Source organism: Ranitomeya variabilis, chromosome 2 (assembly GCF_051348905.1).
Source record: "Ranitomeya variabilis isolate aRanVar5 chromosome 2, aRanVar5.hap1, whole genome shotgun sequence".
NCBI lineage: Eukaryota > Metazoa > Chordata > Amphibia > Anura > Dendrobatidae > Ranitomeya > Ranitomeya variabilis.
Window position 1 is genome coordinate 304,991,600 of NC_135233.1, and position 144,179 is coordinate 305,135,778.

At 46.3% G+C, this 144,179-nt stretch overlaps 3 protein-coding genes across 4 annotated transcripts in view; 1 reads left to right on the plus strand and 2 right to left on the minus strand.

Moving 5' to 3' along the window:
* Nucleotides 1-17,927: 17,927 nt before the first annotated feature.
* On the minus strand, nt 17,928-21,494 carry SLC25A5 (solute carrier family 25 member 5). Its single transcript, XM_077285189.1, has 4 exons — nt 21,125-21,494; nt 19,024-19,510; nt 18,808-18,948; nt 17,928-18,438 (listed from the first exon to the last, which is right to left on the minus strand). Exons 1-4 carry the CDS (start codon nt 21,233-21,235, stop codon nt 18,281-18,283), a joined length of 897 nt encoding a protein of 298 aa, XP_077141304.1. The 5' UTR covers nt 21,236-21,494; the 3' UTR covers nt 17,928-18,280.
* Nucleotides 21,495-30,276: 8,782 nt separating this feature from the next.
* Nucleotides 30,277-109,407, minus strand: SLC25A43 (solute carrier family 25 member 43). The gene is made up of 5 exons (XM_077285190.1): nt 108,992-109,407; nt 106,144-106,385; nt 91,495-91,667; nt 35,131-35,265; nt 30,277-31,593 (listed from the first exon to the last, which is right to left on the minus strand). Exons 1-5 carry the CDS (start codon nt 109,261-109,263, stop codon nt 31,387-31,389), a joined length of 1,029 nt encoding a protein of 342 aa, XP_077141305.1. The 5' UTR covers nt 109,264-109,407; the 3' UTR covers nt 30,277-31,386.
* A 26,891-nt stretch (nt 109,408-136,298) lies between these two features.
* The window catches only part of PGRMC1 (progesterone receptor membrane component 1), a 17,058-nt gene continuing 9,177 nt past the window's right edge, over nt 136,299-144,179 (plus strand). Inside the window, exon 1 of one of the 2 annotated variants that reach the window (XM_077285191.1) lies at nt 136,299-136,771. In XM_077285191.1, coding sequence (XP_077141306.1) covers nt 136,501-136,771 — 271 coding nt within the window. In that variant the 5' untranslated portion in view covers nt 136,299-136,500. The remainder of the gene's footprint in view (nt 136,772-144,179) is intronic. The other variant, XR_013221298.1, reaches the window with a different exon arrangement.

Genomic DNA, 144,179 nt, shown 5'->3' on the forward strand with positions numbered 1-144,179 from the left:
TGCGGCCCGGTGCATCATGGGCCAGTTCATGACATCACACGCTGCCCTGCTCCACTTCCTCATTCCGGAGCAGAGCAGCGTGCGGTGTGCCACGTGGCTGCGGACGATGGAGCAGACGGCGGAGCAGAAGAGGCAGGCACCAGCGGGGAACCACCAGACGACGAGGAACTGGACTAAGCGATGGGGGACACTGGCAGGACGGGCCGAGGTCGACGTGCAGACTGCAGACCGGACAAGCAGGTGGAGGTGGCGGGCGAGCAGGGTGAGTACCATGAGGCATGCCGCGTGAGCAGACTCTAGGCTTAGCCCACATTCAAACAGGGTCCGGGGGAAAGGGGGTTTGCTGCCCAACTGGGGGCAGAGATGCTGGACACGCTGGGGCAGAAATACTGGACACACTGGGGCAGAGATGCTAGACACACTGGGGCAGAAATGCTGGACACGCTGGGGCAGAGATGCTGGACAAGCTGGGGCAGAGATGCTGGACAAGCTGGGGCAGAGACGCTGGACACGCTGGGGCAGAAATGCTGGACACGCTGGGGCAGATATGCTGGACATGCTGGGGGCAGAGATTCTGAACACACTGGGGCAGAGATGCTGGACACACTGGGGGCAGAGATGCTGGACACGCTGGGGCCAGAGATGCTGGACACGCTGGGGGCAGAGATGCTGGACACGCTGGGGGCAGAGATGCTGGACACGCTGGGGGCAGAGATGCTGGACACGCTGGGGGCAGAGATGCTGGACACGCTGGGGGCAGAGATGCTGGACACGCTGGGGGCAGAGATGCTGGACACACTGGGGGCAGAGATGCTGGACACATTGGGGGCAGAGATGCCGGACACACTGGGGGCAGAGATGCTGGACACACTGGGGGCAGAGATGCTGGACACACTGGGGCAGAGATGCTGGACACGCTGGGGGCAGAGATGCAGGACATTGGGGGCAGAAATGCTGGAGACAGTGGGGGCAGAAATGCTGGAGACACTGGGGGCAGAACGGAGATACGGGCATGATTGGAGACACGGGGCAGAATGAAAGACATGGGGGCATGATTGGAGACACTGGGGGCAGGATTGGAGACAGATCATGCAGGATCATAGGGCAGGATGGATACGATGGAGACAGATATGGGGAGATCATATGGGGCAGGATGGGGAGATCATATGGGGCAGAATGGATAATCATGAGGGCAATCTTGCCTTACGCAGGCGTGTACTATGGAGGACAGAGAATGAACTTCAATCCAATATTGCAGCCAGCATGCAGCCAGCGGGTAAGGAAAGGGTGAATCAAACACCCGAAAACCCCGCCCCTATGGCTGAAAATTGTTCCCTCCAAATTCAGGTGACAGAGTCCCTTTAATCTCTGAGAACAGCCATAGCTGAGATCTGAGTGACTTCAACCCTGTGATATCGGATGATTTGTCTGTTCTGCAATTGGGCAATGCACACGTTTGTATGCTCGCGATGGTTGGTAGCAATTTTCATGAAATGTGGTGGCCTATTTGTTTTACGGACCCAAAGACTTGCTAGGGAGATTTTATACAAAGTGATTGTTGCCACCCCACATGACACACCAAGGTTGGGCAGGCTGTGGCATAGGATATCCTCCCCAAAGACCCTCTGCATTACTGTAGGAAGGGCGAGAGACAACGGACACACGGCATACTCATTCATGGAATATAGAACTGTCCCTCAGCATTGGTAGAGGACTGCTTAAAAGTGAATGTAAATGAATGTTCTGCAGCTTTTAGTATGACCTGCAACACCAAGATTATTGTGCCAGTCTGAGTGTTTGGAAGCAACAAGCGATCATCAGCGATCTGCAGGCATTCTTCGGCCACATTCACACATTCAGTATTTGGTCAGTATTTTACATCAGTAAGGTGAAAAATGCAGAAGTGGTGACTTGTTTCTATTATACTTTTCCTCTGATTGTTCCACTCCTGGTTTTGGCATAAATACACTGACGTAAAATACTCACCAAATAATGCTGAGGTAAAATACTCCCCAAATACTGAGCGTGTGAACGTGGCCTTACAAGTGACTTTAGAGTTTCGTGACCTGTGAGTAAGTGCTTGGCTTGGTCCTACAGGACTACTTATAGAAGCGATCTTTGTAGCAACAGACATATATCAATAGTTGTATTGTTACAATTACATAATGTGCATGGCTGCCTTCAATTACCGCTCCAATATAAGCATAAAACTCCCTTGGTGGTTTCAAAGAGTTTTAAGAATTGTGTATTTTGTGCAACATGTCAATATCAGCGTGTGAATAACGTGTGGCATAAATGTGATATAGGCCATCACACTGGTCATTGCCTTTCAGAACATGTATAATATTTGCCTTTTGTGACGATATAGTGAATGATTACAAGTTACAACATCTGTTTCATGATCTGCCAAACGCTTGTGAAGCCGCAGCATTGTGTAGAGCGCGGACATCTTTTGGAACTGCTGCCCTGAGTTCACACTTGTAAAGCAAATTCTGAGAAGGAATGTTAACACTCGGTGAGAACTTTTCAGCTGTCCAAGGGTTAAAGTACAGGTTACGACAGCCTGGAACAGCTTGTTACAGCCTGGACTGCTGGGTGTGCATGACCTTGTGGAATTGTCCCAACCTTCAGGTGGAGCTGTAAGGCTCCTTCAAAAACCTTGTGGTACTTACGTAGCAGTGGGACTACAAATCCTAGAAACCCCTGACTGCCACCATGAACCACAGGGTATCCATCATGTAGCCTGTAGTGGGGAGTGATATCTTTTGTAAATTCTTACTTTCACTTCCAAACACTTATCGTTTATGATGAATTGTGGGAGCCTGGGAATGACCTTGGAAGTGAAATAATATATACAATCACACTGCGAAACGTAAAAATGCAGCCTGCACATATGATTCCATAACCGATGAAGTCGGGCTCAGAAAATATCACTTGTAAGGTTATTTGCGAGATAGCGACTAACCTTTTTGGTACTTAATGCAGTTGATCTGCTGCAATTCTGCAGAATATGTCACCATCTTTATGCTGCCCCATTTGAATCCATATAAAATAGGGACAGAAACCTTGATTTCAGTGCTGGGTCACTTATTGGGCTGTAGTTTTGATAAATAGTGTGTTATCTGCTTCACTTCTGATAATCTATGTTATTGACTGAAAGCTGTATGCTAAACTGTGCATGTACAGAGACCTGTGAAAGTCCACAGCTGATGAATATCGAATTCTACGTAGATGAAGCTAGTCATTTAGAAGACTAGCAGAGCTGCAGCAGATACAACAGAATTTTATCAAAACAACAGCAAGAAGCCGAATAAGTGACATAGCTTTAGGTTAAGTTCACGAGAGTACATAAAAAAAAATCTGATTATCAACCATAAAAAACGGACGGATATTGTTATCCATGTGGCATTTGTTTTTATACAACAGTAAATAAATTTTACAAGATCAAAAACTGTGTTTCCTATATTAAGAATTACAAAGTATCTATAAAAATCAGATGCTATATGGATAATCTGATTATTTTACTCATTGATTGTAAAAAGGCAAATCTCATCGAAAGTACGGAAGAGAATAGTGCATACTGCCGTTTTATTCACGTGGACGGTTAGTCATCTGTACAGCAGAATTTAATAAGATTGGTCCAAGTGCTGTCTGTGTGATGTCAGTTTTTTCCATGGACGTCACTCAGACTAAAGATATAGCCGTGTGACTATAGCCCTAGAATCAGGGAGGGTCTCTGTACTTACTATACGCTGCTATCAGATGAGGCAGCATAAACCTGCTGACAGATTCTCTTTTATAGCTTTGCCTTCTCAAAGTCACTCTCAGTTATGGAACCAACAATAGAATTTTTTTTTTACTGTTAATATATTTTTGGCATTCGTATTATCCTTCACTGCGATATTCTTCTCATTTACTACTTTAGCTAGTCTTTAGCTGCTTTTATTGAAAACCACATAGCTCATAAACGCAAATTCTGTGCTTTAAGAGAGGCGAAGTTCACACCACGTGCTGGTCCTTGCTCAGAACTTTATGGGTTGTTTTTGTCTGGACCCCAGAAAAGGGTTATTTTTCAGGTATTGGATGGAAGCCCCTGACGGAGTGCTGCGCAGGAACCAGGACTTAGTATGAACCTAATAGTTGTGTAAATGTCTTCCATTGTTGCATTTAGTTCTCTTTTTACTTGTCATGTAACCCTTAGACTAAGATGATAATTTTGGGCCTTTTTCTCCATAGAAATAAATTAGTATATTTGTCATCCCTTTAAACAATTCCCATTTTTTCCTTGTGCTTTTATTTAGGGGGAATTCCTGTTCCTGCATACAGACTGGAGGCAGATGCCCTTAGCGTAGAAAAGGTAACCCTTTTAAAATGTTTTATTTGGGGCATAGACTCCTCTTTCTTCCATCTAAAATCAAAAGTGATCTCAGATTTTTTTTAATTTTTCATGTATTCTCTGAGTTAGACCTAGTATTTTAAAGTTCGCTTAATTAATATCTAGCATAAAATTCTTTACAATGTGAATAGTAGCTCCATGCACAAAGGTTGCAGCACTTGTGAGTTAACTACCAAAGTCACGACTGCTGACGTGCCAATATAAAGCTGCGTCCTTGGAAGCCGGAGTCGCGTTCATAGGTAACCACATTCCTGGCAGCCTGAGTTTTCACAAGGAGATCTCACAAATTGTTGACCTTCTTTAGGAGTTGTTCACATCATGTTCTTGTCCTTCTGTCAGGTGATCAGCCTGAATTTCCGAAAGACGATATTCACAAGGAACCACAGTTCAGTGAGATAAACAGAATTCATCTGACACCACAGTATAAAAATCACAAACAGAGTCCATAGATTATAGGCTGGAAGGACAAGATAAGGCATTAACCAGACAACCTGCTCGCCTGGTAAAGTTGTGAAAAAGCACTATTCTTGGAATAACTTGGAAACAAGGGTCCCGCTGCTGCAGCTCGGCACATCCAACCATGCCGCGCAGCTGACGTCTCAAAGCATGAAAATGTCCAGAGACGGCTATAGAATCAGAAATGTGGTGTAATCTCTACGTGTTTCGAAGTCCAACTGGCGTCTTCATCAGGACAACCACAAGTCAGGAGTTCATTCTCAGATGGGCACAAGGACATAGTCTACTATCTACAGTCCTGCTCACCATTATTGGCACCCCTTCATTTTTTTATAGACTGTACAATATCTTCAGAAATAAATGTAAATGTACCAAAGTTATATATCCTCAGGATTTTTTAATTAGTGGTCCAAAGTAATACAACAATAAAACATTGTATTTCAACTTATATGTTGCAATTTCAAAGAAGAAACAGAATAAACAGCATGTGCAGCAATAAAGGCTCCGTTAAATAATACTTGGATGCACACTGTTTGATATTGGTAACAGCCTCCAAATGTTTCTTGTAGCCATCTATAAGCTTCTTGCACTTCTCAGCTGGTATTTTCTCCCACTCTTCCTTTGCAGTTTGTTCAAGCTCTTGAATGTTTGCAGGTTTCTTTTTCACAATGGCAGATTTCAGTTCACCCCAAAGATTTTCAATGGGATTGATGTCAGGACTCATTGCTGGCCATTTTAAAACAGTCCATATTATCTTTTTCTACAATTCCTGTGTACTTTTGGATGAGTGCTTTGGGTATTTGTATTGCTGGAGGACCCCTGATCTTCGACTCAAACCAAGTTTTCTTACACTGGGTTAGACATTTTGCTCTAAATCTCTTAATAATTATCTAATTCATGATTCCTGTGATATGGTCAAGGCCTCCAGTACCAGACGCAGCAAAGCAACCCCGCAGCATTATGGATCCTCCACCATGCTTAACTGTTGCTAGGGTGTTCTTTTCTTTATAAGCTTAATTGTGCCATCTGTAAACAAACTGTTGCTTTGCATTGCCAAAAAGCTCTATTTTTGTTTCATCTGTTCGCACAACATTTTCCCAGAAGGATTTTGGTTTGTCAAGGTACTCTTCGGCAGTTGTTGCTTTTTATGTCTTTTCTTCAGCAATGGTTTTTCCCTTGGCCTTTGCCCATAAAGGTCTGCTTGGTTTAGTGTGCGGTGTATGGTACTTGTGGAAACCACGACCCCAGACTGTTCCAGGTTGGCCTTCAGGTCTTTGGATGTTTGACGTGATGTTTATTTCCACCATTCACACCAACCTACGAAGACATCTCTTGTCAATTTAGCTCTTTCCCCCAAGTCCAAGGAGTTTCTTGATGGTCCGATGCTTGGCAAACTTCTTAATAACATTGCGTACTGTTGAAACAGGAATACCAAAGTCTTTGGAGGTGGCCTTATACCCTTTGGAAGTCTAGTGCTTGCTAATAGTAGCAGTTCTGATGTCCCTAGACAGCTACTTTGTCTTCACAATTGTGACAAAGGAACAGGGCCTACCATGCGGCTTTTTAAAACATTGAAGTCATCATTCATTGGCTAATTCATGTCACATGGGCACCGACAATTAATATCAGTTGATTCTCATTTGTAATTTACCACAGTGAGTTAAAATGTGCTTCCATACTAATTTAATATAGAGGGTGCCAATACCAGTGACTCCGCAAGCTTTAGGTATTTCATTTTTTCCCTCACATTGTTTTTTGTTTTAAATTATTGTTCATCATTTGCTCTGCACAGGTGCTCTATACAAAAAAAACTGTTTCACTTAATTCATTTTTTCAGGAGATATTCCCCATTATGTTACTTACACTTCATGAGTGCCAATAACGATGAGCAAGACTGTAGTAGTGTCATATACCTGTACCTAATAGTGTGCACAGTCAACAAGCAATGGTTCAGGATGCTGTGCTCCAATGTCTCTGCTATATTTAGTCAGATTTATAAAGCCTGGTATTGTATGTACCAGTCTAAAAAATAAGGAAGATTGTTGCAGTAATTTGTGCCAAATTTTGTACAAGGTGCATGCACTTTTAGATAGTCCTAGAGTTAGAAAATTAAATCTACCCCTCCTATGAGCCTTTGCAGATTTGCACCAAAATGTGCATCAATTCATGGTGTAAAGCTTAATAAAGAATCTTGGACATGCCCTTGCCGAGACATTTTGCCCATTTTTACGACGTTTGGCAAGCTTAGTGAATAAATCCGAAATTTAACACAATTTGAGACTGTTACTAGCTTTTGTATAATTTATGATTTTTTGAGAGCTGAGTTTTTTCCAAAAGTGGATAATCTCTTTGTGGTAAGAACCTTCCCTTTTGCAATCTGGTTCATGAGATTATCCCACCAAAATCAGGTCTGTTGGTTCCATCTGACGCCGTACGTAGAGATTTTATTCCCGAGAAACATTGCTTGGGAGCACAGTGTGGTGGCACAAGATGCACAACAGATTGTTTCAATTCACTATATGTTTAGGTAAAGGTCATTCAAGGTAGGCAAGGGAATGTCCACTTTGGCCATGTTGCAAGTTGGTTTTCCACCATGAGCGTTTATTACATATTGATAAGGTTTTGTGGGTTGAACTAATATTACTGAGAATGAGACTATGAACTTTTTGAGAGACAGATACATAGATTATCTCACAAATGGCCTCCTCCACCATGAGAGCAGGAATACACAACCTGGCAGAAGTAAGCTCCAGCAGAACGGACTTTGGGTTTGTGACATTGTGTAATACACGGATGCACAGCTACAGTGATCATTAGGATTCTGTGCTCCTCTAGGAATTAAGAAACATATAAAAATGTACTTTTCAAAGTCTAAACTTGTCAAGTAGAAAAAAAATAAAACCAGTCCCAGTAGCTCATTTACATGTAGTATTCTGGGATGTGTCTTCCAAGCAAGATGTCCTCAAACTTCTCATGAAGGGCAGGCTGCTCCTGTATACTGCTATCTGGTTCAAACCTGCCCATGGCAGGAGGCGGCTTGTAGAACAGGTCTATTCATCCAGATATAGCAAGAAAGCAGCAGCAATAAGGACACGGGCACTACAAAGTGGGCTTATTCTAGACATTAGCCCCCCGAGGGTCAGTAGGAGCTTTCATGTCAGGAGGACACACCTGAGTGATCTTTCACTTCTGCATTACACGTCATAGTTTGCTGCGTTAGCGATTAATAGAAATATTGCAGAATGAAGTGGGTATGATCAGGGCTGCACTTTGGCACATGACCACGTGTGACGTGAACAAGCCGAGCCCTACAACTGCCTCCTTACCACAGCAGGCACACGCCCCGAGATTGTGACATTCATGAGAAAATTCATCATTGACACTAGAATTTACACCCAGAAACGGAAACGCCGATGCTCTCCATTCTACATAGATCTCATGTATGAACGCAAGTGCAGAATACATAATAATTCACAACTATTATTATCACTGGATACTTTGTGGACTAAAAGAGAAAACATAACTTTTCTTCATAGTTTGCTTCACCTATGTGCTGCAGAGCTATTTGATTAATACATAATACACTTTGTATTTCGTTGTAGGCCGAAGTCACACGAGCGTATGTTGTCTTCTGCGACAGAATTGGGGCCGAATATGCAAATGACACTATGCTCCAATTCTCTCACATGCGAGAATCACAGCACAGGTGCCAAGGAAACTGAGAAAGTAAGATGCCTCCATTGCCGGCATCCACAGTAATTGGACTGTACTCGGATGGCATCCGTAGTAATTGGACTGCACTCAGATGGCATCCGTAGTAATCGGACTGCACTCAGATGGCATCCGCAGTAATCAGACAGCACTCAGATGGCATCCGCAGTAATCAGACTGCACTCGGAAGTCATCCGAGTGCAGTGGGATTTCACACGCACCCATAGACTTGTATGAGTGCGTACAATCCGATTTTTGGTTTCACTTGTAGTAAGCTGAGATTTTTCTCTTATATCGAATCAGCATGAGCAAATAATTGCTGACGTGATCCCCCCCATAAATTAACACTGGACAGAGTGCTACACTATATTTTATGGCATAGCACTCGGCTGAGTTATACACTCATGTGAGCAACCCCATATAGTCAGGGTATAATACTGCCCCAATACATCTCTGGCAAGACTAACGCTTGTATTATTGTAGCCAAAGCACAATCTTAAACTTAAGAGGAATCTGACGCCAGATTTTGGCTACCCCATTTCAGAGCATTATAATGTAGGGTTAGACACCCTGATCCAGTGATGTGTCACTTACTTTGCCGATTGCGGCAGTTTTGATTATAATTTTGTTAATTTGCTGCAGATCTAGCAGTTCTCTGAATTCTGAGCTGTGTATCAGGCTATGTGCACATGTTGCGGAATTGCCACGGAAACTTCTGCGGCAATTCTGCAACTCCCTGCCGCGGGTATAACGCATGCAGAATTGGCATGCGTTTTCCCGCTAAACACTAGCGCTTTCCAAGCGATCTGTGGCATCGCTTGAAAAAGTGACTGACAGGTTGGTCACACTTGTCAAGCATAGTGCTTGACAAGTGTGACCAACTTTTTACTATTGATGCTGCATCAATAGTAAAAGATAGAATGTTAAAAATAATAATAAAAATAGTTATTCTCACCTTCTGACGGCCCCTGATCTCCTCAGCGGCGCTCCCGGCGGCTTCCGTTTTTCAGGGATGCATTGCGCGAAGGACCTTTCTGTTGTCACGGTCACGTGACCGCGACGTCATCCCAGTTCCTTCGCACACAGCATCCCTGGGAACGGAAGCGGCCGCGTGCTCCGCTGAGAGGCGGGAGGACTCCATGGGCCATCGGAAGGTAAGTATATCAATATCTTTTATTTTAATTTTTTTTTTTTTACAGAAATATGGTTCCCAAGGGCCTGGAGGAGAGTCTCCTCTCCTCCAGACCAGGGTACCACCGCGCATGATCCGCTTACTTCCTGCATGGTGGGCATAGCCCCATGTGGAAAGTAAGCGGATCAATGCATTCCTATGTGTGCAGAATCGCTGCGATTCCGCACAAAGAATGAGCATGCTGCGTATTTTTTCATGATGCGATTCTGCCGCGGAAAAATAAGCATTAGCACAGCATTGCGGAATCCCATTGAATTCAATGGGCTGTGTTGTGCATGTGTTTTCGCGGCGAAAAAACGTGGCAAAAACGCATACAATCTGCAACGTGTGCACATAGCCTTACCCTCCCACACCACTGATTGACATTTTTCAAGGTACACTGCATAGGCAGAAATCTGCCAATCGGTGGGAGGCGTTGTTGGACTAACGGACAGCAGGCCAAGTAGTTCTCTAGCGATAATGTCCTGCTGATAAAGTACTGATTTTTACAAAAACTGCACTAGGCAGCATTGGATGGCCTTATTCATATGCTTGTGTTCTATCTGTATTTCTGTATTCTTCACGTATAGAACAGGTACTCAGCATACATTATTTCGGCTTTGTGGGGAGGCGCTGATGATTTGACGCGTCTCCCGGGCAACTGGCCATGTAATTACAATTCGCAGTCATGTGCCCTTGTGGCGCGAGCAATGAGCACCACTCCCTGTGTTGCAGAAACATGATGCGCTCTCAGGGTCATTACCTTTTTCCTGTTTGGGATCCATTATAAAAACACTCCCAGCATGTGCTTTAGTACCTCCTGACAAACCGCAGGCAGGAGTGAAACGCGCGTCGAGGCTTTCGCCCCACATAAATACCCTGAATACAAAAGGTACCCTCATTGTATTTTAATATGTCAGTTGATATATTAGGATATCTTCTGTTCCCCTATTTTCTAGCATAGAAATGATATGCATTTTGTTATCAGTATTATACTGTACACAGTGACTATATAAGTTTGCGGTATTTCTAGTATTATTCTCTGCATGTTTAGGAGCTTACTGACCAATTTCTTGGTCTGTCTCTTTTTCTTTCTTGATATATGATGTGCACTGTCTCATTGTATTCATATTAAACAATAATAACTATATATATGTTAGTATTTGTAGTGGTTGTTGGTTTCCCCTTCTTCAAATGTAGATTTATACATATCTTGTTACTAAAGAGACTTTACTATACTGTATATGACGAGTTATCAACACTTCACATCCCCATTATAGTCAATGTCTTTGTTTTTTTGGTGGACCGTAAATCCGTGCAAAAATCACAATGACCAAGACAAGTCTAAGGGTATGTGCACACGTTGCGGCGCAGCGTTTTTTGAGGTGCAGAAATGCTGCCGATCCGCAATTGATTTACAGTACAATGTAAATCAATGAGAAAAAAAAAATGCTGTGCACACTTTGCGGAAAATCTGCTGCGGAAACGCTGCGGTTTTAAAGAAATAGCATGTCAATTATTTTTTGTGAATCTGCAGCGTTTTTGTACCCACTCCATTATAGAAAACCGCAGGGGTAAAAAAACGCAGCAAATCTGCAAGAAAACCGCAGCAAAAACGCACAAAAAAACGCTGCGGTACCGCACAAAAAACCGCAGGTGCGTTTTCTGCCAGGAGAGACAGAATCCGCACCAGAAATTCCTAATCCTAATCCCCAACATGTGCACATAGCCTAAGGGTACCGTCACACATTGAAATTTCCATCGCTACGACGGTACGATTCGTGACGTTCTAGCGATATCGTTACGATATCGCTGTGTCTGACACGCTACTGCGATCAGACACCCTGCTGAGAATCGTACGTCGTAGCAGATCGTTTGGAACTTTCTTTCGTCGCTTGATCACCCGCTGACATCGCTGGATCGTTGTGTGTGACAGCGATCCAGCGATGTCTTCGCTTGTAACCAGGGTAAACATCGGGTAACTAAGCGCAGGGCCGCGCTTAGTAACCCGATGTTTACCCTGGTTACAAGCGTAAACGTAAAAAAACAAACCGTACATACTCACCCGTCGGTGTCCTTCAGGTCCCTTGCCGTCTGCTTCCTGCTCTGAGTGCCGGCCGGAAAGTGAGAGCAGATCACAGCGGTGCTGCGCTCTGCTCTCACTGTACGGCTGCACTCAGAGCAGGAAGCAGACGGCAAGGGACCTGAAGGACACCGACGGGTGAGTATGTACTGTTTGTTTTTTTACGTTTACGCTGGTAACCAGGGTAAACATCGGGTTACTAAGCGCGGCCCTGCGCTTAGTTACCCGATGTTTACCCTGGTTACCCGGGGACCTCGGCATCGCTCCAGCGCCGTGATTGCAACGTGTGACAGCAGTCTACGACGCTGGAGCGATGATTATACGACGCTGCGACGTCACGAATCGTGCCGTCGCAGCGATGAAAATTTCAATGTGTGACGGTACCCTAAGGCTGCCGTCACACTAGCAGTATTTGGTCAGTATTTTACATCAGTATTTGTAAGCCAAAACCAGGAGTGGAACAATTAGAGGAAAAGTATAATAGAAACATATGCACCACTTCTGTATTTATCACCATCTCCTGGTTTTGGCTTACAAATACTGATGTAAAATACTGACCAAATACTGCTAGTGTGACGGCAGCCTAAGTCTGTGGAAATCACAGACAGCACACAGATGGCATCAGTGTATCATCGATGTGCTGCCCATGATTAACAATGGAAAGGAGAATCTTTGTAATCTATTTATCCATAGGTGAAATACCACTGATGACACACTGACCCAAAACACTGGTGACACTTGTACCATTTTTTGCATATGTGAAGATTCTGGTGTCTGAATGAGGCCTAAACAGAGCATACAAATATCAATGAGGAAGGGTGAGGATCAAAACGTCCTTCTAGAGAACCACAACAACAGCTCTGGAATATTTAGTGTGACCATAACGCTAAGGCCATGTGCACGCGTTCAGTATTTTCTGAGTATTTTACCTCAGTATTTGTAAGACAAAACCAGGAGTGGAACAGTCAGAGGGAAAGTATAATAGAAACACGTCACAACTTCTGGATTTATCACCCACTCCTGGCTTTGTCTTACAAATACTGAGGTAAAAAACTCACCAAATACTCAACATGTGCACATGGTCTAATGACTGCCATAAAATTCTACAATTCCACTGAAAGGTTATAAGTTGCTGGCAGCTTCTTAAATTGATTGCCATGGGCATGGTGGCTCAGTGGGTAGCACTGTAGCATTGCAGCGCTGGTGTCCTGGGTTCAAAGAGTTGTATACTCTCCCCGTGTTTGCGTGGGTTTCCCCCTGGTACTCCAGTTTCCTCTACTACAGAGACATACTGATAGGGAATCCAGATCGTTAGCCCCAATGGGGACAGTGATGTCTGTAAAGCTCCGTGGACTATAATGGCGCTATGTAAGGCCAGTCTCACACGTCCAGATATTTCAGGTATCGGAAGAACGGTCCCGGAGCTATCCATGTGTGCACGTAGGCTATCCATGTGCTATCCGTGTTTATCGTCAGTGTGCTGTCCGTGTCTGTGTATTGAAACAATTTGTTTCAATTTTAACCCTATGACTTTAAAAAAAAAGCACACGGACAGTCATCCGTGTGCGGTATGTGTTTACACGCACCCATTGACTTTAATGGGTCCGTGCGCCTCCACGAACATTTGACATATCTCCGTGTTTTGCACACGGTCCATGAAAACACGCTGACATCTGCAGAGACACATTCATTCTAATGTGTCTACGTGTGTCAGTGTCTCCGGTACGTGAGGAAACTGTCACCACACGTACCGGAGCCACTGACGTGTGAAACCGGCCTAAGGCTACTTTCACACTGGCGTTTTTTGTCCTCCGTCGCAATGCGTCGTTTTGGTCAAAAAACGCATCCTGCAAAAGTGCTTGCAGGATGCGTTTTTTGTCCATAGACTAACATTAACGACGCATTGCGACGAATTGACACACGTCGCAACCATCGTGCGACGGTTGCGCCGTGTTGTGGCGGACCGTTGGCTGCAAAAAACGTTACATGTAACGTTTTTTGCTGCCGACGGTCCGCTTTTTCCGACTGCGCATGCGCGGCCGGAACTCCGCCCCCACCTCCCCGCACCTCCCAATGGGGCGGCGGATGCGCTGGAAAAATGCATCCGCTGCCCCCGTTGTGCGGCGCAGAGAACGCTGGCGTCGGTAACCTCGGCCCGACGCTAGTGTGAAAGTAGCCTAAGCGAATAAAATAAATGAGCCCTGCTGCTGTACTTTGCTTTATTAATGCAATGAATGAACAGACTGCTCATTAATCCCAGTGCCCAAATCCTGGATTTTCAGGTGGAACAGCTGGCTCTAACGGACAAGTATTGGGCATGTTTGATACCTGTGCAATATTCAGGTAAAAAACAATTCATCCAAAACGTATAAAGCTCCATTATGAGCACAGCCTGACCCTGTAAGTCTTTGCATCTAGTGGTACCATTTGTCTATAATGAATGATTCCACTATTAATCAAACCTTTGTAGAAAAAAAACAGATCTTTAATAAGCTGGCTTCTCTAGGCATTTGCAGTAATTACATTCTGCTAGCGAACGAGCTTATTGTGTGACCCTCATCTTGGAGGCGTTCTCTGCACAGAGAATCTGCTCCACGTGGAGGAGCGAGCCGACAGTATGTGCAGCTGATCGGATTGCTGCAGTGGGTCATGTGGCCTACGCTGCAGAGGTTTCCTCAAGGTTTGTCTGGCACTGAAGAGTTAACAGGCGACGTCTTACTTCCGGGGCTGCTACCTTCTAGGCCAATAAGGAGACTCGCCCTCAATGGTGTCTGTGTGCTTCACAGAGGTCATATCCTACTCTGTGCTGTCTGCAAGGTGCAGGCCTAGAAGTACAGAGAACTGAAGGCCTCAGCAAGTTTCACTTTACGAGTACGGACGTGGTCTCCTTCCTTCCGCATTCTCTTTCCGATAATCTCCGACTATATTTTCATATTGGCATATAATTTTTAATGCTCACTTCCATATAAATTGAGATGGTTCATTTACAATTCTTTTTATTACATTAAACTTGAGAATTATTACTTCCCAACACAAACTTGGCTTTCTCTGCATTTGGGTGATCTAGTCAAGAAAAGATCATTTGAACACATATCCAGCTCATTTCTTCAGATTGATCTACACTAGTGATGAGTGAGTATACTCGTTGCTCGGGTGATCTCCGAGTATTTTTTAGTGCTCGGAGATTTAGTTTTCCTCACAGCAGCTGCATGATTTACAGCTACTAGCCAGGCTAAGTACATGTGGGGCTTGCCTGGTTGCTAGGAAACCCCCACATGTATTCAAGCTGTCCAACAGCTGCAAATCATGCAGCTGAGGCGAAGAAAACTAAATCTGAGCAGTCACAAATACTCAGAGACCACCCGAGCAAAGAGTATACTCACTCCTCACCAATCTACACACGTGTTTGAGTATTCGCCATATGTTCCTTTCTAGAGGTACCGCAGAGTATTTGTACTTTCTAGCATCACAAATAAGCCCCCAAATATGCATTTAGACCTGTCATATAATGCAAAAAGCCTTAAAATAAAGCTGGGCACAAGATGTGTGAAGTAACCATTAGACCTGCATGTCACCTTGCAGATTTAGGGTGGTAGATGGGTTGTAACATGCCAAAATTTCATCCATGGTCACAGACACAGTAAAGTCCTATTCACACAGCTGTGTTCCATATGTTCCTATTTTAGGCCACAATCACACTAGCAGTATTTGACCTCAGTATTTGTAAGCCAAAATCAGCAGTGGGTGATAAATCCAGAAGTGGAGCATATGTTTCTATTATAATTTTCCTCCAATTGTAAGCCAAAAGCAGGAGTGGGATGAATACTGAACGTTCAAACATGGCCTTCGTCTATGAACAGTTCTCAAATGTGTGAATGTGTCTGAAAAAAGTGCCTCCAAAAACACTGTTGACACATGGACCAAAAACAGATGAAAATTTGACCTCTCCATACCAGATTTTTTTTTTTTCTGTATACGATTTCAGGCCACTTCACTTTATATAGAAAGAAAAAGCAAAAGTGCTAGTAAGATTTAGGAGAAAGCCCAATATTGCAGTCTGCTAACCCTGTGCATTTCAGTTCCACACCAGCATTTGCATTGCTCTGTAGATGTCATTTCCCCAGACAGCCCATAATCTTCACATCACGGGTTTGCATGTTGACAGACACATCCATCTGCTGGTGAGATCTGATCACTGAGGCTGTTGGGCGCTTACGGTACATACCCTAAGTATGCCTGGTATTCAGAACAGACACGTATCCCTGGCCAAGGAGCCAGGACAGCTATGGGAAGCCTCACATTTACAGCTTAGCAGCTTGTTAGCACGCCACAACACCAGCTCCAGTGTCCATCACCCTGGATAAACTTACAGCCCTGGAATTCCGAGGTCACAAACTGCTACATTAGTTATGTGACCAGGATTAACCACATTAGTCCATAAAGCAGGAACACAACTTCAGTCTTCAAGGGCCACCAACAGCGCATGTTTGCAGGATTTCATTAGCATTGACACAAAGTGTTGGAATCATTACACGTGCAATACTATGGAAATCCTGAAAACAAGCAGTTGTGGCCTTTGAGGACTGGAGGAGTTGTGCATCCCTGCCATAAAGTATCAGACTTCACAGGAATGGAGGTGGTTTAAGTCTACGTTCACATTTGCGGTCTGCGCCGCAGCGTCGGGCGCCGCCGCATGCGTCATGCGCCCATATATTTAACATGGGGGTGCATGGACATGCGTCGCACTTGCGTTTTGCGCCGCATGCGTCCCTGCGGCGCCCACGTCCGGGCACAGAGGACGCAGCAAGTTGCATTTTTGCTGCGTCCAAAATCAATTAAAAAAAAGGATGCATGCGGCGCAAAACGCATCGTTGTGCATGCGTTTTGCTGCGTTTTTGTTTGCGTTGCGGCGCCGACGCTGTGGCGCACAACGCAAATGTGAACATAGCCTAAGCAATCATTTCATCTAAGGGTACGTGTCCACGTTCAGGATGGCCGGTGGTTTGGACAGAGTGGCAAACCTGCTCTGCTCTAAGCCCCGCCCCCTTCTGTGACACGATGATGCCAGATGTGTTCATTGCACACATCCGGCATCATCGAACCCCATACATAGGGCCCTGTGTTTTACCTTGCAGCGGCGCAGCGTTGCCGCAAGGTAAACGGACATGCTGCAATCTTAAAAGATGCGCAGCATGTCTGGAATTACAGGGCCACCGGGTGCGTGTTACCACGCATAGTGGAGACGGGATTTCATAAAATCCCCTCCACTATGCTGTAGCATCTGGACGGCTCTGCGCAGCGTCAAACACGCAGCGTTTCCTGCACGTGGAAACACACCCTTACACAGGTAAAGTTGGAAAGTGCTTGTAACAACCAGGAAGTTTGCAGTTTAGCTTGACAAAACGCCCACAATGATTCTTTATTCTATTGTGCACCGCTTGTTGCCTAGTTTACCCAACCACCTCCGCAGTTGTGGTCAATCTTACTACGCAAGGAGTGCACTTGTGAAAAAATGTAAGATAGACTGTTAACTTGGACTAAAAATTAAAAAAAAAAATAAAATAATCCAAGTTACAAAAAGCACCAGAAATCATAAATTTTGCATAAAGGCAAAGATCTGACAGTTAAGGTGCTTGCATAATAGCACAATTAGTTATTTGCTTGCAGAACACCGTACTGTTAAGGAGGTAGCCCACTGGCCAGGACAGGACCACATAGCCTGAAACAAATGTACGGGCTGGTCTCAGCAAAATGCATCAGTGTAAAGTCACGTTAAAGAGTAACCGTTTAAATTTGTATTTAATAAATCAATAGTACACAGAAAATAAGCAGCTTTAATATATTTTATGAGAAAATTTGGTTCCTCTGATGGATATTGAAGTTGCTTATCCCATTGTTTAATGAAACAGATAGTTATGCATTAAATACCATGTGCTGACGATACCTGAAGATGGTCCACATCACAACCCAGATAATCCCACCCCAGGTTGTAGAGATTACACTGCTAGATTAGAAATAACAGGTTTTAAGTTTCCATTTTTATTAACCCAAGGCAAAAATGTTTCTATATTTGGAGCTCTGCTTAGTAGCTACAGTCATTAAGCACAAGAAACTGTTCAATATTTTTTATTTCCTCCAACCTAAGTTACTTAAAAACATGAATGACTGAAATAAAAAATAAAGGAGCATTGAGTCCCATCAGGTCATCCCATCTACTGCCATAGGCGCACTACAGATTGTTTGCTGCAGGCGCCACTGGAAGTGCTGGGCATAAGGGAATGATTTATGTTAATATGGAAAGTGGTGAGATCAAATTGGTTCCCAAACATTAACCAGCAAAATAACCAGTTACAATTTATAAATAAAAAGGTGTGTTTGACAAACAAAAATGTATAGAAAGTCCATGAACGCTTGGGGTATGTTACATTTTACAGCATGCCAGGTCATAGACATCAGGACACATTTAGATGTATTTCTTCATCTCATCATACAAGACTAGCACAAAAGCACCACCCATTCCTCTCAGCACGTTGGACCATGCACCCTTGAAGAATGCCTTTGAACCTTCATCACGTGCAATCTTCCTCCAGCAGTCCATTGTGCCGGTGTACATGATCTCAGCTGCAAGGTAGAAAAAAAATAAAGAGTTACTGATCTGCAATTTAAACCTTTAGAAATATTAAAAACAAACTCCCCTAGATTACTAAAGGAAGCATCCAACAAAGTACTAATCCATTGCTGACAATCTGCCAAGTACAGACTTAGGCTTATATCAGTCCATAGTCTGAGAGCAATGCCTGGACTGACAGCAAGTTTTCTGACCTGATCTTCCAGTTTCAGATGCATACGAGACTGACAAGTTCAGGTCAGGAGATCTGGGGCAAGTCCAGACAATGAGGTCCATATATACAGTCTGAACAAGGCCTTAAGAGTGTCAAAGAGGGAAGGATTTGCCCAAACTAGGTGAACAAAATGAAGCGCCACCCTTACCTCCTTTCCTTCCTGACTGCATCATCATACGACGACGGACAGTGTCAAATGGGTAGGAGACGAAACCGGCTACTGCAGTTACAGTCTGGGCAATCATCCAGCTGACGATGATGTGTGTGTTCTTAGGATCTGGAAGCATACCTGAAGGAAGAAGGGTTCAATGTTTAGTCTAGACACATGGCTTCACCTTCTACTCTTGTCCTGCTCAAACCTCACCTTTAGCTGTGTCATAGATGCCAAAGTAAGCAGCTCTGTAAATGATGATGCCCTGGACAGACACATTGAAGCCCTGGTACAAGCCTTTAAGCCCATCGGATCTGAAGATCTTCACCAAGCAATCGCCAAGACCATTGAATTCTCTATCGGCACCAGCTTTGCCAACATCAGCAGCTAGACGGGTTCTGGCAAAGTCAAGTGGGTACACGAAGCATAGAGAGGTTGCCCCAGCGGCACCACCAGATGCCAGGTTTCCAGCAAAGTAACGCCAGAACTGGGTCCTCTTGTCAACACCATCCAGGAAAATCTTCTTGTACTTGTCTTTGAAAGCGAAGTTCAGGGCCTGGGTTGGGAAGTATCTGATCACGTTGGCAAGGTTACCACGCCAGAAGGACATAAAACCTTGCTCTTTGGGGATACGGACAACGCAGTCCATGATTCCTTTGTATTGCTTGTCAGCGGTGATCTGTTTGCTGGCATGTTGGACCTACAAGACAGAACTCAAGTTAGACACTTGTACGATCCTTGTCCAGCCTCACCTGGTAATCACAGGATGTAGACCCCACAATATACCCAATAGCAACCAGAATGCTAGGAGGTTGTCCTGTGGGGGACTATTTCTATTCACATGCATTTTAGATTGGAGACTGAACTGAAGTAAACGCTTTGCACCATTCATCTTCTCTAACGACCTCCATTACTGGCTGCAGATACCAGACTCGGAGTGAAGACGTCTCATGGCTGTCTGAGGACATTAATTCTGAGCAGGAAGAGGGACAAATCACTACAAAGACCCTCATCGACATGCAGAGATACACAACCCCTCTAAGCAGCAGTACTGCATACAAAGGGTGGCGGTGCGAGCCCCCAATACAAGGGTGTGTCCCCCCCACCCGGCCGATGTTTCTAGGTGTCACTAGTCTTGACAGGGTTTGGTACAAAAATTTGCAAGCCATTTTGTCTTTGGAGTTTCCAGTTATGGAGCCGAGTGTAAAGGAGCTTGGGTGCGGTCCTCCAGGCCATGACCTACAGACACTGGATGTTTCCAGATGAAAGTATGTACACCTTCCCCCGACATTCAATGGATGGGCAAGTCTGATCCTAATTATCAGCGCTCCATAATAAATCTTTATTAACCCCCCCATCCCCTTGTAAGCCAAGTGCTGCCGGCCGGCGCCCCCAGCTGAGGCTCCAGCACCGGCCTGGACCGTCACCGCTCCTCACTGTGGTGACGTCACTCATTGTGCCGGCAGCGGACACGTGGTACACAAGGGGCGGGGCCGGGAGAATCCCGGGAAGTCGTTACACAACCTCCATCTGGAAGGACAAGTGAGGAGGCCGCCGCCATCCGGGCCGGGAGTGCGGTCCGCGGCCTCCAGCCCTGTGCAGTGACGCGCCGGGGTCCGCGGCTCCGAGCGCTGCAGGGCGCGCAGTGACGAGGCGGGATTACCGCTGATCCGCGCTGATCACTGCTCTCCTTGCCGCGACCTTGCGCACAGCGGAAGTGGCGCACTGTGATCACATAATCTGCAGTCACGAGAGGCCGAATCAATCAGTGACCCGTCATCCGTAGGCCCAGAACCCCCATCATCCCGCCAGTCAAGGGCACACGGGAGCACCAGGGCCGCCGTCACACCGCCGGCCTCCTGCAGCCTCCCGAGCACTGCACGGCCCCCGGGGGCATCACCGGCCGCGAACCGCGCAGCCCCCGCCACACCGCGGACACACCGGCGCAGCCCCCGCCACACCGCGGACACACCGGCGCAGCCCCCGCCACACCGCGGACACACCGGCGCAGCCCCCGCCACACCGCGGACACACCGGCGCAGCCCCCGCCACACCGCGGACACACCGGCGCAGCCCCCGCCACACCGCGGACACACCGGCGCAGCCCCCGCCACACCGCGGACACACCGGCGCAGCCCCCGCCACACCGCGGACACACCGGCGCAGCCCCCGCCACACCGCGGACACACCGGCGCAGCCCCCGCCACACCGCGGACACACCGGCGCAGCCCCCGCCACACCGCGGACACACCGGCGCAGCCCCCGCCACACCGCGGACACACCGGCGCAGCGCCCGCTCCCGGCTCGTCCTTACTTGCAGCAGCAGCTTGACTCTCTCAATGGGCGCTACAGCAGTCTTAGAGATGGCAGCGGCCACACCGCCGGCCAAGAAGTCCTTGGCGAAGGAGATGGCTGCGTCGGTCATGGTGATCGCTGGATGGAGAGGCGAGTGCTCTAGCTGCTGAGCTTCCGAGGGCTGGGGAGGATGCCGACGAAATGGCCGGCTTATATAGCGCGCAATGTTCTGGTAGGGGTGGGGGAACGCGCGCTCTCGCCGCTGATTGGTCGGAGCTGGAGGGGGGGCCGAAGAGCAGAGCCGGGATTGGAATGTGAGCTAGTGCGGCGCCCGCGCAGCTGGGAGGAGAGCGGGGGAGGGGCCGCCGGACGGGGCTGGGAGCTGTGACGTGGGGGGAGGGAGCGAGTTGCTAGGTGACGACGTTAATGTGTAGCGAGTCCCCCCGCCCCCAGTCATAACGTAGTGGTAACCATGGAGCGGCCTCTGCGCCTCAGCTGTGGAGGGGAAACTTGTGAATGGAGCGCGGGGCTCAGCGTAGTCATCCGGCGCTCCAGAGTCATGTGGGGTCTCCGGGGCAAACCGCTCAGCGGCACAACCCCCAGTCGGGTCACATCTCACCCCAATACTCTGTACTCACCCCAATGTCACATCTCCCCCAATCATGTCACCTCTCACCCCAATCGTGTCACATCTCGCCCCCAATCATGTCACATCTCGCCCCCAATCATGTCCCCTCACCTCAATGTCCTCTCACCACCATCATATAATATAGTTATCATATATCATTACCGCTACACCAGCAGTAGTCATGAAATATCACGGACATACAGAGGTGGCTGTACATAGACCATTATTACCACCATACACGGCACAGCACCTCTGCCCCACCACAACCTCTGCAATCACCGCACAGTGACTAAACTATATTACTATACTATTACCTTGTAAACCCTGAGTCCAGTATCACGAGCACACAGTGACATGCAGGGCCGTGGAGTCGGTATGAAATGGACCGACTCCTAATATATATATATTTATTATAGCGAGTTGGGACTTCCGGCCGCTGTCTCCGAATCCCATAAGGCACGGCAGCAGTGTCACTTGCGCAGGCGAAGTTCGTGGCCACAAGGCACTATGCATACACAGATGTTAATTTCACCGCACTCCCGATGCGACAGCATCGGGCCTATTTCTAGTATATAATAAAATTGGGTACAGTAGTACAATGCAGCATGTGCTATGTTTTCAGAAGAATTTGGGAAAGTTTTGAAATGTCCTATAAATGTCTGTTCTGTTACTGATCTCAAGAGCTTAGCTTTAACTTGAGAAATATGAATCTGTGCTGCACTTTATGTACATGCTCAGTAGTGACCAGTGCTGTGGAATCATAGATGAGATGAATCTGTGCTGCACTTTATGTACATGCTCAGTAGTGACCAGTGCTGTGGAGTCGTAGATGAGATGAATCTGTGCTGCACTTTATGTACATGCTCAGTAATGACCAGTGCTGTGGAGTCAGAGGTGAGATGAATCTGTGCTGCACTTTAATGTACATGCTCAGTAGTGACCAGTGCTGTGGAGTCAGGTGAGATGAATCTGTGCTGCACTTTATGTACATGCTCAGTAGTGACCAGTGCTGTGGAGTCGTAGATGAGATGAATCTGTGCTGCACTTTATGTACATGCTCAGTAATGACCAGTGCTGTGGAGTCAGAGGTGAGATGAATCTGTGCTGCACTTTAAGGGTACCGTCACATTAAGCGACGCTGCAGCGATAGCGACAGCAATGCCGATCGCTGCAGCGTCGCTGTGTGGTCGCTGGAGAGCTGTCACACAGACCGCTCTCCAGCGACCAGCGATGCCGAGGTCCCCGGGTAACCAGGGTAAACATCGGGTTGCTAAGCGCAGGGCCGCGCTTAGTAACCCGATGTTTACCCTGGTTACCAGCGTAAAAGTTAAAAAAACAAACAGTACATGCTCACCTGCGCGTCCCCCAGCCTCTGCATCCTGACGCTGACTGAGCTCCGGCCCTAACAGCAGAGCGGTGACGTCACCGCTGTGCTTTCACTTTCAGTTTAGGGCCGGCGCTTTAGTGTCAGGAAGCAGAGGCTGGGAGACGCGCTGGTGAGTATGTGCTGTTTGTTTTTTTAACTTTTACGCTGGTAACCAGGGTAAACATCGGGTTACTAAGCGCGGCCCTGCGCTTAGTAACCCGATGTTTACCCTGGTTACCAGTGTAAAATATCGCTGGTATCGTCGCTTTTGCTGTCAAACACGGCGATACACGGCGACCTAGCGACCAAATAATGTGCAGACCTTCTAGCAGCGACCAGCAATTTCACAGCGGGATCCAGATCGCTGCTGCGTGTCAAATACAGCGATATCGCCATCCAGGTCGCTGCAACGTCACGGATTGCTGGCGATATCGCCTAGTGTGACGGTACCTTAATGTACATGCTCAGTAGTGACCAGTGCTGTGGAGTCGTAGATGAGATGAATCTGTGCTGCACTTTATGTACATGCTCAGTAATGACCAGTGCTGTGGAGTCAGAGGTGAGATGAATCTGTGCTGCACTTTAATGTACATGCTCAGTAGTGACCAGTGCTGTGGAGTCAGGTGAGATGAATCTGTGCTGCACTTTATGTACATGCTCAGTAGTGACCAGTGCTGTGGAGTCGTAGATGAGATGAATCTGTGCTGCACTTTATGTACATGCTCAGTAATGACCAGTGCTGTGGAGTCAGAGGTGAGATGAATCTGTGCTGCACTTTAATGTACATGCTCAGTAGTGACCAGTGCTGTGGAGTCGTAGATGAGATGAATCTGTGCTGCACTTTATGTACATGCTCAGTAATGACCAGTGCTGTGGAGTCAGAGGTGAGATGAATCTGTGCTGCACTTTAATGTACATGCTCAGTAGTGAGGCCGTGCTGTGCAGTCGTAGTTGAGATGAATCTGTGCTGCACTTTATTTACATGCTCACTAGCGACCAGTGCTGTGGAGTCAGAAATTGAGGTTTGGCTTACCAACTCCACTGCCCTGGTGACATGTTGGGTAGGCACCAGTGCCGAGGCCGGTCGGTGATTCTAGTACAGGTAAATCCTCAGCCTCACACCTGACGCAGTTGAGTCGTTCACTTTTACCATCTGACCCACATCGCTATGAAGACTCTTTGGTTCCTCACTTATCTAGCGTCCTTCTTTCATGCCACATATGTCCTTGACAGTAGAGGTGTTCAAGATAGTAACAGTGCTCCACATGGTATCAATGCTGTGTACCCCACACACAGTAAGGCCGAATGTGAACATCTGAGTTTCGCAAGCTCGGTTTAGGTCAGCAGACCCGTGGCCGCCCCCTGGAAATCACAGCCCATATGTGGATTGTGAATGTCAGATGTGTGAATAGTTATCATCTCACTGACTAATAGTAGTAATAGAATGAGGTTCCGGACCTTCCTGTACGTAACCTAGTACTGAAGGAAAGTGGTGGAGCGTTTATAGCCATCAGTGGGTGTTGGCTCTTATTAATATGAAGGTCCTGTAAAAAGGAAAATAAAAAAATAAAATCACATTTGACTTGATTTGTTGCAGTCAGCAAACGCTCAAAATTTGTAGAAGCTATGCCTCGTCCCTTAGGCCCTACCTCTTTTGGCCAACGCAAAAAACTCCAGGCCGGTGTCTTAGAACTCATTCAAATGTCAGTGATGTTTCTGAATTTCACCAGCTTTTTTAAAATTATTTTCATAAATAATTTTCTCCTCTGAAAAAATAAAGTGCAAATCTCCGATCTTCTACACTGTTAAGAAGAGCCAGCACACAGATTGCACGAGGAAGGCACTGCACTGTCAGTGATTTTTCATGGATCAATAGACTTGTCTGTTTTAGATCTAAGTCACTGATCGAAATTCCCCATAATTGTCTCCGTGTGACCAAACAGATGTGATCAGCCCTATAGATTATAGTGCCTACGTATTCGGTCCGTGAAAAATACAGGACATGTACATAATTCAGATATGTCTGAATCAAATCAACCTTTTCCAGTAGAGCGCAGTTGTGTAACCCTAGCTGCAACGGGGCTATTAAGGACTTTATTCCTACTATGTAGCTTAGGCATTTATCAGCCGGTAGTTGCCGACTAGCTGTCCTGCCGTGTGCCTAGCTGTCCTGCCGTGTGCCGATCTGTCCCGGCTCAGAGCGGTCATGGACCACAACTGCCAGCAAGTCTGCTGCTTCCTGTGAGGTCACGTCATCAGAACAGCTACTTCTCTTCCACTCTGTCAACAGGGCGTCACTGGCAACGTTTTGTTAATTGATAGCATAGGTGCTCTGAGCTAATGCAATGTCTTGTAAAAAAAAAAAAAAAAAGTTTTTTCTGGTTCTTTGTTCATTTTTCTTAATACCAAATGTATTTTTTTCGTGTGACCCCAATGAAAGGCCTTGTCTATTTGCACACAAGTAAGTGGACATTTGATTTTTTTTTAATTTTTTTTTTTTGAGGGACCTATACATTCTTATAGATTGATGACTTGTGCAGTTGCCCTCTATCAGAAATATTACAAATATTAAATACTAAACTTCTCAGAATTCCTTGCTTCCTTTTTTTCCCCCTCCAATAACCTACATATAAAAAAAAAAGTTATTATCTGGCCAAAGCAAAGCTAAATTTTCTGAGAAAGTGACATGTCAGAATTAGTTGAGATTGACTCAAAGCTTTAAAGTTTTATGGTCTATCCTTACACTCCCTCAATATTTATATAGACACGAACTAATCCACAAAATGGCTCTGCTTCTGTGACTTGCCAGGGAACCTATGCACTGTGCAGACCACCGCTGATCCCACCGTTCTCAAACACTGATTTATAGGCCATCATACCCATTAGGCTGCCGTCACACTAGCAGTATTTGGTCAGTATTTTTCATCAGTATTTGTAAGCCAAAACCAGGAGTGGAACAATCAGAGGAAAAGTATAATAGAAACATATGCACCACTTCTGCATTTATCACCCACTCCTGGTTTTGGCTTACAAATACTGGCGCTCAGTAAGTGTCAGGAAGCAGACGGCGGGGGACGCGAAGGTGAGCATGTACTGTTTGTTTTTTTTACTTTTACGCTGGTAACCAGGGTAAACATCGGGTTACTAAGCGCGGCCCTGCGCTTGGTAACCCGATGTTTACCCTGGTTACCAGTGTAAAACATCGCTGGTATCGTTGCTTTTGCTTTCAAACACAACGATACACAGCGATCGGACGACCAAATAAAGTTCTGGACTTTATTCAGCGACCAGCGACATCACAGCAGGATCCTGATCGCTGCTGCGTGTCAAACGAAACGATATCGCTAGCGAGGACACTGCAACGTCACGGATCGCTAGCGATGTCGTTTCGTGTGAAGGTACCTTAATGATTGCTCAGACATTCACTCTCTGGTTGATCAACAAAAACTACTTTAATGTGTGTATGGCCACCATTACTGGTAGAGAGTTAAGATCTTGCCAGGTCAGATCTGCCACTTTTTTGACCATGGAAATGTTGGGGGTGTGGGAATCCAGGATGTTTCTCAAGTATAGTTTTCTCAAAACAATATTGCAACATATAAAGTGGGGAAAACAGTCCTAATGCAATGTGGCCCCTAGCAGTCAGATCTCAGATTTCACTATATCTAACATCCCCAAACCTTTGTTTTCCTTTACACAGAATACAATCTGGATATTATTGAAAATAATTTAATTCTGTTATTTACATAACACAATGAAAGATTTAGGGAACATATACAATTTGTACATTAATTGGCAATTTTAACATATAAAAGTATTCTTAAGGCAAATATAGACTAGTCTCAGCTCAAACACACAATAAGAGTGGGTTCACACGACCATATCAACAACTATCAGTTTCATCCAGAAAGCTCAGACTATCCCTCCCCCTTGTCTGCCGTATACAGGTTTTTTTTACAGCAGCTATTAGTCATTTACAACACCATTTATAGATTCCCATCTTACAGAATTGCAATATATCCGAAGAAAAATCGTATGCTAGACTGTGGCTCCTGATTTTTTTCTGTGCACCCACGGTTTGAATAGGAGAGCCTCAACAGACACATGGAAGAAACTAGGGCATGCTGCATTTTTTTTTTCGCATGCAGATTTGGTCAGTGAAAAATTGCTCACCTGCCTCATTGTTATCCTTAGCGCTGTCTGTTTTTGTTTTTTTAAACAACACTCGGACCGAAAATACGGCCGTGTGAACGAGCCCCAAGTTTATACACAGTATTCAAAATGTACAGGAGAACACAGATTAGCAAAGGACAAATACAGAGTGTGGCCATAGTGGGAAACACTATACATCCCCCAGTGTACCGGACACGTGCAATTGTGACGTCCATGGCAGAGGTGTTAAGGTACCGTCACACTAAGCGACGCTGCAGCGATAGCGACAGCGATGCCGATCGCTGCAGCGTCGCTGTGTGGTCGCTGGAGAGCTGTCACACAGACAGCTCTCCAGCGACCAACGATGCCGAGGTCCCCGGGTAACCAGGGTAAACATCGGGTTGCTAAGCGCAGGGCCGCGCTTAGTAACCCGATGTTTACCCTGGTTACCAGCGTAAAATGTAAGTACATACTTACATGCGTCCCCCGGCGTCCGCTTCCTGTAATGACTGAGCGCCGGCAGTAGCAGGGCACAGCGGTGACGTCACCGCTGTGCTGTGCTTTCACTTTCAATTTGCGGCGCTCAGTCAGTGTGGGAAGCGGACGCCGGGGGAAGCATGTGAGTATGTAGTGTTTGTTTTTTTTTACATTTTACGCTGGTAACCAGGGTAAACATCGGGTTACTAAGCGCGGCCCTGCGCTTAGTAACCCGATGTTTACCCTGGTTACCAGTGTAAAATATCGCTGGTATGGTTGCTTTTGCTGTCAAACACGGCGATACACGGCGACCTAGCGACCAAATAATGTGCAGACCTTCTAGCAGCGACCAGCAATTTCACAGCGGGATTCTGATCGCTGCTGCGTGTCAAATACAGCGATATCGCTCCCTAGGACGCTGCAACGTCACAGATCGCTGGCGACGTTGCTTAGTGTGACGGTACCTTTAGAGTGGTGCCAAGTGCGGCAGCGACACCTACCAGCAGGTATATTCACAGATTTCTGCTTGGTGCAGAAAAGATGTCCGTATGATGGCTGCTCCAGGACATCACACTATGGAAGATAAATCTGTGTGTAATAAGGCCACTCCTTCGGATTATTCCATGTAATACCAGGCTCTGCTACAGCAACAGTCTATTGTGGCTCATAGAGGATGGGATACAAATGGTGAAATCCTCCCAATCCACCACAATAGAGCTAAAATGCCCCTAACAGAAGTGGAAGAGTAATTAAACTGATTTGTATTTTGCCCCCAAATGTCATAATACTAGAATGTTACTGCACACATTAGCCCATGTTCACATTCAGAACATTTTATGTGCCTTCATCCAGAATTTCTTTTCTCCTTCATTTAATAGTACTTAAAAGAGAACCTGTCACTGCTCCAGATATATCCATTTGAGTAAATGCTGGTTTTCTCCATAAAATATCAGTTATTAGCCATCTTTGTAGCTGCATTATCCTAAAAATATATGAATACATTTGATACTATGAACACTACACTGTGTGCAGAATTATTAGGCAAGTTGTATTTTGACCACATGATACTTTTTATACATGTCCTACTCCAAGCTGTTCAGGCTTGAGATCCAACTACCAATTAAGTAAATCAGATGATGTACATCTCTGTAATGAGGAGGGGTGTTGTCTAATGACATCAAAACCCTATAAAGGTGTGCTTAATTATTAGGCAACTTCCTTTCCTTTGGCAAAATGGGTCCGAAGAGAGATTTGACTGGCTCTGAAAAGTCCAAAATTGTGAGATGTCTTGCAGAGGGATGCAGCAGTCTTGAAATTCCAAAACTTTTGAAGCGTGATCACCGAACAATCAAGCGTTTCATGGCAAATAGCCAACAGGGTCACAAGAAGCGTGTTGGGCAAAAAAGGCGCAAAATAACTGCACATGAATTGAGGCAAATCAAGCGCGAAGCTGCCATTTGCCACCAGTTTTGCCATATTTCAGAGCTGCAACGTTACTGGAGTAACAAAAAGCATAAGCTGTGCAATACTTAGGGACATGGCCAAGGTAAGGAAGGCTGAAAAACCACCACCTTTGAACAAGAAACAAGATAAAACATCAAGACTGGGTCAATAAATATCTTAAGACTAACTTTTCAAAGGTTTTATGGACTGATGAAATGAGAGTGACTCTTGATGGGCCAGAGGCTGGATCAGTAAAGGGCAGAGAGCTCCACTCCGACTAAGACGCCAGCAAGGTGGAGGTGGGGTACTGGTATGGGCTGGTATCATCAAAGATGAGCTTGTGGGACCTTTTTGGGTTGAGGATGGAGTGAAGTTCAACTCCCAGACCTACTTCTAGAAGACAACTTCTTCAAGCAGTGGTACAGGAAGAAGTCGGTATCGTTCAAGAAAAAACATGATTTTCATGCAGGACAATGCTCCATCACATACCTCCAACTACTCCACAGCGTGGCTGGCGAGTAAGGGTCTCAAAGAAGAAAAAATAATGACATGGCCCCCTTGTTCACCTGATCTGAACCCCATAGAAAACCTGTGGTCCCTCATAAAATGGGAGATCTACAGGGAGGGAAAACAGTCCACCTCTCCGAACAGTGTCTGGGAGGCTGTGGTGGCTGCTGCACGCAATGTTGGTCGTAAACAGATCAAGCAACTGACAGAATCTATGGATGGAAGGCTGCTGAGTGTCATCATAAAGAAAGGTGGCTATATTGGTAACTAATTTTTTTGAGTTTTGTTTTTGCATGTTAGAAATGTTTATGTCTAAATTTTGTGCAGTTATATTGGTTTACCTGGTGAAAATAAGCAAGTGAGATGGGAATATTTGTTTTTTATTAAGTTGCCTAATAATTCTGCACAGTAATAGTTACCTGCACAAACAGATATCCTCCTAAGATAGCCAAATCTAAGAAAACCCACTCCAACTTCCAAAAATATTAAGCTTTGATATTTGAGTCTTTTGGGTTGATTGAGAACATAGTTGTTGATCAATAATAACAATAATCCTCTAAAATACAACTTGCCTAATAATTCTGCACACAGTGTATCATACAGTTGTCAATTTATTCATACATTTCAAAGAGGAGCAGCTTAATGCAGGGTTCTAAAACGGAGGCTCCAGAATTGTGATTTCATTAAAGAAACTAAAAATGTACTGAAATAGACAGGACAGCACAGTCTATATAGCCAAGTGTATAGTGAGGTTGGGAAGTAACGGCAGCTCAGTCTACAACAAACTATTCTGGATGCTTAAATTAGTCTACACTACAGCAAGTGGTTTCATAATCTGACATAGAAAGTGGCATCTTTTTTATTTTCTAGTATAACTGTACAGCTATATAAATTTAGGCTGCATTCACACAGGTGTTGGGAAGAGGTTTGTGAATATCTTTAGGGTAAGTTCACACAGAACGTTTTTGCTGCTTTTTTATGCTAGTTTTCAGCTGTTTTTTACAATACCAGCAAAGCCTATGAGATTTCAGAAATCTCATGCACACACATTTTTTTTTTTGTTTAATCAGTATTTTGTGCTTTGCTGTGTTTTGACAGAGCATGTCACTTCTTTCAGCGTTTTTGCTGCGTTTTTTCACCCATTGACTTGAATGGGTGTTGAAAAAAAAAAAAAACGCAGTAAAAACGCAGGTATTATTTGCTGCGTTTTTGCTGCTGAAAATCCAAACGCACCTAAACCTGCGTGTTTGACGCAGCTTCTTTCCTGCCAGGATGATCAGGTTTTGCTGCAGAAAAAAAAGCAGCAAAAACGCCCTGTGTGAACTTACCCTTACAGCCGTGGCAGTTTTGGTTTATGGCTTTTTTTCTGGTCCGTAGTTTTTGTTTTTTTTTAATCAGCAAGTTCTGGGTAAGGGGTTTTTCTCCACAGACTTCTATAGTTTTTTTAATGCCTTAAAGTGCCTTTTCTTGGCCTAAATGGGTTCTGTAGGATTAAAAAAAACATAGTTCTTTGTGACGTACAGTACCTGATCATTGTATTACTAAAAACACACAAATTGGAAATTAACATTGCAAACAAACAGTTCTAACTAACAGTGCAGTCTTACAATATTTTTATACATAGAATTACTGACGTACACATTAGTACAAATTTAAAGCCACTCCAAAAATAAATATTTGCATTTTTCATGGTTTCTCCCAACTGAACTCAACTTTTAAGAGATGGATTCCGGTTTGTAAAATTTTTCTGTCTTAAAAACTTGCGCAGCTCTTCCAGCTCTCGGGGTCCAAGGCTCTGGTCCACCCCCGGCATAAGCTGGTTACTTAATGGGGAAACCGTGTAACCATTTTTATAGAGAAAGAACCGCTTGCTGCACTCAAAAATGGTGAACATCAAACCGAAATAAGGAACAACCTGTCAATAAAAAGAAAAGCAGGCATTAGTGGAGAACAAAAATGATGCTGTAAAAAAACCCACAAAATAATAGAATTCTGCCTTTACAAATGCATCAATCTTCATCCTTTTGGAAGCGGACCAAAATTTGAAGTTGGGTATTGTGATTTTCAGGACCAGTATCTTGTGACGTTATTAGTTTAATAAAGCAGATACTGGAACATAGAACACTATTGGGAGCCTGGATGCTCTGAAACAAAGTGAATAGGAAAGGAGATGTAGGCTATGGACAAAGAGTAAACTCACTGCATTTTTCATCACTTTTTCACCTTCTGCACATTCAAAAACTGAAATCCAGTATCTTCTAATTTGGCCAATAAATTAACACTTCTCAATCCATATCCAAAATGGAAATAATGTGGCTCTCCACAGATAATCATTTTGCAGACTATCAAATAAAACTGCAAAAATGCTCATTTTTACACACTCTAGCCAACAATATCCATCAAAAGGGATTAACTGGGACCATTATATTTTTTTCCTTACTGAGCCAAGAACTAGGCAGGTAGTCAATAACTACCTGCCCGTGATGCCCAGTGCCGATCTGTGCCAGCTCTAGCTCCTGCCGGCGTTCCGGATCTTGACATAGTAGCTGCTTCTCATCCCCTCTGCTCTGTTGCCAGTCCATGACTGCCAATGTCATGCCAATTGTCACCAGGCTCCCCGCTGCATAACTGCAGGGAGCTGGCTGTCAACCTGCTGATGTCTGCAGTGGCGTCCTGTTGACAGAGCAGCCGGGAGCAGGAGGAAGCGCTGCTATGTTGACATGAAGCATCAGAATCTATGGCAGGAGTAGCCATCGCTTTGAGCGGGTACCAGGCAGAATAGGCATGTAGGTAGCAAACAACCTGCCTGTTAGTACCTCGTCCAATAGGAAAAAAACGTTTTTTTGGCAACGTTTTATTGATGATGTTATTTTTATTTGGTCTGGTGGTTTGGATACTCTTAATCAGTTTTTAGTGGACATTAATAAAAATGAATATTTTTTAAATTTTACATCAACCACCAGTTCCACTAACATCAACTTTTTAGATCTAAATATTTTTATTAATAATTCTGAAATTCAAACGTGTACATTTAGGAAACCTACCGACATAAATAGTTTCATCCCTTTAGACAGCTGCCATCTCCCCAGCTGGTTGCTGAGCATTCCTAAAAGCCACTACATGAGGATTCATCGCAACTGTTCGAGACCCCAGGATTTTAATATTGAGGCCCAATTACTTACGAAAAAAATTTTGGAGAAAGGGTACGATGCAAACATGTTGGAACGATCTAAAACAACTGTCTCCAAAAAACCTAGAGAGCATCTTAATAACTATAAACCAAAAGACACAGCAGACTTTATCCCCATCATTACGCAATATAACGCCAGCACTAATATTCTTCGTAAAATAGTCAATAGACACTGGCATACACTCAAGAACGACAAAATCTTGAGGGATAAAATAGACAGCTACCCGCGTTTTGTTTATAAAAAATCCTGTAACCTGGGTAATATTATTGCACCTACTGTTCAGGTTAAACCTTCTTATAAACCATCTACCTTTTTCCATAAGATACTGAAGGGGTTCTACCCATGTAATAAATGTAACATGTGCAAACAAACTAAATTGCACAAACAAAGTGATATTGAAAATGGTAATCAAAAATTTATAATTAAAGACTTTATTACATGTTCCACCACAGGGGTCATATATACTATCAAATGCCCCTGTGGTAAAAGGTATGTAGGAAGGACAAAACGCACAATGAAAATCAGAATTAATGAACACATTCGGAACATTAAAACCAAATTTATGGGCCATCCACTCTCAAAACACTTTATAGACCATCATGGAGGACGAGTCAAAGATATGGAAGTTTCAGGTATTGCGGTGGTGCACAAACACTGGAGGGGTGGCAATTATATTAAAGCTATGTCCAGAGTGGAGACAAAATGGATCTTTCTATTAGATACAATTGCACCAAGAGGTCTTAATGTTGGAGCTGAACTGTTTGGGTTCCAGTAATCAAGTTAATTGTGGGAGGCGGTATAAAGAGATCCTTTGTGGGGTAGGGACCATCCCTGAAGGAGACAGGCGTCTCTGAAACGCGTAGGATAGAGGTCTTTACCGCACTCTGTACACATCACCGAGCTGTAACGGCGGTCACGTGAACAATACGTCACACAGGTCCTGCAGCTCAGCCGTACGCACCGCTCAGATCACACGCGGCGTCGGCATAGCTGGACCCCGCTTCTACTTGCTTTCGGGTGAATAGTGGCTGCTACCGGCCGGGGCAGCCACTAGCTCTGTTCATTATTGGACTAACTTCAACAAAAGTCTCTTCTGGACGGACATTTGCTACCGCACGACAGTACCATCAGGCGTCCTGCGCTAATTCTACACAGCGGGTGAGCTTGTTATGCCCTTTCTACCACCGCCTTTATAACGCTGTATTTGACTATTTCGGCCCTATATCTGAACCACGCTGGTTCATGTACTTTTGTATTGGTGTCTGTTGGTTTCTCCAAGTTTGTGGATAGCTATTTGGCTTACCTGCCGTCTCTTCCAGCGCGAACCTACATACACGGCCAGGTGTGTGTGTATGTGTGTATGTGTGTATGTGTGTATGTGTGTATGTATGTATGTATGTATGTATGTATGTATGTATGTATGTATGTATGTATGTATGTATGTATGTATGTATGTATGTATATATATATATATTTATTATCGCACAATTTTATTTTGTGGGGAATTGTTGGTTTCGCTGCAGGATATCAAATCATCGTGTTACTTGGCGCCACTTTTTTACTAAAAAATAAAAATAGTCCAATAAAATGGGAATAACTCTTTAAAAGTAATTTCACCCAAGTGCAGCGCTCATTCGTTGTGTGACTGACAGTCTTTAGACAAGCTAATAATAAGTGAAACAATTGATCGTAGAAACAGTAATAGAAGATTATTGGCCAGTGTAAGTTTACATTACACAGGAACAAAAGTACCTAGGAGGCTCATGCCCGATAATTTGCCAGTGTAAACAGGCTGCCAATCACCCAACGAATGAGCAAAATGTTCACTTGTCATGTGAATCTTTAAGCTCACTGAGAATATCATTGTTTTCTGCACCACAAGTCCGGTTTACATAGGACAATGTGCTGCCATGATGATTTCTATGTGCACTGAACAATCTGTTAAACAGGTGCCGTTCGGCTTATATATAACCAATCGACAGTGTGGCTGCCGGTGTAAAACGCACCCTTAAAGTACACCTAGCCATCACATGGACTAGAACAGATAGATTATACCAAACATCTGGGGCTTATCCTTTTTGAACAATTCCTTATTTTTAGTAGGAATGAGTCCTTCACAATAGCCTGATTATAAAGTTCTCCTCTGCAGGGATCAAAAGTTTTCAGCTGTAATGTGGGAAAACCAAATACCCCTACATATAGTGTGAGGGTTGTATGCTTATAGGACACAGTTAAGAAACAATTAAACATGAAAAGTTTACCTTAACCAGATTTGCAGTCAGTCCACTCCAAAGACTAAGCACACCTTTTGTTTTCACAATCTGTCTAAAGCAATCAAGCACACCATTGAAGTGGACATCCACTCCCCCACAATGAGGAAGGACCTGGCTTTGTGCCTATGATAACAAAGAGATAATTATATTTACATTGCTGAAAAACAAAAGCTTAGGGTCAATGCAAACACTGCAATAATAGTATTGGTCATCTTTAAACTTTATGGACCCAGCTGATGAGGAGCAGTGGAAGTAAAATTGGGTGCTTTTAATCTGCAAGATAATAGTGAACAAGCATTGTTAAAAGAGCCTGTATCCTGATAACCTCACCATGTAAACAGGCTGCTGATCCATCACCTGATGAAGGAGCAAAACGCTTGTTCAGAAGGAGAAATTATCTTTGTATGCGCCACATCGTCCTGTGGAACCAGGACTTGTGCTGCCAAGAACTATGGCAGGCTATGTGCACTGAGCCATCTAGTATAGATTACTATAGATCAATGTGCGCATTGTTTACTGCGTGTGAACAGGCAATTAAAAAACCGCTGGTCAGTACAGAAGTTGACCAATTGCCAGTCATAGCGAGCTGCCGGTTGGTCCATGTAAGCAGATGAATTCAACATACCTATAATTTCTAAAGACTATTTCATGGAAAAATTAAAAATGGAAAATAAGATAGATAAGTGCAAAGCAACGAGTTTCGAACGTACAGCAATGTTCTTTGTCAGAGCTAATAAAGTCTTCAGAAATTTTACGAGGAGCTGGAAATATTTTTCTTCCCGTTTTCTTCCATGTTCAACACGCAAGGTCGGGTCTTGATTTCTGTGCAGACTGGAGCATTACAAGTGGTGAGCTGGCAACTTTTTAAATTCCTAAATAATAACTTCTAAAATCTAGGCCAGACTAATGCAAATCTAATTGATAAAAATGTCAACAAATTAAGAAAAGGAAAAGTAGTATAAACTAAAAGCTTTATTCAACTTATTTCTTACAATTTCTTAATTGCAAAAAAAAAAAAAAAAAATGATGTCTGATGTTCCTTAGCTGTCTGTGGAATTAAAGCATTTCCATGATTAACAAACGCAAGATGCAATTATATATACAGTAGATGAGACGACTATCAGTTAAGGAAGGACAGCATTTGAGCAATGGAAAACACTAAAAATGACATGAAAGTGTAGTGTCCTGTTGGTATTATTTTAAACATTATACAAAATATTGGACTGTTTGGAAAATAGCACAAAAAAAACCAAAACATGAGGACTAATACTTACATTTACACTGCAAGATAATCATGAACGAGCATTTTAAAAAACACTTGTTTCACAATAATCTTGCTGTGTAAACAGGCTGCTGATCGATCACTCGATAAACAAACAAAAATGCTCACAGTAAAATCACCTTTTGTGCAGTGCAGAAAAATAAAAATCGTAATTCTCATCAGTGCATCGTTCGGTGTAAATAGGGCACGCACTGCTGAGAACATGGCAGCCTTTGCGTGGGCATTTAAAGGATCGGCACTCAGTAAAAGCTTACTAATCTGCAGTGGTATCATACTGACGGTCAGTCTGTGTAAACGGACCTAAAGTTTGCTGTATTCATGAGACAAGCTCTGACCTCCTGCCCCTCTGACCACTGCCACCTCATCAATACCTCCTGGCTAATGTGTACAGGCAACTAAGGCAGCATCTAAAGTCCCCATATACAGGAACATTCTGATCACCCCGATATTACAGTTATCCTTGAGAGCCACTACTAGCCAAGTCTTCTATAAAAGGGAGAACAAAAGTATCAGCAATAAAAATTCAGCAGCCAAGGTCCTTCTCCCCAGACATCATCTGTCATGGGAGCGTTGAGGACCATAATACTCCTTAAATGGTCGGCCGATCCTACCGGTTCAGCAGTCTAACGTGTATGGGAACCTTAACATTTCCACTTTAGGTCAATGCAAACTTTCAATCAAAACTGTTTTGGAAAAATTAAAACCACTTAAAAAGAATCGGTTGTTGTCAGAGCACACTTATGTTAAGTGTTCGTGGCTTAAGCGGGTATTCCCATGTTATACATTTCTGGCATAGCCTGTGTGATTCTGTCTGTGGGTCCCAGCGGCGTACCCCTGTCCAATGATAGCTGACCTCGCATGTAAGGAAGTTTTTACACTGAGTTTTTTTAGTAGCAGAAGATCTCCAAAAACCATGTCTGAATTGAAGTTTCTGCTCTGAAAACTAAAAAAGTATGAACCCCAGGGCACCCTCCATTGATTAGCATGGAAGTTCTGAGTATTGCTTGAGCGTGCATCTCTCCAATTACTGTGGGGCGCTACTGGATGAGGTCTCTTTGGCCATAACCCACATCCCATTGATCAGCCATAACTGTACTAGGTGAGAATAACCCTATAAAATATTTGTATACACCAGTGCCCACTTAAATTTGTTAATATCTGATTCATCAGTTATTCGTTATTGGACTGAACCAATATACAAGAATGATCGAGGGTGCATTTACACTGCATGATCATTGGGAAGAAGTGCTCCTGGGAAAGCTCAGTTACGAATAATCGTCCAGTGTAAACAGGCTGCCGGTCACCAGACAAATGAGCAAAAATACAATTAAGCTTACTTAGAAATCATTATCAGCAGCACATCACCTGTGCGTTGGAGAACAATGCACCTTATATGCACAGAACAATCGTTCTCGGCACATCAGAAGCATGGTCCGTCTTTCTAGGCAGGCTAATAAATAACCGCGGGTCAACACTGTATACAAGCCCTGAATTCACATTTTTCACATAATACATGAAGGCTGATGAAGGAATACAGATTGTACATAAATATAATGCTGCGCAGAGCTCTGCCCCAATGTACTTTCTCTAGCTTCTATGGAAATACCTGGTTCTTCTACTACACCCAGAACAGGTAATTCCTGTTTACACCCAGCAGGGCACAGTTACACACACAGGCCTCCATAACAACCTCCGGAGTCCTACTCTAACCAAGGTGAAGAGTCAGCAGAAAAGTAGAACCATTGTGATTAGATTTAGCTTTATGAACCATAGGCCAAGCCATTATCAGTTATCTGAGCAGAAAACGATCCTGGATTTCCTGTGCTATTGTCATCATACCAGTTTGCTTCTGGGAGAGTACAACAGATATTTATCAGATCTAACACGGGCCTTGATTGCCCTAAGGGTACCGTCACACAGTGCAATTTTGATCGCTACAACGGCACGATTCGTGACGTTCCAGCGATGCATTTACGATATCGTAGTGTCTGACATGCTACTGCGATCCGGATCCCCGCTGAGAATCGTACGTCGTAGCAGATCGTTTGAAACTTTCTTTCGTCGTCTAGTGTCCCGCTGTGGCGGCATGATTGCATCGTGTGACACAGGTTGTATACGATGTGCGCACAGTAACCAACGGCTTCTACATCGCAAATACGTCATGAAATTATCGCTCCAGCGCCGTGTATTGCAACGTGTGACCGCAGTCTACGACGCTGGAGCGATACTTATACGACGCTGCAACATCACGAATCGTGCCGTCGTAGCGATGAAAATGGCACTGTGTGACGGTACCCTTAGCCTCAATGATGGTTCTCAAAACCCCAGCTGATCTTGATGGTGGGACATACAGATTGGGAGATTAACAATACAAGCCATCATCAGAAGCATGTTCAGTAAAGGCCTGGTCACAAAAGTGGTGACAAAAGGCTCCCATATACATCAGGCTAATGTCAGCCAAACCCACCAATATCAATGGTTTTGGTAGAGAAGGTGTATGAGCATTCACCCCCACTCCAATAGATGAATGTTGGGGGAGATAAGGATCCAGCATGCCCTTTTTCAGATGGCAGATCCTCTTGATCTCTTGAGGTATGCCACCAAAATAGATGTTTGACAGTGGTTCACCGATAGAGAACAAACACAGGAGCGCTCCTGTGGACGGGACAGTGGGAAGAGATAACTGCCAGACAAATGATCAGCTAAACCACAGTATGGATGACAGCTATCCTGCTGCAGGTCCCCAAATTGGGTGGGCCTAAGTACCTGGCAGACACAGGCAGAGGAGGCCCCCAGTGGAACAATATATGGGACCTTTGCAGTCCAATGGCTTATAATAATGCACACTTTCACATGCTTTGCAGGTGGCAGTGGCCCTTTTACCTCTTTATCCCCTTGCACCAATGGAATGTCTACCCTTGGCACGAGTAGACACAGATTGGTCTGGGCAATCAGCAGATACCCGGTAAGCCATATGGGTGCAAGTGGGTACAACTGGCTTTGTCAGTGTGTGTTTGAGGAAGACATGCTGTAATTTTGAGGCAGGAGAAAACTGCATTTTTGAATTTCAGATCAAAGCAGGCCCTTGATCGTTATTGGAAGCCATAGAGTAGCTTGGATGGATGTGAAATTAGCAGATAACCTGAGGTTATATAGTTAATGTGACAAAATAGAGGCACAGTAATAAAATACAACTATGCACCCAGAAGGTTAATATTTTTCATGTCTGAAGATCATATATATATTTAGGGTGCGGCTTGAAACCTGCGATGAGAATTCATTCCAAGCTGTCAATCACTGAAGGGTTGTCTGTGCAAACCTGTCTGTAGGTACAGAAGCGGAGTGGCCACGGCCTCATTGTATGCATTCATAAAGCTAAATGTTTGCAGGAGATAACACAGATGGACCAACTCTGTTCTGTATCAGATGCCCATAAACCTTTAAGGCCAGGTTCATACTTTTGTGTATATGGGGCCGTATGTGTAAACAAAGTTGCAGCGCTCCTGCATCTAAAATCCGTTAATATTTACCACTTAATGTGTTTTACGGGGGGAATATATCTATCTATCTATCTATCTATCTATCTCTCAAACACGTAGAGGAGGCTGGGAAATTTGCATCATGGGTGTCCAAACTTTTGCATCGGTCCATTTTCCTTTTTGAAATGTAAAAGACAATATATAGGTGTTTGTTTGCCCAAAATACAAAAGGAAAGGTGTCATCTGTAACTTTAGGCCTTTTAGAAATCATTTCATCTTTAACTTTCTCAACTTTTCACAACAGTAATTTTGGCCAGGGGTGCCCAAACTTTTACATGTGCATATAAAATATTGCAACAATACAATGTCAGCAGTCTAAAACTACAGATTTAGGGTTGTTACTGAAGTGAATGGGTACAATCCAAATAGAAAAAAAGGTCCAAAACAGAAATTGACATGCTGCAGATTTAAAAATGCAAAGAAAGCCAGATTACACACAGATTTCTGAGAAAAAAAAAAAAAAAAGAATATGCAGCAACGGGTTAGGCCACTTTCACATTTCCGTCTTTTTAGATCCGTCACAATGCGTCGTTTTGGGAAAAAAACGCATCCTGCAAATGTGCCCACAGGATGCGTTTTTTCCCCCATAGACTTGTATTGCCGACGGATCGCGACGTATGGACACACGTCGCGTCCGTCGTGCACTGGATGTGTCGGTATTTGGCGGACTGTCGCAGCGAAAAAAACGTTCAAGGGAACGTTTTTTCGTACGGCGTGTCCTGCATTTTAAACTGCGCATGCGCGGCCGGAACTCCGCCCCCTCCTCCCTGGGAGGTTACTATGGGCAGCGGACGCATTGAAACACTGCATCCGCTGCCCACGTTGTGCAGAAAATCACCACTGTCCGTCGGTACGTTGCGCCGACGCTTTGTGACGTCCCCGTACCGACGGAAGTGTGAAAGAAGCCTTAGGATTGAGGCCTCAGAAGCCAGGCAGCTAGACATAGATCAGACCCTGATGCAGTAGGTCATGGGACTGGAGGAATGAAATGAACAGCGGACCCTCTGTCTTCAGGCTGTTTAGCATCCCTAATCATCCTCTTTTGGCCATATTGATGCTATGGGGATGGTCTTGACACCTTCTGTTCTGATTTTCTGCAGTGTTCTTAGCTGCAATGGGATTGGAGAAAATGCATAAGTGAGCCAGACCTTCCAAGGGTGGGCAAATGCATCGACCCCCCCCCGACCCCCCCAAAGTGTCCTTGGGTTCCAGTGAAAAGAATGGTTTACTTTTGCATATTGAAGACTTGGGGAAAAAAACAAACAAAAAAAAAAAACACCACTGTCCACCTCCAGATAACCTCATCTTCTCGTAATCACGAGGAAGATATCTGCATTCAGATGCCAGTCTTCCAGATGTATATCCCCTTCTGCTTAAAAAATCTGCCTGAATGTTGTTGTCAGAGACTGTTATGCAGAGCGTAGACAAAGACAGAGGTTCTGCCCAGGTGAAGATTTTCACTGAAATTTTCTGCAAATTTTTGTATGTTGTGCTCCCCTGATGTCTCAGTAGTCATGTTAGAATAAACTTTGACATGGGTCCCTTGAAGCAGAGATGTTGCCTTGAGTGCCTTTTCTACTGCCTTTAACTCCCTGAAGTTTGAGGACTGACTGGTAATCTATAGTGGCCAGGCTCCTTGGGAGATTACAGCTCCTGAAACCCTCTTGCTGGCGTACAACCTCACTGGTGTCAGAGGATGCTGAATCCGTGGCGTTATTATTTTTGCCAAGTTTTATGGACAGAGCCACCAAATCAGGGATGTTTTTACATGGCACAGCAGGTGGATTCTGTTGAGAGAAATCAGAAATCATGTCCCAGCAGGAAAGAATACAATTCTGCAGGATACCTGCATGGGCCGGAGACCAAGGAACGGCTTGAATTTAGGATGTCAGACCCCAGGACTGACATAGCAAACTTTATAGAGACCATCTTTCAGTTATTCAGGACATAGACCGTGGATCTTAACTGTATTTGCATTTTCCTTCTGGTAGAAATGAGGTCTGCTTTTGGAAGTCTAGAATTCCCAAGAAAGTCTTCCTGGTGGAAGGAGTTAGGTCTGTTTGTCCCCCAATTCACTAGCCATCCTAGAGATATCAGATTCTGGAAGGTCGACTGCAGATGCTCCTTGAGTTGTGGAACAGAGGGTGCCATTAATTAGAAATGGTCTAAAATAGGGGAGAATAGAGGTTTTGCTTTCTTATGAATGCTACCTCTTCTGCCATGAGTTTTGTAAAAAGTCAAGGAGCTGAAGAAATCCCAAAAAGGAAGGGCATTGAATTGGTAATGACAGATCCTCTGTCCTTGTCTGACTGCAAACCTCACAAATTTACGGTAAGAAGGAAGGATGTATGGGCACTTGGAAGTCCGCCTCTTGATTGATGGTTGCCATGACAAAACCCTTGCTGATCAGTGGAATTGTGGATTTTATAGATTCCATTTTAAATATTCTGTATATGAGAGTGGTTCACACATTTCAGATTTAGTATTATTCTGTAAGACCCTGATTTTTTTTAAATTAAAAATAAACGAGAATAGTGGCCCGCCCCTTTCCATCACTGTAACTGGCAATATCATTCCTGACCCCTGCAGGTCTTGAAGACCGGATATCAGGATCTCGAAGTTTTGGGGATGACAGGGATGTTATTTATAACCTTAGACAAGGATAAGATGAAAACTGTATTTTTGCCCTTACTCCAACCAATTCTAGAATCGTTTGGTCTGATGAGATTTCTTGCCACCGTGAGTGAAAATTTTCACAATTCTGCCTCCTACACGCCTGACATCAATTGCCACGCTTGTTCTGGAAAATATTTTTCCTCTTCCTCGTTTAGGAGAACTGCAGCGACCAGATTTACCCTTCCTTCTGTACTGTAGGGTGGGTTTGGGTCTGTGATGGACTAAAGGATCCTCAAAGATTTTTTACTCAGTCATTTTTTCTTAGTCGATGTTTCTTCTAAAAGGTCATCCAGAGCAGATCCAAAAACATTCGCCTCTAAAGGGAATAGAGCAAAGCTTGGATTTAGAAACAATATATCCACTCAACATCTTCAACCAGAGAGCTCTTCTTAATGAGTTCAATAAAACTCAAGATCTTGCTGCTATCCTGACTGAAAATACAAAAATCCCAGTGACATAAAACAGGATCAAAAAAGGTGCACCTATCCTAGCGCTGTCCCTGCACTTAGCTGTTCTCCCTACCTGGCAGTGGAGGTTGGCACCCTGATAGTCGATTTTGGCGCCCCCACTCAACGGCGGCTGTCCACTGCTACCCCTATAGACAACCTAAATAACTACAGGTGGGAAAACAATAAGCTATAAAAAGAGATGAAATAAAGTGCAAAGAAAACAGCAACAAATTAGGTGCACAGAAAAAATCCCCAATTGTTGTCCAATTAGAAAATAAATACATATAGGACAATAATGGCAAGGGGAATAATAATATACCAATATAACAAATGGTTCAAGAAAAAAATATTGTTTACACCAGAACTAAACAAGGCTAGTCTCTTTCAGCCATAGATGGAATAGGCCCAGTGACACGGTCAGTATAGTCTTTTAGACCAAAGCATACGACTAGGGGCTGTAAAGTGACTAACAATAGTAAATAACCGATAGTGTATAGTCTGGTAATACGTGTGAAGCTATTGTGGATAGCCAGCAGGGGATCATATCCCCAAATTTAAGACACTTAGCTTCCCAGCTTCTCAACAATCGTCGCAGACTGCTTGGCATCATAGCTCCTGCATCTCTGGGTTAATGGTTCCTGTTCTGAACTGCCTCCTGATGAACCGGAGTTCGGGGAAACGCGTCGAGGCGACGGAGACGATTGTTGAGAAGCTGGGATAAGCTGCAGTAACAAAACAAAAACCGCTGGAGTGCTCCTTGAAGCATTTGGGCAGCTTTAGAAAAAAAAATAATTTGTAGAAAATGTATTTAATTGTTGTAGACCGGATGGTTACGGTGCAGCTTATGAACCCAATACACATTTGTATTGTTTCTTTGCATTCCACCTCCATCGACTTTGCAATACTTTAGCCGGGTTGTAAGGTTCATGCTGACACGGTGTGACCAAAGGTGAACATGACTTCTTTTAGCTGCAGAGGAACCACCTACAACTTCTACAGACACAAAACTAATAATATCTTTGTAAAAGTCAAGGCTCAGTCAGATGGACAGGCCAGACCTGTGAATGATCTATATGGAGGCATGCATTCACACATATATACTGCAGCACACACTTAACAGAAATCTTAATCCTATAGCATGTAGGGATTGCTTTGGCCTTGAGAATCGCAGCAATTCGAGGGATACTAGACCATGTAGACTGGAGTGCTTCTTGTAGTTCCTGGAAATTTGGTAAGTTGCGATGACTAAGTTCACATTGCGGTCAGCTGTACTTTTCTGGCTTCTGCCTAAAAAAGGGGATTAAAAAAAATGCACCTGCGGATCCAGTCAGTAAAATGAGACAAAATGGACTCCGTTCACTCTGCTTTTTGGCATGGCCAGCCTGACTACTTTCAGAGATTCAGCCGGAAGCCCTGGACACCCGACATAGTAAAAGATGGAGGGGGTTCTACTAGTAGTATTCATGATGTGTTGAAAGAGTGCGCCTTGAGACTTTAGGAAAATTCTTTAGGAAAATGACTTACAGACCTTGATAACAGACTAATCGCTCATCTCACCAGGTACAGCACATGCCCAAATTACAGAATTACTGTGCAACTTCCAGCACATACCCTTAATACTGCCTATGAATGCTGGTCATTTCTGTAATCACTGATTTATTTGGCAGGAGTGGTGATCCGCACATAGACTGTCATGGCCAAAGTCCAGACTGGTTTACATTCCCAGGAGGCTCGTGTGAAATTAGGGCTTCTGCTCAATGTTTGTAAATGATTTCACTCATCACAAGGATCTCTCACCAATGAGCCACGCAGTCCCAAATATAACATGCAATATCCAAGATGGATACTCACCTTAAAAGTACGTATACAAAAGAAGCATAAAAAAAAAAAAAAAAAAAAAAAAACTGCGCAGGATTTTTCTTTAAAAAAACCAAAACAAAACACAGAAATAAAGGAAAGGTGAAAAAATCCTAAACAAAATTAAGATGGTAAACTTCAGGTCAATTAACTAAAATTAAGGAGTTGTACACTACTAGGACAACTCCTTAATTAAAATGTTTGGTGCCGGTAAAATAATAAAGCCTGTGCTCACCTCCCGTGCCGGCTCCGTTCCTGTAGGGTCGGCCCTCGCGGTCCCGGGACTCACATGCGGTGTTGTGACAAGTGACCCCAATGCCCAATCAGCGCTGGCATCACTGTCCTTGCCTTCGGACAAATCGAACATAAAGAGGAAGTCCGGGATCAGCTGATCTTGGACTTCCTCTTACTACTCTAATCAACATCACTGATTGGGTGCCGGTGTCACAATAACAGCATGGGAGTGTGAGTGCCGACACCATGGGAACAGCGCTGGCACCACAGGAACGGCGCTGGCACGGGAGGAGAGTATAGGTTTTTTTTTTAATTTTGTGGAGGCCAAGCGTGGGGTATGCAGAGAAGTTGTCCTGCAGTGATGACTGGCCAACTTAACGAATATGTGACTACACTGATCGATTGTATACAGCGGTAAAGTGTGCAGGGTCAGCACGCACTGGATGCATAAATAATGTAGCGGTGTCCTCTTCTCTCTGATCTCCATCATCTGGCTCTTTAGCTCTTATCTTGCTGGGAATTGCAGTTTCCCAAACATCTGGAGAGTCACATGGAGGCCACCGCGCTAGAGGATTCTAGTTCATGGATACGCAACACCCACAGGAGGGAAAGGGGGCACAGATCGTTTTTAGCTCCAAGCATATAAAACTTTACTTTCTACAAATGGTCTTCACTATTCGCTTCCCTGCAGGCCAAAGTGTCATCTACAAAGACATCAGTACGAATACGTAGAACATGCTCACCCTCCATAACAGATTTCCTTATACTGCAATGTTTGGAGCACACTCCGGATACCACTGCAGCGTCACCATTAAGTTACATGCCATTGTAACATATGTATACGCACCTGTATGTTATATGGAGGCACTGGATGGTCTCACCGGAGTTTCAGTATACCTAAACAGCAATACCCTGCACTAGTGTTCAGCGAGATCTTAACACAGGGATTAAAATAAGTTTGCCATGTAAGACATTTACATAATACTTGTATCTTTAAATTCTTTTTCTTTGTGCCAATCACTTTCTCTGAGCCTGTATATATTTCACTACTAACCAGACATAGATCTGGACATGCACATATGGGTAAGGCAAGTGCCAGAGCGAGATCACCTCCTCGGTACAAGGAGCACTGACTGTAAGGTCCAGGAACAGCTGTCAAGGGCACTGGGAATGACATGCAACGTTCTTTCCCACCAGCCCCATCTAGTGGCCAACTAGTGCTCTACGCCAAGCTGTGATGTCACCTTAGGGGCAGTCAGGGATTAGAGAATTCCATGAGCTGAAGCCCTGATGTCACAGCGACATCCTGTGTCCTCTGACATTTACTGCTCATGCTAAAGTCATATGAATGAAGTAATGCCTGTATCTACCGCATGTACTACTGACCAGATATTAGATATTCTGTCTATGTAATAACACACCATCACTTCATACTAGGCGGCTATATTCCATCTCAATTCATGGAGCAATAAAAGTTTAAAATTAGTGTAATAGCAAAAAGCTACAGCGGGAAAAATGGTTGTCTGGACCCTAGAAAGGTATCAGGGTAATGAAGAGGATAAGAGATTTAGGCTATGTTCACATGTTGCGTTTTTTTTGTTTTAATTTTTAGCAGGCAACACCTGCTCTATTGGCAGTAAAATTTGCTTCAAAAAAGCAGGTTTTGCTTAGATTGTGTTGCACTCCTTGCTGCATGTTTGTCAGGGAACATTTGTCTCTTGTGCATGCTGGTAAACTTTAGTCCCCACCAAAAAAACAAACAAACAAAAAAAAACAAACAGCAAAACCTGATACAAATGCTGGTATCATGTTTTGCTGTGGCTTTTTTTTTTCTTAGATGGTGCAAAAATGCTATCCATCGCTTTCAATGGGTGAAAAACGCTGAAAAAAGTGACATGCTGCATTTTGCAAAAACCACAGTATTGCACAAAATACTGAAGAGAAAAAAACATCAAGTTGTGTGCATGAGATTTCTGAAATCTCAGACTTTGCTGGTACTGTAAGACACAGGTGAAAATTTGCTTATAACAAAAACCTTGCTGAAAAAAAGTGCAACTAGATGGACTTAAAGTCTTCCTTCAACCTTAATAACTATGTAACGTGTGAACACAGCCTTATTCTATTCTTGCTGATTTGCAGCAGATCTAAATCTACAGCATGTCAATTTTTTCATATTTCACCCATACTAAGGAGTGGGGAAAAAATCTGCACCAAACACAAAAAAAAAAAAAAAAGTGTTAAAACGGGTCTATTTTTGCGCAGCATTTTTTTCTGCTAAGAGATGCTGCAAATACTTAACATGTGCACATACCATTAAAAAGGGAAGGTGCCAACAAAAAAAATGTAAAGTATTAACCCCTTTACCCCCCAAAGTGGTTTGCAGGTTAATGACCAGGCCAGTTTTTACAATTCTGACCAGTGTCACTTTATGAGGTAATAAAGCAAACGTTTCATCACATCCGGCTGATTCTGATATTTTTTTTTTAAGTGACATATTGCACTTCATGACAGTGGTAAAATTTCTGCAATGTGACTTGCGTTTGTGAAATAAAACGGAAACTGGGTGAAAGTTTGTAAAATTTTGCATTTTTCAAACTTTGAATTCTTATGCCTTTAAAATAGAGAGAGGTCACACAAAATAGTTAAAAAGGAAATCTGTCACCTCATTTTGCAGCTATAAACTGCAGCCACCGCCAGCAGGGGCTTATCTACAGCATTCTGTAATGCTGTAGATAAGCGCCCCCCCCCCAATGTATACTGAAAGATAAGAAAAACAAGTTAGATTATACTCACCCAGGGGCGGTCCCGTGGCAGTCCGGTCCGGGGCCTCCCATATTCTGGCGATGACGTCCTCTTCCTTGCTTTTGTCGCGGCTCCTGCGGAGGTGTAAGGAGGTGAAGCACAAGAAGAGTCCGGGGGCGGTTACCTTCTCAGCTTTATGCCTGGAACCATTGAGCTGTGCTACAGGTTCCCCAGGGGGCAGACTTAGAGACTGGGACAGGAAGGAAGCCGGGCAGAGAGCGGGAAAGGCACACGCGCAAAGAACAGAGCAGCGTGAGCAGCAGTCAGAGCAAGGTGCAGCTGCGCTCCGGGATCCGGGAGAGAGTTCCCGGTCAGAGGACAAATACAGGGAGATTGCCCAGAAAGACTGCATCTTGTGAGTACATGAAAGCGGACTCTGCTGTGACTTGAGAGGGGCGCTTTGAGACCCGTGTAGAGACATTGGCCCGTGTAGAGACTGTGACCCCTGGTACCCGCGGTAACAGTGCAGAGCCCCTGATTCCTGGTGAGAGACTTAATAATAGACTGACCATCGTTTTCCCGGGATAGGCTGTGCTGTAAAAGCTAAAGACTCAGAGCCTGTGCACATCACATTAACTCCCGAAACCCCAGGCAGCGGGCTCCTAGAGACTACTCAGCCCACGGACAACAGAGGGACGACAAGTGCCGCTGTTTCTCGGCACCTACGTTGGAGAAGACGACCCTTCAAGCAAGTCCTCATCAGACTGATAAGTGTTCTTTTCTCAAGAAATCCTGCTTACTTCTGTTACACTGTTTGACTCCCATATTTTTGCACTGTTTTATTGCTAGTTATATTCCATGGCTTCCTCCCTGCGAGGAGAACCTGATTCCTGTTATTAAACCCCTCAACTGTTGGTCAGTCTGTTCCGTGGTGACATACACAGTATCTGCATACTATTACATTTGGCGTACTGATTTGCCCTGTTGAGGGCGCTGGGCCACTCTGACCTTTCCTGGTGGCTGCGCACTGCAGTACTTTGCTCTGCCCTCAACAGGGCAAATCAGTACGCCTGAGCCGGAGCCACAACAGAAGCAAGGAAGATGGGAGGCGCCGGACCCAGTGACCTCTGGTTGTTATGCCAACGCACCGATGACCCCCAATCATGTGACGGGGGTCAGCGTTGCGCGTATTTCCGGCCCGATGGCCGTAAGCACTAGTTAAATGCCGCCGTCAGAGTTTGACAGCGGCATTTAACTAGTTAATTCCACCCACCGCCATTACGGGCACATGTCAGCTGTACAAAACAGCTGACATGTCCCGGGTTTGATGTGGGCTCACCGCCGGAAAACGCATCAAAGCGGGGGATCTGACCTCGGATGTACTATCCCGTCCGATGTCAGAAAGGGGTTAAAGGGACCACCTAACATTTGAAGTGACGGAGGGGCATACAAGTGACCCCATTTTGGAAACTAGACCCCTCAAGGAATGTAGTTAGATGTGTATTGAGTACCTTGAACCCCCAGGTGCTTCACAGAAGTTTATAACGTTGAGCCGTAAAAATAAAATCACATTTGTTGTGTAATTTCTCCTGAGTATGCCGATACCCAATATGTAGGGAAATACTACTGTTGAGACACAGGGCAGAACTCAGAAGGGAAGAGGCACCATATTGGAGTTCAGATTTTGCTGGAATGACTTGAGGGTGCCACATTTTCAGAGCCCCGAGGTGCCAGAACAACAGAAACCCCTATATGTGAACTCATTTTACAAACTACACTCCCCAATTCATCAGTCTCGGGGTGCAGTGATCATATTGACACCACTTGTGCTGCCTCAGAATTTTATACCACTGAGCTGTGAAGAAAAAAAATAGCTAAATTTTTACCACCAAAATTTTATTTTAGCCCCAGATTTTAAATTTTCACACAAGTGGGTAAAAATGGCACCAAAATTTGTATCACATATTTTAGTGAACGTGGCAATACCCCATATGTGGCTGCACAGTACTGCTTAGCCACACAGCGAGACTCTGGAGGGACAGAGCAGCGTTTGCCTCCTACAGAGCAGATTATCCTAGGAAAAAAAAAAAAATTATATATACACACATATATACACACACACACACACACCCCCCCCCGGGGCAAATACCATACCATAATTATAAAAATCCAAAAAAACTGGAGGCAGCACACAGTTTGTAGTAAAAATACTCAAGCTACTTACCAGGTAGCGGTGTTTTTCAAAAGCCCATGACAGCATTAACGAGAGAGGGGATCCACCCTTCAGGGACAGGAAACCTACAGAGATAAAATCTCTGGATTACAGAGCATGAGAGGACCTCCTTAGTTAGTAGCACATAAATAATTAACACATTTCACCTTGTGACTAAACTTAGAAAATTTATATAAATAAGTGGTGACAAGCCATGTCAGCATAGAGGGAGGGAATATAGGAGTGCCGTCATGGGCTCCTGAAAAACACCACTACCTGGTAAGTAGCTTGAGTATTTATTCAGTCGCCATGACAGCACTAACGAGAGAATTACAGAGAAAAGAGTATTAGGGAGGGACTACTGCTTCCAGCACCCTTCTACCAAAATGTGAGATCGTTGGAGCCACCAAGATCTAATCTATAATTTTTAAAGAAAGTAGATGGAGATGACCATGTGGCCGCCTTACATATATCCTCAATCGACACCTCCGATCTCTCTGTCCAGGAAGTCGCCATGGCTCGAGTTTAATGAGCTCTTACGCCTTCCAGGATTTCTAGACCACCTGCTGAATAAGCCAAAGAAATCGCATCCCTAATCCATCTACCTAAAGGTACCTTCACACTAAGCGACGCTGCAGCGATACAGACAACGATGCCGATCGCTGCAGCGTCGCTGTTTAGTCGTTGTGTGGTCGCTGGAGAGCTGTCACACAGACTGCTCTCCAGCGACCAACGATGCCGAAGGCCCCGGGTAACCAGGGTAAACATCGGTTTACTAAGCGCAGGGCCGCGCTTAGTAACCCGATGTTTACCCTGGTTACCAGCGTAAATGTAAAAAAAAAACAAAAAAACACATACTCACATTCCGGTGCCCGGCGTCCGCTTCCCTGCACTCCTCCTGCATCCTGTGTCAGCGCCGAACATCTCCCATAGAGCAGAGCGGTGACGTCACCGCTCTGCTTTACGGCCGGCACTTACACAGGATGCAGGAGGAGTGCAGGGAAGCGGACGCCTGGGCACCAGAATGTGAGTATGTTTTTTTTTTTTTACATTTACGCTGGTAACCAGGGTAAACATCGGGTTACTAAGCACGGCCCTGCGCTTAGTAACCCGATGTTTACCCTGGTTACCAGTGAAGACATCGCTGGATCGGTGTCACACACACCGATCCAGCGATGTCTGCGGGAGATCCAGCGACGAAATAAAGTTCTGGACTTTCTTCTCCGACCAACGATGTCACAGCAGGATCCTGATCGCTGCTGCCTGTCAAACACAACGATATCGCTATCCAGGACGCTGCAACGTCACGGATCGCTAGCGATATCGTTTAGTGTGAAGGTACCTTAAGGTGTTTTTAGACACCCTAAACCCTTTCCTAACTCCCTGAAAGGATATATAAATAAAGAATTATCTTTTTTCCAGGGGTCTGTTAAAGATATATACCTAAGTAGACCTCTTTTGACATCTAACTAATGGAGTTTGAGTTCTTATTGATTTTTAGGATTAGGACAAAAAGTCGGGAGATTTATTTCCTGCAGTCTGTGGAACTTTGACGCTACCTTCGGAAGATAAAGGGGATCTTAAACACTACCCTATAATCTCTGAACTGAATGTATGGAGGCTGTCTAGAGAGGGCCTGTAAGTCACTAACTCTTCTTGCCGATGTGAGAGCGACTAAAAGAGCTGATTTCAAGGACAGAACTTTTACAGTGACAGATTCTAAATGCTCAAAGGGGGCTTCCGTTAAAGCCGTACGGACCAAGTTTAAGTCCCACGGGGCTAGATTTTTCCTAACCATGGGTCTTGATCTAGCCGCTGCTTTGATAAATCTAGCAATCCAATAATTGTTAGCTAAATTACAATTGTATAGAGCCCCTAAAGCTGACACATGGACTCTCAGGGTACTTGTAGCTAGTCCCATCTCTAGACCTCTCTGCAGGAATTCCAGAATTTTAGTAATACTGATCTTTTGCCCCATCTCTGAACCTGAAACAGCCATAAATTTTTTCCAGCCTCTAACACAAATATTCATCGTGGAAACTTTCCTGCTTTTTAATAGAGTATTACTAAGACCCTGTGAAAAAACCCCTTTTTCTTAGTAATGACCCTTCAAATCCCACACCGTCAGATGTAAATTGGACACCCGTGGATGGAGAATTGGACCTTGTGAGAGGAGGTCTGGGAGTTATGGGAGAATCCAAGGCTGGGAAATGGACATTTTCCTCAGCCACGGAAACCATGGCCTCCTGGGCCAGAACGGCGCTATCAGGATAACTCGAGCTCTGTCCTCCCGAATCTTCCTCAGCACAATCAGGATCAAGTTCAACGGGGGAAAGGCGTAAGCTATATTGAAATGCCATGGGATTAGAAGGGCATCCACCGCATACAGATTGTCTCTGGGGTTTAGGGAGCAAACCCGATGACATTTTTTTGTTCTCTTTGTTGGCGAAGAGGTCTATCTCTGGACATCCCCAGAGAAGGGTGATCTGGTCGAAGATGGTCTGATTGAGAACCCAATCTCCTTGTCCGAGATTTCTGCGACTTAGGTAGTCGGCCATGATGTTGTGTTTTCCTTTTATATGAAGCGCCGTGACAGTAGAGGAGATTCGGCTATCTGTAAGATACGACCCGCCACATCCATTAAAGATCTGGACCGGGTTCCCCCCTGATGGTTAATGTACGCTACAGTTACCTGATTATCTGAAAATAGCCTGATGTGATGGCCCTGTAAGGACATAAATGGCTCAGAGCTCGTTCTACTGCCAACAACTCTTTAAGGTTAGAGGACAAACTTTGTTCAGAACGTGACAACACCCCTTGGACCCACATATCCCCCATATGTGCTCCCCATCCCCTGGGGCTAGCATCTGTCGTCACCACTCAAGAAATATGGTTTATCCAGGGAACACCTGTACGCAGATTTGGGGTGTGTAACCACCACCATAGGGACTGAATAGAGGCATTAGACAAGGAAAAGGTACTATCCAGGTGGCCTTCTAACTGGCGAGTATTGTACAATACATCCAACTGTAGAACTCTGGTGTGGAATTGGGCCCAAAGAACCACCGGGATACACGACGTGAGTGAGCCTAAGAGTGACATCGCTCCTCTCAATGTTACCAATGGTTTATTAACCACTTTGAGAATTTGCCGTTGAAACTTTTCTACCTTTATATCAGGTAAATGGCATTCCTGCAGACCCGAGTCTAAGGCTACTTTCACACTAGCGTCGGGAACAACCCGTCGCTGTGCGTCGGGCCGACGTTCCCGACGCTAGCGTGGTCTCCGCCGCACAACGGGGGCAGCGGATGCATTTTTCCCACGCATCCGCTGCCCCATTGTGAGGTGCGGGGAAGTGCGGGGAGGTGGGGGCGGAGTTCCGGCCGCGCATGCGCGGTCGGAAAAAGCGGACCGTCGGGAGCAAAAAAATGTTACATGTAACGTTTTTTTTTCCCGACGGTCCGCTAACACACGCCCAAGCGTCGCAAAACGGACGCGACGTTTTGCAATGCGTCGCTAATGTTAGTCTATGACGAAAAAACGTATCCAGCAAGAACTTTTGCTGGATGCGTATTTTCGGCAAAACGACGCATTTGCGACGTATTGCAGTTAACGCTAGTGTGAAAGTAGCCTAATATGAGACCCAGGAACTCTTGAACCTTTAGAGGTTGTAATCGCGATTTTTTAAAGTTAATTATCCAACCCAACCTTTGTAAGGCTACAATTACGTTATCTAGTTGGGCCGAGCAATGAGATTTTGAGTTCCCTATTATCAACAGGTCATCCAGATATGGAACCACAAGAATATCCTGTTCATGAAGATGTGCCATGACCTCCACCATTATCTTTGTGAACACACGAGGAGCAACCGCAACACCAAAGGGGAGTGCCTTGTATTGTAAGTGTTTAACCGTCCCGCCTAGTAAGACTGCTACTCTTAAATACCGCTGGTGGTCTGCGTGTATAGGGACATGATAGTAGGCGTCTTTAAGATCTAAGACGACCATAAAACACTTGTCAAACAATAGCTTTATTGCTGTTTTGATCGATTCCATTTTAAATGATTGGACCCATAAAAACGTATTCAGGCCCTTAAGGTTGATAATGGTGCGAAATGAATTGTCTGGTTTTTTTTAATCAAGAAGAGGGGGGGGGAGCTGGCCATGTGAGTGGACACAGGGAAGAGTGCTCCTGCTGATAAAGGGACAAATATCCTGTGCAAACGTTGATTATCGGACTTTTTTTTGCCACAAACTGGTTAGCTGAAGGTCTGGGGAGCAAAGCGGTGCTGAGTGGTGGATCCGGCATCAGAGGCAATGACCAGACGGAGGCAGAAGGATGCAGGTGCTGGCGATGCAGGAGCCAGCCAAGATGGCGCCGAGGTCAGAGTAGAAGCTGACAGGGAGAACGCAGCATGTCAACGGCGTATGGAGGTGGTGGCGAAGCTTCAGCAGTATGCCAGAGTGGAAGCTGCGGAGGAGGCAGAGCAAGGAACCGGAGCTGGAGCTGATAAGGAGGAGGATACAGCCCTGGCTGCAAAGCATGAGGTACAGAGGGGGAAGGAGGGGGGCCTGAAGTCAATGCAGAAAGAGGAGCCGACCCTCAGACGTTGTTGTGCTGATATCCTCGTGCCAGCAATCCTCGAATTCCCTAGCCCTGCAGATGCAGGAGGTAAAAGGGGACACAGCACAGATTAATGCAGCCCTGCAAAAGATGGACAGACGTATGGGAGCGGTGGAGGAGAGGGTGAGCACGGCAGAAGACCACATATTTAAACTGCAAAAAGCTGAGAAAAAGTTCGCCCAAGCAATATCAGAGCTCGCTGCCAAGAATGAGGATCTGGAAAATAGATCCAGAAGGAATAATATACGTATAGTGGGGCTGCCTGAAAAGACTGAGGGGAGAAACCCCACAGAGTTTGTTGAAAGCTGGCTGCTGGAGAAAATTGGGGGCACAGTGCTGACAAAAGTATTTGCTGTTGAAAGAGCTCATAGGGTCTCGCCGCAGCCCCCTGCCCCAGGAGCGAATCCCCGTACCATGCTTGCCAAAATACTGAACTACAGGGACAGAGACATTATCCTCAGAAAGGCTGCTGTTTAGAGACATTAGTAGATGTAAGCGGAAGTCGAGAGAGGCAGAGAAGGCAGCGATGGGTTGAGGGCAGCGGAGGATGAGATGGTGACACTGAGTACTCTGGAAGCTGGGAAGAGATTAAAGGCAGCTCAAAGTCATCTGGAAGAAATTTTGCTGGGTAAAGCTGAAAGGAAGCGGGAATTCATGAAGCTGGCTTATTATCAGGAGGGTGAAACTGTAGGTCACATGCTGTCGCTGGTGGCTACTGCCCAGAGAAGTACTTCGTTTGTCCATTCTCTGGTCTCCGGAAGTGGTACGAGTGTCTGAGACTCAAGAGATTTTGGAGGTTTTTGCGGATTTTTACGAGGACCTATATTCCTCTCGGGTGGATGGGACGGTGAGAGACACAGTGGCGTTCCTTGAGGGACTGGAGCTCCCGAGGTTGAGTGATGCAGATAGAGAGGGCTTGGAGGCTCCTATCAGAGGAGGAACTGGGTTGGGCATTACAGTCTATGGCTAATGGGAAGGCGCCTGGAGTAGATGGGTTTCCTGCTGAGATCTATAAACACATGGGGGAGGTGCTAATTCCCAGATTAAAGGCGGTCCTAGAGGAGGCTAAGGCTACTTTCACACTAGTGTCGTGCACTACACGTCGCTATGCGACGTTGCAGCGCACCGACGCATAGTGTGGAAGCGCCGCACAACGGGGGCAGCGGATGCTGTTTTACATCGCATCCGCTGCCCCATTGTGATGTGCGGGGAGGCGGGGGCGGAGTTCCGGACGCCCATGCGCGGTCGAAAAAGACGCCATCGACGCACAAAAAAAACGTTGCATGCAACGTTTTTTGTACCGACGGTCCGACGCAACAGTCGCACGACGGTTGCGACGTGTGGCAATGCGTCGCACTGCGTCGCTAATTCAAGTCTATGGAGAAAAAAAAGCATCCTGCAAGCACTTTTGCAGGATGCGTTTTTTCTACAGAACGACGCATAGCGACGTGCAGTGCACGACGCTAGTGTGAAAGAGGCCTAAGACTAGGGAGTGTCTGCCTACATCCATGAGAGAGGCCATAATAGCGGTGATTCCTAAGGAGGGGAAAGACTTGGGCCAACCTGAGTCATATCGGCCAATCTCCTTGCTCACTATAGATGTCAAGATTCTGGCCAAGGTGTTGGCGATGAGGTTGATGAGTGTAATCTCCGGCCTGGTGCACCCAGACCAATCTGGCTTTATGCCTGATAGATCCACGGCGGTCAACCTACGGAGGCTATTTATGAATCTGCAGCTTAGGTCTGATAACTGTGGCCAGAGAGTTATTGCATCTTTAGACGCCCATAAGGCGTTCGACAGTGTGGAATGGGGATCTCTCTGGCAGGTGTTTCAATATATGGGGTTTGGCTCGCGGTTTGTGTCCTGGATTCGGCTGCTGTATTCGCAGCCGATGGCCAGAGTCCGGGTGAATGGGGAGTTATCACGAACTATACAATTAGCTAGAGGGACAAGGCAAGGGTGTCCGCTCTCTCCTCTTTTGTTTGCTCTGGCCGTGGAGCCATTGGCTGCTTAACTTAGACAGTCTGACGAGGTGTCTGGGTTTAAATATGGGATGATTGAAGAGAGGGTGGCGTTGTATGCGGACGATATTCTACTGTTTCTAGCTGACCCGGTTGCTTCCTTGGGGGGGCTATTGGGATTATTGAAAGGTTTGGCTCAGTGTCAGGACTGACGATAAACTGGAGTAAGTCTATTTTGTTTAAAGTGGACGACGTAGGGGAGGAGGGGAGTGAGCTGCTGGAGGATGGGTGACTGAAGGTGGTAAGTCAATTTAAATATCTTGGGATATGGGTATCTATGCCAGTTATGGATTACATACATAGGAATCTGACTCCGATCTTAGGTGTTCTTAAGACAAAAGTGGATGCTTGGGTTAAGCTGCATTTGTCTGTGGTGGGCAGGGTGAATCTTATCAAAATGATTTTGATGCCGAAGATTCTGTATGTTCTTCATAATGCGCCAGTTTGGATACTGCGCGGGAAATTTCGGCAGATTAACTCCCTGTTCAGGAATTTGGTATGGGGGAGACAACATCCACGTATCAGACTGGAGACACTTCAGCGACCCAAAGAAGATGGGGGCTTGGCATTGCCTAACCCTGAAGTATATTTTCTTGCAGCCCAGAGTCAGCACTTAAAGGGCTGGGCGCATGAAGGGTCGTCCGGGGCGGTACAGCAATTAATGGAAAAGGTGACAAAAAGAAGGCCAGCAGTACAATGTCTGGAGGATGGCTCCCTGGGGGCTTTGGGGAAATTGTATTCGACTATGTTATTGATATGTAAGCTGTGGGGTAGACTAAAACATACGTGGGATCACGGGTCTGACCAGATTCTCCCCGCTATGGCATAATAATTTAAAGGAGTTTGCGGCAATGGGGGTACTACCAGAATGGCAGGCCAAGGGGATTCAATATGTCTATCAGATAATTGAGCAGGGAGAGTTTAAATCCTTTTCCCAATTGCAGGTGGATTTTGATCTCGGGCCTGCGGGGGAATATCAATATTTGCGGATGAGACACACATTTGGAGCTCAGAATAGGGACGGAGGCATCAGAATTCAAAGGAATATAGTGTTAGAGTGTGTGTGTGTGTGTGGTGAAGGGACTACTGGGGGGGTTATTTCCACTCTTTATAAAGACTTGCTGCACACTTTCCTGTTAAGGTTTCCAATACTGGCGAGAGCTAAGTGGGAGAGGAATCTGGGCCCAATGGAGAATGAAACTTGGGAGTCGGTGCTGGAGTGGGTTCCACGGCTGTCTCTGAGCGAGCCGTATAGGCTGTCACAGCTTTATGTAATACACAGAGTTTACAAATCTCCGAAGGTGTTATATAAGGCAGGCTTGCGTGATGATTCTGAGTGCCCGAGGTGTAAATCAACAGATGCAGATATATTTCATATGATGTGGACGTGTCCGAGACTGGCTGCTTTTTGGTTGGTAGTTTTGAGTTGTGTGGAAGGAGCATACAGATGCACGGTGCCAAGGGACCCGATGGTGTGCTTGTTGGGGTGCGTGGATGAGATTGGAGTGAATAACAACCTGAAGACAGCTATTGCCAGATTGCTGTATATGGCCCGGAAGGTAATAGTGCAAAATTGGATTAAGGACGAGCCGCCTTCAAGAAGAGAATTCCTCCAATATGTGAAGCAGGGCCTGAAACTGGAAAAGAGGTTTTATCAGAAAAGAGGGAAAATTGAAATGTTCGATAAGCTGTGGTCTCTGTGGCTTGCCATGGGATAGGTTTGTTATAGAGACCGGGTGAATCAAGACCCTGAATTGGTGAAAACATAACACGTGGCCTATGGTCCCAACTGAGGGGATAGTCATCCTATAGATTTGAGGGTGGAGCTATTAAACAAGGTGGGCTGTCTTATTGGGGGGGCGGGATAAGTTGGGATTGCAGGGTTCGTTTGGGGGGAAAACTTTGTACTGAAAACAAGAATGTAACATGTCAATTGTAAATGTTATTCTTAATAAAAATTTGAGTTATTAAAAAAAAAAAAAAAAAAAAATCAAGAAGAGGGGGGAATAAAATCCCTTACCCCTTTGCGCTTCAGGAACCTCCACCAATACGCCCTTTTGCTGGAGTTCCTGGACCTCAGACTCTAATGCCAGTTGTTCTGCAGGAGAAGAACGCACAGGTGTTATTAGAAATTTGTCAATAGGAGTGTTCTGAAAGTCAAATTTTAGTCCCGATTTAATGATGTTCAGGACCCATGGGGCTACTGGAAATGTTACGCCAAGCCGGATAGAAGGCCAAAAGCCTGCCCCCCACCCGGTCCGGCAGTCACTGTGGCTTTCTGTTGTCCCGAAAGGAGTTAAACATGTAGCCTCTACCTTTCTTCCTATTGGCGTCATATCTGGGTTTTTCCTTATTTGACCTTGATCGGTCAAACCATCTCCTGTTAGTGCCCCGTCTGTAAGAGGGTCTACCCAGGTAATCGTTTCTTACTATCTCCCGCTTTTTCTACTAACTCATCCAGAACTGGACCGAATAAGTGTGTCCCTTCACACGGAATACTGCATAACTTTGATCTGGCTTGCATGTCCCCCTGCCAACACGTAAGCCAGATGGCTCTACGGGCCGAATTAGAAAGTGCCGCCGATCTGGCTGCTAATTTAACCGAATCTGCTGATGCATCAGCTAGATAAGCAGCGGCCCCCTGAATCATAGGGAGGGAGGATAAGATTTCGTTCCTCGGGGTCTTATTTTTAAGCTCATCTTCCAGGCTGTCTAGCCACACCATCATAGAGCGAGCTGTACAGGTGGCTGCGATTGACGGTCTGAGTGCTCCTGCTGAAGTTTCCCAAGATCCCTTAAGAAACACATCTGCTCTCCTATCTAGTGGGTCCTTTAAAGTTCCCAGATCCTCAAACGGCAGTGAGGATTTCTTGGAAGCCTTAGCCACGGCTGCATCAAGTTTTGGGGCCTTATCCCATGTCGCCGATGCGGTCTCCTGGAACGGATACTTTCTCTTAAATGATGGAGGAAGAGAACCTTTCCTTTCCGGTTTTTTCCATTCTCTAGGAGTGAGCTTACTTTATCCACTACCGGAAAACGTCTGCGGGATTTACGGTCTAATCCTTTGAACATCACATACTGCATAGATTTTTCTGGCGGAGTCTGTTCAATTCCTATTGTGTTGGTTACAGCCTTGGCGAGGCGGTCTATCCGGTCAAAGGAAAAACATGAATGACCGTACTCAGTCTCTGAGGAAGATGATGACGTGAGAGAAGCCTCTGACTTCGGCTCCCCTGAGTCACTGTCCTCAAATGAACTTGGGGATCTAGGATCTATTTCTCTCGATCCTCTACTATGAGATAGGGATCTTGTTGAACCCCTGATCTCCTGTCTGACCATCTGCCTTAGGCTGGTAGCGAAATCTGGCGTCTCCTCTGCTATTAACCGTTGAATACACGGTCCACATAATTTCTTTACGTAATCATCCGGAAGAGGAATACCACATTCTGCACATTCCTTGTGTCTAGATTTAGAGGACCGCTTTTTTTCCCTGATAGATATGGAGAGAGGGAATATAAGGGGAGACACACATAACCAAGTGAACTTTCTCGGCGATCACTTACCCCTATAATGACTGAGTGGTACCGTAGATTGCGTGGGGACCTTCTCAACCGTTGTAACATCTTTACGGCTTGAGGATTTTCCGGCTTTAGAAGTTTGATCAGCTCTATCACCTCCAGGACGACTACTGCCACTAGAACGTAGCTGGGTGCTCGCTGCTTGGGGCTTCTCCAGGGGTTGACACTGTTGCTCAGACTGCAACGGATCCTGCTCCTGAGACTCCATTGTAAAATGGATATGAAGCATGTGGTAGCCCATACGGAATCCTTAAATAGCCGGCCCCTCTAGGTACCTCCCCCGGGTGGGGGTCAGCAGATTTAATCTAGGTGAACTGCCTGGTACATCACACATGGGAGGCCCAGAAGCATACCAGCATATTGGAGCCCTCCACCCAGCTGTGCCGTATGTTTTAATGGTCTTGCCTATCCCCAGAACCGCCCGCATTCCTTGCTGTAGTGCAGGGTGCCGCTATATTCCTCACCGGACACAGGGCGCCACCATGATCACCGCCGCGGCCCTACTGCGCATGCGCCGCGCGTCATCAGCCCCCGTCGGACACCAGACACAGGGCGCCGCCATGATCACTGCCGCGGCCCTACTGCGCATGCGCCGCGCGTCATCAGCCCCCGCCGGACACCAGTCACAGGGGCGCCGCCATCATTACTGCCTCGGTCGTACTGCGCACGCTAGCTACAGCGTACGTATGGCGCCGACATTTTCCAGGCTCCTGCTGTATCCTGAACGGCCGAAAGCACCGCCGCCAGCTCCGTGCAAGACTCTGGGAAACAGGCCTCCCATACATACGTACCTGTGGCGATGGGACACCTCCAAGTCAGCACTCCCCCTGAAGGCCGCTTCCATCTGCTGCTGCCTACCCCCACAGCCCTCTGTGTGGCACTTCCAGCGCCCCGGACCCGACCGTGGAAGGGGCACTCCCGCCTCCAGAACCGGCCTGCCGAGCCTGGGTACTCTCTTCAGTCTTCACCTTCTTCATAAGGCAAGTCTGTAGGGTCCCCTGTCAGGGACAGGAAACCAACTGATGTGGGAGAGAGGTGCCGCCCTTTTATCTCTGTAGGTTTCCTGTCCCTGAAGGGCGGATCCCCTCTCTCGTTAGTGCTGTCATGGCGACTGAATAAAGGAGCTACTTAAATCAGCCCAGAAGGTGACGTTTCCATCCCAACAGGAACCTTTCTCAAGGTTCTATTACACAGAGCACCTAATTGCTAGAAGAGCAGAATCCCCCCAAGTGACACAATTGGAAATTAAATCCTTTTGGTAATTTATCTACAAGTGTAGTGATGATTTTGACTCATGGGTGTTTTCCAGAAACAAGCAGTAGTGGATGTTGCTGCGTGAAAATTGCAAACTGCCATTGTAGTGACCAGTGCGTTGCAGTCACCAGTACATTATGCCCAGCTCATGCTTCTAGAGACATGCACCCATAAGTTAGATAGGCTCTCATCGCTTCAGAAATGCCAAATGTGGACACTATGTGGTTTAGGAACACTAGGGCTCAGAAGGGAGGGCGCATTTGGATTTGAGAGTGGAGAATTTGCAGAATTTCTTTTGGAGGGTTATGGAGCCATTTTGCTTTTCCAGAGCCTTTGTACTACCAGTAAAGTGGAAGATCTCAAGGTTTCCATTAACAGATGACGGACCTGAGGGGGGACTTGCTTTTTTTGTGGATGGAGTTGAAGCTTTCATTGGGAAAATGTTACATAAAGTTTTGGATCACAGTTATCCGGCGCTCTACGCTAAGCACTTACTTTGGGGTTTCCATCTAAATCTCCTAGTGACGCGATTCAGATGAAACCCTCGAGTGATCCATTCACTATAATAAAGCAGCATAGTTACTCTGGACTCCGTCTAGCCTCTGTGCAGTCGTGTTCTTTTCAGAAGTGCACAAAACTGTGGCCGACCGCACTTTTATGCAATCCTAAAAAGACGGACAACACCGGATCTTAGATCAGACGGCGTCCACAGTGCCCCCATCTGCTGCATTATAGGGGACCTTCCGCCAGAGGTTCCATCTGAATCACATTTCAAAGATTTACATGGAAACTCTGGTGTAAGCGCTCAGCATAGAGCACAGGATAACTGTGACCCGAGCCTTACTGCGTTCTTTGGGAGGTAGAATGAAATAATCAACAGCATGTGAAGAATTGGTTTATTTTTTACTCCGTTCCTGGTGCGGTATAAGTGATAAGGCGACTTTATTCTTTGGGTTGGTGCGATTACAGATTTATATCGGGTTTTTATGTTTGGCTGCTGTCACACATTAAAATATGCTTTTTATTGCAAAAACTAGTTTTTGCATCACTTTATTTAGACAGCTATACTTTTTCCATACTATTGCCGACATGGGAGGACCTGTTTCTTTTAGGATGAGTTTTTATTGGTACCATTTTTGGGCACATGACATTTTTTGATCGCTTTCTATTCCGATTTTTCTGAGGCAGAATTAAGAAAAACCAGTATTTCAGGAAGTTTTTTTTTTTTTTTTTTAAATGTCGTTCCGTGTATGGTAAAATTGATTAGGCCGTTTTATTCTTCGTGTCAGTACGATTACAGCGATACCTCATTTATTTTTTAGGTTTTGCTGCTTTTACACAAAAACTATTTTATAGAAAAATACATTATTTTTGCATCACTTTATTCCGAGAGCTCTAACTTCTTTTTCTGCTGATGGAGGTGTATGGTGGAGGCTTTTTTTTTGCGGGACAAGATGATGTTTTCAGCATTACAGGTTTATTTATATTCGTCTTTTTGATTGTGTTTTATTCCACTTTTTTGGTCGGTGGTATGATAAAGCATTGTTTTTTTCATTTATTTTTTTTCACGGTGTTCACTGAAGGAGTTAACTAGTGGGATCGTTTTATAGGTTGGTTCGTTCCGGACACAGCGAGATAGCTAGATATGAGACCTTCATTTTTTTGAAGCTGACAGCACGTATAGCATAGAGATGCAGTACCATCCCTGTGGTATGCAAGCTGTCAGCGCTGCACTGACAGGCAAACTTGCTTCATCATGCTCTGAGCATGATCAAGCAACTTTGTTAGCTCTAGTGACTGGGATGTTGTCATGACAACGATTTTACCGCTCGCCATACACTGATGCTCGGCAGCTCAGGAGCATGCGTACATAGGATATGAAGCTGGGACATAAATCCAGATTCAGAGCCATGCCCGGAAAGCTGAGCATCATTGCACAAGCATGGGATTAGCGCAGAGAATTTCATTTGATTGACTGAAAAACTAGAGTTGCCCACCCCAATGACTGAAACAGAAGGTATGCGGGGCAATCAAAGTATAAAAAGTAATTTTTTGCGCTAAATACTGGGACATTTTGTTTGAGTCAAACATTTTAGTGATGCAATGTGCACCACTAACAAGACAAGTGGGGCAGTCTAATAGCAATAAAGGACATGACAGGTTCTCTTTAAAAAGGTTTGGTATTTCCACTTTTAAACACTAGGGGGAATAGCTGCTGAACTTTGCCATGAAAACCTAGTGCACAACCAGCTCACATTAGGACTGCAGTAAATGTGGGCAGGGTCTGCTGACGTGTGTGACGCCCCCTCTCCTCCCCTTCTGGGTGTTTGCAACAGGATGAGAGGATGAAGTTTAGGATCACAGTGCGGAGACATTTTGCTGGGGACTGCAAAGTGATACTGACAAGTAGACAGCGTCACCAAGGATAACCAGCAGCACCGATTCTGTTAGCTGGTGCTGCTCACTGTATCATCATAAGCTGGGGTTAGTTACATGGAGTGTATCACATGTGTGATTAGAGAAACTTAAAGTAACACATGATGGGATTAGATGCACTACACTTAGCCCAGCATCACAAGATGGGATTAGATATGCAGTAGCTAATGTATGCAAGATGTGACCCCGCTCTGTCCACTTCCATGGGAGCAGTGGTGTAATGTGGGACCCCCCCGCTATGTCCACTACGATGGGAGTAGCAATACAGTGGACAGAGCGGGTTCACACATTACACTACTATTTCAATGTAATGTGTGTGTCCCTCCGCTCCGTCTACTTCCATGGGAGCAATGGTGTAACGTGTGACCCCCCAACTTTGCCCCCTTCCATAGGAGCAGACGTGTAATGTGTGACCCCCCCCATGTCCATTGCCATGGGAGTAGTAATACAGTGGACAGAGTGGGTTCACACATTACACTACTGCTGCAATGTAATGTGCGAGTCCACCCCCCCCCCCCCCCCGCACCGTCAACTTCCATGGGAGCAGTGGTGTAATGTGACCCTGCTCTGTCCACTATATTACTACTTCCATAGAAGTGGACAGAGCGGGAGGGAAGGGGGGTCACATTACACCACTGCTTCCAAAGAAGAGGATGGAGTGAGGGGGTCACACACACACACACACACACACACACACATTACACCACTGCTTCCAAAGAAAAGGACAGAATGGGTGTGGGTTACACATTACACCACTGCTCCCTTACAAATGTGACCCCTGCTCTGTCCACTTCTATGGGAGTAGTAATGTAATGCGCAACCCTGCTCCATCCATTTCTATTATTTTCTTATACCACAGATTCACACGTCTGCAGGTTATTGTGTACTTGGGAACACACACACACACCCCAGTGTGGCCATAGAGATTAATAGTCATATATGACCCCCTTCCCACATAGTGATGTGACTATACACCCGGCTTGCCAGTGATTTCCCGCAATCTGCTGTAGTTATGACAGAAGTTATGCCCGTGCCCTCAGCAGTGGGAGCAGAGCTCCTCTATGGGCGCCATGATCCCAGCACTTTATCCCTTCACACAATAGTGACAGGAACATGTGAGGAGTGAGACAGTTCGTACCCTGTCAATCCAATGCCACCATCACAGGGTGCCGATTGTTACTACAGTAACAAGGAGGCCTGAGGGGCCTACAATAGATACAATACACAATAATGGTCAGCCCACAGCCATCTCTTCAGACACCTCCATATACAGGCGCTCTCTCACTGCTGAGCACTCGTTTTCCCGTCTCCCATGACAGCACACCTGAGAGAGGGATCCGCCCAGTCAGGACAGGAAACCTACTGAAATAAAAGGGCGGTACCTCTCCCTCGCTTCAGTTGGGTTTCCTGTCCTGATGGGAACCCCTTGTGCTGAAGAACGGCGGTTCGATTTTATTAATAGAAGATCTTCTTACCCGCTCCTGTCCCGGCACTGGAAGCACAGGCAGGGCGCCTGTATGTCGGCCTTCAGGAAGCGGTAGCGCCGTTCGCAGATCCCATAGGGCTCTTGCGCACGTGCGGGCGTCGGTCCGGCACAGTCCGGACTCCTGGGGCCGGTCTCTGTCCGCCACGCCGCTCTCTCCCCCTCAGCTGGGCCACTTCCGGGTGCGCGGCTGACGTTTCGCGCAAGGTACGCTGGGAGTGGGCGTGCCCGCGTGACGTCAGACCGGCGCGCCGGATCCAAGATGGCGGCGCCCATGCAAAGAACGCCGGTAACGCCACAGGCTACCCGGCGGTATCCAGGGGGAGGAAAAAGAGCGCAACGGTCACCGGAAGAGGTGGGAGCACGAGTACCCTTTATTAAGGGAGAAATAACGCTGGAACAACGCTCATTTCCATGCAGCTATCCAGACATGGAGGATCGTATGGAACTCCAGCAGCAGCAGCAGCCTTTACAGCAGCAGCAGCAGCAGCGTGAGCCCCTTTCAAGTGATACGCCTGCTCACCAGCGTACCAAAAAAGATAGCCGCTCGAGTGCAAGGAGTGGCAAACGCCCTGGTCGGTCGTCTCAGGATTCTACCCCCAGGAGAATCGTCCAACGTGCTCCTAGTCCGCCTCAGATTCCGGTACCGTTTGTGGTCAGCGGGTGGTGAGTGATCTACGTGAATGTCACCCTGGTGGTAATAGGCTACATTTTCTGTTTACTTGGCAGGCGCCGAGGAAGGCTAGCTCCAAGACCAGGAATAAGGAATGTGCCCTCTGTAGAGCTCCGTTGGCAGTCCAGTGGCAAAAAAGTCTTTGCATAGATTGTATTCAAAAAACCATCCAGGAAGAAACCCCTGACTTTGCCTCTAGTCTTAGGGCAATTATTAGAGCTGAAGTAGAAGGCTCTGTTAAAGCGGCCCTTAAGAAAAAGGGTAGTAGAGACCCAGAACCGGTTTCCGCGTCGGAGGTTTCTCATTCTGAAGAGGAATATCAGGAGGATCCGTTGTCTCCCTGCTCCTCCGCCTCTAAGTCCCCTGGCTCTTCCTCAGACAGTGATATTGGGGGGCGTCCATGCTTTCTTACCGAGAACATGGACAAACTGGTTAAAGCCGTTAGAACTTCTATGGGCCTAAAAGACGAGAAAACAACCAAATCCCTGGAGGACATTATGTTCGGAGGGTTGGAGGAAAAAAGAAAACGTACGTTTCCCGTTAACTCCAAAATAAAAGCCCTTATTGAAAAGGAATGGAAAAAGCCGGAAAAATCGGGTAATCTGCCCTCGGCTTCTAAAAGACGTTACCCCTTTGAGGAAAAAGATTCAGAGACTTGGGATAAAGTACCTAAGATAGATGGCGCAGTAGCAAAATCCTCTAAAAAACTATCCCTTCCTTTAGAGGACTCTGGGGTATTAAGGGACCCCTTAGATAAAAAGGCGGACGGTTTCTTAAGACACACCTGGGAAGCAACCGCAGGCGCACTGAAACCGGCAATTGCAGGAACCTGTGTGTCTCGTTCCCTTATTGTCTGGTTACAGCAAATAGAGGAGCAGTTGACATCTAAAGCCCCAAGAGACGAAATTTTATCTAATGTGACTATGGCTAAAGGGGCAGCCGCCTTTATAGCAGATTCATCAGCAGATTCCGTAAGGCTGGCGGCCAGAGCTGCAGGTTTATCCAATGCAGCTAGGCGTGCTCTCTGGTTAAAGGGGTGCCCGGGAGACCTGCCCTCAAAAAATAGACTCTGTTCTATACCATGTGATGGCCATTTCCTCTTCGGTAAAAAGTTGGAGGACATTCTGGAAAAAGCCGGTGACAGGAAAAAAGGTTTTCCTCGCTTTCCAGTGGACTTTAGAAGGCCTTATTTTCGGAGGGGCAAATTTAGTAGGGGCCGCCCCCCGGGAGACAGAAGGGGCTGGGACTCCAGAGACAAAAGGGGATCTGGATATATGTTTAAAGGTCCCTCAACTTCAACTAAAAAGCCCTCCCAATGACGCCAGGCCAGTAGGGGGGAGGCTTTCATCTTTTTTCCCAGCATGGGTAAACATCTCCCCCTCTCATTGGGCTCTGATGGTGGTCAAAGACGGCCTAAAAATAGATTTTGTTTATCCACCGCGACGGACTTTTATTTCAACACCCCAAAGAAAAACCCCGGAAGAGCAGCTAGCCTTGGAAACAGAGGTACTGGAGCTGGTTTCAAAACGTGTTCTGGTAGAAGTCCCGCGGGAGGAACAGGGAAAAGGTTTTTATTCCCCTCTTTTTTTGATAAAAAAACCAGACGGGTCTTTAAGAACTATCGTCAATCTAAAAAACCTCAATCAATCGGTAAAAAACTGTTCCTTCAAAATGGAGTCTATAAATACAGCGATAAAACTCCTGTTCCCACAGTGCTTCATGGCAGCTATCGATTTAAAAGACGCCTATTATCACGTCCCAATTCATCAAGATTTTCAAAAATTCCTAAGGGTAGCGGTTTATGTCCAAGGTTGTCTCAGGCACTATCAGTACGCTGCCCTCCCGTTCGGCCTGTCAATAGCGCCAAGAATTTTTACCAAGCTGATGTCAGAGGTCATGTCCTTCCTCCGCTCACGGGACGTGGTAATTGTTCCATATCTGGACGACTTCCTGATAATAGGGAACTCAGCGGCGCACTGCCGGTCACAAATAGAAGAGGTTACGACGACACTAGAATTGCTGGGGTGGAAAATAAATCTTGCCAAATCAAGGTTGACGCCGGAGCCGGTTCAGTCCTTTTTAGGCCTGGTTCTGGACTCCGAGCGTCAGCTTTGTCTTCTACCAGAAAACAAGTTGGTCAAAATCCAAAATCTGGTGGAATCAGCAATTCAACACCCTGTAATGACTTTGAGAAAAGCAATGTCCTTGCTGGGCTCTCTGACGTCCTGTATACCCGCAGTAAGATGGGCTCAATTCCATCTAAGATTATTACAGTGGGAGGTCCTGTCGGCGCAAAAACTGTTAAAAGGGCGTTTAGAGGGCAAACTGTGTCTTTCATTGGGGGTAACGGATTCCCTAAAATGGTGGACCATAAGAAATCATTTAACATCTGGGGTCCAGTGGGTAACTCCGATAGAACAGGTCATCACCACAGACGCAAGCGGTACAGGATGGGGAGCTCATTTAGGGACTCTTTCAGTTCAGGGATCTTGGTCCCATCTAGAGTCTCAACAGGCGTCAAATTTAAGGGAATTAGGGGCCGTAGAAAGAGCTGTGAAACACTTCCTTCCCATCATTCAGGGCCACCATACCAGGGTCATGTCGGACAATCGCGCAGTGGTGGCATATATCAACCACCAAGGGGGGACGAGATCCCCTTCCCTAATGAAGTCAGCGTCTGTCCTCCTACAAATAGCAGAGCACCACCTGCTATCCCTCTCTGCTCTTCACATAAGGGGAATCGAGAATTCGAGAGCAGACTACCTAAGTCGCAAGACACTGAGGCAGGGGGAGTGGTCTTTAAATCCCCGGGTCTTTCAAGAGATAGTGCAGGCCTGGGGCTTACCTGTGATAGATTTGTTTGCCACCCTAATCAACAGGAAGGTAGACAGGTTCTGTTCACTAGACCCGAGGGAGAATCCCTTCGCAGTAGATGCCCTGCAGATTCAATGGGATTTCAGTCTCGCGTATGTGTTTCCACCAATAGCAATGATACCAGCAGTAGTGAGGAAAATCAGGATGGAGCAAGCGAGAGTAATATTGATTGCTCCATTTTGGCCGAAAAGACCTTGGTTCTCCCTCCTGAGACAAATGTCTATAACCGATCCGTGGATCCTACCAGAGATTCCGGACCTTCTAACCCAGGGCCCAATATGCCACTCTCAGGTGAAGGGCTTCCATCTTGCAGCCTGGAATTTGAGAGGGCATTACTGAGTAGGCGGGGGTTTTCGCCAGGGTTAGTTTCCACCTTATTAAAAAGTAGAAAACCAGTAACATCTAGAATTTACGGTAGAACGTGGAAAAAGTTTCTGGATTTTTCGGGGCAACCTTTGGGGGACAAGGCTCCTGTGGGTACCATCTTAGAATTTTTACAAGCGGGTTTACAACTGGGGTTGGCAACCAATACACTCAAGGTCCAGGTGTCGGCGTTAGGTGCCTTATACAATTGCAATCTTGCCTCCAATAGATGGGTGTCCCGCTTTATTAAATCCTGTAGTAGGTCTAGACCGATAAAAATTCAGAGACTTCCCCCGTGGGATTTAAATCTGGTATTAAATGCTCTAACCAATAGTCCATTTGAACCCCTGCAGGAATCATCATTAAAGATACTCACTCTTAAAACGGTACTCCTGGTTGCGTTAACATCAGCCCGTAGGGTGAGTGATTTACAGGCCCTGTCCGTCTCCCCTCCTTACACGCAAATTTTTGATGACAGGGTAGTACTCAGACCAGATCCGGCATACCTTCCAAAGGTCGTACTTAAATTTCATAGAAGTCAAGAGATTGTGTTGCCCTCCTTTTGTAATAATCCTAGGAACCCAGGGGAGGCAAAATTTCATACACTGGATGTGAGGAGGGCTATTGTGCAGTACATATCCTTGACAAATCAGTGGAGAAAAGATCAATCCCTTTTCATAGCCTTCCAGGGTAGTAGGAAAGGATATGGGGTATCCAAGTGTACTATTGCCAGGTGGATTAGGGAGGCTATTTCCTTATCCTATGCTTCCTGTGGCGCCCCGATCCCTGATGGCATCAAGGCTCACTCCACCAGGGCCGTGTCTACTTCCTGGGCTGAAAAAGCAGAGGTATCGATAGATCAAATTTGTAAAGCCGCTACCTGGTCCTCTCCGTCTACCTTCTTTAGACACTACCGGCTAGATCTATCCTCCTCGTCTGACCTTACCTTTGGTAGAAGGGTGCTGCAAGCGGTGGTCCCTCCCTAAGGTGTTCTTTCTCCAAAAATCTCTCAGGTGTGCTGTCATGGGAGACGGGAAAACACCAAGGTTACTTACCGGTAGCCGGTTTTTCCGGAGCCCATGACAGCACCTGTATATTCCCTCCCTTCTTTTTCACCCTTTGGTGCGCACTTTTTAGCTGGGTGTATTTTGTTATATTTATAATGTGGTGATGGATTACCATGTACTAACCAAAAGGGCCTCTCATGCTCTGGAAAACCAACTGAAGCGAGGGAGAGGTACCGCCCTTTTATTTCAGTAGGTTTCCTGTCCTGACTGGGCGGATCCCTCTCTCAGGTGTGCTGTCATGGGCTCCGGAAAAACCAGCTACCGGTAAGTAACCTTGGTGTTTTCTCTACAAGAGCTGCTGCGACACCTCTCATGGCAACTTATCTTGCCAAGAACATATAGATTTGCAGACCAAAATCAGACATGGTGGATTCTTGCTCTCCTCAACATCAGTCAGGGAAGACTTATCTGGGCCCACCAACATCAGCAGGCATTAGTCTGATGTGTATGGGTCCTTAATGTCCTCCATGTGCTATAACCCTCAGCATAAAGAACCCACCTGAAGCGGGGCCAGACAGAAACTCATTGTACAACTTATTCACCTACCACAGATCTAGAGCCGGGGGCCGCTTCTTTCCTCCCTTATGGCCGGCTCTCTCAGTACAGGGTTACGGTGGTATCCCAGCAGGTACTTAACGTCATAATCCAAGACCACATAAAGCTGGGTAATGCTGCACACCGACACCACATGCATCAGGAGTCAAGTCACACTCCCCACTACTGCCAAGTGCCCAAATATCTACTCAGCTGCTCGCACTACCGGCTCTGCTGTTCCAGATCCTATCCTCACCTTCAACTCTGCCGTCTCATGGCACCCGCCAATCCACTTGTCTCTGCTACCAAAGGTGCTGTCTATATGCTCCTCTCTTCAGCCGCAGGATACCTCTTTGCTTTGTGCTATCATCACTCCTGCAACATAATCAAACCCTACAAGAAGCATAAGGGTACAATAGCTAATTTATTTTAATATATTCTTTAACCCCTCAACCCCCGCAGCTTTTTTCGTTTTTGAGTTTTCGGTTTTCACTCTCCTCCTTCCCAGAGCCATAACTTTATTTTTCCGTCAATATGGTCATGTGAGGGTTTATTTTTTTGTGGGACGAAATGTACTTTTGAACGACACCTTTGTGTACTAGAAATCGGAAAAAAATCCCACGTGCGCTGAAATTACAAACAAAAAGTGCAATCTCACACTTGTTTTTTGTTTGGCTTTTTTGCTAGGTTCACAAAATGCTAAAACTGAACTGCCATTATGATTCTCCAGGTCATTACGAGTTCATAGACACCAAACATGTCTAGGTGCTCTTTCATCTAAGAGGTGAAAAAAAAAATTCCAAACTCTGCTAAATAAAATAATAAAATCCACAATTTTCCGTTACACGTAGCGTCACCATTTTTCATGATCTCGGGTTGGGTGATGGCTTATTTTTGCATGCCGAGCTGACGTTTTTAATTAAACCATATTGGTGCAGATATGTTCTTTTGATTGCCAGTTACTGCATTTTAATGCAATGTCGCGAAGACCAAAAAAACGTACTTCTGGCATTTTGTATTTATTTTATCAATATGCCGTTTAGTGATCAGGTTAATCCTTTTTTTTATTGATAGATCGGGCGATTCTGAACACGGCGATATCAAATGTGTAGGTTTGATTTTTTTTTATTGTTTTATTTTGAATGGAGCGAAAGGGGGGCGATTTAAACTTTTGTATTTTTTTTGTTTTTTCATATTTTACAATTTTTTTTTAATTTATTTATTTTTGTAACACTTTTGCTATGCTTCAATGGCCTCCAGGGAGACTAGAAGTTGGCACAACTTAATCGGCTCAGCTACACAGAGGCGATGATCAGATCACCTCTATGTAGGAGAATTACAGCATTGCTATGAGCGCCGGCCACAGGGTGGCGCTCACAGCAATCTGGTATCAACAACCATAGAGGTTTGCAGGAGACCTCTGGTTGTCATGCCGACGCACCGATGACCCCTGATCATGTGACGCAGGTCACCAATGCACGCATTTCCGGCCGAATGGTCGGAAGCGCTTGTTAAATGCTGCTGTCAGAGTTTGACAGCGGCATTTAACTAGTTAATAGTGGCTATATGGCTTAGCAAGGGCTTTCTCTATACTGCTCACGGACCGATACATGTGGTTTACTTAAACCTTGTGATTTCCACTTGTCATATACCGGTCCTATATGCATATGTTACAATTACTCTTGTTGTGTTATATTTATATATTTAATTATGTGCCCTGCCATGTTATTTATCTTATATACCTAGTTCCCATGTGTAGAGCATTTTGTCACATTTAGTGTGTTTATACAATGTGTTGTTATTTTTAGGTCTATGTGTCCGCCTTTGTTTTGTGTCTGTTGTGTCTCACCTTTGCCGGATCAGGCAATTTTATGACCACTTTGTTGGTTTATTTGTCATTAATAAAGAATTTTTTAAACAATATTGTGTATGTGGTGCCTTCTTTTGTAGGTATTTATTTATGCTTGGCTAACCACGATAGGATTTGTTATTGGTGTTGTGTAGTTAATAGGTGCGGACAGATCGAGATTCCGCCCGCGCCTATTGCGGGCACATGTCAGCTGTTCAAAACAGCTGACATGTCCCGGCTTTGAGGTGGGCTCACCGCCGGAGCCCTCATCAAAGTGGAGGATACTGCCACAGATGTACTATTCCATCCGACAGCAGAAAGGGGTTAACCCCCTTTACCCCCAAGGGTGGTTTGCACGTTAATGACCGGGCCAATTTTTACAATTCTGACCACTGTCCCTTTATGAGGTTATAACTCGAACGCTTCAACGGATCCCGGTGATTCTGACAATGTTTTCTCGTGACATACTGTACTTCATGATAGTGGTAAAATTTCTTTGATATTACCTGCGTTTGTGAAAAAAAAACGGAAGTTTGGCGAAAATTTAGAAAATTTCGTAATTTTCCAACTTTGAATTTTTATGCAATTAAATCACAGAGTTATGTCACACAAAATACTTACTAAGTAACATTTCCCACATGTCTACTTTACATCAGCACAATTTTGGAACCAATTTTTTTTTTTGTTAGGGAGTTTTAAGGGTTAAAAGTTGACCAGCAATTTCTCATTTTTACAACACCATTTTTTTTTTTTAGGGACCACATCTCATTTGAAGTCATTTTGAGGGGTCTATATGATAGAAAATACCCAAGAAAATACCCAAGTGTGACACCATTCTAAAAACTGCACAACTCAAGGTGCTCAAAACCACATTCAAGACGTTTATTAACCCTTCAGGTGTTTCACAGGAATTTTTGGAATGTTTAAATAAAAATGAACATTTAACTTTTTTTCACACAAAATTTACTTCAGCTCCAATTTGTTTTATTTTACCAAGGGTAACAGGAGAAAATGGACCCCAAAAGTTGTTGTACAATTTGTCCTGAGTACGACGATACCCCATATGTGGGGGTAAACCACTGTTTGGGCGCATGGGAGAGCTCGGAAGGGAAGGAGCGTCATTTGGAATGCAGATGGATTGGTCTGCAGGCGTCACATTGCGTTTGCAGAGCCCCTAATGTACCTAAACAGTAGAAACCCCCCACAAGTGACCCCATATTGGAAACTACACCCCCCAAGGAACTTATCTAGATGTGCTGTAATAACTTTGAACCCCCAAGTGTTTCACTACAGTTTATAACGCAGAGCCGTGAAAATATATATATTTTTTTTTTCCACAAAAATTTTTTAGCCCCCAGTTATGTATTTTCCCAAGGGTAACAGGAGAAATTGGACCCCAAAAGTTGTTGTCCAATTTGTCCTGAGTACGCTGATACCCCATATGTTGGGGTAAACCCCTGTTTGGGTGCATGGGAAAGCTCTGAAAGGAAAGAGCACTGTTTTACTTTTTCAACGCAGAATTGGCTGGAATTGAGATCAGACGCCATGTCGCGTTTGGGGAGCCCCTGATGTGCCTAAACAGTGGAAACCCCCCAATTATAACTGAAACCCTAATCCAAACACATCCCTAACCCTAATTCCAACGGTTACCCTAACCACACCCCTAACCCTGCCACACCCCTAATCCCAACCCTATTCCCAACCGTAAATGTAATCCAAACCCTAACCCTAACTTTAGCCCCAACCCTAACTGTAGCCTTAACCCTAGCCCTAACCCTAACGGGAAAATGGAAATAAATAGATTTTTTTAATTTTTTGCTAACTAAGGGGGTGATGAAGGGGGGTTTGATTTACTGTTATAGCGGGTTTTTTAGCGGATTTTTATGATTGGCAGCCGTCACACACTGAAAGACGCTTTTTATTGCAAAAAATATTTTTTGCGTTACCACATTTTGGAGAGCTATAATTTTTCCATATTTTGGTCCACAGAGTCATGTGAGGTCTTGTTTTTTGCGGGACGAGTTGACGTTTTTATTGGTGACATTTTCAGGCACGTGACATTTTTTGATCGCTTTTTATTCTGATTATTGTGAGGCAGAATGACCAAAAACCAGCTATTCATGAATTTCTTTTGGGGGAGGCGTTTATACCGTTCCGCGTTTGGTAAAATGGATAAAGCAGTTTTATTCTTCGGGTCAGTACTATTACAGCGATACCTCATTTATATAATTTTTTTGTGTTTTGGCGCTTTTATACGATAAAAACTTTTATAGAAAAAATAATTATTTTTGCATCGCTTTATTCTGAGGACTATAAATTTTTTATTTTTTCTTTGACGCTGTATGGCGGCTCGTTTTTTTGCGGGACAAGATGACGTTTTCAGTGGTACCATGGCTATTTATATCCGTCTTTTTGAACGCGTGTTATTCCACTTTTTGTTTGGCGGTATGATAATAAAGCGTTTGCCTTTTTTTTTTTTTTTTTTACAGTGTTCACTGAAGGGGTTAACTAGTGGGACAGTTTTATAGGTCGGGTCGTTATGGACACGGCGATACTAAATATGTGTACTTTTGTTTTTTTTTAATTGAGATAAAGAAATGTATTTATAGGAACAATTATATATATATATATATATATATATATATATATATATATATATATATATATATATATATATATATATATATATATATATTTTTTTTTTTACACTATAACATTGCCCCAGGGGGGGGCATCATGCTATAGTGTAAGATCGCCGATCTGACACTGCTGTGCACTGTGTCAGATCGGCGATCTGACGTGCACAGCTCCTGGAGGCTTCCCGGTGCCTGAGCAGGTGCTGTGAAGCCACCTCCCTGCAGGACCAGGATGCCGTGGCCATTTTGGATCCGGGCCTGCTGCAGCGAGGAGGAGGTAAGAGACCCTCGGATGTGATCGCGGGGGTCTCAGGGAAGCACGCAGGGAGCCCCCTCCCTGCGCGATGCTTCCCTATACCGCCAGAACACTGCGATCATGTTTGATCGCAGTGTGCCGGGGGTTAATGTGCCGGCGGCGGTCCGTGACCGCTCCTGGCACATAGTGCTGGATGTCAGCTGACACCCGGCCGCGTGAGCGCGGTCGATCGCATATGACGTACTATCCCGTCGGTGGTCATACGGGCCCACCCCACCTCGACGGGATAGTACATCTAATGTCAGAAAGGGGTTAAATACCAAAAAATATAAAATTTGGGATTTTTTTTTTTTTTTTTAAAGGGAACCTGTCACCCCCAAAATCAAAAGGTGAGCTAAGCCCACCGGCATCAGGGGCTTATCTACAGCATTCTGTAATGCTGGAGACGATACTGCACAAAACGGAATAGATATAAAATATTTTATTATTAATAATAACAGTTAAGAAAAGACAAACATATAATAGGATACTTAGAAGAATGAAAACTACAAAGGGGCCACAGATCTGAGGCTAAATACATGCTAATCAAGTTACCAATGTCCACAAAGCACAGTGATCAGTGAAACTAGCAAGTCCGTTATAGCCACAATAAACTAGGCAGGTGAGAGACATCCAGCAACAACACTTCAAGCAGATATTGGGAGAATATTAAAGGGGTTGTCCACTACTTTCAATTATCCCCCCAATGTATCCCCCCGAGGCCCCTGATGAATTGTGTAAATACCTTGCGTTGCCTTTTTCCCCTGTGAGCGGCGCTATGCTGGTGGCTGAGTCCGGGTCACGTGACCCCCAGGCTGCAGCCGCCGCTAATTTCCGCCGACGTCACGTCAATTTCCAGACTCTGGAAATTGACGTGACGTCAGTAACAGGCGTGTCAAGAGTGACTGGGCTGTGGGCGGAACTGTGCTGTGCTGGGGGCGGGCGGGGCTTTGCTGGGGGCGGGCGGGGCTGTGCACTGCAGGTGTCTGGTGCTGGGATCTGCTTGCCGAGATGTGCTGCGGCGGCTGATCCCGTGGCTGCGGCCGGTGCCGTGGCGGTGGCCGGTCCCGCGGCGGCTGGTGCATCGGCGGCCGGTGCCCTGGTGGCGGCCGCTGGTGCGTCGACGGCCGGCCCCGCCGCGGCGGCCGGTGCTGAAGGTGGCTGTGCGGTGGTGGTGGCGGCGGCGTTGTCTCTGTGTGCAGGCATGTCCGATGGCTCTGCCTGCTACAGTGACAGTGAGTGACACATTAGCCAATGATGGGACAGTAGTAGTCCCATCATCCGGCTAATGTGTTGAATGTAAAAAAAAAAAACAAAAAGAAAAAAAAAAAAACCACACATACAGTACATACATACATAGAACACATACAGGACATGCGGCATGCGACGACATGCGACGGCATGCTGCATGCGACGGCATGCTGCATGCGACGGCATGCTGCATGCGACGCCATGCTGCATGCGACGCCATGCTGCATGCGACGACATGCTGCATGCGACGACATGCTGCATGCGACGACATGCTGCATGCGCCATGCGACGACATGCGCCATGCGACGACATGCGCATACAGTACATACATACAGTACATACATATAGACATACAGTACATAAAACAGAGTACATACTCACCATCACTTGTCACTTTGATCCCCGAAGCCATTGTCATCTGTAAAAAATATTAAAATAATAAACAAACACTATACTCCCTGATCCGCAGAAATCCAATTAAAACGAGTGTCCCACGACGATCTCCCATGGAGAGCAGGAGCATCAGCTGACGCAACCACTCTCCAGGGGCTCCAGGAACACAATGAGGGGAGGAAGGTATCCTTCCACAATGTATTCCCCACAATGTATTACTACGCCCCTGTGAGAAAATAGTCCCTAGTCTCACTTTATGGCATGCTGTATGAGAAAGTTCCCACGCAGCTTTTTGCCATAAAGTGAGACCAGTGAACTTTAGTAACCTCAGTGATGCACTACAGGAGCCATTGTCTCCTGTCAGTGTGTCACTGAGGGTCCTATAGAGCAGTGAGATCACCCGATGTCACTGCTCTATAGGGGAGATCGTCGTGGGACACTCGTTATTAATTGCAATATGGCGGACAGGTAGTTTACGGTTTATTATTTTATGTTTTTTGCAGGGGCTGAAGTATGGTAAGTATGGTTAAATGAAGAATATTAAAATACTTTTTCCTAATGTGTGTGTTTTATTAACCCTTTTTTAGTATTGGATTAATAATGGATAGGCGTCTTATTGACGCCTCTCCGTTATTAACCCCGCTTAATGTCACCTTACAATAGCAAGGTGACATTAACCCCTTATTATTCCATATCCCACCGCTACACGGGAGTGGGAAGAGGGGCTAAGGCTGGTTTCACACTTGCGTTTTTTTAAAAAACGCATGTGTGAAAAAACGCATGTAAATGCGGTAAAACGCTGCGTTTTTTAGACGCATGCGTTTTTGCATGTAGAAAAAAAACGCGGCGTTTTGCCGCGTTTACATGCGTTTTTTTCATGCGTTTGCGTTTTTAAAACGCATGCTAAGAAGTGTGTGACAGCTGCCAATCATCAAAATCCACAAGAAAACCCACTATAAATAGAAATAGCTAGGGTTAGGGTTGGGGCCTAACCCTAACCCTAAGGCCGGCGTCACACTCGGCGTAAGACAATACGGTCCGTTTTTTACGTCCGTACTACGGCCGTAATACGGAGAAATGTTCCCAAAATAGTGATCCGTAGTCAGGGTGTGTCAGCGTATTTTGCGCATGGCATCCTCCGTATGTAATCCGTATGGCATCCGTACTGCGAGATTTTCGCGCAGGCTTGCAAAACCGACATCTAATGGATTTATGTGCTCAAATGTTAGGGAAAACATATATACAGTATGTATATATATATATATGTCATTGAGACACATATATATATATTCTGTATTTAGATTTCATTCAGCGCGATATCTGTGAACAGCTGGTAATTCAATTGCCGGCTTTTCATTTCTCCTGCACAAACCCGACAGGATATGAGACATGGTTACATACAGTAAACCATCTCATATCCCTTTTTTTGCATATTCCACACTACTAATGTTAGTAGTGTGTATGTGCAAAATTTCAGCGCTGTAGCTGCTGAAATAAAGGGTTAAATCGCGGAAAAAATTGGCGTGGGCTCCCGCGCAATTTTCTCCGCCAGAATGGTAAAGCCAGTGACTGAGGGCAGATATTAATAGCCAGGAGAGGGTCCATGGTTATTGGCCCCCCCGTGGCTAAAAACATCTGCCCCCAGCCACCCCAGAAAAGGCACATCTGGAAGATGCGCCTATTCTGGCACTTGGCCACTCTCTTCCCACTCCCTGTAGCGGTGGGCTATGGGGTAATGAAGGGTTAATGCCACCTTGCTATTGTAAGGTGACATTAAGCCAGATTAATAATGGAGAGGCGTCAATTATGACACCTATCCATTATTAATCCAATTGTTGGAAAGGGTTACAAAACACACACACACGATTTAAAAGTAGTTTAATGCAATAAACACAGCGGTTGTTGTAATAATTTATTGTTCTCTCATTCCATTTGCAGGCCCTCGCTTGGCAAAATAATAAACGCACAAGATACATACCTTCTGGTGAACCGTCTCGTCCCACGAAGTAATCCATCTGAAGGGGTTAACTAATATTACAGGCAGAGCTGCGATAAACCACTCGCTCGTGCCTGTAATCCCCGGGTGCTGAAAGGAAAGCAGGATCTGTACTTACATTGAGTCGCGGTGATGCGCCCCTGCTGGATTTTCTCATGAACTGCAGCCTGGGAACTTTTTCCCACGCTCCAGGTCATATGAGGACATCCACCAGGGGGCGCATCACCGCGACTGAAGGAAATGTAGGTCAATGACCTACATTTCATTCATTCGCCGGGGATTACAGGCACGGAGCACAGCTGCATTTAGCAGGGCTCCTGCCTGTAATATTAGTTAACCCCTTCAGATGGATTACTTCGTGGGACGAGACGGTTCACCAGAAGGTATGTATCTTGTGCGTTTATTATTTTGCCAAGCGAGGGCCTGCAAATGGAATGAGAGAACAATAAATTATTACAACAACCGCTGTGTTTATTGCATTAAACTACTTTTAAATCATGTGTGTGTGTGTTTTTTAACCCTTTCATACAATTGGATTAATAATGGATAGGTGTCATAATTGACGCCTCTCCATTATTAATCTGGCTTAATGTCACCTTACAATAGCAAGGTGGCATTAACCCTTCATTACCCCATATCCCACCGCTACAGGGAGTGGGAAGAGAGTGGCCAAGTGCCAGAATAGGCGCATCTTCCAGATGTGCCTTTTCTGGGGTGGCTGGGGGCAGATGTTTTTAGCCACGGGGGGGCCAATAACCATGGACCCTCTCCTGGCTATTAATATCTGCCCTCAGTCACTGGCTTTACCATTCTGGCGGAGAAAATTGCGCGGGAGCCCACGCCAATTTTTTCCGCCATTTAACCCTTTATTTCAGCAGCTACAGCGCTGAAATTTTGCACATACACACTACTAACATTAGTAGTGTGGAATATGCAAAAAAAAAGGGGATATGAGATGGTTTACTGTATGTAATCATGTCTCATATCCTGTCGGGTTTGTGCAGGAGAAATGAAAAGCCGGCAATTGAATTACCGACTTTTCACTAACACCGCTGCGTATTTCTCGCAAGTCACACTGCTGGTCCGTGTGGAATCCGTATTTTTCTCGCCCCCATAGACTTTCATTAGCGATTTTTTTGCGCAATACGCTGACAAACGCAGCATGCTGCGATTTTGTACGGCCATAGAAAGCCGTATAATACTGAACCGTAATATACGGCTAATAGGAGCAGCCCCATTGAGAAGCATTGTGCCGTATGTAATGCGAGTTTTACGGACGTAGTTTCTGCGCTCTTACGTCCGTAAAACTCGCCAGTGTGACGCCGGCCTAAACGTTACAGAAATATGTGGCACTTACATACATGGCACTGAAATACGTGGCACTGAAATACGTGTCACGTGGCACTTACATACGTGGCACTTACATACGTGGCACTTACATACGTGGCACTTACATACGTGGCACTATGTCAGAAAATGTTCATTAAACGGTTAGGGGTGAGGTTAGGGGTAGGGTTAGAATCCTTTTATCACCCTGATGGTGGTGGGTGGTTTTTCAGTGTTTTTTCTGTTTTTTTTCTATAAAAACGCATGCGTTAACGCAAACAAACGCATGTGCTTAAAAACGCATGCGTTTACATAGACAGCAATGCATTTTTTGCCGCAAATAAACGCATGCGTTTTATTGCGGCAAAAAAACGCCGCTAAAAATTACTACACTTTGCATTTCTGCAAATGAACGCGCGCGTTCAAAAACGCATGCGTTGCCGAAAACGCGTCAAAATGCATGCGAGAAAACGCATGCGTTTTTTAATGTTAAGTATAGGAAAAAAACGCATGCGTTTTTTAGCGCTAAAACGCAGCATCTAAAAACGCAAGTGTGAAACCAGCCTCAGTGCCGGAATTGGCGCATCTTACAGATGAGCCATTTCTGGGGTGGCTGCGGACTGGTATTTGTAGCCGGGGGGGACCAATATCCATGGCCCCTCTCTAGGCTATGAATATCAGCCCGCAGCTGTCTGCGTGGCCTTTCTGCCTATAAAATATAGGGGGACCCCACGTCATTTTTTTTGGGGGGGTCCCCCTATTTTAATAGCCAGTAAAGGCTACGCAGACAGCTGCGGGCTGATATTCATAGCAGGCTACAAATATTGGCCCCCGGCCGTCGGCTTTCCCCCTCTTGCGCACAAAATTGCGCGGGAGCCCACGCCGTTTTTTTTCAGTTTTTTATTAAATTAAACGCTCATTAAGGCCTGTTTCACACTTGCGTCGGCACGGGTCCATCGCTATGCGTTGGGCCGACGTACCGACGCACGTTGTGAAATTTGTGCACGTCGTGGGCAGCGGATGCAGTTTTTCAACGCATCCGCTGCCCATTCTGAAGTCCGGGGAGGAGGGTGCGGAGTTTTGGCCGCGCATGCGCGGTAGAAAATGGCAGACGCGACGGACGTGCCAACGGTCCGCCAAAACACGACGCATCCGTTGCACGATGGACGCGACGTGTGGCCATCCGTCGCGATCCTTCACTAATACACGTCTATGGGTAAAAAACGCATCCTGCGAGCACATTTGCAGGATCCTTTTTTTCCCAAAAAGACGGATTGCGAAAAACGCAAGTGTGAAAGTAGCCTTATAGAAACATCGGCCTTTCTATTATATATCTATGGATATATCTATCTATAGATATATTAATCTATAGATATATCTATAGATACATAGATGTATCTATCCATATATTTGGGTGCTTTCACACATCAGGTTTTTGCCGTGAGGCACAATCCGGCGAGTTTTGAAAAAACGGATCAATTTTTTTCCGTCGGATCCGTTTTTTTCTCATAGAGTTTCATCCGTTTTTTGCCGGATCCGTCAAAAAAGCTGTTTCCGCCGGATGGAAAACACATACAGTGGAACGTTTTTTCTGTCCGGCAAAAAAACGCACAGCGACGGATCCGGCAAAAAAACGTATGAAACTGAGCTGTGAAATGATGAATCCGGCCTTGGAATCCGTTTTTTCATGCATGTTTCCATTCAAATCATGCACATTTTCCGTTTATTTACTTATTTCCAAAAACGGCATTAAAACCGCGCATAAACCGTACCAAAAACTGCATCAAAACTGCACCAAAACCTGGTGCAGTTTTGGTGCAGTTTTGATACAGTTTTTGGTGCAGTTTTGATGCAGTTCTTAGTGTGGTTTTGGTGCGGCTTTTTCCGCAGCATGTGCACAACAAGTCTGCGGCTCCCATAGACTTACATCGGTTGTACACTACACTGCGGATTTGATGCAATTCAGTGCAGCAAAAAACGCTGCGGATCTGCAATCAGATCCGCAACGGGTGAACACAGCCTTAGCATTTAGTGAACCTAGCCAAAAAGCCAAGCAAAAAACAAGTGTGGGATTGCACTTTTTTGCCATTTCATTGCACTTTGAATTTTTTTCACATTTTCTGCTACACGACATGCTAAAACCAATGGTGTCGTTCAAAAGTAGAACTTGTCCTGCAAAAGATAAGCCCTCACATGGCCATATTGACGGAAAGATTATGGCTCTGGAAAGAATGGGAGCGATAAACGAAAACAAAAAAGCTCCAGGGGGTGAAGGGGTTTAGAAACATGGATATGGACATACCTATGGAAATAGACATAGATATATAGATATATCTGTATCTATCTATCTATCTATCTATCTATCCCATATCTATCTATCTATCTGTGTAATGGAGTGTGGGTTGGACAAATGTAAAAGAGGAGGTTGGACAGAAATGACATCACAAATCTTTTTGAAGCTAGAGGAGGGAGAGGAGGGAGGGGTTTGGGTGTGTTTTGGAGTGGGTGTGGTAGGTTCGTGCTTAGTAGCAGTGCAATGCATCATGGAACTTGTAGTATTAGAGCACAGTAACTCAGGAGAAAGGAAGTTGTCGATTAACCCCATGAGAGCTGAATCCAGCACTAAAGATGTGCTGCTACAGCATGATAAAAGGTAATATTGCTAAAATAAACACAGTAGATGTTTTCAGTGGCCCATAATAGCAAGATTTATGAAAAAAAAAAAAAGTTATAGTAGTGGACAACTTCTTTAAACTAATAGAAAGCATAATTACCTCAGACCTGCGGCGCCACCACCCCTACGCGCGTTTGGGCGTGCGTGCCTTCTTCCGGGGGAGTGGCGTCGTCAGGTCTTATTGTAGTATATATATACATGGCCACCCAATAGGGTTTCAAAGCTATAGTACCACCAACTGCTGGCCGTGAAACTGTGCATGCCCAGTCGGAGCAGGAAGCGTCAACGTCGAAGAGGGCGTCATCGCCATGTGATGAGACAAGGAACCACCCACGATGACGCGGGTGAATCCCCGCCCACACATGAAAGTTGCGATGGAGACGCCGTCAGTGACGGTACGCGACCAACCACAACGGGCATGCACAGGCCAGAAGGAGGATGCAAGGGAACACATTCATAAAATTGCAAGCGGGGGGGCGTGGCATGACAGCGGTGGAGTGAGGAAGCAGGCAGAGGAGCTCCCTCCATAAAACCGACTAAATACCATATCAGAGCACGATTCCGGATCCCAACAGCACTACCATGGGTCCCAAAAAGAAGGGATACGGGGGAACCCCCTCGGTGGCAGAGGAGCCCGCAGCTCAACAGATAACAAAATTCCTGGTCGGTCCAGACAGAGGAGAAGGCCTAAGAAACATGGTGACAGTGGATGAGAAGGAGACAGCAGACGCTGTAACAGACGCTGACACAGCAGAAGCAGGGGCGGGAAGCAGCTCCGACGGGTCAGTGACACAGGAGGTGAGACACAGTGGAGATGCTGCTTCTGGCACTGGGAAATGTGAGGGAGGACATAAATCATTACCAGCAGTGCTTCAAGATGGAGCTGGGGAGGGGAGGGGGCCACAGGAGGGAGGAGAGGGAGGAGAGCAGGGGTCAGCGCTGGCAATGACAGGAGAGACACAGGACGATGGGGAAGTGCATAGGACAGAAGAAGAAGATTGTGAAATGGATTACAATGAAGGTCCATCTCAGAGCCCTGCGTCCCCCTACCCCAGAAGCAGCTCTGAATCCTCCAGGCACGTTATAGCCCCTGATGTTGTGGTTGTAGGGGGAGGCCAACCAGTTCAGGAGGGTTGCCTCACACAAACTCAGGCCCCACAGATAATGCCCTCTCTCTGCTATCCTGCATATAACTCACAGGGCTTTGGATATAACACACAATTGATCCCAGGACTCGATATGGGTTTGTTGAATGCTAGACTACGTGATATGCCCACCAGACAGGACATGGAACAATATGTGATCCGCCTAGAGACATCGTATAAGGCAGAATTATCAACCCTGAGGGATGAGATACAACAGTGCAATGAAAGGGTTAATGTACATGACCAAGCTATCGCGGCTCTGACGGCCAGATTAGATGCTCAGGATGAGACGCTTGCAGAACAATCCTATCATACTCAAATGCTGGCAGATATGCTTGATGATGCCGAAAATAGGGGAAGGCGGAACAATATTAGGGTTCGAGGATTACCAGAAGCAGTGGCACCCAAAGACATAAGAGGCGCACTGCAGCAAGTATTTAACTCTGTTCTGCAGCGTCCACAGGAGTCACCCCTTGAACTAGACCGGGCTCATAGGGCGTTGGGTCCAAGACCTCAAAACCAGGCTCCTCCACGTGATGTGATATGCCGGGTGCATAGATACCAAATAAAGGATGAAGTGATGTCCAAGGCAAGAATAGAGAACACCATAAAATACAAAGATACCAGAATCCAGCTATTGCCTGATCTATCTCGGTGGACTCTGCAGAGGAGGAAAGCTCTCCGCCCGTTACTAGACGTTTTACGCCAGCATGATATATCATACACTTGGGGGTTTCCGTTCCGCCTACGTGTCCAAAAAGAAGGCAGGGTTCACCTGCTGAGTCATCCGAACGGCATCCCTGCTTTTTCGGCGGCGCTTAACATCCCAAGGGTGGAAATCACAGAATGGCCTTCTCTGCCATTACAGTACAGAGGAGCAGACCCTCCCAGGCAATTTTTCCCTCAAAGGCAGAGGAGAGCAGGCAGAAGAATGGATAGAGAAGGGCGTGATCCCAGAGGTAACGAAGAAGGGAGAGAACCATGAAGTTAGGATCATGACAGAATGGGTTCCATGACTGCCTGTTTGGGTGGGGGAAAGGGTTTGTGGGATATATATGGTTTCATTTTCATGAGGATCAGGAGCACAGATGGATGTCCACACTCCAGTTCACTAACATTTGATTGGTGCCATGGAGTGGAATATCTTGCATAGCAACGACCGTTATTGATTCCGCAAGGACTTCAAGATAGACAGCGCATAGAAAAAGAAGGCAGACGCTTTCCACAGGAATTTAATGGGAATCAAGAGAACGATGCCCCCTTCCCTTTTTCCCCTTCCCTCCCTTTTCCCCTTCCTCCTCCCCTTCCCCCCTCCTCTTTCCCCCTTTTCCCTTCTTCCCTCCCCCCCTTTCTTTCTCCACCCTTCCCCCTTTTCCCTTCTCCCCCCCCTCTCTTGGAGTTTTTTTTTTTTTTTTCTTTCTTTTCCTCCCCCACTAGGGGTGCTACATATTGTGCCATTGTTCTGCCCCACTGTGGTAGTCCAAGCGGATGATAAGTTCACGACTGTCGTGGAAGATGGTTGGTTTTTGGTTTATATTATAGTATGTAGATAGTATTTTATAACAACTCATTGAATCGTCGTTGATATCCTGCACCCCTGCATTATTTTTAAGTCTGGCGTAGCTTTCATTTGGGGCATGAGGGAGAATTGGGAGATGTGAATGGCATTAGAACAAAGACTGTAAACCATACTCTGGCCCTACCTCGCTATATGACAGGTTCCGGTTAAGTCAATTTAAAGTTAACATTTATTCCCCTCAGTTGAGGAGAGGTTACTGATGGTTGTGTCGGAGGAGGGAGTCTCACTCCATATCGCACATAGCTTACGACCCTACGGAGAAGCCATAACCCGTTGAACGGCATTGGCGGTTAACACATTTCTCCACCACATATTTTAGGGTATAAGAAGGCATCTTACGTAGAGCACACCACTTCAGGCTTCAAAGACGTACTACGTTTCGATAGATATTGACCCTGATTTCGCAATTAACTGAATACGTGTCTAATTATCTACCTTTTCTATTCACTATCTCTATTTCTTTGATAAATTAGATCTACTTTAGCCTCCGCGGCCCTCTCAGTAGGGAGAGAGAAGGCACGACTCAGACAACAATGCACCCAAAGATCACTATGGGATCCCTGAATACCAGGGGATTTAAGGCTACGTTCACATTTGCGGCCAGCGCCGCAGCGTCGGGCGCCGCAGCGGCGCCGCATGCGTCATGCGCCCCTATATTTAACATGGGGGCGCATGGACATGCGGCGCACTTGCGTTTTGCGCCGCATGCGTCGCTGCGGCGCCCGCGTCCGGGCGCAGAGGACGCAGCAAGTTGCATTTTTGCTGCGTCCAAATTCAATGAAAAAAACGGCGCATGCGGCGCAAAACGCAGCGTTGTGCATGCGTTTTGCTGCGTTTTTGTTTGCGTTGTGCGCTGCGGCGCCGACGCTGCGGCGCACAACGCAAATGTGAACGTAGCCTAACACGCCCCAGAAAAGGTCACAAATCCTATATGGAATGCATAAGCTTAAGGTACAAATACTTACACTTCAGGAGACTCATTTTAAAAAAAACAATATCCCTACTATCAAGGACCGATACTTCACGACTTGGTTCCATAGCGCTTGCCCCGAAAGTCGTTCGAGGGGGGTGTCTATTGCGATCCACAAGTCCCTCCAGCACACAGTTGAGGACACATATGCGGATCCAGAAGGCAGGTACCTACTATTAAAAGTTAGGATTCATACAACCCTCTACACTATTGCGGGGTGGTATGCCCCAAACAAAAATCAGGCCAGGGCTGGCCGGGGTTTCCTAAGGAGAGTAGCGGAATTTGCTGAGGGGGTGATGGTGATAGGGGGGGACTTCAATCTCACCCTTGACCCACGAATGGATACCTCAACACAAAATGTGAGAGGAATCACTAGGCAATTGTCCCTTTTGAAACAATCTATCCATGGGATGCAGCTGGTGGACATTTGGAGAGCACATAATCCTGGAGGTAGAGATTATACGTACTATTCCAGTTCTCATGATTCCTATAGCCGAATTGACTTTTTTCTTGTCAGCCATCATGCCCTATCCTGGCGCCCCCGACCGTCCATTGGTAGCTTCTTATGGTCGGATCATGCCCCGGTGTTCTTAGACATTTCCCCACCAGATGTAGTGGACCGTCCCTGGACTTGGAGATTGAATGACAATTTGTTGAAAGACTTGAATTGCACGACAGACATAAAAAAGACAATATAACAGTTTTGGTCAGATCACGCAAACGATGACACCTCGACCCCGGTGAAATGGGAGACCCTAAAATGCGTGCTTCGTGGAATCCTGGTAAAACACGGATCCCGTCTTAAAAAACAGAGATTGGAAAAAACAAAAGAATTAATGGATACTATATATGTATTGGAGCAAAAACATAAAAATACTATGTCACCGGTAATACTAGGGGAATTAATTAAACATAGGGAGACCCTTAGAAATTTATTAAATGAGCAATCGCTGAAATTCAGAAATAATTTTAAAAGTCTCCTTTATCATAAGGCCAATAAATGCGACCGCCCCCTAGCTCGATTATTACATCCTAGGACTCAGACGACTTACATTCCAAAAATTCAGAAACGTACGGGAACGGAGACTCACGACCCAGGGGAGATTCTAGAAACAATACGAGAATACTATCAGAAGCTATATAACTTGGAGGGTATGCACTCGGCTAATCACGCCGGGGACATACAGGCTAAAATAGATAAATATGTAGCAGACACGCCACTTCCTAGACTTTCCACAGAGATAACAGATGAGCTAGAGGCGGACATATCGACACAAGAGGTGGATGAGGCCATAAAAAATACTCCAAACGGGAAGAGCCCTGGCCCTGATGGGTTTTCCCCCCACTTTTATAAACTCTTCAGAGAACAGTTAACACCACACATGACAAGGACTTATAACTCCATTTCTGAGTCCTCAGGGTTTACGCATCAATCTCTGGCGGACTATATCACAGTATTGCCAAAATCGGGAAAAGATCCAACAGTGGTCTCTAACTATAGACCAATTTCTCTGATCAATATAGACATGAAATTATTCGCGAAGATCCTGGCCAACAGACTTGCACCCCTATTACCATATATCATACATTCAGACCAAGTGGGTTTCGTTCAGGGAAGAGAGGCACGTGATGGAGTGTTGAAGACTATATCTTTGATCGCTCATGCCAGGACCTACCGGAAGCACCTGGGACTGATATCGGTGGACGCCGAAAAGGCGTTTGACCGAGTGAGGTGGAGCTTCCTTCAATCAGCTCTCCGACAGATAGGGCTGGGGGACAGATTCTTATACAAAATTGCGGCCCTATACACGAACCCGTCAGCTACAATTAAAATTAATGGATGGCTCTCGGACCCCTTTAGGATTCATAATGGAACAAGACAGGGGTGTCCTCTTTCGCCCTTGTTGTACACGGTGGCAATGGAACATTTAGCGGTAGCAGTAAGAAATAACCCTAGTGTATGGGGTATCAAGATAGGCCAGAAGCATTATAAAACTTCATTGTATGCAGATGACCTTCTTCTATACATCTCCCAACCTCATATCACTATACCTGCATTAATGTCTGAATTCAAAAAGTACGGAGAGGTCAGTAATTTTAAGATAAACTACACCAAAACTGAGGCACTTAATATTACTTTGCCATCGGAAGATGTGGATAGGGCAAAGGAGAATTTCCCATTTAAATGGCAGGCTGGTGCCATTAAATACTTGGGCATACAGGTCCCCTCAGATCTAAATAAACTATACACACTAAACTACGAAACCCTACTGAATAAAACTATAAGGGATCTAAAAAAGTATGATCAAAAAATGATTTCGTGGTTTGGCCGCATAAACACATTCAAGATGGATGTGCTTCCCCGGTTCCTTTATGTGTTCCAGACGGTACCGATCACACCACCTCGAAGTTTTTTTAAGACTATTAAATCAGCTCTAATACATTTTATATGGCGTCAGAACAGATCTAGGCTGAGTTACAGAACATTGACGAGACCTAAATCACAAGGGGGGGCGGGACTTCCAGACTTAAAGACATACCACCAGGCCTCACAATTGATCCATCTTTTTGATTGGCATTATAGACGGGAGACCAAACAATGGGTTGGACTGGAACAGGAGGGGTACCTAGTTCCATTGCGGAATTTACTGTGGATAGTGACCAGAAATAAAGAGAAAATAGGGGAGGGTTGTCGGGATATGATGGCTGGCGAGATCTTTAAGAGTTGGGACATGCTAAAATATAAGAAAAAATTAATGAGCACAACTGTCCCATTGTCTCCTATATTCGCTAATCCTGATTTTCCACCAGGCCTTCACTGCGAGAGGTTTTTGGGATGGAGGGTGGAATCCAATCAAAGAATATATCAAATAATATCGCAGAAGGGTCTTTCCTCTCTCAACGAGCTACAAGACGAATGTCCTACTCGTACACTATCTTGGTTAGAGTACGAACAATTAAAATCATTTGTCAGACGAATTTCTGGTGGAGAAGTACCACCACCTTCTCTGACACAGTTTGAGAGGATATTCGCCCAGCAGACACCCCCATCGCATCAGATTTCTCTTGTGTACAAATTACTAAACGAGGAGACTTCAACAGTTATCCCGGGATATATTAGAGCGTGGGAGGCGGAAATGGGATGCACATTTACTGAGAGGGAAATCACATCGGCATACTGCTGCGCTCATGGGATGTCTCCGGCCAGCCATGCCCAAGAGAAGAATTTCAAAATTCTTACTAGATGGTACCAATATCCTGTGAGGTTGCATGCCATATTCCCCTCGGTGGCGGATGGGTGCTGGCGCTGTGGGAACGCAAGGGGAACTTTGTTCCATATTTGGTGGCAGTGTCCAGGGATAAAGAGTTTCTGGGGAGAAGTATTCTCGACTTACAATAAAATATCAGGAGAGGATATAAATCTTACTCCGCACATGGCCATCTTGTCCATGCTACCGGGACCAATAGCCAAACAAAAAAGTAGTCTCCTGAGGTTTTGCTTGACGGCAGCCCGCATGGTTATACCTAGACATTGGCGTACAACGAAAATTCCGTCCATGATTGAATGGTTAACAGAATTCTCACATATCCACCATATGGAGGAATTGTTTGCACAGGCTTTGGGTGATAACTCTAGGTACTTGCGGACATGGCAACCCTGGATTTTATTTAGGGACTCTGGGAGTTTCGGGGCTCTCATGGAGAAATGGGAGGTACTTTCCCGGCAGTGAGGTTTCTCCTTGGCTTTCCTGGGCTGGTTTCAGAGGGCTGCGGAGGCATGATCCTTCCTTTCCCCCTCTCATTTTTCCTTTCTTTTTCCTCTTTTCTTCTTATCTTTCCTTTAAGTCTGACGTTATACCATAAGCAAGCTGCAGTCAGGGATAAATGATATATTGGGCGGATTCTATGGATAAATATAGCAATTGGAAATAGACTTCCGCTTAGCGAAATAATTATCGAAATGGGGCAACAGGTGGTGCACAATACGAGATGCTAAGAAAGAATAGAAGAGTTGAGCAAGGAACATATACAGCAATAACTAATAAATATGATTCTGTGATGATACCATATTTGCGTGAAGTAAAAAACACGTACTATTTTGGAGAAGTTTTGTAACTACTTTAGTCTATATGTAGGTTTGTATTTGTGATATGTTGTACTATTTTAATACTTTAATAAAAGAGATTAAACATAAAATTGCAAGCGGAAAATCGGTAGTGTATACAATTAATTACAAAGTGCATGTAGTGCTTATAGTGCAAATGATTTCCGCCAACATTTGTCCTGGCTGTTTTCTGGACTGAAAATTTCTCTTTCATAAGTTGAAGAAATTAACTTACCTGCATTTTTCTCTTGACAGTTTCAAAAGGAAAAGACATCGTCTGTGCCACTCCAGCGGCGAGGCATCCATTCACAAAGTTTTGGGAGGCAGATAAACGTACACTGGGCTCCTTCCAAATCTTATCCAAGCTGATATTCATGAAAAAAAGTCCGGCTGAAAACGGAACAGCTCCTACAACAATCATTTGACATGCTTTTACTGCGGCAAGTACAAAAGACACATAAAAAGACAATGCAGTAAAATTCTCCATTGGTAGCAATGATATTACCACTCTAAGGCTACTTTCACACTAGCGTTAACTGCAATACGTCGCAAATGCGTCGTTTTGCCGAAAAAACGCATGCTGCAAAAGTGCTTGCAGGATGCGTTTTTTGAGCATTGACTAACATTAGCGACGCATTTGCGACGCATTGACACACGTCGCAACAGTCGTGCGACGGTTGCGCCGTGTTGTGGCGGACCGTCGGGACCAAATAACGTTACATGTAACGTTTTTTGCTCCCGACGGTCCGCTTTTTCCGACCGCGCATGCGCGGCCGGAACTCCGCCCCCACCTCCCCGCACCTCACAATGGGGCAGCGGATGCGCTGGAAAAATGCATCCGCTGCCCCGTTGTGCGGCGGAGACAACGCTAGCGTCGGTGACCTCGGCCCAACGCACCGTGACGGACCGAGCCCGACGCTAGTGTGAAAGAAGCCTAAGTGTTTCAGTAATCCTTGGGGCTTACACGTCATGGGTGCTACACAGATACGATTTTTGGAGTTTCTCCTATACGTTTTGCACTGTGTATTAGGAGCAGTGTGCCCCTCACCCCTTTGATATCATCTTGTCAGTGGCAGGTGGGCTCAAACAATTTTTCCTCCGTGTGTAGCTTTAGTAGTATTAATTATTACTTGTAGAGCACTGCTGCATAGTTGTTGCATATCGACCACAATGTATGTAGATCTACACATTTAATACTATAGGCAACATGAAAATATGTTATTGAAAATGGACAAAGTTTCATCAGAGTGCCACCAGTTTTTTTATTGTATGAGAAAAAAAAAAAAAACCACGAAGAAATATACCTACGGTATCTAATAATGCATTAAAAAAAAAAAAAAAAAAAATCACATTTGGAAGTCTTCCAAGTACTGTCTGATTTTATTCACAGACTTGCATTGCAAATATTGATCCTTGATTCGACACCAGGATCAATATGAGAGAAGTTTCAATGCGGACCACTCTATCCAACGAGGCAAACATTACAGTACAGACCAAAAGTTTGGACACCTCATTTAAAGATTTTTCTGTATTTTCATGACTATGAAAATTGTAAATTCACACTGAAGGCATCAAAACTATGAATTAACACATATGGAAAATATATCTTATATTCTAGGTTCTTCGAAGTAGCCACCTTTTGCTTTGATGACGGCTTTGCACACTCTTGGCATTCTCTTGATGAGCTTCAAGAGGTAGTCACCGAGAATGGTTTTCTCTTCACAGGTGTGCCCTGTCAGGTTTAATATACCGGATTACTCACCGGTAATGCTCTTTTAGGCCGGTTTCACACGTCAGTGGCTCCGGTATGTGAGGTGACAGTTTCCTCACGTACCGGAGACACTGACACATGTAGACCCATAAAAATCAATGCATCTGTGCAGATGTCATTAATTTTTTGCGGACCGTGTCTCCGTGTGCCAAACACGGAGACATGTCAGTGTTCGTGGGAGCGCACGTATTACACGGACCCATTAAAGTCAATGGGTCCGTGTAAAACACGGACCGCACACGGACGTTGTCCGTCTGCAGTCCGTGTGCGTGCAGAGACAGCGCTACAGTAAGCGCTGTCCCCCCCACATGGTGCTGAAGCCGCCATTCATATCTTCTCTGCAGCAGCGTTTGCTGCAGAGAAAATATGAATAATAGTGTTTAAAATAAAGATCTATGTGTCCCCCGCCCTCCCACCCCCTGTGCGCCCTTGCTGTTCAGAAAATACTCACCCGCTCCCTCGTTGGCTGTCGGTGCTTACTGTGCCGGCCGCCCCTTCTACTGTATGCGGTCACGTGGGGCCGCCGATTAGACTCATGAATATGTGGCTCCACCTCCCATAGGGGTGGAGCCGCCTATTCATGAGTGTAAATGAGCGGCCCCACGTGACCGCATACAGTGGAAGCCGCGGCCAGACCAGGAAGCACCGACAGCCAACGAGGGTGCGGGTGAGTATTTTCTGAACAGCGGGGGGGGGCGCACAGGGGGGGGGGGGGCGGCGGACACAGATCTTTATTTTAAACACTATTATTCATATTTTCTCTGCAGCAAACGCTGCTGCAGGGAACATATGAACCGCGGATTCAGCACCAGATGCTCGTACGTGTGGTACCCAGCACGGTGCGTGTGGTACCCAGTGGGCACACGTGCCACACTGATGTACACAAGAAACGTAGGGGCACACGGACACGGATAACTCCGGTACCGGGATTATCTGGACGTGTGGGACAGCCCTTATAGAGCCCACGACAGCACCCACTAGAGAGGGGATCCGCCCCTGGGAACAGGAAACCTACAGAGAGATAAAAGGGGCGGCCCCCCTCGCTCCTCAGTTGTTTTACAGAGAATAGGAGGAGGAACCGCCGCCAGGTTTTTTAGTTAATAGGCTCATGTATATATACATATTTACAACCTTATACTATATTTTACTATTATCTACACCTCACCACAACTGCACCACGTGCAACTATATAAAGAAAAGGGAGGGATGTGAATGGGTGCTGTCGTGGGCTCTATAAGAGCATTACCGGTGAGTAATCCGGTATTTTCTATTCGCCACGACAGCACCCACTAGAGAGATTTACAGAGACTATAGATTGGGTGGGTTAATTGAGTCAAGAACCGAAACCCCAAAGGTTAAATCAGAAGCAGCAGATAGGTCTAATCTATAGTGCTTATAGAAGGTATTAGGCGAAGACCAAGTTGCAGCCTTACATATAAAGGTCTATTGGCACGTTCGCCCTTTCTGCCCAGGAAGTCGACAAGGCTCTTGTGGAGTGTGCTCCCACATGTAGATGAGGATCTCTTCCCTTAGATCTATACGCCAAGATTATAGCATCTCTGATCCAGCGTGATAACGTGTTCTTTGTGACTCTGGATCCTTTGTTTTTACCCTGGAAAGACATAAAGAGAGCCCTACTCATCCTCCAGTCCCTCGTTCTTTCTAAATAGACCAGAACAGACCTTTTAACATCTAGGGTATGAAGTCTTACTTCTTCTGGAGTCGAGTGGTCTTTATAAAAAGTAGGTAAGAAAATCTCCTGGGACCTATGAAAACTAGTGGCTACTTTAGGGAGATAACATGGATCTGTCTTCAAAATTATTCTGTCAGAAGTCACAGATAGGAATGGAGGATCTATTGATAAGGCATGGAGATCACTCATCCTTCTAGCAGATACCAATGCCACTAATATCGTTTTTAATGAGACGTTTTTTAATGAGGCTGTATTAAGAGGCTCAAAAGGGCTTTGTGTCAATGCATCCAGGACTAAAGTTAGATCCCACTGAGGAACCTGCGGTATATTAATTGGTCTTGATCTCTCACATGCGGAAATAAACCAAGATATCCACCTATTACCCGCAACATCATAATTAAAGAGCGCTCCTAGAGCTGAAACTTGAACCTTTAGAGTGCTAACAGAGAGTCCCAACTCCAGACCTTTCTGTAGAAACTCTAGTATTGAGAATATAGGAACTTCAGAAGAAAGTTGTGCAGTATGGAATTCGAGAAATTTCTTCCAGATTTTAACCCCTTCATGACCTTGCCGTTTTTTGCAATTCTGACCAGTGTCCCTTTATGAGGTAATAACTCAGGAACGCTTCAACGGATCCTAGCGATTCTGAGATTGTCACGAAAAAACATATTGGGCTTCATGTTAGTGGTAAATTTAGGTCGATAATTTCTGAGTTTATTTGTGAAAAAAACGGAAATTTGGCAAAAATTTTGAAAATTTCGCAATTTTCACATTTTGAATTTTTATTCTGTTAAACCAGAGAGTTATGTGACACAAAATAGTTAATAAATAACATTTCCCACATGTCTACTTTACATCAGCACAATTTTGGAAACAAATTTTTTTTTTTTGCTAGGAAGTTATAAGGGTTAAAATTTGACCAGTGATTTCTCATTTTTACAACAAAATTTACAAAACCATTTTTTTTAGGGACCACCTCACATTTGAAGTCAGTTTGAGGGTTCTATATGGCTGAAAATACCCAAAAGTGACACCATTCTAAAAACTGCACCCCTCAAGGTGCTCAAAACCACATTCAAGAAGTTTATTAACCCTTCAGGTGTTTCACAGCAGCAGAAGCAACATGGAAGTAAAAAATGAACATTTAACTTTTTAGTCACAAAAATGATCTTTTAGCAACAATTTTTTATTTTCCCAAGGGTAAAAGGAGAAACTGGACCACGAACGTTGTTGTCCAATTTGTCCTGAGTACGCTGATACCTCATATGTGGGGGTAAACCACTGTTTGGGCGCACGGCAGGGCTCGGAAGGGAAGGAGCGCCATTTGACTTTTTGAATGAAAAATTGGCTCCAATCTTTAGCGGACACCATGTCGCGTTTGGAAAGCCCCTGTGTGCCTAAACATTGGAGCTCCTCCACAAGTGACCCCATTTTGGAAACTAGACCCCCCAAGGAACTCCTCTAGAGGCATAGTGAGCACTTTAAACCCCCAGGTGCTTCACAAATTGATCCGCAAAAATGAAAAAGTACTTTTTTTTCACACAAAATTTCTTTTAGCCTCAATTCTTTCATTTTCACATGGGCAACAGGATAAAATGGATCCTAAAATTTGTTGGGCAATTTCTCCTGAGTATGCCGATACCTCATATGTGGGGGTAAACCACTGTTTGGGTGCACGGCAAGGCTCGGAAGGGGAGGCGTGCCATTTGACTTTTTGAATGGAAAATTAGCTCCAATCGTTAGCGGACACCATGTCGCGTTTGGAGAGCCCCTGTGTGCCTAAACATTGGAGCTCCCGCACAAGTGACCCCATTTTGGAAACTAGACCTCCCAAGGAACTAATCTAGATGTGTGGTGAGCACTTTGAACCCCCAAGTGCTTCACAGAAGTTTATAACGCAGAGCCATGAAAATAAAAAATAATTTTTCTTTTCTCAAAAATGATTTTTAGCCCACAATTTTTTTATTTTCCCAAGGGTAACAGGAGAAATTGGACCCCAAAAGTTGTTGTCCAGTTTCTCCTGAGTGCGCTGATACCCCATATGTGGGGGTAAACCACTGTTTTGGCACACGTCGGGGTTCGGAAGGGAAGTAGTGACGTTTTGGAATGCAGACTTTGATGGAATGCTCTGCGGGCATCAGGTTGCGTTTGCAGAGTCCCTGATGTGCCTAAACAGTAGGAACTCCCCACAAGTGACTCCATTTTGGAAACTAGACCCCCAAGGGAACTTATCTAGATGTGTGGTGAGCACTTTGAACCCCCAAGTGCTTCACAGAAGTTTATAACGCAGAGCCGTGAAAATAATAAATGTGTTTCCTTTCCTCAAAAATATTTTTTTAGCCCAGAATTTTTTTATTTTTGCAAGAGTAACAGGAGAAATTGGACCCCAAAAGTTGTTGTCCAGTTTCTCCTGAGTACGCTGATACCCCATATGTGGGGGTAAACCACTGTTTGGGCACATGCCGGGGCTCGGAAGGGAAATAGTGACGTTTTGGAATGCAGACTTTGATGGAATGGTCTGCGGGCATCATGTTACGTTTGCAGAGCCCCTGATATGCCTAAACAGTAGAAACCCCCCACAAGTGACCCCATTTTGGAAACTAGACCCCCCAAGGAACTTATCTAGATGTGTGGTGAGCACGTTCAACCCCCAAGTGCTTCACAGAAGTTTACAACGCAGAGCCGTGAAAATAAAAAATCATTTTTCTTTCCTCAAAAAAGATGTCTTAGCAAGCAATTTTTTATTTTCACAAGGGTAACAGGAGAATTTGGACCCCAATATTTGTTGCCCAGTTTGTTGTGAGTACGCTGATACCCCATATGTGGGGGTAAACCACTGTTTGGGCACACGTCAGGGCTCGGAAGGGAAGTAGTGACATTTGAAATGCAGACTTTGATGGAATGGTCTGCGGGCGTCACATTGCATTTGCAGAGCCCCTGATGTGCCTAAACAGTAGAAACACCCCACAAGTGACCCCATTTTGGAAACTAGACCCCCGAAGGAACTTATCTAGATGTGTGGTGAGCACTTTCAACCCCCAAGTGCTTCACAGAAGTTTATAACGAAGAGCCGTGAAAATAAAAAATAATTGTTCTTTCCTCAAAAATTATGTTTTAGCAAGTAATTTTTTATTTTTGCAAGGGTAACAGGAGAAATTGGACCCCAACAGTTGTTGCCCAGTTTGTCCTGAGTACGCTGGTACCCCAAATGTGGGGGTAAACCACTGTTTGGGCGCACGTCGGGGCTTGGAAGGGCGGGAGCACCATTTGACTTTTTGAACGCAAGATTGGCTGGAATCAATGGTGGCGCCATGTTGCGTTTGGAGACCCCTGATGTGCCTAAACAGTGGACACCCCTCAATTCTAACTTCAACACTAACCCCAACACACCCCTAATCCTAATCCCAACTGTAGCCATAACCCTAATCACAACCCTAACCCCAACACACCCCTAACCACAACCCTAACCGCAACACAACCGTAACCCTAATTCCAACCCTAATCCTAACCCTAATCCCAACCGTAACCCTAATCCCAACCCTAACCACAACTGTAACCCCAACACACCCCTAACCCTATCCGTAACCCTAACCACAAGCCTAATCTTAACCCTATTTCAAACCCTAGCCCTAATTCCAACCCTAACTCTAAGGCTATGTGCCCACGTTGCGGATTCGTGTGAGATTTTTCCGCACGATTTTTGAAAAATCTGCAGGTAAAAGGCACTGCGTTTTGCCTGCGGATTTACAGCAGATTTCCAGTGTTTTTTTGTGCGGATTTCACCTGCGGATTCCTATTGAGGAACAGGTGTAAAACGCTGCACGGAATTTTCCGCACCATGGGCACAGCGGATTTGGTTTTCCTTAGGTGTACATGGTACTGTAAACCTGATGGAAAACTGCTTCGAATTTGCAGCGGCCAATCCGCTGCGGATCCACGGCCAATCCGCTGCGGATCCGCGGCCGATCCGCTGCGGATCCGCGGCCGATCCGCTCTGTGTGCACATGCCATAACCCTACCCCTAACCCTACCCGTAACCCTAACCCTACCTCTAGTTCTAACCCTAGTTCTAACCCTAACCCTAGTGGAAAAAGAGAAAAATATATTTTCTTTATTTTATTATTGTCCCTACCTATGGGGGTGATAAAGGGGGGGTTTATTTATTATTTTTTTATTTTGATCGCTGTGGTAGAACCTACCACAGCGATCAAAATGTACTTGTAACGAATCTGCCAGCCGGCAGATTCTTTGGGCGCACTGAGCATGCGCCCGCCATCTTGGAAGATGGCGGCGCCCAGGGAGAAGACGGACCGACTTCGGGAGGATCGGTAAGTATGAGGGGATGGTGGGTGGGTGGATCGGAGCACAGGGGGGGGGGATCGGAGCACAGGGGGGGGGGATCGGAGGACGGGGGGAGCGGACAGGAGCACGGGGGAGCGGACAGGGGGACGGAGGGGGGTACCGGACAGAACGGAGGACTGGGGAGGAGATCGGGGGCGGTGGGGGGGGCCAGAACATGATTTCCAGCCATGGCAGATGCTATTGCAGCATCGGCCAAAGCTGGATTGCAATATTTCACCATTTTCATAGGTGAAATATTGCAAATTGCTCTGATTGGCTGTTGCACTTTCAACAGCCAATCAGAGCGATCGTAGCCACGTGGGGGCAAAGCCACCCCCCCTAGGCTGAAGTACAACTCCCCCTCTCCCTGCAGATCGGGTAAAATAGGAATTAACCCTTTCACCCGATCTGCAGGGATGCGATCATTCCATGACGCCACATAGGCGTCATGGGTCGGGAAGGGGTTAACAAATTCTGGTAGTGGAAGGCTTTCTACTCCTCATGAGGGTATCTATTAACCCTCTAGAAAATCCTCTAAGATTTAGTAACCGCCTCTCAAATTCCAGACAGTCAAGTTCATGCCTTTTACTTGAGGATGGAGGAATGGTCCCTGAGACAGAAGGTCCTTGGTCTGAGGCAGAATCCAGGGGTCTGTAATTGACATTGCCCTGAGCCACGAAAACCATGGTCTCTTGGGCCAGAATGGGGCTATCAACAGAACTCTTGCCCCTTCTTCCCTTATTTTTCTTATTACTATGGGCAATAGATTCCATGGGGGAAATGCATAAGCCAGGTCGAATGTCCATGGTATCTGGAGGGCATCGAATATGTCCGGATTGTCCTCTCTGCATAGAGAGGCAAACACCTTGACTTGACGGTTGGCTCGTGTGGAAACAAGTCTATTTGGGGTATACCCCATCTGGCTGTTATTAATTTGAAAATCTTTCTGTTGAGCATCCATTCCCCCTGATGAAGAGTGTGACGGCTGAGGAAATCGGCACGAGAGTTGTCTATGCCTCTGATGTGTACCGCTGACAAGGATAGCAGATGACCTTCGGCTAACTCCATGATGTCTGATGCCACCCCCATAAGATTGTCTGACCGTGTACCTCCTTGATGGTTCAGATAAGCCACTGCGGTGGTGTCGTCGGAGAAGACCCTTGTGTGAGAGCCTCTCAGCTGAGGGAGAAAATGGAGTAGGGAATAAAATATAGCTCTCAACTCTTAACATTAGAGGAATTATCAAGCTCTGATCTAGACCAGACCCCCTGAACGATCTGATCCTGAAAATGTGCCCCCCAGGCTTCAGGACTAGCATCTGTGGCCACTTTACTAGGAGTGATCACCCATAAAACTCCTTTCGACAGATTTTCCCAATTCAACCACCATGTAAGGGAGTGTACTACTTCTGACGTTAGAAAAACTGTCTTATCCAAACCTCCTTTCCTCTTAATGTCCTCTTCTAATACAAACTTCTGCAGCTGTCTAGTATGGAATTGTGCCCACTGAACCGCAGGAATACAAGAAGTCAGTGAACCTAGTAATGACATGGCACTTCTCAATGACATACTACGCTTTCTGATGGCTAAGCTCACTTTATCTACTATGGAGGCCTTCTTATCAGGAAGCCTACATATTTGGTCAACTGAATCCAGAAGGAGCCCAAGAAATTTCTGACATGTTACCGGCTGGAGTCTGGATTTTTCCCAGTTGACAATCCAGCCAAGTGTTTGTAAAGAAAACACTACTTCCTCCAACCTCTTCTCACACTGTAGGGAGTCTTTACCTACAATCAACAGGTCATCTAAATACGGAATTACCAGTGTGTCTTTTACCCGCAGAAAGGACATTACTTCCAATAACAATTTAGTAAAAACCCTCAGCTCCACGGATAAGCCAAAGGGCATTGCCCTGTATTGCAGATGACGAACCCGCCCATCTAAAACCACTGCTACCCGAAAAATTGCTGGTGTAACTGGTGTATAGAAAGATGGTAATAAGCATCATTAAGATCCAGTACTACCATGTAACAATTTGGAAACAAATTTTTTATAGCTGAACGAATGGATTCCATTTTAAATGTTCTGGGTTTTATAAAGGTGTTCAGTTTTCTCAAATTAATTATAGTTCTGAAAGAGCCATCAGGCTTAGTAATCAGAAACAAGGGAGAGTAAAATCCCTTCCCTATTTGAGATGGCGGGACCTCTATTAAGACTTGTTTGGACATGAGGGATTTAATTTCCGTTTCGAGGGCCTCCTGCTGAGGCCTGGATTTTAAGGAAGTGAGAAGGAAAGAATTCGTAGGTGTTTGAATAAAGTCTAAAGCCCCCGTCTCACTAAGCGAGATCGCTAGCGAGATCGCTGCTGAGTCACAAGTTTTGTGACGCAACAGCGACCTCAGTAGCGATCTCGCTATGTGTGACACGTAGCAGCGACCAGGCCCCTGCTGTGAGATCGCTGGTCGTGTCGGAATGGCCTGGACCTTTTTTTGATCGTTGTGGTCCCGCTGGGTAGCACACATCGCTGTGTTTGACACCTTACCAACGACCTCGTTGACGACTCAGACACTGAATCGTCATAATAGCTCCCATGTGACATCGTTGTACAGGTCGCTGGTGAGATGTCAAACAGTGAGATCGCAGCAGCGATCGTTGGGAAGATCTCACTGTTTGACATCTCACCAGCGACCACATAGCGACGCAGCAACGATCCCTGACAGGTCGTATCGTTGTCGGGATCGCTTTAGCGTCGCTAAGTGAGACGGGGCCTTAAAATGAGGCCTGAAGATACCAAATTGATGGCCCATGGATTAACCGTTATCTCCTTCCATTGTTTAACAAATTCTAGTAGTCTAGCTCCTACTGGTAAAACAGGATCAACGGAATTTATCCGCTGGTTTAAAGGGGCGTTTATTGAATAAATTTCCTTTTTGTTTGAACTCTTTATTACTCCAACGGTCCTTAAAGCCTCCCTTCTTGCCGAATGGTGGCTTCTTGAACGCCCTTCTGTAAGAAGGAATAAAGGGATTAGGGAACCCCTTCTTCCTTTCACCCACCTTAGTGAGTATTTCATCTAGGACAGCTCAAAAGAGGTACTCACCCTGACAGGGTATGGCACACAACTTAGACCTGGACTGGGCATCTCCCTTCCAGTTTTTTAACCATAACGCACGACGAGCCGTATTAGTGAGGCTAGCTGTTCTGGCTGCCAGGCGGAGCGAGTCTATTGAGGCATCAAATATAAAAGCCGCAGCCCCCTTAATCAAAGGAATAGCAGCACGCAATTTCTCTCTGGATACGCCACTCTTGATATTTTGATCCAGCTGCTCCAGCCAAACCAGCATAGATCTGCTAGTAGACGTGGCTGAGATTGCTGGTTTAAATGCGGTGACACAGGCTTCCCATGATTTTTTAAGAAGTGCGTCTGATTTTCTGTCCATAGGATCCGACAAAGAACCTGCATCCTCCACAGGCAAGGAGGAACGGCGAGAGGTGGATGCCACAGCCGCATCCACTTTAGGTACTTTAGACCAAGTGGTCAAGTCCTCATCATCAAAGGGGTACCGCCTTTTACATGATACTGGCACAAATCCCTTTTGTCCTTTATTCCACTCCCTTTTAACAAGGTCCTTAATGGCCTGATTTACCGGGAACACATGGCCCTTCCGCTGGGAAAGACCTGCGAACATAACGTCCTGAGGTGTCTGGGGTTCCTTAGACTCTGATAACCCCATAGTTCCTCTTACTGACTTAATCAAATTATTTACACTGTCTGTAGGAAAACAGACATAATCTTCCTCATCCGAGGAACCCAAATTCTGAGAGATGTCTGAGTTAACTTCCCCACTTTCAGCTGACGTGTCCGCTGTAGGTGAAGGTGCTCTCCTGGTTCTCCTTTCAACATTCACAGCCGAACTACCTCCCAAGGACTGAAGCTCTTCCCAGATCATGAGACGTATCTCATTCATCCTGACCGAACTCTCCTGCTGCAAGGTGTAATCTATGCAACTCTGACATAATTTTTTTATATAGGAGTCAGGTAGAGGCTCATTACATATTGCACACTGCTTGTGCTTAGTTTTCTCCGTCCGTTTAGCCTATAAGACAGAAGTAGAAGAGACTACCGTAAGTCTCTATGAAGCTGTATACACACTCACCCAGGAATAAGATTAAATACCGGCTGCTGGGTTGTTCGATCGCCCTTAGGTGTAGAACGGGACGACTTTTTCACTGATTTCTCAGTGGAGTCACTCACTTTCGAGTGTCCACTGCCTTTCTAGCATCACCACTAGGCAGGACTAAATCCTCCAGTGGGCGCTCGATATCCTCCTGAGACGACATGTTGCTCACATACTAATGTCCTATCTGTCTTATATAGTGCATGCTTTCTGAGGAAACACACCCCCTCCCTTTTTTTTTTTTATTACCTGACCAATGGGGAGTCAGATTGGAGCAGCGGTTGACGCCGGTGTGCGGGTCATGGTCCTCAGTAAATGCAGTCACATCCCCCACCAACGGACGCAGCCGGCGCCCCTATCGTCAGGGCACTGTATCCACCACTGTAATGGCGTCCATACCGGAACCCAGACTGACCTCGCGCCCCCGGAAGTTAACCATCCACTTCCGGGACGCCAACCACACCGCGCATGTGCGCGCTTCATCTCTTCCATGTGGCTGAAGCCACCGCTTACCGAGGCCGCCGCTGCAACGCTACCCGTGCTGCACCACCACTCTGCCCCCCCGATGGAAGTGAACAGAGGGGTAAGCCATAATCATGTCACAGTGACCACTTACCAGCCTATAGCCGAAGGGTCGTCTGCAGCCCTGCGGTGGAGCGATACAACAGTGTCCCAGCAGGGAAACTGTTGACAATCCGGCATCCATGCTGATGCGATCAGAAGAGGGGCAAGCCAACAGGAACATACCCCCATCTCTGATACCCACTCTGGAGCCCCTGCCGCTCAACAGAGACGTACAGGCGGTAGTCCAGGCGAGCTTTCCTCTTCCTAAACTTTGCAGAGATTCTCTCTGAGGTCTCCCACCTAGGAACAGGAAACCAACTGAGGAGCGAGGGGGGGGGGGGGGGCCGCCCTTTTATCTCTCTGTAGGTTTCCTGTTCCCAGGGGCAGATCCCCTCTCTCTAGTGGGTGCTGTCGTGGCAAATAGAAAAAGTGGGATTTCTTGCCTTATAAATGGGGTTGGGACCATCAGTTGTGTTGTGCAGAAGTCTGGTGGATACACAGCTGATAGTCCTACTGAATAGACTAAGAATTTGTATTATGGCAAGAAAAAAGCAGCTAAGTAAAGAAAAACGAGTGGCCATCATTACTTTAAGAAATGAGGGTCAGTCAGTCCGAAAAATAAGTGAAAACTTTGAAAGTGTCCCCAAATGCAGTTGCAAAAACCATCAAGCTCTACAAAAAAACTGGCTCACATGAGGACCGCCCCAGGAAAGGAAGACCAAGAGTCACCTCTGCTTCTGAGGATAAGTTTATCTGAGTCACCAGCCTCAGAAATCGCAGGTTAACAGCAGCTCAGATTAGAGACCAGGTCAACGCCACACAGAGTTCTAGCGGCAGACATCTCTACAACAACTGTTAAGAGGAGACTTTGTGCAGCAGGCCTTCATGGTAAAATAGCTGCCAGGTAACCACTGCCAAGGACAGGCAACAAGCAGAAGAGACTTGTTTGGGCTAAAGAACACAAGGAATGAACATTAGACCAGTGGAAATCTGTGCTTTGGTCTGATGAGTCCAAATTTGAGATCTTTGGTTCCAACCACCGTGTCTTTGTGCGACGCAGAAAAGGTGAACGGATGGACTCTACATGCCTGGTTCCCACCGTGAAGCATGGAGGAGGAGGTGTGATGGTGTGGGGGTGCTTTGCTGGTGACACTGTTGGGGATTTATTCAAAACTGAAGGCATACTGAACCAGCATGGCTACCACAGCATCTTGCAGCGGCATGCTATTCCATCCAGTTTGCGTTTAGTTGGACCATCATTTATTTTTCAACAGGACAATGACCCCAAACACACCTGCAGGCTGTGTAAGGGCTATTTGACCAAGAAGAAGAGTGATGGGGTGCTACGCCAGATGACCTGGCCTCCGCAGTCACCAGACCTGAACCCAATCGAGATGGTTTGGGGTGAGCTGGACCGCAGAGTGAAGGCAAATGGGCCAACAAGTGCTAAGCATCTCTGGGAACTCCTTCAAGATTGTTGGAAGACCATTCCCGGTGACTACCTCTTGAAGCTCATCAAGAGAATGCCAAGAGTGTGCAAAGCAGTCATCAAAGCAAAAGGTGGCTACTTTGAAGAACCTAGAATATAAGACATATTTTCAGTTGTTTCACACTATTTTGTTAAGTATATAATTCCACATATGTTAATTCATAGTTTTGATGCCTTCAGTGTGAATTTACAATTTTGATAGTCATGAAAATACAGAAAAATCTTTAAATGAGGTGTCCAAACTTTTGGTCTGTACTGCACATATAAACACACACACGAAAACAATGGTCCCGATTCATCTAGACTGACGATTTTCTTGCTAGTTGTCAGACACTCTGAATGCATGCCTCTTAATGAATCAGGAGCATCTGAAGAGTGGTGTGTACTTTGGTGCATCACGCCAGAAATATTACTCCTGTTCCCAATTTTAAGGAACGGCACAGCTCGCCATGAACTAAATAAGCTGTGGTTCCATGCCCCCATCCAATTTGGCACAGCTGGGAGAACCTGGCATGTAAATGCTAAAAGTCACCGAATTTTGCGAATTTACAAAGGCATTTCACAACAGAATTCTGATGAACTTTTGAGCAGATTGCACAATTGAGAGCTATCCTGCTTTAATAAATCAGGGCGATTATATATTACAATGTTGTGCAATAATCTGGTTAGCCTCAATGCACAGTGTGGATGCCCGTATGTATGCCATATTCCTGGTGCATGCACATTGCATTGCCATGTCAGATTTCTACAAGTCTGATCATGATAAATGCTTAAAGAGAATGGATCTCAGCTGTGAAACGGCAATAATAATAATCATCAAAGGGTGGTAGATCAGCTTTTACATCTTACCAAGAATTGAGAGGGAAACCCCTCGATATAGAGAGCGGAATCCTTCCTGATAATACACACAACATAGAGCATGAATTATGCCTCTGTACACGGGTTCCATGCTGTTCTGCACAATAAGACGAGTCTTGATGACATCAGTCGGGTATATTACTACAGCCGCCAACATTCCGGCCACGCTCCCAGCCACAATAGCTTGCCATTGTGCGATCTGCCCAAAGTCATCCATGAACAGTGCAGTTAACCTACAATGAAAAAAAAAAAAAAGTTAAGCTGAGTCGTATGTTCACATATATCAATCCTTATTGATGTGGCAGCTGTACGTCTTAGGGTATGTGAACACTAAGTATTTGCAGCAGACATTACTGCCCCTAAAATGTTTCTCTTCGTAGGAAAAGAGCTGCGTAAGGTACAAGTTTATTCTTGTCCTACTCATCTGAATAGGTGAAAAATGTTGAAAAAAAAAAAAAAAAAGCGCTGAAAGAATGGACGTGCTAAAGATTTGAAACTGCTTTCAACCTGTAAGAAGATAATAAGCAGCATGTACATGGAATTTCAGAAATCTCATTCAATTTGCTGGTATAGCAAAATGCTGCACTTTTCATGGCAAAACAAAAAAAAACAAACATGCAACATCTGAACAAGTCCTTAGGCTACGTTCACATTTGCGTTATGCAGCGCAGCGTCGGCGACGCATGCATCCCTATATTTAACATGGGGGCGCATGGACATGCGTTGTCTTGCGTTTTTTGACGCTTGCGTCTTTTTGGACGCAAGCGTGAGGACGCAGCAAGTTGCATTTTTTTTGCATTCAAAATCACAATGCATGCGTCGCAAAACGCAGCGTTATGCATGCGTTATGCGTTGCGCCGCCGACGCTGAGCTGCACAACGCAAATGTGAACGTAGCCTTAGGCTATGTGCACACGTTGCGGAATGGGGTGCAGAATTTTCTGCACAAAATCCGCATCTCCTGGCAGAATCCGCAGCTGCGGATCATTATAAACATACAGTAATAGCGGCACGCCACTGATTTAGTAACCTAATCTTACTGGTAGTTTCCTTTTAACATGACAAACATATGCGCTTCATGTAGGGCTCAGTGTCAGTGATGCCTCATATGACACAGCGGAGCTCAGGATTGGAGGACAGGGAGGTGTTGTGAGCTCTGGTCCTCCCTTCCTGGCAAAGAGGACTGCCCTATAGTAACCCAAGAGCATGGATGAAAAACAGAACTGACAGTGATGAGCACATGCTCAGCCAGCAAGTTTACAATAGTAATAGTGTTATCAAAATATTCACAACACTAATACTAAGTCCTCCACTACAGATGTCTTCCCCAACAAACAGGAAGTAAAACTGAGACCCCCAACAATCTATAGGGGGGGGGATGTATTTTGATAAGGCTGAAAACTCTATTCTAAATGTGTAACAGTCCATGAGCCCAAATCTAAGGGACAGTCAGGGGGCAGCCGCAGTAATCCCACCCCAACCACGAGGATACAGAAGACGACAGTGTTACAATACTGCATGGTATCAAATATAAAGAAGGCAGCCCTCCAAGTAAAAAGATACAACACCAGGGGTATTTCAGTGACCTATCACAAAGGATAATAGAGGACACCCAGTTTTTTGTACACTTTTCTACGAGTGCTGCCTGCAGTTTATATACTGGACCTCAGGCCGGTGCACAAGGTCTGCACCCAGCACTCCATGGTGCGGCTTTGAGTAATCTACCATATAGAGGAGAAGACTGAGCTCTCAGATAGACTGGCAGCATCTACTGCCCTATGTGTCCCATCAACCTGCTGTATAATGACATCAGGACCGGCTGGCGGGCATCACGGCACAGCAGGAGACAACCACGTGAAGGCCACGATCACACCGTCAGTACTCGTAAGTGAAAACTGGCGACATGTTTCTATTATACTTTCCCTCTGATTGTTCCTCTCCTGAGGTAAGACTGATGTAGAAAACTGACCAAATACTCAACGTGTGCACGTGGCCTAACAGCGAGGCCGTGGCGCCCTCCCCCTCACAGCGAGACCGTGGCGCCCTCCCCCTCACAGCGAGACCGTGGCGCCCTCCACCTCACAGCGAGACCGTGGCGCCCTCCACCTCACAGCGAGACCGTGGCGCCCTCCACCTCACAGCGAGACCGTGGCGCCCTCCACCTCACAGCGAGACCGTGGCGCCCTCCACCTCACAGCGAGACCGTGGCGCCCTCCACCTCACAGCGAGACCGTGGCGCCCTCCACCTCACAGCGAGACCGTGGCGCCCTCCACCTCACAGCGAGACCGTGGCGCCCTCCCCCTCACAGCGAGACCGTGGCGCCCTCCCCCTCACAGCGAGACCGTGGCGCCCTCCCCCTCACAGCGAGACCGTGGCGCCCTCCACCTCACAGCGAGACCGTGGCGCCCTCCACCTCACAGCGAGACCGTGGCGCCCTCCACCTCACAGCGAGACCGTGGCGCCCTCCACCTCACAGCGAGACCGTGGCGCCCTCCACCTCACAGCGAGACCGTGGCGCCCTCCACCTCACAGCGAGACCGTGGCGCCCTCCACCTCACAGCGAGACCGTGGCGCCCTCCCCCTCACAGCGAGACCGTGGCGCCCTCCCCCTCACAGCGAGACCGTGGCGCCCTCCACCTCACAGCGAGACCGTGGCGGCGGCCCCCTAACAGCTCTCAAAGCAGGACTGTGTCAGGCTATATGGCCACGTACACATCTATAGGATCATACAGTCTCATCACACAGGTCATATACAGATGCACAGGCGGATGTGGGACAACACGCAGCCCCCGCTCTGTGCCCCCAGTAATGTGAGGCGCATGCGCGCCCCTATCCTTACCTGTGGTAGGCTGACAGCTGCACGGCGCTGTAGGGGAACAGGCGCACACAGGCGGTCAGGTTACCCTTCCAGAAAGCCTTCATGCCCTCCGCCCCGCGCAGCACCGGGAAAGCGCGCAGGAAGCCCTGCTTGGAGTGGAAAGTCCCCACCTGTGTGAGAATCTTCACCACGTCCAGAGGAGCAGTGGCGGAGCGGCTCAGCACCCCCGCCAGCCCCGCACATAGCGTGCTCTGCCAGGCGGTGAGCCTGGGGTCCCGCTTTAAGGTCGCCATATGCTTTGTACGTAGTAGCCGCTGTCAGCAGCTCGCTTCCCACACATGACCGCGGCCGCTCTCACCAGCAGGCGGCACACACTGCACACAGTACACACATCAGCTGTCAGCGCTGCCTCACACGCAAGTGTCTGATTGGCTGCCAGGAGTTCCGAGTTCTCTTTGCTATCATTGGACAACGAAATGAGCCCCGCCCCTTATGGTTCCCGAACCAATCAAACATTAGTTGTATTAATTACAGGAAAACGCGCGCAAAGCACTGTACGTTGGGTGACGTAACTGACGTTCTAATGTGCGGGTGTAAGTGCGAGCGTCCTGTGCTCGTCAGCAGGGGCCATGAGAACGTACGGCACCACTGGTCAGGACACTGGCCCGGCCGCCCGCGCTGCTGCATAGTGAGGGCGCTCCCAATCCACCCACAAGACACCACGACAAGGCAGAAACAATTGGATTCTTGCGACTTGTCACGCTACTTTGCATGTCGCAATGCGACGCCAATCACATTACCATGCGATATAGCAGCGGCATTGGGGTCTTTGTTCTCACGACCTGTGTTGCAGTCTACACAATTCCTGGGGTTTGCGTTTCACCATCGCATGTAATGATTCTCTCACGTTGCTACTTCCTGCGACAGGGACAGACTGACAACAGTTTCCTAATGTGTTGCATATTCTGTCACTGGTTGCATGTTGCCCACATCTCCCTTCTATAGATTTCACTGCAAGTCACGTGACTGACGCCTGCAATTTGCTATTTCATTTACCTTATTACACTTGGGTCCATGCAGCAGAAATCTGTGTGAGCTGTTCTCATTTATGCCTCAGCTTACCTGTAGCCGTCCACCACCCCATCCTGGCCGTGTCACCTGTAGCCGTCCACCACCCCATCCTGGCCGTGTCACCTGTAGCCGTCCACCACCCCATCTTGGCCGTGTCACCTGTAGCCGTCCACCACCCCATCCTGGCCGTGTCACCGTAGCCGTCCACCACCCCATCCTGGCCGTGTCACCTGTAGCCGTCCACCACCCCATCTTGGCCGTGTCACCTGTAGCCGTCCACCACCCCATCCTGGCCGTGTCACCTGTAGCCGTCCCCCGGAAGAAGGCTCATAGCGCCAGTGGCGTAACTACAAAGTTATGGGCCCCGGTGCGAACTTCCAAATGGGGCCCCCCCCCCTACCTCCGTGACGCCCCCCCACCCCCTTCCCCTAGATACGCCTCGGACTGTTGCAGGAATCTCCTGCACTGCAACATGGTGTTGGGTGCCAGCACAGCCCGCACAGTGGTATATCCAGCACAGCCCGCACAGTGGTATATCCAGCACAGCCCGCACAGTGGTATATCCAGCACAGCCCGCACAGTGGTATATCCAGCACAGCCCGCACAGTGGTATATCCAGCACAGCCCGCACAGTGGTATATCCAGCACAGCCCGCACAGTGGTATATCCAGCACAGCCCGCACAGGGGTATATACAGCACAGCCCGCACAGTGGTATATACAGCACAGCCCGCACAGGGGTATATAGAGCACAGCCCGCACAGGGGTATATACAGCACAGCCCGCACAGGGGTATATACAGCAGAGCCCGCACAGGGGTATATACAGCACAGCCCGCACAGGGGTATATACAGCAGAGCCCGCACAGGGGTATATACAGCAGAGCCCGCACAGGGGTATATACAGCACAGCCCGCACAGGGGTATATACAGCACAGCCCGCACAGGGGTATATACAGCAGAGCCCGCACAGGGATATATACAGCACAGCCCGCACAGGGGTATATACAGCACAGCCCGCACAGGGGTATATACAGCAGAGCCCGCACAGGGATATATACAGCACAGCCCGCACAGGGGTATATAGAGCACAGCCCGCACAGGGGTATATAGAGCACAGCCCGCACAGGGGTATATACAGCAGAGCCCACACAGGGGTATATACAGCAGAGCCCGCACAGGGGTATATACAGCACAGCCCGCACAGGGGTATATGCAGCACAGCCAGCACAGGGGTATATAGAGCACAGCCAGCACAGGGGTATATAGAGCACAGCCAGCACAGGGGTATATAGAGCACAGCCAGCACAGGGGTATATAGAGCACAGCCCGCATCTCATCCCCCCCCCCCCCCCCCCCCGATAATGGCCCCACAGTCCGGTGAAAAAGAAAAAAAAAAACTCTCCTCACCTTTCCTTTTGCCCGCGCTGCTCCTGGTGGCTGCAGTCTGCCCAGGACACAGCAGGTGCGCGATGATATGACGTCATCGCGCACCTGCAGTGTACTGTCAGAGGCAGAGCGGGGAATGATGGGAGAGGGAGCGTCAGGTGACGCTCTCCTCCATCATTGCATTGAACTATACCGGTGTCATAGACGCCGGTATAGTTAAATGCGGCGGCGGCGGCGGGGGGGGGAGGAACAGTGCAGCGGCCCACTACTGGCATCGGCTCTTCTGGCATTTGCCAGAAGTGCCCGATGTCCAGCCCGGCCCTGCCCTGACCTGCCGGCCCGGGGCCCCTGACCTGCGGGGCCCGGTCGCAATGACGACCGCTGCGACCGCGGTCGTTACGCCCCTGCATAGCGCCGAAACGCGCGTTGGGGAGGGTGGCACCGCAGAATCTCGGCACCCCTTCAGGTAATATAACTTCAATACTTATGACCTACTGGTTTCTGTTTGCTCCTTGGTTTTGGGATGGTTTACAGCTCTCCCTATATACCTTCACTGTCTGTAACTTTTGCATGATTATTTGGGAATCTCAGAGCATACTGTTAGTATTATGTGGTAAGCTTGTTTGGGTCCTGCGGTTCTGTGGTGCCATCCACTCATGGTTATCCCTGTCAAAACCCTATTTTTATCTCTTGTATTTGTCTATTTGGTACTGTGTCCAATAAACTTTTGTTATATTATTTTTCTATGGTGTTTTGTTCTTGTATGATTTCTTGTTAATTTCTGGCACCTAATGTGATTATTTTCTGCACCGTCCTTGGATATTCTGGGGTGCAGGTCGTGTATTTTCTGATTCTCTTGTATATAGTACTCTGTGGGCTGTGCTCTGTGCTGTATACTACTGTGTGCTCTGTGCTATATATAGCTCTCTGTGGGCTGTGCTCTGTGCTGTATACTGCTGTGGGCTGTATATAGCTCTCTGTGGGCTGTGCTCTGTGCTGTATACTACTGTGGGCTGTATATAGTTCTCTGGGCTGTGCTCTGTGCTGTATACTACTGTGTGCTCTGTGCTATATATAGTAATCTGTGGGCTGTGCTCTGTGCTGTATACTACTGTGTGCTATATATAGTTCTCTGGGCTGTGCTCTGTGCTGTATACTACTGTGGGCTGTATATAGTACTCTGGGCTGTGCTCTGTGCTGTATACTGCTGTGGGCTGTATATAGTACTCTGTGGGCTGTGCTCTGTGCTGTATACTGCTGTGGGCTGTATATAGTACTCTGTGGGCTGTGCTCTGTGCTGTATACTACTGTGTGCTCTGTGCTATATATAGCTCTCTGTGGGCTGTGCTCTGTGCTGTATACTGCTGTGGGCTGTATATAGCTCTCTGTGGGCTGTGCTCTGTGCTGTATACTACTGTGGGCTGTATATAGTTCTCTGTGGGCTGTGCTCTGTGCTGTATACTACTGTGTGCTCTGTGCTATATATAGTACTCTGTGGGCTGTGCTCTGTGCTGTATACTACTGTGTGCTATATATAGTTCTCTGGGCTGTGCTCTGTGCTGTATACTACTGTGGGCTGTATATAGTACTCTGTGGGCTGTGCTCTGTGCTGTATACTGCTGTGGGCTGTATATAGTACTCTGTGGGCTGTGCTCTGTGCTGTATACTGCTGTGGGCTGTATATAGTACTCTGTGGGCTGTGCTCTGTGCTGTATACTGCTGTGGGCTGTATATAGTACTCTGTGGGCTGTGCTCTGTGCTGTATACTGCTGTGGGCTGTATATAGTACTCTGTGGGCTGTGCTCTGTGCTGTATACTACTGTGTGCTATATATAGTTCTCTGTGCTGTGCTCTGTGCTGTATACTACTGTGGGCTGTATATAGCTCTCTGTGGGCTGTGCTCTGTGCTGTATACTACTGTGGGCTGTATATAGCTCTCTGTGGGCTGTGCTCTGTGCTGTATACTGCTGTGTGCTCTGTGCTATATATAGTACTCTGTGGGCTGTGCTCTGTGCTGTATACTACTGTGTGCTATATATAGTTCTCTGGGCTGTGCTCTGTGCTGTATACTACTGTGGGCTGTATATAGTACTCTGTGGGCTGTGCTCTGTGCTGTATACTACTGTGGGCTGTATATAGTACTCTGTGGGCTGTGCTCTGTGCTGTATACTACTGTGGGCTGTATATAGTACTCTGTGGGCTGTGCTCTGTGCTGTATACTGCTGTGGGCTGTATATAGCTCTCTGTGGGCTGTGCTCTGTGCTGTATACTACTGTGGGCTGTATATAGCTCTGTGGGCTGTGCTCTGTGCTGTATACTACTGTGTGCTCTGTGCTATATATAGTACTCTGTGGGCTGTGCTCTGTGCTGTATACTACTGTGTGCTATATATAGTTCTCTGGGCTGTGCTCTGTGCTGTATACTACTGTGGGCTGTATATAGTACTCTATGGGCTGTGCTCTGTGCTGTATACTACTGTGGGCTGTATATAGTACTCTGTGGGCTGTGCTCTGTGCTGTATACTACTGTGGGCTGTATATAGTTATCTGTGGGCTGTGCTCTGTGCTGTATGCTACTGTGGGCTGTATATAGTTCTCTGTGGGCTGTGCTCTGTGCTGTATATAGTTCTCTGTGGGCTGTGCTCTGTGCTGTATACTACTGTGGGCTGTATATAGTTCTCTGTGGGCTGTGCTCTGTGCTGTATACTACTGTGGGCTGTATATAGTTCTCTGTGGGCTGTGCTCTGTGCTGTATACTACTGTGTGCTGTATATAGTTCTCTGTGGGCTGTGCTGTATATAGTACTCTGTGGGCTGTGCTGTATATAGTACTCTGTGGGCTGTGCTGTATATAGTACTCTGTGGGCTGTGCTGTATATAGTACTCTGTGGGCTGTGCTGTATATAGTACTCTGTGGGCTGTGCTGTATATAGTACTCTGTGGGCTGTGCTGTATATAGTACTCTGTGGGCTGTGCTGTATATAGTACTCTGTGGGCTGTGCTGTGTATAGTACTCTGTGGGCTGTGCTGTATATAGTACTCTCTGGGCTGTGCTGTATATAGTACTCTCTGGGCTGTGCTGTATATAGTACTCTCTGGGCTGTGCTTTATATAGTACTCTGGGCTGTGCTGTATATAGTACTCTGGGCTGTGCTTTATATAGTTCTCTGTGGGCTGTGCTGTATATAGTTCTCTGTGGGCTGTGCTGTATATAGTTCTCTATGGGCTGTGCTGTATATATTACTTTGTGGGCTGTGCTGTATATATTACTTTGTGGGCTGTGCTGTATATATTACTCTGTGGGCTGTGCTGTATACTACTGTGTGGACTGTGCTGTATACTTCTACATGGGCTGTGCTGTATACTACTGTGTGGTCTGTGCTGTATACTACTGTGTGGTCTGTGCTGAATACTGCTGTGTGATCTACTACGCGAGCTGTGCTATAGTATGCAGGCTGTGCTGTATACTATGCGGTTTGTGCTATATAATATGCGGGCTTTGCTATATACTATGGGGAGTATATTATATTCTATGGGGGAGGCCATGTTATGTACTATGTGGCTGTGTTATATACTATTGTGGGGGTATATTATATTCTATGGTGGAGGCTGCGTTATATACTATGGGGGGCTGCATTATATTCTATGGGGGGCTACATTATATATTATGGGGAGGTGGGCTGTATTATATTATATGGGGGTTACATACTCTGGGGTGGCTGCATTATACTCTGTGGGGTGGCTGCATTATACTCTGGGGTGGCTGCATTATACTCTGGGGTGGCTGCATTATACTATATGTGGGCTGCATTATACTGTATCGAGGACTATGGGGAATACGTTATACTATATGAAGAACTATGGGGTGCATTATACTATGGGAAGTGAATTGTACTACATGGATGACTGTGGCGGTGCATTATACTATATGGAGCACTATGAGGATTGTATTATGCTATATGGAGGACTATGAGGATTGTATTATGCTATATGGAGGACTATGAGGAGTGTATTATACTATGTGGAGGACTGAGCAGTGTATTTTAATATATGGAGGACTATAGGGAGTGTATTATACTATATGGAGGACTATGGAGCACATTATAATATATGGAGGACTATGGGGTGTATTTTACTAAACAAGTAAAATGCTGCATATTCGGATTGTTTTTGCTGGAACTAAAAGCCTTGTTGTCAGCAGCACATTGCCAGTGTAAACTGTAGATGTGCTGCTGAAAACATGATACTGTATGGTGATCTGTTAGTGATCTATTAGTGATCGTTCTGTCTCATCATTATTCCTCAGCTGGTGGAAAGAGGCCGGGAAACAAGCGTTGAACAACTTCAGTATTGTCGATCAAACTTGTTTAGCGGCCTGAACTCAGCGCACGTAAATACAACAGAAAGGCTTCTGTGTGATGTGCAATATGTTAGCATTTGGGGACCCATTTTAAACTTTGCCTAGGGCCCCACTTTGCCTAAAACCGGCCCTGCCTACAAGTGTACAAAGGTATTATACAGTCACCATGTGACAAGTGGGCCTGTGTAACTTCAAATGCCAGGGCTGAATTTTAGTCCCAGTCCGGCCCTGACACAATACCTCGGGTTTGCGTTTCACCATCGCATGTAATGATTCTCTCACGTTGCTACTTCCTGCGACAGGGACAGACTGACAACAGTTTCCTAATGTGTTGCATATTCTGTCACTGGTTGCATGTTGCCCACATCTCCCTTCTATAGATTTCACTGCAAGTCACGTGACTGACGCCTGCAATTTGCTATTTCATTTACCTTATTACACTTGGGTCCATGCAGCAGAAATCTGTGTGAGCTGTTCTCATTTATGCCTCAGCTTACCTGTAGCCGTCCACCACCCCATCCTGGCCGTGTCACCTGTAGCCGTCCACCACCCCATCCTGGCCGTGTCACCTGTAGCCGTCCACCACCCCATCCTGGCCGTGTCACCTGTAGCCGTCCACCACCCCATCTTGGCCGTGTCACCTGTAGCCGTCCACCACCCCATCCTGGCCGTGTCACCTGTAGCCGTCCACCACCCCATCCTGGCCGTGTCACCTGTAGCCGTCCACCACCCCATCTTGGCCGTGTCACCTGTAGCCGTCCACCACCCCATCCTGGCCGTGTCACCTGTAGCCGTCCACCACCCCATCCTGGCCGTGTCACCTGTAGCCGTCCACCACCCCATCCTGGCCGTGTCACCTGTACTCATCCGTCACCCCATCCTGGCCGTGTCACCTGTACTCATCCGTCACCCCATCCTGGCCGTGTCACCTGTACTCATCCGTCACCCCATCCTGGCCGTGTCACCTGTACTCATCCGTCACCCCATCCTGGCCGTGTCACCTGTACTCATCCGTCACCCCATCCTGGCCGTGTCACCTGTACTCAACCGTCACCCCATCCTGGCCGTGTCACCTGTACTCATCCGTCACCCCATCCTGGCCGTGTCACCTGTACTCATCCGTCACCCCATCCTGGCCGTGTCACCTGTACTCATCCGTCACCCCATCCTGGTTGTGTCACCTGTACTCATCCGTCACCCCATCCTGGCCGTGTCACCTGTACTCATCCGTCACCCCATCCTGGCCGTGTCACCTGTACTCATCCGTCACCCCATCCTGGCCGTGTCACCTGTACTCATCCGTCACCCCATCCTGGCCGTGTCACCTGTACTCATCCGTCACCCCATCCTGGCCGTGTCACCTGTACTCATCCGTCACCCCATCCTGGCCGTGTCACCTGTACTCATCCGTCACCCCATCCTGGCCGTGTCACCTGTACTCATCCGTCACCCCATCCTGGCCGTGTCACCTGTACTCATCCGTCACCCCATCCTGGCCGTGTCACCTGTACTCATCCGTCACCCCATCCTGGCCGTGTCACCTGTACTCATCCGTCACCCCATCCTGGCCGTGTCACCTGTACTCATCCGTCACCCCATCCTGGCCGTGTCACCTGTACTCATCCGTCACCCCATCCTGGCCGTGTCACCTGTACTCATCCGTCACCCCATCCTGGCCGTGTCACCTGTACTCATCCGTCACCCCATCCTGGCCGTGTCACCTGTACTCATCCGTCACACCATCCTGGCCGTGTCACCTGTACTCATCCGTCACCCCATCCTGGCCGTGTCACCTGTACTCATCCGTCACCCCATCCTGGCCGTGTCACCTGTACTCATCCGTCACCCCATCCTGGCCGTGTCACCTGTACTCATCCGTCACCCCATCCTGGCCGTGTCACCTGTACTCATCCGTCACCCCATCCTGGCCGTGTCACCTGTACTCATCCGTCACCCCATCATGGCCGTGTCACCTGTACTCATCCGTCACCCCATCCTGGCCGTGTCACCTGTACTCATCCGTCACCCCATCCTGGCCGTGTCACCTGTACTCATCCGTCACCCCATCCTGGCCGTGTCACCTGTACTCATCCGTCACCCCATCCTGGCCGTGTCACCTGTACTCATCCGTCACCCCATCCTGGCCGTGTCACCTGTACTCATCCGTCACCCCATCCTGGCCGTGTCACCTGTACTCATCCGTCACCCCATCCTGGCCGTGTCACCTGTACTCATCCGTCACCCCATCCTGGCCGTGTCACCTGTACTCATCCGTCACCCCATCCTGGCCGTGTCACCTGTACTCATCCGTCACCCCATCCTGGCCGTGTCACCTGTACTCATCCGTCACCCCATCCTGGCCGTGTCACCTGTACTCATCCGTCACCCTATCCTGGCCGTGTCACCTGTACTCATCAGTCACCCCATCCTGGCCGTGTCACCTGTACTCATCCGTCACCCCATCCTGGCCGTGTCACCTGTACTCATCCGTCACCCCATCCTGGCCGTGTCACCTGTACTCATCCGTCACACCATCCTGGCCGTGTCACCTGTACTCATCCGTCACCCCATCCTGGCCGTGTCACCTGTACTCATCCGTCACCCCATCCTGGCCGTGTCACCTGTACTCATCCGTCACCCCATCCTGGCCGTGTCACCTGTACTCATCCGTCACCCCATCCTGGCCGTGTCACCTGTACTCGTCCGTCACCCCATACTTGCCGTGTCACCTGTAGCCGTCCATCACCTCATCCTGGCCGTGTCACCTGTAGCCATCCATCACCCCATCGTGGCTGTGTCACCTGTAGCTGTCCATCAACCCGTCCTGGCCTTGTCACCTATAGCTGTCCTTCACCCCAACCTGGCCATGTCACCTGTAGCTGTCCACCCCATCCTGGCCGTGTCACCTACAGCCATCCATCACCCCATCCTGCCTGTGTCACCTGTAGCCATCCATCACCCCATCCTGGCTATGTCACTTGTAGCAGTCCATCACCCCATCCTGGCTATGTCACCTGTAGCTGTCCATCACCCCAACCTGGCCGTGTCACCTGTAGCTGTCCACCCCATCGTGGCCGCGTCACCTGTAGGCGTCCATCACTCCATCCTGGCCGTGTCACCTGTAGCTGTCCATCACCCTGTCCTGGCCTTGTCACCTATAGCTGTCCTTCACCCCAACCTGGCCGTGTCACCTGTAGCTGTCCACCCTATCCTGGCCGAGTCACCTGTAGCCGTCCATCACCCCATCCTGGCCGTGTCACCTGTAGCCGTCCATCACCCCGTCCTGGCCTTGTCACCTGTAGCCATCCATCACCCCATCCTGGACATGTCACTTGTAGCAGTCCATCACCCCATCCTGGCTGTGTCACATGTAGCTGTCCATCACCCCATCCTGGCTGTGTCACATGTAGCCATCCATCACCCCATCCTGGCCGTGTCACCTGTAGCCGTCCATCACCCCATCCTGGCCGTGTCACCTGTAGCCGTCCATCACCCCGTCCTGGCCGTGTCACCTATAGCCATCCATCACCGCATCCTGGCCGTTTCACCTGCAGCCTTCCATCACCCCGTCGTGGCCGTGTCACCTGTAGCCGTCCACCCCATCCTGGCAGTTTCACCTGTAGCCGTCCATCACCCCATCCTGGCCGTGTCACCTGTAGCCGTCCATCAACCTGTCCTGGCCGTGTCACCTATAGCCATCTGTCACCCCATCCTGGCCGTGTCACCTGTAGCCGTCCAGCACCCCATCCTGGCCGTATCACCTGTAGCCGTCCATCACCCCATCCTGGACGTGTGACCTGTAGCCGTCCATCACCCTGTACTGGCCGTGTCACACACGTCACCTGTACCCGTCCGTTACCCCGTCCTGGCCGTGTCACACACATGTTGTTACCTGTACCTGTCTGTCACCCCGTCCTGGCCGTGTCACACACATGTTGTTATCTGTACCCATTCGTTACAACCACCCCATCTCCCTTTACCCTTATGAAGCAGAAAATGCCGCACTTGGTGTCTTGTGAGAACAGTCGGCAGTGCTGATGCTGATTATTAGAGCTCATTCTCACATGCGAGAAACTCGGATGAGTCTCGCACGTCAATACCCGGCACTGCACCCGGCCCTCAGGAGCGGTGCGTGCGGCCGTGTAGCAATTCATGCAGCCGCATGCTCCGCTCCTGAGTGCCGTGTGCAGTGTCGGGTATTACCGTGTGAGACTCATCCGAGTTTCTCGCATGGTAGAATGAGCCCTTAGGTTGGTAAATGGCCCCCTGATTTTATCGCAGGTTCATCTGCAAAACTGGAGGAAAGACGACAGTATGGCCTCAGGCAGGAGTGACGACCATCTGTAAATGGCTGGACAGTCCCTGGAAAATTGGGAACTTTTTTCTAGTGCCTGTGAAAGAAAATAGATACATTTGTGATTTTTTAGTTTGCTCTGCTGGTGTTCCTGGTTTCTCTTTCCATGTCACCTGTAGCCCTCCATCACCCCATCCTGGCAGTGTCATCTGTAGACATCCATCACCCCGTCCTGGCCGTGTCACCTGTAGCCGTCCATCACCCCGTCCTGGCCGTGTCACCTGTAGCCGTCCACCCCATCCTGGCCATGTCACCTGTAGCCCCGTCCATCACCCCATCCTGGCCGTGTCACATGTAGCCGTCCATCAACCCGTCCTGGCCGTGTCACCTATAGCCATCCGTCACCGCATCCTGGCCGTGTCATCTATAGCCATCACCCCGTCCTGGCCGTGTCACCTGTAGATATCCATCACCCCGTCCTGGCCGTGTCACCTGTAGCCGTCCATCACCCCATCCTGGCCGTATCACCTGTAGCGTCCATCACCCCATCCTGGCAGTGTCACCTGTAGCCGTCCATCACCCCGTCCTGGCCGTGTCACCTATAGCCATCCATCACCCCATCCTTGCCATGTCACGTGTAGCAGTCCATCACCCCATCCTGGCCGTGTCACCTGTAGCCGTCCATCACCCCATCGTGGCTGTGTCACCTGTAGCTGTCCACCCCATCGTGGCCGCGTCACCGGTAGCCGTCCATCACTCCATCCTGGCCGTGTCACCTGTAGCTGTCCATCACCCCGTCCTGGCCTTGTCACCTATAGCTGTCCTTCACCCCAACCTGGCCATGTCACCTGTAGCTGTCCACCCCATCCTGGCCGTGTCACCTACAGCCATCCATCACCCCATCCTGCCTGTGTCACCTGTAGCCATCCATCACCCCATCCTGGCTATGTCACTTGTAGCAGTCCATCACCCCATCCTGACCGTGTCACCTGTAGCCGTCCATCACCCTGTCCTAGCCGTGTCACCTGTAGCGTCCATCACCCCATCCTGGCTGTGTCACCTGTAGCCGTCCATCACCCCGTCCTGGCCGTGTCACCTATAGCCATCCATCACCCCATCCTGGCAGTGTCACCTGTAGCCGTCCATCACCCCATCCTGGCAGTGTCACCTGTAGCCATCCATCACCCCGTCCTGGCTGTGTCACCTATAGCCATCCATCACCCCATCCTTGCCATGTCACGTGTAGCAGTCCATCACCCCATCCTGGCCGTGTCACCTGTAGCCGTCCATCACCCCATCGTGGCTGTGTCACCTGTAGCTGTCCACCCCATCGTGGCCGCGTCACCTGTAGCCGTCCATCACTCCATCCTGGCCGTGTCACCTGTAGCTGTCCATCACCCCGTCCTGGCCTTGTCACCTATAGCTGTCCTTCACCCCAACCTGGCCATGTCACCTGTAGCTGTCCACCCCATCCTGGCCGTGTCACCTACAGCCATCCATCACCCCATCCTGCCTGTGTCACCTGTAGCCATCCATCACCCCATCCTGGCTATGTCACTTGTAGCAGTCCATCACCCCATCCTGACCGTGTCACCTGTAGCCGTCCATCACCCTGTCCTAGCCGTGTCACCTGTTGCCGTCCATAACCCCATCCTGGCCGTGTCACCTGTAGCCGTCCATCACCCCGTCCTGGCTGTGTCACCTATAGCCATCCATCACCCCGTCCTGGCCGTGTCACCTGTAGCCCTCCATCACCCCATCCTGGCAGTGTCACCTGTAGATATCCATCACCCCGTCCTGGCCGTGTCACCTGTAGCCGTCCATCACCCCGTCCTGGCTGTGTCAGCTGTAGCCATCCATCACTCCATCCTGGCTGTGTCACCTGTAGCCGTCCATCACCCCGTCCTGGCCGTGTCACCTGTAGCCGTCCATCATCCTGTCCTGGCTGTGTCACCTGTAGCCGTCCATCACCCCGTCCTGGCCGTGTCACCTATAGCCATCCATCACCCCATCCTGGCTGTGTCACCTGTAGCCGTCCATCAACCCATCCTGGCCGTGTCACCTGTAGCCATCCATCACCCCATCCTGGCCATGTCACGTGTAGCAGTCCATCACCCCATCCTGGCCGTGTCACCTGTAGCCGTCCATCACCCCAACCTGGCCGTGTCACCTGTAGCCGTCCATCACCCCAACCTCACCGCGTCACCTGTAGCCGTCCATCACCCCATCCTGGCCGTGTCACCTGTAGCCGTACATCACCCCATCCTGGCCGTGTCACCTATAGCCATCCATCACCCCATCCTTGCCATGCCACCTGTAGCCGTCCATCACCCCGTCCTGGCCGTGTCACCTGTAGCCGTCCACCCCATCCTGGCAGTGTCACCTGTAATGAACAACCAACTAGAATAATATAAGGATATACTTAATTGGACAACCAAAAAGAAACGCAATATCCTAAAAGAATACTTTATTAATGATGTCTAAAATTCTCATAAACAAATAAATATACTTAAATGTATGCTACCAACATCAACCATCTGGGTTCGGGTAGGTTAGAAAAAAATTTTTTGGGAATAATATCAAAGGTATTCCTAACACAGTCCCTGTTAGGTGGCCCTATAGTAGCTTAAACCTACCTAACAGCGGAGGTTGGCACCCTGAATTTCGATGTGGCGCCCCCGCTCCACGTCGACTGTCCCTTCTTGCCCTACTAGGCCCTACCAACTACCCACGCCCAGGTCCCCACAGACATACACACAAATTGACCAAAAGGTCACACTAACCAAAAACGTGAAAAAAGTGTACAAAAAGTGAAAAAAGTGTAACAAAACATACTAAAAACAACGCGGCAGAAAAATATTGCTGCGTAAAGTTCCACTAAATTACATGTACCCCAAGGCTATATCAGCAAATAGTATAGATATTGCTTGATGAAAAAATGTTCTTAAAATAATGGTACACAAGCAGTAATCAAGAATCCAAATTATGAGGTACAGTAGAGCACAGATATATTGTGCTCATAAATACTCAGAGGTCATAAACAGTAGGAACCTCTAGTATATATGCCGATGTGTCACTGTCTTTGTTAGTATATCATGACCTACATGTCATTAGAGGCAGACCTATACATAAGACCTACATAAAGAGTAGATACCTAGACAAGATGTCTCAAATCCGGAATAGCAGATATATCGGTTCACTCAAAAGGTGTTCATATGTTTGGGTGATGTCTAAATTTACACCCTAGATACCATACGGGTTCAGCATAAAATGTCAGAAATAAAAAAATGAACAGAATAATCAACAAAACAAGAAAAACATAATATAACATAATATCACATATAGTGTCTCTCATTTAGATTGGGCAAATGCACATAAGAGCCCGAAAACAACTGAGGCCAATCCCTCATTAGCCTTTCTCATAGATAAATGCTATGCTTGGTCTTATGAGAGCTCGTTTGTGTGGATGATATATAGGTTTACACCCTGGATACCATATGAGTTCAGCATTATGTATCAGGAATAAAAAATAAACAAAATATTCAACAGAGCAAGAAAAAAAGTAAGAAAAACACAAATGAAAAAAGTCTGCTATAACAGGTATCACATATAGTGTCTCTCATTTAGATTGGACCAACGCATGTAAGAGCCCAAGGCAGCTGAGGCCAATCCCTCATTACTTTCTTATGGATAAGTACTATGCTCGGTCTGCCATGACAAATAAAAAGAAAAACTTATCTGAGTATGTGACATAGTTCGTCCCATCTCGCCATCCCTACGCGTTTCGCCCCTTCCCAGTATAGGGGCTCATCAGGGGATAAATTAGGGTGTAGCAGCAATGGCTTCGGAAGTGGATATCTGCATGCGGAGGTAACAGCGCTATACTTAATGACTCACAGTACCGTAATGTTTAAAGACAACTGTCTTTTCTGCATATTAAATGGCGGCATTCCAGGGTGTCGGCGCCGCTCTTCGATGCTTAGCGTGCGTTTGTTATGCACCGTGGGGCTAAGTCCCTCCCCACCATCACATGGCAATCCCGGAACTACCCGAGAGAATGAAACGCAGACTGCGTGTCACCGATATCGACATGCGCAGTACTCATGCTCCTTCAATGTGTTCGTTGTACATATGGGGCTAAAGCCCGCCCCACCACTTGTTGAATTTCAGGCGTTCCAAGGGGAGTGGAACGCTAATGCGAGTCACCAGTGTGCAGTGCCAGCGCTACTTGAACGCGCTTCTTGTGCGCGTTAGGGCTAAAGCCCGCCCCGACATCACATACCTTTCAGCGCTCCCAAAGTAGTGGAACGCAGATGCGTGTCAGCCAATGCTGACATGCGCACTGTCTCTAGCCTAATCTTATACCAGCCTACCTCCCGGCTGGATGTCATTCCCGGATATCAGATCATAATAGAAGTTCTATATTCCTGGCTCATATTTTCAGGACATATGCGATGCATACTTGTTAGCATAAAGTCAATACAGGCTCAGGAAGAAAAGAGAATTCAAAGGTGAAGGTTGAAGAGAGGGCTATAACCCTCTTCAAACAATAGAGAAGAGGTACATATAGACGTTACACAAGATAGGCATGAGACATACTCATTTTCTTAAGTCCATATCATAGGTATAGTATAGTTCTATGGTGCACTGCGCATTTTATGCCATATTAAATAATACTCCGTATAGTGCGGGCTTTGCGTACCTAAAAGGACACAAAATAGTCTCATATATACTGCAGCCATTCCATGCATATACCTCCGCACACACCACTGTATTATGTGTATCGTGTTCTTTACCAAAGGGCATCCATGCCCACATTCAGAGGCCATCTGACCTCCGCTGATGAGGGTACCACTGCAGGGGAGAAAATAACCTACAGTATCTTTGGACTCACAGTCAGTCAAAAAAAGAATGGACCAAGAGGATTATCTACCGAAGTTGACATCCTTCACACGAGCAGTCCTAAATGAAGCAGGTATATTTCAATTGTTCATTGAGCCCACCAGGGCTTATACTCTCCAGCCAAAAGATCCATCTACATTCTCGCTGAAGGATCTTGTTGTCCCAGTCGCCCTGTCTAATGGAAGGATATACCACCTCAATGATTTTGAACGAGATACAGTCAACATCCCCATTATGTACAGAGTTGACATGTCTGGCTAGCGGAGAGTCTCGCCTATGTCTTATGTCTCCTAGGTGCTCGCCCATTCTGACCCGCAGCTGTCGCTTTGTTTTTCCTACGTAATCCATAGGGCAAGAGCACGTACAGACATAGACGACACCCTCCATTTTGCAGTTACCAAATTGTCTATTTTTATATATCCTTTTTGTCACCGAGCTCTGGAACGTAGTAGATGGTGCAATATAGTTACAAAAACTACAATGACCACATCTGAAGGTCCCCACAGATCTGTTCACCAACCAAGTCTCTTTCATTTTTGGTGGATTGTAGTGGCTATCAAACACCATATCTCTAATGGACCTACCCTTCCTGTAGGTAACAGACGGGTAGGGGGAGATCCATCTGTTAAGATCTGGGTCTGTTCTCAAAATCCCCCAGTGTTTCCTTAGTATACCCATAATCCTTTCTTGCTGGTCATCAAAGGTACCAATGAGTCTTGTTTTAAGGGTCTCATTATCATTTTTTCGGGGATGAAGCAATGTTGTCCTTTCTATGGTTTTAGCATATTGATTGGCTTCCTCAAGTAGTGCCCTACGGTATCCACGATCCGTGAATCTTTTTTTCAGATCTCTCGCTTTGTTTTGGTAATCTCCATTTTCAGAACAGTTTCTCCTCAACCTTAGAAACTGTCCTTTTGGTATCCCTCGTTTAAGTGGAGTCGGATGATAACTTTCCCACCTTAGCAGGCCATTAGCCGCCATTGGCTTACGAAAGAGGGTAGTTCTTATTGAGCCATTATCTTCAATGGACAGTTTCACATCGAGGAATGAAATCGCTCTTCCTCCCACCTCATACGTAAACCTGAGGCCTAGTTGGTTCTCATTTAGAGATTCCATAAAGGAGTGGAAGGTTGGTATGTCTCCAGTCCAGAGGACGAGGATGTCGTCTATGTATCGACCCCAAAATTGTATATGGGGTCCCCAGACGGCATCCCCGTCCCCAAAGACCACCGTGTCCTCCCACCAGCCCAGGAGCAGGTTCGCATAAGTGGGCGCACAGGGGCTACCCATAGCGGTGCCCCTGAGCTGGTGGTAAAACTTGCCATTAAATAGGAAAAAATTATGGCACAAAACATACTCCAGCAGAGTCATCACGAATTCGTTATGTGGAGCCAAATGGTTACCTCGTGTGTTCAAAAAGTATTGAACTGCCTTAAGGCCCACCTCATGATGTATACTTGAGTACAAGGCCTCTACATCTATTGAGATGAGTATTGTCCCTGCTTCCACAGAGACCCCATCCAGTTTAGTCAATAGATCAGTTGTGTCTCTCGTATACGATGGCAGGGCTACCACGAATGGCCTCAACACCTGGTCAAGGTAGACGCTACTGTTTTGTCCCAGAGCGTCTATCCCCGACACTATTGGCCTACCTTTAAGCGGGGGGTACCCCTTGTGAATTTTTGGAATTGCATAAAATGTCGCAATTACAGGACTTTTAGGTAGAAGGAAATTCAGTTCATTTTTGAAATCAAATGGGCTTCCAGAGCTCTAGTTAGAATGTCGTTTAAACTTTTTTTATACTCGGGGGATGGGTCGCGACGTATCACCTCATATGTCATCTCATCGGCTAGGATGTCCATACACATCTTGACATACTCTACCCTATTCATCAGGACAGTATTTCCCCCTTTGTCCGATGGTTTTATGATCAAAGAGGCATCGGACTGGAGGCATTGTAGTGCGACTTTTTCTTCTTTAGATATATTGGGGTTAGCTGACCTGTGTTTAGGGTTAATTCTCTTTATTTCTTCCACAACCAACTTTTCAAAAGCATCAATAGTTCCATGATCACAGGGGGGCGGCATTTTAGTGCTTCTCCGTTTCAGGTCGGTAAAAGGACCTTCTCCCGGATTTCTATCCCCCTCTTCTGCCAGGTCAGCTAGAAGACATACATCTTCAAAGTCCTCTGGCAGGATGCCAAGCTGTTGACACTTATTCCGATCGCTATTTGCAAAAAACTTTTTCCACCTTAATTTCCTCAGGAATAACTTTATATCCTTGACCCATGTAAAAGGATCAAAGTTGGTTGTGGGAACAAAGGAAAGCCCCGCCTGCAGAATGGTTTTCTCGGGTTCTGTCAAGGTGTGATTGGATAAGTTAATGATGTCGTTCTTTCCTTCGCCATTCATGTGGCGTCTCGTGATGGTGTCAGAGATACTGCCCATCATTAGTGCGTCACTGTTCGTCCCCTTAGATGGTATCTTATATCTCGATTCTCTAAAAAAGACGGAGCTGCAGAGGAAGTACCAGAAGAGGACGGCATATTTGTTTCCCCACGTGCTGGCCCTCGCCATCTTGCAGAGTTGCCCCTTTTATTTTTGGCCTTGAACCGTCTATAGGGTCTAAAGGCGTCTCTCGGTTGGTAATCAGAGTCAGATGTCTCTACGTCTGAAGAGGAGATATCAGCCCTAGTAAATGGTCTGCCGTTGCCGGCGTTAGCTAAGTCAGTGAACAAATAGGCCCTCTTTTCTTTAAACTCAGTGAGGTCTCTAAGGAATTTTTGATGTTTCCTTTCTTTAAGCGCTGCTTTATATTTATCTACCGCTACTTTAAGATTTTCTTCCTTACTAGCGAAATCCCCCACTGATTTGTGTTTGAGGGTCTCATCAATTTGTTCTCTTAATTTTTTAGAGGAGGCTTCAAAAGTCCCTTTTTCCTCCTCCAGAAGAATTTGCATGAATCTTAAGGAAGAGGCGGTAGATTCCTTTTCCCACCTTTCTAGCAGTCTATCAGACTTAACTCTCTGGGCTGGAGTAATATTGATTCGTAAACCACGTGGAACAATACCCTGCTTTATATAGTTATCCAAAGATTGGATCTCCCACCAAGATTTTATATTCTCTTTATAGGTGGTTTGGAGATCCGAAAATAACATTTTTAGACTTGGGCTTCCAGTTGGGCCCGTCTCTCCTTCTGTCTCAGAAAACACTTCCCTAGCCTCATCCAACCAACTGCTCGTATTCAAGGATCCCGATAGAAACCCTGCCATATCACTCGAAGTGAACAACCAACTAGAATAATATAAGGATATACTTAATTGGACAACCAAAAAGAAACGCAATATCCTAAAAGAATACTTTATTAATGATGTCTAAAATTCTCATAAACAAATAAATATACTTAAATGTATGCTACCAACATCAACCATCTGGGTTCGGGTAGGTTAGAAAATTTTTTTTTGGGAATAATATCAAAGGTATTCCTAACAGTCCCTGTTAGGTGGCCCTATAGTAGCTTAAACCTACCTAACAGCGGAGGTTGGCACCCTGAATTTCGATGTGGCGCCCCCGCTCCACGTCGACTGTCCCTTCTTGCCCTACTAGGCCCTACCAACTACCCACGCCCAGGTCCCCACAGACATACACACAAATTGACCAAAAGGTCACACTAACCAAAAACGTGAAAAAAGTGTACAAAAAGTGAAAAAAGTGTAACAAAACATACTAAAAACAACGCGGCAGAAAAATATTGCTGCGTAAAGTTCCACTAAATTACATGTACCCCAAGGCTATATCAGCAAATAGTATAGATATTGCTTGATGAAAAAATGTTCTTAAACTAATGGTACACAAGCAGTAATCAAGAATCCAAATTATGAGGTACAGTAGAGCACAGAAATTCAGGGTGCCAACCTCCGCTGGTAGGTAGGTTTAAGCTACTATATCCAATAGTGCAATGCATGGACTGGCCACGAGCCTCCCGACCCAAGCGTGGTGGCTCCATATATTTCTATGGAGCTGTCATCCTGCCATTTTGTGCATTGCAGTCCGATGCCGGACCGATTTGCATGGACATCTGAATGCTCCCTAAGGGTATATTCACACAACCATATTTTTGGTCGGAATGCTGTGAATCAAAAATAAAGACCTCATACTGACCATCCTTATACAAGTGGTGTGTTCGGATGTCCTTTTTTTCATATGGGCTGAATGTACATGTGACAAAAATTGCAGACTTGTGTCTTCCATATGTCAGATGACACTTTCTTATTCATGTCTATGGGTGTGTACAAAAAATATGGGTCCAATACTAGTCATCCGTGTGGCATCAGAATTTTCATGAATACAGTACATTGCAATTATTATCATAGGGAATTGTATTTGGTCTTGCAAGATTTATTAAAGGGACTCTGGCAACCAGATTTTGTTACCCCATCTGAGAGCAGTGGCAGAGATGTATTACTTAAGGTACCTTCACACTAAACAACTTTCCAACGAGAACGACAACGATCCGTGACGTTGCAGCGTCCTGGATAGCGATCTCGTTGTGTTTGACACGCAGCAGCGATCTGGATCCCGCTGTGATATCGCTGGTCGGAGCTAGAAGTCTGGAACTTTATTTGGTCGCTAGATCGGCGTGTATCGTCATGTTTGACAGCAAAAGCAACGATGTCAGCAATGTTTTTACATGGAGCGTGAACGATAAGTGAGTCGCCGCTACGTCACTGGATCGCTCCTGCATCGTTCTGGAGCTGCTGTGTTTGACGTCTCTACAGCGACCTAACAGCGACGCTCCAGCGATCTAGTTTAGGTCGGATCGTCTATATCGCTGGAGCGTCGCTTAATGTAACGGTACCTTTAGTGGGCTACTTACTGCAGTTTTGATAAAAATCACTGTTTTTACAGCTGCAGATCTAACCCAGTGCCCTGCATTGATTGGCAGATTCCTGTGTACACTGTGCATAAGCAGAAAACTGCCAAACAATGGTGACAGATGGGGTTATAGAGAGCTCATGAATATGGGAGACGACATGGCAGCAAGATTACTAGTCCCCTGGTGATAATCTGCTGATAAAAGTGATTTCATCACAACTACACTAAGCAGCTCACTAAGTGACACATCGCTGGAATCAGGGTCTCTGTCTCTACATTATGCTGCTATCAGATTATGCATTTATTTTACTTTCTTTAGGGTACCGTTACACTAAACGATTTACCAACGATCACGACCAGCGATACGACCTGTCCGTGATCGTTGGTAAGTCGTTGTGTGGTCGCTGGAGAGCTGTACATTGTAAATGTAAAAAAAAAAAAACACTACATACTTACATTCCGGTGTCTGCCACGTCCCTCACCGTCAGCTTCCCGCACTGACTGGGTCAGTGCCGGCCATAAAGCACAGCGGTGACGTCACCGCTGTGCTCTGCTTTTACTTTATGGCCGGCGCTCACAGTCAGTGCGGGAAGCTAATGGCGAGGGACGTGACAGACACCGGAATGTAAGTATGTAGTGTTTTTTTTTTTTACATTTACGATGGTAACCAGGGTAAACATCGGGTTACTAAGCACGGCCATGCGCTTAGTAACCCGATGTTTACCCTGGTTACAAGCGAACACATCCAGCGACGAAAGAAAGTTTCAAACGATCTGCTACGACGTACGATTCTCAGCAGGGTCCCTGATCGCAGTAGCGTGTCAGACCCAGCGAGATCGTAAGTATATCGCTGGAACGTCACGGATCGTGCCGTCGTAGCGACCAAAGTGTCACTGTGAGACGGTACCCTTAGGGATTGAAGCAAATAATAGAAGTAACATATTCATTCATCACATGGCTTCATTTCAAAGCCATCCACTACACAGTGAGCAGTGGCGGTAATTCCTCCCCTGCACATTGATTGACAGCCTGCACTCCAGTGTATGTATGCGTGACGAGAAGCCTGTCAATCAAAGTGCCAGGGAGCATTTATGGCGCGCTCACTGCGCAATGACCGTAAGAGTACGTATATCACATAATGATTTTTCTCAGGCCGTTTTTGGAGGGGGTCCGCTAACAACCCCTGATACATAGCTCAGAAAATGCTTGAAAGACTTTCCCTATCCGCATCTGCTTGTATTGTAAAACCAAGTTGTTATTCACATGCTCTGGCCTTTGTGCATCTGTAGGATATGTGCACAGAGTTTTTCAGAGCAAAAACTGAGCAGAACCTCCAAGTTTTGGATTTGGAGAGTTCCCAGTTTCTGATCCCAAACCTCTGTGTGCACATACCCTATGTGTGCACAGCGTCGTTAAGACGCCACTGTAACCGCCGGGTTTTTCCAGGCAAAGACGCTTTAGTAAAACATCAATGGTGCTTAATAAGAAGCAGAAATGAGCACAATAATAAAATACAATGCGGTGCGGTTCCTTGCTGTGAATACACTGAAAAACAACCGTAAAAAAATAGAAAAGTGTCACAAAAATGGGCATCAAAGCCCTGCTGTGAATATACTGAAAAGCAGCTACAAAAAAATAAAAGTAGCCAAAAAATGGGAACCCAAGGGTATTATCAAAAGGGATGAATGACTCTGGACCTATGATCTCACACAAATGGCACAGAGATAGTGATGCCCGCATCAAAGTCAGGTCACTCTGGCCTGGCTCAAATGGGTTCTTGGGCATCAAAGTGATCACACACATGATTTTCACAGATTTGAACTATTAGGCCGGCATCACACTCAGCGTAGGGAAATACAGTCCGTAATTTAAAGGCGTAATACGCAGAAATGATCCCAAAACAGTGATCCGTATGTCATCCGTAGGCAGGGTGTGGCTGCGTATTTTGCGCATGTAAACCTCCGTATGTAATCCGTATGGCATCCTGTTATGATCCGGTGACCTTGGAGCCGCATGAAACTTTCTCTGGAGTAGGTGGAAACTATACTGACCGCAGATCCTGAACTAACACCGCAACTAGAAGTAGCCGTGGGGTGTGCCTAACAAACCCTAGACACCTCGACACAGCCGGAGGACTAAATACCCCTATAGATGGAAATAGGAATACTATCTTGCCTCACAGCAGAACCCCAAAGGATAGGCAGCCCCCACGAATATTGACTGTGAGTAGGAGAAGAAAAAGACACACGCAGGCAGAAAACAAGATTTAGCAAAATAGGCCACTGTAGCTAAATAGGAAAGGATAGGACAGAATACTAGGCGGTCAGTATTAAAACCCTTCAAAAAATATCCACAGCAGATAATACAAAAAATTCCACGATCTAACAAAAGACGTGGAATGAATATCTGCAACCCCAGAGAATCCAACAAGACTGAGAAAATACTGACACAATCTAAGCTGGACAAGAAAACACAAAAGAATAGCACTGAATCATGAAGCACACTGCATGTGTGCCACAGACACAAAACCAGACACTTATCTTTGCTGATTTGGCAGAAAGGCAGGAGGAACCAGGCAGAAGTCCAACACCTCCCAACAATTGACAACTGGCAAGGACTAATGAATCCTGCACACCTAAATACCCCAGTCAGAACTGCAATCAGCAGAAACACCTGACCAGGACTGCAACTCAGGGACAACTGCATTACCACTTACCACCACCGGAGGGAACCCAAAAGCAGAATTCACAACAGCATCCGTACTGCGAGATTTTCTCTTCGGCTTGCAAAATGAACATAGAATGGATCCATGGGCTCAAATATTCGTGAACACATATATACAGTCTATATATATATATATGTATGTATGTCAGTGAGACACATATATATACTGTATATATTTATATTTAATACAGAACTAGATAGCATAAAAGCCGGTAATTCAATTGCCGGCTTTTGCTATCTCCTTCCCAAACCCGACATATGAGACATGGTTTACATACAGTAAACCATTTCATATCCCCTTTTTTTTGCATATTCCTCACTACTAATGTTAGTAGAGTCTGTGTGCAAAATTTTGGGGCTCTAGCTGTTAAAATAAAGGGATAAATCGCAGAAAAAACTGGGGTGGGCTCCCGCGTAATTTTCTCCGCCAGAAGGGTAGGGTGTGAGATCAGTGGCCCAAAGCCATTTAACCCTTTTCTTGTTTTTGTAGCTGCTTTTCAGTGTATTCACAGCAGGGCTCCTCACTGCAATGTATTTCATTAGGGCTCGCTCACATCTGCGTATAAATACGCCAAGTGCAATGCTATAACAAATCACACTGCACTCGCACCAATGTTATTCAATGAGGCAGTGTTCATCTGCGAGTTTTGCCTCAGCTGGAATCAGGTTGAAGAAAAACATCGTAGCATGCTGCGAGTGGCCGCGTATATCGGACGGGACTCACCAGTGTAAGTTAATCGGTGCAAGATATAAAATCGTACGGCACAACATGCGTGCCCTATCCGATTTTTATACACAATATCAAACTAATTATAAGATAGATAGATAGATGTCCTGTAGATATATAATTTCACAAGTCTCCTATATAATAAACTTGCACCCTTTATTGCCTTTCATGTGACACTAAAGGGTGTTCAGCTTTGTTTAGCCTATTAAATAAATGGAAAAACCAACATGGGGTCCCCCCTATTTTTGATAACCAGCCAAGGTAAAGCAGACAGCTGTGAGGAGCTGTGATGGAGCCTAGCCTTTAGGCGTTGGATTCAGTGATCGTCGTGGGAAGATCAAGGACTACATAGGACCTAGGTGGGAACTTTTTGTTTTCTAATAAATTGGTGAACGAGGGACAGTGTCTAGTCTTTTTTTTTTTTTTTTCAGGTATCCATTTGTGGACTGCAGCGGATTTGGTGGACTACGGCGGACCCACATGCCTTTTTTATGAATTGGGGAACTAGGGAGATTGTGTGGGGGTGTTTTTTTTAAATTAAGTATTTTTTTGTGTTTCATTTTGATTACTGGGTTAGTAATGGGGGTGTCTGATAGACAGCTCTCCATTACTAATACCAGGGCTTGATGTCAGCTCTGATTTTGGACAAATCACAGCTGACATCAACTAGTATTACCTCAATTGCCACCACACCAGGGCAATCGGGAAGAGCCTGGCAAAGCACCCGAATCGGCCCATCTAAGGCCGGTTTCACACGTCAGTGATTCCGGTACGTGAGGTGTCAGTTTTCTCACGTACCGGAGACACTGACACACGTAGACACATTAAAATCAATGTGTCTCTGCAGATGTCATTGATTTTTTGCGGACCGTGTGTCCGTGTGCAAAACACGGAGACATGTCAGTGTTCGTGGGAGCGCATGGATCACACGGACCCATTAAAGTCAATGGGTCCGTGTAAAACACGTACCGCACACGGATGCTGTCCGTGTGCAGTCCGTGTGCCATGCAGGAGACAGCGCTACAGTAAGCGCTGTCCCCTGCATCTGGTGCTGAAGTCGACATTCATTTCTTCTCTCCAGCATCGTTCGCTGGAGAGAAGAAATGAAAAATCATATTATTTTTTTTGCGTTTGAAATAAAGATCTTTGTCCCCACCCCCTGTTCGCCCGCCTGCTGGAAATTAAATACTCACCCGGCTCCCTCGAAGCGTCCTCTCCGCACCGCAGCTTCTCCTGTATGAGCGGTCACGTGGTGCCGCCCATTACAGTGATGAATATGCGGCTCCACCTCCCATAGGCATCAAAGCCAGGACATGTCAGCTGTTTTGAACAGCTGACATGTGCCTGTAATATCGGTGGAATCGCGATCCGCCCGCACCTATTAACTAGTTAAATGCCGCTGTCAACTCTGACCGTGGAATGTAACAAGTGCTTCCGACTATCCAGCCGGAAATGTGCGCACCGCTGACCCCATCACGTGATCGGGGACATCGGTGAGTTGGCATAACAACCAGAGGTCTCCTGCAGACCTTTATGGTTGTTGATGCCAGATTGTTATGAGTGCAACCCTGTAGTCGGTGCTCATAGCTATGCAATAATTTTGTTATATAGGGGCGAACTGAGCATCGCCTCTATGTAGCAGAGCCGATCAGGCTATTGCTACGTTCACATTTGCGTTGTGCAGCGTAGCGTCGGGCGCAGCTGCGGCGATGCATGCGTCATGCACCCCTATATTTAACATGGGGGCGCATGGACATGCGTTGTCTTGCGTTTTTTTTACGCTTGCGTCTTTTTTGACGCAAGCGTCAGGGCGCAGAGGACGCAGCAAGTTGCATTTTTTTGGCGTCCAAAATCACAACGCATGCGTCGCAAAACGCAGCGTTATGCATGCGTTGTGTATGCGTTGTGCGTTGCGCCGCCGATGCTGCGCTGCACAACACAAATGTGAACGTAGCATATGCCAGCTTCTAGCCTCCAATAGAGGCTATTGAAGCATAACAAAAGTAAAAAAATAAAAGTTTTTAAAAATATGAAAAAAATAAAAAAATATAAAAGTTCAAATCACCCCCCTTTCGCCCCATTCAAAATCAAATATATATATATATAAAAAAAAAAATCAAACCTACACATATTTGGTATCGCCCGATCAATAAAAAAAAAGGATTAACCTGATTGCTAAACGGCGTAGCGAGAAGAAAATTAAAAACGTCAGAATTACGGGGTTTTTTGTTACCCTGACATTGTATTAAAATGCAATAACGGGCGATCAAAATGGTATCATTAAAAACATCATCTCGGCACACAAAAAATAAGCCCTCACCCGACCCCAGATCACGAAAAATGGAGATGCTATGGGTAACGAAAAATGGCGCATTTTTTTTTTTTTTAGTAAAGTTTGGAATTTTTTTTCACCACTTAGATAAAAGATAACCTAGACATGTATGGTGTCTGTGAACTCGTAATGACCTGGAGAATCATATTGGCAGGTCAGGTTTAGCATTTAGTGAACCTAGCAAAAAAGCCAAACAAAAAAACAAGTGCGGGATTGCACTTTTTTGCAATTTCACCGCAGTTGGAATTTTTTTCTCATTTTCTAGTACATGACATGCTAAAACCAATGATGTCGTTCAAAAGTACAACTCGTCCCGCAAAAAATAAGCCCTCACATGGCCATATTGACGGAAAAATAAAAAAAAGTTATGGCTCTGAGAAGGAGGGGAGCGAAAAACGAAAACGCAAAACTGAAAAAAGCTCTGGGGGTGAAGGAGTTAATCAGTATGGCGGCTCCTTTCTGCCCATGCCTTTAGTTTAACATGGATGATTCTGAGGACGTTCTCTTGAAAAAAAAAAAAAAAGAAGAAACCAACTTCAGCTTGGTTAAATGCTCTGTTTGGGACTAGCAGTGAGCCCGCAGCCCCCAGTAATCTGCAGTGCTTTCTCTCTACCGTGCACACACACCAGGACAAGCACTTATTGTCCACCCCTCATGTGCGCCAGTGTCTCTGCGACATTTGACCTGGAGCACCACGTGAGGAGGGACGAGCAGAGAACACCGCCGCCTCTTCCTGTGAGTGATCCCGCCTGTGTGCACGGTGCTGCAGGGAGTCAGAGCTGGAGTGCAGAGCTGTGCAGCACAGGTATATACTGCCCTGCAGCCTGTCCGCGCCGCATCCTGTCCCACTGATCACCCACCATGGCTGAGGAGGGCATCCTGCAAGAGATCTTCACCTCCCCCCTGAATATCTGCCTGCTCGGCCTGTGCCTCTACCTGCTCTACAAGATCCTGAGGGGCGACAGACCCCAAGAGTCCGAGAACAGAGAGGAGCAGCTGCCCAAGATGAAGAGGAGAGACTTCACCCTGGCCCAGCTCAAGGAGTATGATGGCACCCAGAACCCCCGGATCCTCATGGCCATCAATGGCAAGGTGTTCGATGTGACGAGAGGAAAGAAGTTTTATGGCCCAGGTGAGAGATGCTGCAGGGTAAAGACAGTAACATTGCTGCAGTGCCTTCTGGATTGTCAGGCAGACAGAGATCTCTGTGGGCAGCTAGAATAATGTATTTAATAAATATAATCCGCTATAATCTAACCGTTAATTTTCACCATTACTTAGGACTTGTTGTAATCTGTATGATGGTGCATATATAGGAGTAATGTGGTGAGTACTGGCCATAATGTGACCCCGCAGCACTGTAACCTGGCCCCGCAGCGCAGTAACCTGGCCCCGCAGCGCAGTAACCTGGCCCCGCAGCGCAGTAACCTGACCCCGCAGCGCTGTAACCTGACCCCGCAGCGCTGTAACCTGGCCCCGCAGCGCTGTAACCTGGCCCCGCAGCGCTGTAACCTGGCCCCGCAGCGCAGTAACCTGGCCCCGCAGCGCAGTAACCTGACCCCGCAGCGCAGTAACCTGACCCCGCAGCGCTGTAACCTGACCCCGCAGCGCTGTAACCTGGCCCCGCAGCGCTGTAACCTGGCCCCGCAGCGCTGTAACCTGGCCCCGCAGCGCAGTAACCTGGCCCCGCAGCGCAGTAACCTGGCCCCGCAGCACTGTAGCCTGGCCCCGCCGCACTGTAGCCTGGCCCCGCCGCACTGTAGCCTGGCCCCGCCGCACTGTAGCCTGGCCCCGCCGCACTGTAGCCTGGCCCCGCCGCACTGTAGCCTGGCCCCGCAGCACTGTAGCCTGGCCCCGCAGCACTGTAGCCTGGCCCCGCCGCACTGTAGCCTGGCCCCGCCGCACTGTAGCCTGGCCCCGCCGCACTGTAGCCTGGCCCCGCCGCACTGTAGCCTGGCCCCGCCGCACTGTAGCCTGGCCCCGCCGCACTGTAGCCTGGCCCCGCCGCACTGTAGCCTGGCCCCGCAGCACTGTAGCCTGGCCCCGCCGCACTGTAGCCTGGCCCCGCCGCACTGTAGCCTGGCCCCGCCGCACTGTAGCCTGGCCCCGCCGCACTGTAGCCTGGCCCCGCCGCACTGTAGCCTGGCCCTTGCACACTTTTTGTCTCTGGCCACTTGTCCGCTTGGACTTTCCATTTGTTCTGTTTTATGCACAAGCAGAATGTGATCCGTTATGCAGAGGTGCCCCGTAGATTATTATGGGATCCGTCTGGGTTCCGTTTTTTAGAATGTTAGAAAAAAGTTCTGCGTGCACCACTTTGTTTAAAACCCCCCCAAAAAAAGTCAAAACAGAGCCCCTAATAAAATATGGGGTCCCTAATCTAACTGATGTAACGGATCACACATTCCGTGTGTCTGGGCCTAAAACGAACCCAAAAAGCGGACGTGTCAGCACAGCCGTACTCCTTAGTCATTGTGATATGTGGTCTGGGCCAGCTTAGTCACAGCCAGCTCCAGCCTTGAACTTTCAGACTTATCTAACGTGCCTACAGTAATGTGGACTCAAAGGCAAAGAAGATTAACCCATCAATTCACGAGGTTTGGCCTTTTAACAGCCAGTACAATTTTTATTCGTTTTAGTTGACTGTTATTTTTTTTCTCTATTAGTAATTTTCTTTCCTACAAAAAGTGAAAAAGTGCTTTATTTTTCTTAAATATAAGATGCCTTTTTTTATCAGAATTGGTCATTTATCGTTGGAAAAAAAAATAAATGGTTTGTTTTTCACATTAAATATAGATTTTTTTTTATGACGAAAGCTAAAAACCTTAAAAGAAAGTTATATTTTTTTATTTTTTTATTTTACTACCATTGTTCAACAGTTACTTTTATATAACACATGTCAGCAAGGCCACTTTCATTATTTTACATCAGTATTTGTAAGACCTAAACCAGGAGTGGGTGATAAATACAGAAGTGGTGCATATGTTTCTATTATACTTTTCCTCTGATTGTCCCTCTCCTGGTTTTGGCTTACACATACTGAGGTAAAATACTGACCACATTCTGATAGTGTGAATGTGGCATAAGAGTCTGGGGATAGGGTTTTATATACTATTCACAGGCATTTATTATAACTTTTTTTTTTACTTTATTGTTTTGGTTATTAGAATATTTTTTTTTAATAAAAAGTAAAACACAATTGTTTACACATTCAAACTACCCTTTTCTTGTTGTAATGAAAAAATAAAACCGTGATAGAAAAAAGTTGATTTCTTTTCTGCTGTTGTCCAACAGATATTTAGTAAGAGGCATTTCATTGCATATTATTTTATTTTTTTAGCATTTATTTTCTTTTATTATCTTTTTATTTCTTAATTTATTTTTTTGGCTGATTTTTCCAAATTTTTATTTTTTTTATTTTTTGACACAGTTCTTTCATTTTCATTCTCCTAATTTGTGTTACTAAATATCAGTTATTTTTAATCATAATCGATCATTTATTGTGTGACATAACTGAATGGGGTCCCTATGTTTTTATTGGCATTCATTATGTATGAATCCATATTCCACATGGATTCCAGAGACCTCCTGATTTACTCAGAACGCAGGTTTCAACTTTTTTTTTTTTTTTAATGACTTGTCAGAGAAGACATTTTGGGGACACGAGTGTTTTATTTTCAGTTTATTACTAATTTCTCCTCTGACTGCAGTTTCCATAGTAACCATTGTTACATGAACAGCAAGTGACAACTTTCAGTGTCTTTTTTTTTTTTTTATTAGGAAATCCATATGTACATTAGCCATAATGGTCAGACTCCAACCTAATCTACTGTATTGAAGCATCTAATGAACAAGTGCAACTGTGATTGTGCAGGGAGGGGGAGTAGGGCAGCTGTGACATCTCCTACTGTGATTGGTGGATCCAGTGTTCTCAGCAGTGTTAGGCTACTTTCACACTAGCGTCGTTTTGCATACGTCGCAATGTTTCGTTTAGGAGAAAAAGCGCATCTTGCAAAGTTGTCAGCAGGATGTGTTTTTTTTTCCCCATAGATTTACATTAGCGACGCGTTGCGACGTATGGCCACACGTCGCAACCGTCGTGCGACGGTTGCGTCGTGTTTTGGCAGACCGTCGGCACAAAAAAAGTTACATGTAACTTTTTTTTGCGCGTTGTGTCTGCCATTTTCGACCGCGCATGCGTGGCCGAAACTCCGCCCCCCCTCCCCGGACATTACAATGGGGCAGCGGAAGCGTCGTAAGACTGCTTCCGCTGCCCACGTCGGGCATCACTTTCACAACGCGCGTCGGCCCTGTGCCGACGCTAAAGTGAAAGAAGCCTTACCTGTCATTGTAATCCTGCCTCTACCAAAAAGGAGCCTGCTGAAAACTCTTCCTGAAAGGACAAGAAGTATTAGGATATATTTCCACGGTCAGTATTGGCTGCGGATTGGATTCTGCGTACAGCTGAAGCGGCCAGATGTTACAGCATAGTGGAAGGGATTTTATGAAATCCCATCTCTATTATGCGTACAAACACGCAGTCATGCGTAACCGGACATGCAGCACGTCTTTCTAGACCGCAGCATGTCTATTTATCTTGCAGAGACGCTCCGTCTCCGCAAGATGAATAACAGTCTATGTATAGGATGCGGTGATTCCGCATGGTTCAATGAACACATGCGGGATCACCGCGCGTACAACGGGGCAGGGCTTTGGGCAGAGCCAATACGCCCCGTGGACTCATACCCTTAGTCCATAATTACCCTAGTGTCTAATGTTAACATTTTTAATCTTGCAATTTTATTTTTTAATAAAGATTGTGATATGAAAAAAATAGTATATACGTAAAGCAAAAACCTGACTTAACGGGTTTTTCCACTACTCGGGCAACTCCTAAATCAGCATCAGGTTTTTGCTTTATGTGTAGATTTTTTTTCATATCACAGTCTTTATTAAAAAATAAAATGATTAATCTTGTAATTTTATAACCTTCTACAGATCCACCACCTCCGCTCTACACGTGCAGCCTGTATGTGATTCCGTAGATACTGGTTGCTATAAACAGGCTTCTGGCTTTGATGATCACCGCTGATATGAAGCTCAGGGTATTTTTCCCATTGTCTTCAGATAGTGGACTATATGAAAGAATCAAACAAGCACACGAAAGAGTGAAATGAGGTTTATAGTTGGTAAAAGTAAAAAAAAAAAAAAAAATAGCGCTTCTACAGCATTTCAGCATTTTTTTCTGTATTTTTTGAGGTCCGTTAAAAAATGCAGCATTCTAAAGTGTCAGCAAATTACCGTAAATGAGATTTTTAAAATCTCACTCACACAGTGCATTTTTACCCCTGCATTTTTTGAGCTAAGGCAGTGGGAGTTTTGCAGCTTGTCAATTTTTTTACTTCATTTTTTACCCATTTAATTGAATGCATAAGGAAAATTATCAAAAAATAGGTAGTAAAAAAAAATGCAGCATTTTTCATGTGGCAAAAAAAAAAAGTTGCAAAAAAAAAAAAAAAAGCATGGTGTGCACATACCCTTAAGGCCCCGTCTCACATAGCGAGATCGCTAGCGAGATCGCTGCTGAGTCACAAGTTTTGTGACGCAACAGCGACCTCCATAGCGATCTCGCTATGTGTGACACGTACCAGCGATCAGGCCCCTGCTGCGAGATCGCTGGTCGTGTCAGAATGGCCTGGACCTTTTTTTGGTCGTTGAGGCCCCGCTGACATCGCTGAATCGGTGTGTGTGACACCGATCCAGCGATGTCTTCACTGGTAACCAGGGTAAACATCGGGTTACTAAGCGCAGGGCCGCGCTTAGTAACCCGATGTTTACCCTGGTTACCAAAAAAAACAAACAGTACATACTCGCCTTTCGGTGTCCAGGTCCCTTGCCGTCTGCTTCCTGCTCTCACTGACTCCCGGCCGTACAGTGAGAAGTGAGAGCGCAGCAGTGACGTCACTGCTGCGCTCTGCTCTTAGTGTACGGCGGCTCAGTCAGAGCAGGAAGCAGACGGCAAGGGACCTGGACACCGAAAGGCGAGTATGTACTGTTTGTTTTTTTTGGTAACCAGGGTAAACATCGGGTTACTAAGCGCGGCCCTGCGCTTAGTAACCCGATGTTTACCCTGGTTACCCGGGTGCTGCAGGGGGACTTCGGCATCGTTGAAGACAGTTTCAACGATGCCGAAGTCGTTCCCCTGATCGTTGGTCGCTGGGGAGAGCGGTCTGTGTGACAGCTCCCCAGCGACCACACAGCGACTTACCAACGATCACGGCCAGGTCGTATCGCTGGTCGTGATCGTTGGTAAATCGCTTAGTGAGACGGGGCCTTAAGGTTGTACAAATTAGACAACTCTTTTGGTTTACTGCTGCTATCCCTAAGGCCTCATTCACTCATCCAGGAAAAAATGGTATCGGTGTCCTGAGTGTATGGTCAGTGTGTCCGTTTCTACCATCAGTGTGTCCGTTTCTACCATCAGTGTGTCCGTTTCTACCATCAGTGTGTCCGTTTCTACCATCAGTGTGTCCGTTTCTACCATCAGTGTGTCCGTTTCTACCATCAGTGTGTCCGTTTCTACCATCAGTGTGTCCGTTTCTACCATCAGTGTGTCCGTTTCTACCATCCGTGTGTCCTGAGTGTATGGTCAGTGTGTCCGTTTCTACCATCAGTGTGTCCTGAGTGTATGGTCAGTGTGTCCGTTTCTACCATCCGTGTGTCCTGAGTGTATGGTCAGTGTGTCCGTTTCTACCATCAGTGTGTCCTGAGTGTATGGTCAGTGTGTCCGTTTCTACCATCAGTGTGTCCTGAGTGTATGGTCAGTGTGTCCGTTTCTACCATCAGTGTGTCCTGAGAGTAAGGTCAGTGTGTCCGTTTCTACCATCAGTGTGTCCTGAGTGTATGGTCAGTGTGTCCGTTTCTACCATCAGTGTGTCCTGAGTGTATGGTCAGTGTGTCCGTTTCTACCATCAGTGTGTCCTGAGTGTATGGTCAGTGTGTCCGTTTCTACCATCAGTGTGTCCGTTTCTACCATCAGTGTGTCCGTTTCTACCATCAGTGTGTCCGTTTCTACCATCAGTGTGTCCGTTTCTACCATCAGTGTGTCCGTTTCTACCATCAGTGTGTCCGTTTCTACCATCAGTGTGTCCGTTTCTACCATCCGTGTGTCCTGAGTGTATGGTCAGTGTGTCCGTTTCTACCATCAGTGTGTCCTGAGTGTATGGTCAGTGTGTCCGTTTCTACCATCCGTGTGTCCTGAGTGTATGGTCAGTGTGTCCGTTTCTACCATCAGTGTGTCCTGAGTGTATGGTCAGTGTGTCCGTTTCTACCATCAGTGTGTCCTGAGTGTATGGTCAGTGTGTCCGTTTCTACCATCAGTGTGTCCTGAGAGTAAGGTCAGTGTGTCCGTTTCTACCATCAGTGTGTCCTGAGTGTATGGTCAGTGTGTCCGTTTCTACCATCAGTGTGTCCTGAGTGTATGGTCAGTGTGTCCGTTTCTACCATCAGTGTGTCCTGAGTGTATGGTCAGTGTGTCCGTTTTTACCATCAGTGTGTGGCTAGTGTGGCTATTTTACCATCAGTGTGTCCTCAGTGTATGTTCAATATGTCTTCAATAAAGGACAAAGCTTCTCCAATCCTTGGCAATGGGAGACTAATGCCATCCGCGTGCTGTACGTGTTTTTCACAGACTTTTATAGACTTTTATTGCCCCTTTTCATCTGTGATACTGGAAAAACTGATGTGTCTCCTTGACTTTTGCCTGTACTTGTGGTCTGTGAAAATACATGGACATGTGAATAACCCCATAGATTACAATGAGAACATGTTGTATCCGTGAAGAAAATTGATAGAAAACGCATATGCAACACGGACATGTCTTATGTAAGACCCAATTAGGAAAATGGAAAGCGTGAAATATGCACTGACCTGTACAGCATAAATTGCCACCACACAGGACACTGTCCAAGGCTGATTGTCCTCCCACGTTGTGAAGAGGTGTCTGTGCTTGCACAGCTCTCTCCGTTCACTTGTATGGGTGTTCTAAACACTTGCCAAACCGTCCTGAAACGTCCCTGATGTATAATTGTAGGGTATGGTATTTGGTGAGTATTTTACCTCAGCATTATTTGGTCAGTTTTTTACCTCCGTATTTGTAAGCCAACACTGAGTGGAACGATCAGAGGAAATGTGTAATAGAAACATATGCACCACTTCTGTATTTATCACCCACTCCTGGTTTTGACTTACAAATACTGAGGTAAAAAAACTTGTCAAATACTGAGTGTGTGAACGTGGCCTTATCTGGAGGGCTTGAAATAGGTTTTAAGTTATTCTAGCTGCCACACCTGGTGGAGACCATTGTTTGCTCTGGTGCTTTAGTCTCTTTTCTGTTTGTAATCTGCGGATTATTCTATTAATTCTTCAGATAAATTCTGGCAGTGACCATTGCTCCAGACATTATTTACCAGGAGCTACACAACTCCAGAAATACTTGTGTCATATTTCATGTTCTTGGCATAACTTGTTCATCCAGTTTA

Excerpts from the sequence above, each read along its gene's own strand:
- SLC25A5 (XM_077285189.1), bottom strand. The coding sequence starts at position 21,235 with ATGACCGACGCAGCCATCTCCTTCGCCAAGGACTTCTTGGCCGGCGGT. Across the intron at positions 19,511-21,124 it reads GAGTCAAGCTGCTGCTGCAA|GTCCAACATGCCAGCAAACA; the intron begins GTAAGGACGAGC and ends TCTGTCTTGTAG. Across the intron at positions 18,439-18,807 it reads GCAGTCAGGAAGGAAAGGAG|CTGAGATCATGTACACCGGC; the intron begins GTAAGGGTGGCG and ends TCTACCTTGCAG.
- SLC25A43 (XM_077285190.1), bottom strand. The coding sequence starts at position 109,263 with ATGGCGACCTTAAAGCGGGACCCCAGGCTCACCGCCTGGCAGAGCACG. Across the intron at positions 106,386-108,991 it reads CAGCTGTCAGCCTACCACAG|GTTAACTGCACTGTTCATGG; the intron begins GTAAGGATAGGG and ends TTTTCATTGTAG. Across the intron at positions 35,266-91,494 it reads CTGTCAAGAGAAAAATGCAG|GCACAAAGCCAGGTCCTTCC; the intron begins GTAAGTTAATTT and ends TTGTTATCATAG.